We start from the raw sequence: 144,179 nt of genomic DNA on the forward strand, positions 1-144,179 counted from the left end.
AAAATTTAGTTTAGGGATTTTGAGCATATTACTGGATTTTATAGTTAATGTCATAGACTGATCTTATTCAGACAGCCATTGTAAATAAGTCTGCACTTGATTGCTATTACGTTCTGGTACTGGACTTCTCAGATATGCACATCTACCACCTAACTTCAGATAGAACCTATGACTTTCAAGCTAAGCATTAGCCTTATATTTACTTATTGAATCAATTACCAGATATCCAGTCAGTCAGTAACAACGTAGAACTTCGTACGTACGTACATCAGTTCGAGTTGCCACACCACATTAGCACAGAGATACAGTGGTCGATTCAAATCTCATAGTGGTAGACGTAATAAGAGTATAAGCAGTAATCGGGAAGATTAGGGTTTGGAGATGTAATTTAAAGAGTATAATCCAGCGAAATAAATTTGGAAAGAGGAAAAAAAGGGACATGAAGAATTCAGAAGATTAGAATTTGGGAGAACACAGAGAGTGGATGCACCTGCGCCATTGCAAACGATTTTGAGCCATGTCAATCAGGGTCTCTAACCATCGGTTGCTATCATCTCGCGGTCCCCAACCAGGTAGTCTACACCTACCAACATGACTCAGTCCACTTGTCAGTGACTTCATGGACTTGTGCCATGTTTTGGTTTGGCCGCCCTTAGCTTTCTTTCAACCTACTCCTATACCACTGAACATCGCACGTCGAGGCAGTCGGTCGTTGGGCATACGTAACACATGACCCAGCCATCTCAACTGATGAAGTTTCACTACTTCATCAATTGATTTGCCATCCTTACCTAGTACCCGTTTCCTAACAACTGCGTTACTTACTCGATGGTCCCATGATATACGAGCAATGTTTCGAAGACACCTATGATCAAATACTAGTAGCCTACGGATATCCTCTACTCTTACCGGCCATGTTTCACTGCCATAAAGTAGGACGGAACGAACTGCTGCGCAGTAAACCCGTCCTTTGGTTGATAGACGGATATTTCGCCTACGCCATAAATGACGCAAGTTGGTAAAAGCTAGTCGAGCCTTCTGTATCCGTGCTGAGATTTCGTCACACACCAGACCACAAGGGCTGATGAGACTTCCAAGATAAGTGAAGCGGTCGACACACTCAACTACTTCACTCCCTATCACTAGTTCGGGTGTCGATGTAACCCAATCCTGAAGCAACATTTTGCATTTCGAGGGAGAGAATCGCATCCCGAACATGCTTGCACTGTTGCTTAGAGTGGTCAGAAGACTCATCATTTTGCCAGCGTCTTCACCAAATAAAACTATGTCATCTGCATATTCCAAGTCAACAAGTGAATCTCCTGGTAGAAGTTCAACCCCTGGAAATTTAGATGAGGAGAGTGTTATCTCTAAAAGTACGTCGACCACAAAGTTGAACAAGAATGGGGAGAGTGGACAGCCAGATATAGATATGTATAGTTGACTTTAAGTTACACTCTAAGTATGAAGACTATTCATACTACCCAGGTAACTATATCAACATAACATTTGAATCGTCTCATACCAGGATAAAGCTACAGTCTAGTGAACCCTGATTTTCATTGAATCTATAATGGTTATTAATCCACAATGTACACCATCTATAAATCAAATTGATCACTATATAGAATTTCTTCATTGAAACCATAATAGTTCTGTCCTTCCTACAATAATATTTTTTATATACCCCAACTAGTATTATATAAATCTCTCTCTATATAAAGATTAATTATCGGATTAAAAGTTATCATGTATATTTTCCAAATGATTGAATTGTTAACTATGTGTATATACAACCATTCAAAATATTCCTCTTAACTAAGATTGTTACTATTCACGAAAATAAACATGGATAATCAGGGGGAGAGAGCGAGAGAGAAACAACAAAACACACAGACATATACTACTTATTTCTCAAAGAAGAAAAAAAAACGCTCAACACAAAATGATCTACCACCTCTATTGTCTTTGACTTATATCATAACTACTACTACTACTACTATGACTACGACTACTACTATTACTACTACTAGCAATATTGCAAAATTGCACCACCACATCACGACAACCATGACAATCGAAAGGGTAACAAACAAACACACACTAACAAACAATATTAAGTTATATAATTCGGGTTATAATGTACAACTATTTGAGAAAAAAACAACTCATGTGTTTACAGATCATATAAAAATATCAGTCACCTATGTTACAGATATATACATAGTGGACTGAGATCAAAGAGCTTAGAACATGGGCGGAACTGGTACTGATCTTCTTTTCCATGTGAAAATTTTACATACACACAATAATAATAATAATAATAATAATAATCTGATATTGAAGAATATTAAAAAGGTTTATAGTATTAGAGATCATATACATTGTCATGGTAACTAAACAGGAAAAAAAGTAAAAGAAGTGTTATTCACAGAGAGTAAAGAGTTCAATAGTAAATTATATTTTGTTTTTCTCTTTTTACGAAAAAAATCATAATCCAGTGATGATCAATCAGGTTGAGAGTTAAAAAGATAATGCTGTTGATAGTTGATAAGTTTTGTGATTTACTGGCAAATTGTTCTATTGATCTTACCATTTAGGTGTTTGTATTGAAGATGTTTTTCTTTTTAGTAAGCTACACCATTAAACCAAATTAGGCGATTTTCATTAAGTCATCCTGTCAAGCTACTAATCTTCATCATCTCAAAATATAGGCTTAGCAGGTAATTCATCAAGATCCTGAAATACAACACAGAGAACACCAACGCAATCACACTTGGTAAAGAAGCTCTAAAACAGGTGGAAACTTTCAGATACCTGGACAGTATAATCGATGAACAAGGAGGATCTGATCCAGACGCAAAGATGAGGGTTGGCAAAGCAAGGACCGCATTCCCACAACTGTAGAACATATGGAACTAAAAACAAGTTTCAACCAATTTCAAACTGAGAATCTTCAATACGAACGTCAAGACAGTCAGTTCTACTGTACGGAGCTGAAACTTGGAAACCTAATACAACCATCATTAAAAATGTACAAGTATTTATAAATGGTTGTCTACGCAAGATACTCAACATCCATTGGCCGGATACCACCAGCAAAAGCCTTTTGTGGGAGAGAACAAACCAACATCAAACTGATGAGTAAATTACGAAAAGGCGATGGAAGTGGATAGGACATACATTACAAAAATCATCAAACTGCATCACGAGGCAAGCGCTTACCTGGTATCCTGAAATGAAACGGAACAGAGGAAGGAGAAAGAACACATTAGGTTGGGAAATAGAATGAGATATGAAAAAGATGAATAAGAACTGGAAAGAGCTAGAAAGGATTTTTTGGGACAGAGTTGGATGGAGATTGCTGATGGGCAGCCTACGCTCCTTCACGAGGAGTAACAGGCGTAAGTAAGTAAGGTAATTCATCAGGGTACGAAGTTAAAATGCCTTGACAAGTATATGTTTGACTAGATTGTTCGAAATGTGTAGATCAAATTCATTGCATTTTTCGGATCAACTTTGTCTTTTCATTGCTCCATCGAAATGTATAAAAAGGGACTAATTGCTTTGAAACTTTACTATCAACCTTACTAACTTCTAATCACATCATTTTTCAAATTATAATTCACCAATGTTTGGTTAGTTAGTTAGTTAGTTAGTTAGTTAAATAAACCATATATTTGAAAGTGATTCGTTCAGTTAACTACTTATACTTGAACTAAGTAGTATTATTATTCGAAGTGCTAACGAAATACACTTTAATTCACGGTGGTTCATCAAATAGAAATCGCTAACAAATACATCTATCTGAGTTGAAAATTCTTTAAAATCATTTTTACGGTGACAATCTTCTTTTACAGTCAAGTATTACAAACTAATTATAAATATTCATAATTTAAGCCACGAACTGATCTTATCTAAATCGTCACTGTGAACCTAAGAGCACTGGACAGCCATTTCATTCCAATATGTAACTTGTTAGCAGTGTACAACCGTAATCTCGGATCGGGAAAGTGAACATCATTAGATGTCGGCTCAGTATTCTACAGCTTGAGTTTTCTCACTACAATGATGGTTCTAGTTTCAGTTCTTGGATGCGGGATCATAAATGTGCAGTATTAAATAGATCCATTCCAGGATGAAATAGCTACCCATTACTCTTAGGTTTTCAACGGTGGTCTAGCTAACATTATTTCGTTATTTAAAGTGAAAGAAAAGGTAAAATCCCCACAAATTACCCCATACTAGTTATTAGGAATGGATATTCATAAAAATCCTTGATCATCATATTATCCGTACTTCCTGTAGTCACTGATGGTTTTAATGAGTGATCAGTACTACCATTAAAGTCTATTTTCAATGACTAAATCAATTTCTCGGTAATTAAAAAAACAATATTGTCATGTTCGCTTGGTATCGTTTACTTGTATCAATTGTAGTCCTAAACAAAAATAGGAAGATACAAATAAACAATACCATTTATTTTTTATTTATTTCAACATATAGATATTGGTACAAGGAGGCACCAAATACACATGCGCCACACAAATCTCGTTCGATATGTATAAGGGATGTGATACTGCCCGGGTGCCCAAACCGAAGCAGGTGGTTTTCTAAGAGGGCCACTCCCCGAGCCTTCGACCTGAAGGTCTGATGCACAAGGCAGTGGAGCATCGTAAGGAGATGCAGTCACATGGTAGCTGGTGACCGAGAATTGGTTCATACGCCATTTGTTCCCTCAGGATACTGGAGCCCATGTGCACCATTGGTTTGGAATCCGGTCAAAATGCCAGACATTCGCTTTTCGTCCTCTAAATTTCGTAGACAACATCCCCGCCACGAGAAGGCAGTGAGTAGGACTTCCGTGGTAATGGCTGTATACGCGTGGCCATGTGAAAGCATTTCGAGAGGGCGGGTGTGCCCACCCCACTCTCGGCTATACCAGGGCATTTGGGAGCTAAACAATACCAAGTGATAAAAAATCAATATATTTGTAAATATCCCAATGAGTAGAAAAATCAGATTTTCTGACGTTACATGACTTAGTGTAAACCACTTTTTCAGAGAATAAATAATCAAATTAAAATGTATTCGAAATGATCAAATCAAACCTTGGTAATGATACCTAAAAACAAATACCAAATGAATTCAAGACTTCACCCCATTGCATTAGCAAATGGCTATCAGGACTCAGTAGGTTAGTGAATAGCGTGATGACGTTTGAAGCGAATAGTACCGGGTTCGAGTCTCAAAACGAACATGAACCCTTTGATACAGGCACATCCAACTGATAAGCCCTAAATAGGACGAAACGCGCGTCTTGGATTCCCCTATTAACCACTATCTATCTTTACTGATAAATATTGTCATCTATTCAGTTAGTTTAGTTAGGTGTCACGTAGAGTCATTCACTGATAAGTGTAAAGTCAAGGTATATATATCTGTATATAGTGATTAATGCATAAATGTAACAATAATAATTCAACTAGATACGAAGTACATTCCATTTTAGTTCGCTTATTTATACTTCCTTCTTTCTTAACAACAATATTGAAATACTTAATAGACTACTTATAGCATGATATTCATTTCTATTTGACAGTAATTATTTGTTTTTCCTCAGTATCTTAAGAAATGGGAAATTATAATTAACATCATCATGATCATCATCATCATCACCAACTTCTCTTCAAGGGAGAATTAATAGTAGACTTTTAGACAATAAAAAATCACATCATCATCAGTCAGTCAGGCACATAGTTCGTCAGCTGTTCTTAAAGGAACATCAGACACAACAACAACAACAACAACAGCAAAAAATGAATGCTAATTTGAAATGGATATTCTCAACAAGTAAGTACATTCATTAGATGATTGAAATGTAATGACAACTTGTCAGTTATGTATTTCTTTTTTTTCTCTTTTCTTTCAATTCTTTCTTATTTACGACAGGTGTCATATTTTCCCAGTATAGTTTTTCATACTGTTACTACTACTACTACTACTACTACTACTACTATTACCAATACTACTATTATTAAATATATATTGGAATATATTAGTAGTAGTATTGATAGTAGTAATAATAATAATAATACAAGACGTCAAAAAAGGCTAATATGTATCACTTTACAAATGGATACAAACATTTCAAAATGGCATATCATCAAAAAATTTCTCTGTTCATTCGACTGAGATAGTTTGAGCAAAATGTCAATTTCCTTTTATGTATATATATACATATACTAATGAGTAGAAAGATAGTCACATTTTCATTTGTCTAAGATAATATAATATTTGAAAAGGTTTTTTTCTATGGATATCATGAGTCAATTGAAGCTAGACCAACATGGAAAACCTGAAAGCACTGGACGGCCGTTTCCTCTTACTGTGAGACTCCTCAGCCGTGTGCTTTCACAACTCACGAGACTGATAGGTCCTGGGCTCGAATCTTGCGAGGTGAGATCGTGAAAGTTGAAGTTAATTTTCTTCACGAATTGATATCTACTCTATGATCTATAAACACTAAGGAACACTATGAGATGATTACAATTAGTCAGTAGAAAATCCTAGACGTTTATTTCGTTCTGATTAACATTCATCAACAAGATATATCTCTAATCTTAAAGGAACTGATATTCTCCGTCGGATTCAAACTTGTATCGACCAGTTCTACAATTTGAGATCTTACTGTCTAGCTATTCATGCCTTGACAAAACTCCTATAGGACTTATTGAAATCTGGGAGCATTAAACGGATATTTCTTTACGGTTTAAGATCAATCACTAACATCCATACAAGTCCTTGACTTAAATAATTATATCCCAGTATAAAATATATGGATGTACATATGTATTTACTAATTACAAACCTGGTTCGAAAAGCAGAATTATCTCAACAGTTTATAGTATATGGTAAGGTTTACAGTTAACATGAATGCTTAATTACGTCAAATAATCTGTTAACTTCATTTCAACAAAAATCAAAATTGAAAAAGAATACTATCTGTTAAGTCTTTTAAACTCTTAATCAATTACAAATAACCATTTAAGATAGTAAATATAGTTACTGAATAGATGTTGACCTGTTGTCCAATTGATTGATCTCTAATGAAAACAGTTTTTGATTGAGATCATGAACCGATTGATGTTGGATCACCATTGAAAACTTGTAAGCATTGGACGACCGTTTCGTCCTGTTGTAGAACTCCTCAGCAGTGCGCATCTACGATCCCGCTCGTGAGATTCGAACCCAGGGCCTTCAGTCTCGCAAGCGAACGCTTAACAGTTTTCTCTGTATGTGTGATTTAAAATTATTAGAGATTTTTGTTCATTGTGAACTTGGTTCACACGATGAAGTGGAAGTGATTGAAATCACTGGATAGATGGTTTATTTTGATTCAGGATTATTTTAAAAGTATATATCTAAAACAGTCCATGTTCGAACACACGCACCATCTTCCCTTATTATTATTATTACTGGCTTTATTTAATATTATATTTTCGGAACAATATAGAATTCTTAGCACAAAGTATTTCAACAAGTTTCCGTTTCTTACTTCTTGGTGGATCCTGACGATCAATATTGAGTGACCACCAGTTAGATGTTAGTAGTTCAGGAATCAACATCTGAATAATGTACATCCTTTTCAATACATACTGCCAGCAACCACGATATCTTTGATTGGAACTTTTGTAACTTGTAAAACGAAAGGTTGTGCACTTTTCAGAAACGCACTTGAATTAGTTATGAGATTGATAAGCATAATAATGTGTTAATTCAAACAAACAAAAGATAACTTGTTGGTAGGAAACAAGTAGCTCAGATATTTAAGCAGGCCGCCATTATACTGTAGGGAACGAGAACACAAGTGGGGAAAAGTATATTTAATTGAATACAAAATTACAAAATTTTTCAGTAAAATCTGAGAACCACACAGTAAATACTTTATTTGCAAAATGTCAATTAATCGTCTCACAATTGACTGTCCTTTCATTTCCACGACAATCATTCTCTGTTCCCGTTCTTTTTTCATGTATCCTCTTAACCTTCTGCCTTCAGGTATTTTAGTTCTAATTGATGACAAATACTACTTATATCTATCGACGTGAATAGCACACACTATACTATTACTGCTACTTTTAGTATTCTATCATTTGTTGTAAAAATTTCATTTTACTGTGGTGTAGAAACTTGGACCTGTTCACATATGTTCCAGGTTCAACGTTGTTTATAATTGACTAAACGAATACGTTTTTGAGAACATTTTACCAAATAAATTCATATAGTTATGTTCCCCTGATCCTCTGTGTTTAGATGATTAAAAATGAGATTGAAATTCACGCGATTCACTATTAATTCGATTAGCACTAAGAACTATATAAACATGACATTGGTTAGTATACAATGATCAATCATTGTAAATGTTCAATTAGATCTCATAAACTAATTTACAAAGGTAAATTCTATGAAACTAAATGTAAGTCTTTTGTGATGATGGAGAAGATTTGTATCTCAAGTGGATGATTTTGATGGAGTTTTGTTCTCTGAGCTGTATGGTTTAGTCATGGAGCTTTCATCGTTCTTCTGAACGATATCATCAGCAGCACAAACTTCAGGTAGAAGTGAAAAGTTCAAACAAAACTCCATCATAAGTCTTTTGTACTAAAACTGATGAAAAATATACTATGGTGTGTGCTACTGATGTCAATAGATATAAGTAGTATGTATCATCAACAGAAAGTGAAATACTTGACGGTAGAAGGTTAGGAAGATCGGAGAAAAGAAAACAAGAACAAAGAATAATTGATGTGGAAACGAAAGAACAATCAAGTCTGAGACGACGATCGATTGACATTTTACAAATGAACTACTTACTATATACTTCTCAGATTCTACTAAAACGTTCTATAATTTTGTATACAAATACATTTGATTGTCCCCACTTGTGTTCTCATTCACTACAGTATTACCTATATTAGACAATTATTTCTTCATAATTAATTTTAATTATATGTAATTAATTAATCAATTCATTAATTGACTAATCAATAGTGAATAGTAAGAGAGACAAAGAGAGAGAGAGAGAGAGAGAGTAAGGAGATAGGGAAACAGTTAGGAAAATAGAGGAAGTTAAGTTGGCTAAATCAATAGACTATACATTAATATTGATTATGAATGGTTTATTGAAAAATATATAAATAACTTGCTAATTCGTTATTCAATTTGATCATGACAGATAATGTTGTATCGTACAATCTTGATAATTTAGTTTGAATGAATGATTCCAGGTTGTTGGGATTAATTATGGAGAGACTCTAATTTATGGACGACCTTCGAACGAATCTTAAATGACCTTGAGAAATAGTAGCTATTAAAAAAACACTTAGTATAGAGTAAAAATATATAATGCAAAACCAAAGAATTAAAGTGGATACACTTCTTTTACATGGTTCCAAAACTGGTCAAGGTTAGAAAGAGGTTTAGAGGTTCTAAAATCGTAATGTATGCAGTAGAAGAAATCATCCATATGGCTACAGAATAGTCGGCCTCTAGAGTCATGATAAAGTCACAAATACTCTTTCAGCCTCGATCACATAGCTTCAATATTATTTATGTGCACTCCTGTTATTGAGTACACAAAATGCTACTTGTGGATAACGACACGATGCACATAACCAACTCTATGTAGGAGTCTGTACCCTCTCCAAACATCCGTATATATTATAGTACCTAGCTACAGCCAGTGTTACTGGTACTTTTATTATCCAGTTCGCAATAATTGTCGCAATTTGCCTTAGTTAGGAACTATATATGGGGTTTTCATCACGAACTGCCATCAGCTATAATGCCAGGAATTTATTTAGCCAAATGGATGAAAGGCTTTCGCGTTAAAATGCGAGATCTATTATCCTATACCTGATTGATTCGTTCACAAATTATAGTCTCGCCGTTTTATTTGATATAGCCACTCAGTTATCACGTTAGTCAAAAAATTCCCTGTCAACCGAACGTACGTTAGTATTAAGCACTAAAGCTGGCGCCGTAACCTTGAAATCTTTAAAATGTCTCTGGTTGGCTCGTCCGTAAATTAGAGTCTTGCCTTAATTAATAATGAATCATAGAAATGTAGATAGAACAATTGTGTCCAGTCCTCCTAGCCCCCCCTCCCTCTGGAACATAATAATTGTTAATATTTCAATGAGTTATTCAGTTCAATGCTAAGAACTTATACAATGTCGGTAACATGAAATTTTATTTCTTTAAATAAAATTATTGATAATCAATGATAGTGAAGAACATATTTGTTCTTTTGATCAAAGTATAATTTCGAATGTCTTTTGAAAGATGCCTAGAAATCTCGGTGAGACTATCATTTATGGACGATCTTTGTGCGATGTCAAGACGACCTTGAGAGTGTCTACCTACTTATTAGGGTTAAACGAGGGTTATGAAGCAGTTTGGAGAATAAAGATTATGATTCACAATTTATGGTTACGGTTAAGAATTAGATTTACGGTTTTTCATCACGAAATGATATCAGCTAAAATGCCAAGACGCTATTTGGTTAAATAGGTATGTAAATTTCGAGTCAAATTCCAAGATCTGTTATCTTAAATCTGACTGGTTAGTCCATAAATTATAGTCTTGAACTAATGATTACTAATTTAGTAATTTCAACAGCTGGGATCATGAGTCAATTGAAGCTAGACCATCATGGAAAACCTGGAAGCACTGGACAGCCGTTTCGTCCTAGTATAGGACTCCACAATAGCGTCCATCCACGATCCTGCACAAGAGACTCAAACCAATGGCCCTCAGTTTAACGAGCAAACACTTAAATTCTAGACGAGTGAGCTGTCATCCAACAATGTTAGTATTTAACTTCAACCAATTCGCAATATTGTGCAACCGTTCACCATTGTCTTCAGTTAGTCACTACTTCACAGCAAATATAGTTGAACTCCCTGGTAATGGTCAACCTAATCTCAATCTACATAAATTTAGTTTGTTCTATTATAAAGTTTTTTATAAGCTGGAAGCCAAAAAAATAATGAACATGCCACAGGTGTTCGGAGTTTGAAAACGCTTTAACCAGTAACACCTTCTAATATGAATCGTACCCACCAAGTGAAATCAATAGACAGAAGCGAGGAGGTTCGAAGATATATTTGATAGGCTATCAATATATCGAGGATCGTCTGATCTAATCTGGCTAGCCATTGTAGGGGATGTTGAGCACAGCGTTCCCACTCGTGATCTGGTGTGGATGCATGACCGAGCGCCTTTAACTAGGTGAGTCCATTAAAGCTAGTGCGGTCAGCATCCAATGTCGAAAATTTACAGAGCTATTTATTTTGGGGATTTATTTACCGCTACAATAAAGTTGCCTGACAACACAATTACAGTATATGCATAGTCAGTTGTTATTTTTTTGGAATAGATCAATCTGGATTAAAAATGAGATCCATGTTATCATTTGATTTATTTGATTGAAATCATCAACTGAACAATGTTACATGATCATTGAAAACCTGGAAGCATTAGACGACTGTTTCGTCTTGTAACTGAAAAATATAATAGTAATCATTTGTTTCTATTTATTACAAATATCTACATAAATAGCTAATAGTTAATTCACTTGATGTTGTTTGCTTGTGTCTTTCCATTGGTGTTAAGGTCTACAATTGATCAGTCTCTTATTGGCATATATGTATCCTGTGAGAATTACCTCGATATAGCCTTAAGTTATAAGCATTATAAGTAGAGAGGGGTGGTGAAGTCTCGGAATGAACATCACTTCTAGGATGCAGGTACATCCAGCTGATGACTCTCAGACAGGATGAAACGCGCGTCACACTGGATTCCATTGCTTATATATCTAATAGTGTTTTATGATTATTTTTTTTAAATCATAAGTAACTACATAAGATTCATTGTTTACTTGACAATCTGTAAAGTTTATTAGGAGTTTGATTTGTGATTAATTTTCTGATAACCAATAGTTCTTTATACAGTATATTTAGTATATGACCAGAATTGGAATTAAGGACTTACATTTATTCCCTATCTAAGATTCATCCATCGAACGTATCTGTATCTTAGTATTAATGTTCAAATTAAAACTTGAATTCGACACCTTTCACTTTAAACGCAAACATGTTCTTCACTAGACTACTGAGTCCATATAGCTATTAGGTTCGGTAACAGACATTAATTTATTTTTAAGGGTTTGAGTAACTCAGTGGATATCAAGTTGATGTTCGAAAAGAAAATTATTACGCTTGAATGTTGTTGTGAATATTAATAATAGAATTCAGGTACATCCAAATGACTCGACTCAATTAAAACAAAATGCCAAATGTTACACATAATATAACTTGTGACTAACAACGGAGGCTGATCAGTTCCATCCCTAAATATTAGTGATCGGGAATCACAAGCCCTTGCTAACAATTGATTCTACGGGACTCCTCAGTAGTGCGCATCCCGCATATAGAACTAAAACCCGTCAGCTTCGGTCTTGAGCGCGAACGCTTAACATCTATAGGCATTTTTCAAAAGTTCACTTGGCATTGTTTACTTTAATCTTTCCACTGATGTTTAGGATTGCAATTGATCAGTCTCATATTGTCATATGTGCAACTTGTGCGGATTGCCTTGATATTCCGTTAGGCCACAAGTTTTATGAGCAAATTTGGATGGTGGCTAACAGTGGAATCCAGTTTGACGCGCGTTTGGTCCTATTTGGGTCTCGTCAACTGGATGTATCTGCATCCTAGATTTGATGTTCACTCTAGGACGCGCAAACAACATCAAGTGAATTTAAACTCCACCCCCATTGCACTAGTAGGTAGCTATAAGGACTCAATAGCTAAGTGGATCACGTGATGGCGTTTGAAGTGAACGATATTGGTTTAGAGTCCCGGGAAGTACATCAACTATGAAATGCAATTACATCCAACTGACTAAAACTAAATAGGATGAAATACATATCCTGGATTCCACTGCTAGTCATCATCCATCTTGGCTTTTAAACTACTTAGCATATACTTTCAAACAACTTTCAACCAATATCAAACTCAGAATCTTCAATACGAACCTCAATACTGTTATATTCTACGTAGTTGAAACGTAGAGAACTACTACAACCATCATTAAACATGTACAAGTATTTATAAATGGTTGTCTACGCAAAATACTCAACATCCATTGGCCGGATACCACCAGCAAAAGCCTTTTGTGGGAGAGAACAAACCAACTTCCAGCTGAAGAAAAAATTAGGAAAAGACGATGGAAATGGATAGGACATACACTACGGAAATCGTCAAACTGCATCACGAGGCAAGCGCCAACTTAGAATCCTGAAACGAAACAGAAAAGAGGAAGGCCGAAGAACACATTACGTCGGGAATCGGAAGCAGAAATGAAAAGGATGAATAACAACTAGAAAGAGCTAGAAAGGATTATTTGGGACAGAGTTGGATGGAGAATGCTGGTGGTTGGCCTATGCTTCTCCATGAGGTGTAAAAGGCAAAACTAACTAATATATTAAATTCATTAAACAGAGTTCTTTTGATTCTCATGGTAACATGGGGTTCGTGGTTTCCTTGTTTTGTGTATATGTGTGTGTGTGACTTCGCTACTATTTATATTTACCAAGAAAACATATTATTCCTTTAAAAAGCATCTTTATATAATGGATCATTAATATCAATGGACGAATATGAACCATGCATAAATGATAATAATAATCATAATAGTTCATGATGAAGTTCATACTGTGAAGTAGTTCAATCAATATAATTGAACAATATTTATACTGTTTATTATATATGTATTATGTAAAATAGATATGCCTTTTTAGTTTCTACTTCTTCTTCTTCTTCTTCTGAAATACAATACAATCTAATCATCAATAGGATAGTTCTTTTTTTTATTAATCATTTAATGAACATTATATCTATATATATGGAATCATTCAACCGAATATTGAATTCAACCTCAACAGGGAGTATAGATTGCAAAAAAATAATATTGCCCTATAATTACAAGTATCTTTATTCATCATGTAACTAACATCATTATCATCATTATAAAATATATATATATATATAATCAATAATAATAGTGATTGTTTAGTTGCTAAGCGGTTAGTGAGTTTTATCTTCTTATTCTACTATTCATATTATAAAGGAATCTTCTTTTTTTAAAAATAATAATGATAAAACACACGACTGTTTAAGATAAAGTCACAATTTTTCTTGTTTCCAAGTTTAATTGTTAATACAAAGATATTGGTTACTAATGTTAAAAGGAGTGAAATGATTATTTAATCCTTCTTATAAGTTTATTCCTTTAACTGAATTTGAAGTTGTTTTCTTTTCTTTTCTTATTTTTTTAAAAAAAAGGCATTTTAAGTAATTTCTAGTTTAATTTCTATAAATATTTGTGTAATTTAGTTAGTTAGTTAGTTAGTTAGTCAGATATAATGTAGGACCAGGCACATATATACATCGGTCCAAGTTAACATACCTCATTAGCACAACATGATGAACATCGAATTTACAGAAGTAGTTAGTTCAATGGTGGTAATATATAAAAGAAAGATTTCATATAAGGACATATTACAGGAAGAAAGGTTTAGTACGTAGAAAGAAAGATATGAAGCAATTTTAATCTCTTAGTTTAAGGGAAGACAGAGAGTGTATACACCGATGCCGTTGTGATCGATTGTGAGCCATGTCGCACAAAGTCTCCAACCATTGGTTACGATAGACACGCGGAACCCAAGTAGTCGGCATCTACTAACATGGCTCAGACTAGAAGTTAGTGACTTCAAGCACTGATGCTACGTTTTGGTTTGGCCACCCCTAACTTTCTTCCAACCATCCCCAACACTAGTCAGCATTTCGCGTGGTGGTTATCGGTGTTCGGGCACACGTAATACGTGGCCCAACCATCTCAGTCGATGAAGATTCACAACTTAATCGACTGATTTACCATCATTCCCTAATACCCTGAGTCTAACCTCCCTATTACTTACCTGGTGATCCCAGCAGATGTGAGCAATATTTTTAAGGCATCTGTGGTCAAATACTAGAAGCTTACGAGTATCTTCTACTCTTAATACTCATGTTTTGCAGCCGTAAAGTAGAACAGAACGAACTGCCGCGCAGTATACTCGTCATTTTATTGATAGACGTATATCTCAGCTTCGCCATAGGTGCCGTAATTTGGCAAAAAACAAACGAGCTTTTTGAATCTGTGCTGAAATTTCGTCAGACACCAACCCATTAGGATTGATCCGAGTTCCAAGATAAGTGAAGTTGTTAACGCGTTCGACTACTTCACTTCATATCCTTAGTTCAGGTGTTGATGCAGGCCAGTCCTGAAGCAATAACTTGCACTTAGAGGGGGTGGTACGCGCCCAAAACATCTTGGCATGGTTGCTCAGTGCTACCAGAAGACTGCAATATTATCAGCGTCTTCGCCAAACAGGACTATGTTATCAGCCTATAAGTGGACCTCCTCGTAAGAGATCGATTCCCAAAAACTCAGTTAACGAAAATATTGTTTCCATCAGTATGTCTATGATAAAATTGAACAAAAAATGGAAATAGATTCATGTGGTTTATGCAATACTTAACTATCTTATGTAAACATTTATCTCAAATTATACTTTACTATGGAAAGCATATCAGTTTCTAGGTTCGAATCCGATTGAATTTAAATTTATCTATAAAATGGAGTATTTGTTTTGATGTGGAAAAATAGAATTACAAACCCAATTGTCGTTTTATCATTTTACTTATTGTCTTATCCATTAAAATAGTGGTAACTCATATATTTCAATAAAATGAATATATGAAATAACTGACTTTATTCAATACTATAACTCCGCCTGCAGCTCTTCCAAAGTTACGGCCGCTCCCAAGCCCAGGTAAAGAAGGGTTGGGCAAAGGGTTAGCGACCCCATCCCATAGAAAACCAACTCCCTAAAAAAACACAAACCAGAAAAAATAATTCTGGTGGGCGACCTATGCTCCAGCACGAGGAGTAACAGGCGTAAGTAAAAAGTAAAAAAGTAATTCAATACTATAAAGATTTGTTATAGTAAGAAATTCTTAGCAGAAACTACAAAATATTGCAACAATATTCAATGAAACTGTAATTATTGAAAAAGTATGTATTGAAAGTGATGATAACAGTCAGTATTTCCCACTCACCTTCTTTTATATATGTCTTCTATTAATTCAACTGTAGTAATTTTAATAGTTGGATTGATGACTCGATTTGAGCTAGACAGCCATTGGAAACTTGGAAGTATTCGATGACCGTTTTCTCCCAGTATGGGACTCATCAACACTGCGCGCCCACCGCCTTACATGCGACACTGGAACCCAGAACCTTCGGTCTCCCGCGCGAACCCTTAAACTCTAGACTACTGAATCGGCATCTAACGGTGTTAATGTCTAACCTCAACCAACCCGCGGAATTGTACTCCATTGTACTGAGTTAGATACTTGTCTCTACTCGATACGGAACAGCTCCACTGGTCACGACTTCTCACTAGAACTCCGAGAATTGCCTCACAAAACTAGTCACTAGTGAGCACATGTTAATTATCAGTATAGGGTTGTGGATATTTTGATTGAGATCATGAAATGATTAATGTTAGACCACCATTAAAAATCTGAAAGCACTGGACGGCCATTTTGTCCTATTGTGAGACTCCTCAGCAGTGCATAACTTTGTAGATTGGTCGAGGTTAGACATTAACACCATTGGATAATGACTTACTGGTCTAGAGATTAAGCGTTCATGTGAGAGACCGAAAATCCTAAGTTCCAGCCCCGTGTACGAGATCGTGGACACACACTACTGAACAGTCCAATACTAGAAGAAAATGGTTATCTTACTTACTTACTTACGCCTGTTACTCCTCGTGAAGGAGCATAGGCCGCTCAACAGCATTCTCCATCCAACCCTGTCCTGGGCAATCCTTTCCAGCTCCGTCCAGTTGTAATTCATCCTTTTCATATCTGCTTCTATAATCCGACGCAATGTGTTCTTTGGCCTCCCTCTTTTTCGCTTCCCTTCAGGATTCTAAGTTGGCGCTTGCCTCGTGATGCAGTTTGACGATTTCCGTAGTGTATGTCCTATCCATTTCCATCGTCTTTACCTAATTTCTTCTTCAGCTGGAAGTTGGTTTGTTCTCTCCCACAGAAGGCTATTGCTGATGGTATCCGGCCAGTGGATCTTGAGTATCTTGCGTAGACAGCTATTTATAAATACTTGTACTTTCTTGATTGTGGTTGTTGTAGTTCTCCAAGTTTCAGCTCCATACAGTAGAACTGCCTTGACATTCATATTGAAGATTCTCACTTTGATATTGGTTGAAAGTTGTTTTGAGTTCCATATGTTCTTCAATTGTAGAAATGCGACCCTTGCTTTGCCAATCCTCGCCTTTACGTCTGCATCTGAACCTCCTTGTTCATCGATGATGCTTCCCAGGTATGTGAAGAAGTCCACATCTTCCAGAGTTTCGCCATCAAGAGTGATTGGATTGCTGTTTTCCGCTTTGAATTTGAGGACCTTGGTTTTCCCTTTGTGTATGTTGAGGCCTACTGATGCAGAGACTGCTGCTACACTGGCTGTCTTCATCTGCATCTGTTCGTGTGTACGTGATAGGAGGGCTAGGTCGTCTGCGAAGTCCAAATCGTCTAATTGATTCTGAGCTGTCCATTGTATTCCGTGTTTTCCTTCAGATGTCGAGGTCTTCATAATCCAGTCGACCACCAGAAGAAAGAGGAAGGGAGAGAGTAAACAGCCTTGTCTGACTCCAGTCCTTACTTGGAATGCATCTGTCAGCTGTCCTCCATGCACTACTTTGCACTGTAGTCCGTCGTATGAGTTCCGGATAATATTGACAATCTTCTCAGGAACTCCGTAGTGTCGAAGAAGTTTCCATAATGTCCTCCTATCTACACTGTCGAATGCCTCTTCATAATCAATGAAGTTGATGTATAGTGATGAGTTCCACTCAACTGATTGTTCGACGATGATCCGTAGTGTTGTAATTTGGTCTGTGCATGACCGATCCTTACGGAATCCAGCTTGTTGATCTCGAAGTTGGGCGTCTACTGCATCCTTCATCCGGTTTAGCAACACTCTGTTGAAGACTTTCCCTGGTATTGACAGTAGTGTAATGCCTCTGTAGTTTTCACATTTGCTCAGATCTCCTTTCTTTGGAATCTTGACGAGGTGTCCTTCTTTCCAGTCCATCGGCACTTGTTCCTCCTCCCAAATCTTTTTGAATAGAAGGTATAGCATGCTTGTGGTTGCTTCGATGTCTGATTTCAGTGCTTCAGCTGGTATGTTGTCGGGTCCTGCTGCTTTCCCGTTCTTGATTTGTCTGACGGCCATTCTAATTTCTTCCGTCGTTGGTGGGTTGACATCTATAGGAAGATCTATGTGTGGTTATCTAATACTTACAAATTTTCAATGGTAGTCTAGCTTATATCGAATTCATTCATTAAAATATGAATAAGAGTATAACAAGATTAATTATTCTCTAATCATTTTCATTGAACACTAATCGTTTGTTTTAGTTTTACAATAATAATCATAATAATAATTTCTTTTAATCAAAGCTAATCATGCAGTATAATGATCTAATTTGAATGATTTCACTACATTCTCTTTCCCTAAATAAACAAGCAAATAAACAAACATCTTATCCATTATACAATCTATGGAATTAAATGTTAAGAAGCGACAACAACAAAACAATCCATAAATCAATCAGTGAAACTCATTTGAACTATGTTGTATTCTCCTTGTTCAGCTTTAATCAACGTGTTAATTGTTGTTGTATGGTTTGTTTGTTTGTTGTCTTATTTGTGATGTGATGTGATGATGATGATGATGATGTAATCTAGCGGATAAGAAATAATAAAAAAAAGTGAGAGAAAAACAGAAAGAGAATAATAAAAAATCAAAAAAAAAACTTTTGCATATTTAATATTTTTCTCTATTTTTTTCTTTTTTGTTTTGTTTTTTGTTTTATCTTTATTTTCTAAATTATCATTTGATCTCTCTTGGGTATATATTGGATCAAAAATTATTGAATACATTTGAAAGAAATGAAATTTAGAATAAAATTAATTCACTTTCTATTTGTGTGTGTGTATATGCTCGCCCCGCCCCCCTCTCTCTCTGTCTTTGTAAATATTACTTACGCCTGACAGTACTAAAATAATGATCAATGGTTCATTTAGATCATCTATGGGTTATAAGTTTAATTAGGATACAATTTTATGTTAGAAACCAAATCGATTTGATGAATGAATGAAAATGAAAGAATAGTGAGAGAATGACTAGTGACTAGCTTCGTGAGAAAATTCTTGGAGTTCTAGTGAGAAGCCGTGACCAGTGGAGCTAATCCGTGTTGGGTAGAAACAGATGTCTACCTCAGTACAATGGAAGGTGGTCGCGCAATTTCGTGGATTGGTTGAGGTTAGACATTTTAACACCATTAGATGCCGGCCGGTTTAGTGGTCTAATGGTTAAGCGCCTGGTGAGAGACTGATAGGTCCTGGGTTCGAATCTCTCGGGGTGCGGGATCATGGATGCTCACTGCTGAAGAGTCCCATACTAGGACGAAACGGCCATCCAGTGCTTCCAGGTTTTTCATGGTGGTCCAGCTTCAAACCACTCATGATTTCAATCAAAAGTATTTTATTACAGTTAAAGAGTTCATGTTATATATAGCTAAGAACCAACCGTAGAACTTAAAAGATATTACATTTAACATAATAGATCATTCAAAATTTAAACACTTCAGTTATAAACTTTTTGACTGGAACACAATGTGACAAGTTTAAATTTGATAGAGAACATTATATTTATTAGAACTGAAAGTACACCTTATAAACTGACATATATCGACTAGTATAAATCCCAAAATTTGAAGTTCCCAATCGAAATGCACCTTTAAATTAATGATTTAGGATCCACTTGGTTGATTTAGGGCCCCCAAATGCCCTGGTACGTCCAAGAGTGGAGAGAGGCAGCTCTCCCACTCGAAACTCTCTCATATGGTCACACGTATACAGACACTGACAGGGAAGTCCTACTCACTGTATTCTCGCACCATAGTTGTTGTCTACGAGATTGAGAGAATGAGAAGCAATTGCCCAACCCTTTAAACGGGTTGGTGGATACTGAAAATCCACCTAGGGGAGTTGGAAAGCCCTGATTACAAACGAATGGTATACATGGGCTTAAATATTCTGAGGAAACAAATGGTTTATGAACCAATTATCATTGGTCACCGACTACCATGGGACTTCATCTCCCGACGTTGCTCCATTGCCTTGTGGACCAGACCTTTAGTTCGAAGTCTCCGGGTGAGGCCCCCTAAAAAAACCACCTGCTTCAGTTTGAGCACCCGGGCAGTATTCCAGCCCTTACACAAATCCAATGATTTATGTGGCGCATATCTGTTTAGTGCCTCCTTGTACTAATGTTCATGTGTTTAAATAAAAAAATAAATGGTTCATTTAGGAATATAACTGGTTCCTAATTCATATCTTCAATGATATATGATTGTTGAATGGATTAAACCCTATCAATTACAACTTTGAAAATTCATACCTAAGTTCCTTATCGAAGAAAAAAAACACAACACATTCATTTAGTGTTTCTTAGTTTGAAAAATGGGCAAAACTATAATTTATGAACGGACCAATCAGATATAAGATAACAGATCTCTGGGAGTTTGGCGCGAATTTCATTCATTCATTTGAATAACTAGAGTTTTGACATTATAAATGATAATCAATTCATGAGAAAAACCGCAAATTATAATTCTAATAAAACAGACAAGTTTATCATCCTCATTTTGATCCTGGTTATTAAGTGGTCAGTCTGGCATCGTTCAAAAGTCATTCATGAATGATAGTCTCATTGAAAAATGTAATATAAATCAATTCTAAACTAAACTATACTCTAATTAAACATTATTTCAAAATGTATTAACACATTCATTTTAAACTGTTTTAATATCAGATGGGTTTTGTAGATATTATAGTAATTTCAATGGTTCATATCATGAGTCAGTTGAAGCTAGACCACCATGGAAAACCTGGAAGTACTGGACGGCCATTTCGTCCTGTTGTAGGACTCCTCATCAAGGGGTGGGGTCGTGAATGCGCACCGTTGAGGAGTCCCACAATAGAACAAGTTGGTCGTCCAATGCTTCTATGGTGGTCTAGCTTCAATTGACTCATGATCTTAACCATTGAAATTAAACTGTTTTTTTTTCTTTAGATGACTCAATAACACAAAGCACTTTAAACAAACAGGATACTTAGTTGTGTAATGAATAAAAGGGAAGTCTATTATTATTATTATTATCAACCAACTAACATAGTTGTTTCTAACATGTTTATCGTTTTAATTTTTTCTTCTTTTTTTTTGTACAATCACTGTCTATGTATGACAAATGATTATACAATCAGGAAAGATATTGAAATCATTGTATCCCTTTATTATTCATCAATAGAACGTAACATTGTTTACTTATATCATTGTCTGTTTATTCATTCTATGAAAATGTGAATGATATACATATTCCAATTATAATAATTCATTATTGGGATAGAAATTATGAAGTGATGTTTTTCACTTGTTAACCATAAAGTCATTGACCTTTGACATTCTATTTCTTTTTGTTATTTGACAAATGAAGAATGTGTATTAAACATGTTTTGAAAGGAGACTCTTATAGTTAATTCTCAATAGTCCCCTTTATTATTAGAAGAGGGTTTTATGGAGTCAATTAAAGTTAGACCACCATAAAATCTCTACAAAACCCTCTTCTGATAATAATAATAATAATAATAATAATAATAATAATAATGTGTTCACTAGCGACTGACTTCAAGAGGTATTTCCTGGAGTTCTAGTGAGAAGCAGTGACCAATAGAGTTCAACCGGGTCTGTTGTGAGATAGTGACTCACTGAAGACAATAGTGAACGATGGCGCAATTTCGTGAATTGGTTGGAGTTACACATGAAGACGATTGGATGCCGGTCTAGTAGTTAAGCATTCGCTCACGAGACTGATAGGTCCTAAGTTTGAATCTCTCGAGGCGGCCTGGTGGATGCGCATTTCTGAGGAGTCCCACAATAGGACGAGTTGGCCGTCCAGTGCTTCTAGGTTTTCTATGGTGGTCTAGCTTCAATTGAATCAACCATTAAAATTCCTATAATATCCACAAAACCGCTCTCTAATTGTAAAATAGTCAATGAAATGTTATGGGAAATAGGTAAGACATTTTAATCTGTTAATTGTTATTATTATCAATATTATCTTTATTACTGTCGTAACATTTCTTTACTACTTAAGTTTAATAGAATAATATTTAAAGAAAGAAGGTTTGGTGGAGATTGTAGTACTTTAAATTGTCGAATTCATGAGTTTATTGAACCTAGACCATCATGGAAAACCTGGAAGTACTTGACAGCTGTTTCGTCCGAATATGGGACTCTTCGGTAGTGAAAACACACGATTGGCTGAAGTTAGACATGAACACAGTTGGATGATGGCTCAGTGATCTAGAGGTTAAGCATTTATGAGCGATACCGAAGATCCTGGTTTCAAATCCTGCAAGTAGGGTCGTGGATGCGCATTACTGAAGTATCCCATACTAGGACAAAACGACCGCCCAATAATCCCAGATTTTCATTGGTGGTCTAGCTTTAATCGACTGATAAATCCAGTTATTAAAATAATATTTGTATTTATCTTACCAGTGACTAATATTCAATGCTCAATGTGGGATTCATCAAAATAAACACATTACTTTTAGATTAGTCCTTTGTTAATATTAGTTGATTTCGGTCAGGAAAGTTGAAATCTGATAAACTACATAGATCGTTCATTAAGAATTAACCAATAATATACTATCTTGATATTAATCCTGATCGAATTCTATCGATCAAATCAAGATATAAAGCATTATATATAACATTTTAATCAAGCAGTTGTTTATACAGTCCATTTTCGGGCACATTGTTGATGTGAGAATTAATGGTACTGTTCGATTTCAGGCGGTTAAAATATAACGACAAGAAATCTTTAATTTAAGAGTCATTCCCATTACATTTAAAAGGTAATCCTCTTCATTATATATCATTTAATGAAAGACTAGAAACTAGGGATCAGTGTACACACTTACGATACCACACACACAAGATTGAAACCTCTTAAGTTTTTATACCTTTCAAATAATATCACTTTAAAATAGAAATTTATTTTCCGGTCTGTTTTGAGAGAGTAACTCACTGAAGACGATGATAGATGGTCGTTCAATCTCGTGGATTGCTTAGGCGTTCTCATGCAAGACCGCTAGGTATTGGGTTCAAGTCCCGAGTAAGGAATTGTGGACACGCACTGTTAAGAAGTTCTATCCTATGACGAATTGGTCATCTAGTGTGCTTCAAGATCTTCCACAGTGGTCTAACTTTAGTTGACTTATGAATTCAACTATTAAAATTACTACAATCTCTATAAAACCTCCTTTACAATGAAAATTTGATACACGTGCAAATTGTTTTGTTTTATGGAGAGAATTGATCACTTATCATTCTACTATAAACATTAACGATATCATTGATCAAATTAGTAATGATCTGCTAATTACCTAATCATAACGACAAGAATTGAACGATTCACCAATTGTTTGTTTCGTCAGTAATCATATGCACACACACACACACGTACCTTAATTGTTCTAATATACATAAAACAATTATCACTCTATTTGATAATTTAACAATGAGACATTATGACATTTGACAAGATAAATAAACAACACAACTGATAAGTTTTTCCTTATTGATAAGTAAGAGAATAATTATCGACTGCTTCAGTGTTGTTCGGTGATAGAGAGAAAGAGAGAGAGAGTGAGTAAGTGAGATAGAGAGAGAGTGAGTGAGGTGAGGAACAATGCTGATCATGACCAATTTTATGATTAGAACTAAAAGTAACAAAGATAATAATAATTGGAATGAGTTTCTAGTTAATATTTATATTTTATACTAGACGAATTATAATTTTCAGTATAGGATTGTTGAAATTGTTGAGTTATAATTGAAAGTTCAACTGTATTTAGTGTGAGGTAGTTACTCACTGAAGATAATAATGAACAGCTGCGTAATATTATGCATTGGTTGAGGCTAGACATGAACATCAATGAATGGCGGCTTAGTGGTTTAGAGGTTAAGCGCTCACGTGAGAGACCGAAGGTCCTGGGTTCGATTCCTGCTAGTGAGATCGTGGGTGTTTACTACTGAGGAGTCCCATACTAGGACAAAACGGTCATCCAGTGCTTCCAGATTTTCAATGGTGACCTAACACTGACTCATTGATGATCTGAATTACAATTTGAATAGTGTCTACATGGTTTGAATAATCAGACTGTATACCATTAAGTTTACCTATAAATACACCGAAAGTGAATCCCAAGTTCAAAATCTGTTTAATCTATTTTACTTTTTTAACAAATATACTAGTAAGTTGTAAAGAAACTCAGTGCTGATAAGCCATAAAGTAATATCAGTTAATGAAGTTAGTTACCGACGGTTTAAATTATGTACATTTATACAGAATCCTGAGTTCGGATTCTAATGATAATTGTGATCACTGACTGGAGATGTTGAATGACATAATTCAAAATCAATCACAATAACTCAGATACACTCGTTCTTTAGCCTTCTCTATATTGTGCTCAAAGCTTATTACATAAACTTATACTGTGTTATAATAATAAAACTAGATATATTTCTTTCTCGTTAAGTCGATTAATACAAAAGTATTCATAATGAGTAAATCATATTCGAGTGCATGACTGATTAATCTGACAAATATAATACACACAAGACTCATGGAAAATTCATGTAGTTGACAGTGCTTTCTAACCACTGAGTTTACGCCAAGTGTATGTTAAAAGTTGTTTACGCAAAATACTTTGGATCTGTTAGCCAGACACTGTCAGCAACAACCTACTGTGGAAGAGAACAAACCAAATCCCAGTAGAGGAAGTAATCAGGAAGAAGCGCTGGATGTGGATAGGACACACACTGAGGAAAGCACCCAACTGCGTCACAAGGCAAACCTTCGCACGGAATCCTCTAGGCCAAAGGAAAAGAGGAAGATCAAAGAAAACATTATGCCGGGAAATGGAGATAGACATGAGGAAAATGAACAAGAATTGGATGGAACTAGAAAAGAAGGCCCAGGACAGAGTGGGTTGGAGAATACTGGTCGGCGGCCTATGCCCCATTGGGGGTAACAGGCGTAAGTAAGTAAGTAAGAGTTTACGCCATTATATATCTCGCTATTGGGTATCAATGCTAAGATTGGTTTTGATAGTTGTAAAGAAATCAAACATTAGATCAAGAGTTAGTAATAAATACATATGCAATGTTAATAGTTGAATTCATAAGTCGATCTAAGCTAGATCACTGTTGAAAACCTGGAAATACTGTACGGTCGTATTGTTCTAGTATAAGGTTCTTCAGCGGTGCGCATGCACGATATCGTACTCTTTCTAGCACGCGAACACTTAACCTCTAGACTAGTAAGCCGGCATCCGACAGTATTAATGTTTAAATTCAATGGATTCATGAACTTGCGCAACTTTTCATTCATTGTTTGAGGTAGATACCTATCTTTGCCTGACACAGATTAAACTCCACTGTTCATGGCTTCTCATTAGAACTTTAGGAAATCCATTCTATTTGAACTATAACAAAGTCCGTCCAAAAGTATTGAACAACAGTAAATACATGATCTAAGTATCTGTTTTCATGAGTCGTTATTCGTTAGTTAATTTATCAAACTGAATAAAACTTCAATAAACAACATAGTTATATTAACCAGAATATGAAATGAAATGTCTGTCCTGGGTTTCACTGCTAGCCACTATCCATCTTTGCTTAGAAAACTTAACAACATCGATGCAATTCATAATGGATGCATAAGACACTGATCAATTGTAAACTTAAACAACAATGGGAAAATTCAAGTAATGATGGAGAACATTTGTAGCTCAAATGGATGATTTTGATAAAATTTTGTTCTTTGAGCTAGATGATTTAGTCGTGAAGCTTTCATTGTTCTTCTGAACGATGTCATCAGCATCAGCATTAACTTCAGGTAGAAGTAAACTTCTACTTCAAGTAAACAATATCAAATGAATTCAGTATGTGATCCATTAACTTAATGAATAAAAAAACAGAGAGAGAGAGAGAGAGTGTGTGTGTAAGACTTAATTACTTTCATTTTTATAGGATTTTAATTTACCAGCAAATAAGATAGTGATCATATCATACATACGTACCCATCTATACGTACGTACGTACGTACACACACACACACATACACACATAATGGTAATAATAATAATGATGATAATAATAATAATAATAATAATAATAATAATAATGATTATTCAATCTGGACTTATCAGATTGATGTCCTTAATGGGCATTTCATCTATTTATTTCTTTATTTTTTTCTTTTTCTTGATGAGGGTTATTTACATTTGGAAAATTGAAAATCTATCACAGCAGGTAAAATGGATTATAAATATAGTGTGTGTTTCTATTGTGAAAAGAGAAAAAAAAGCCTTAAGGGTTATATTAAAGAGAATACAACATTCTGATCTATGTTTTTATTTATTTATCAGTACACTATATAGTTCTGATTTGTTTATCTCAGTACCAATGGTTGTGGGTGAAGAGACAGAAACCGAGGCACAGAGAGAGAGAGAGAGAGAGAGAAAGAGAGGAGAGGATAGAAATTACGTCACGTGTCTTTTATATATCTGTTGTATGGTTATTTATGTTCATTGATTTCTATTACGTAAACAGTTAAGATTATGTAAACTAAATGAACTTGGTTTACAATGGATCTGTTTTTAGAAGAAACGGGGAAACTTACAGAAAAAGTGTTTGTGTGTGCGTGTGAGAGAGAGAAGGTCAAGTTTTAGTGATAATCTTGATCTAGTCGTGTGACTTGTGTGTTATGATTGTTTATCAATTCGAAGATAATTAACACACAATGAATATTATGGAACAACCAAGGCCTCTGATCATCATCATCATCATCATAAGAATAGTAAAGTTTTTCGAATTGCAAGTGTTATAATGTGCCATTTAGTATTAATGGATATTTAAGGTAAATTTTTATCACGATTTAATACCAGTTGGAGAATAATAGAAAATTATGAAACATTATATAACTATGTTAGGAAATAGACAGCTAAGTTTGTAAGGGAAACTATACTTGTTTAAATAAAATTCATAATTGGTGAGGTATGTGGATATAGATGAATATTTTGGTTTATATAACGAACTGATCCCAGTTAGATTACTTACTTACTTACTTAGGTCTGTCACTCCTCGTGAAGGAGCATAGGCCGCTCAACAGCATTCTCCATCCAACCCTGTTCCAAACAATCCTTTCTAGTTGTTATTCATCTTTTTCATATCTGCTTCTGTTTCCCGACGTAATGTGTACTTTGGCCTTCCTGTTTTCCGCTTCCCTTCAGGATTCCAAGTTAGGGCTTGCCTCGCGATGCAGTTTGACGATTTGCGTAATGTATGTCCTATCCATTTCCATCGTCTTTTCCTAATTTCTTCTTCAGCTGGAAGCTGGTTTGTTCTCTCCCACAAAAGGCTTTTGCTGGTGGTATCCGGCCAAAGGATGTTGGGTATTTATAAACACTTGTACCTTCTTGATGGTGGTTGTTGTAGTTCTCCAAGTTTCAGCTCCATACAGTAGAACTGCCTTGACGTTCGTATTGAAGATTCTCACTTTGATACTGGTTGAAAGTTGTTTTGAGTTCCATATGTTCCATATGTTCCATATTCTGCATCAATGTTTGTTCTTGCTCTATTTAAATTCATAAAGGGAACCAATTGCATGAAAGAACTGACAGTCTTGACGTTCGTATTGAAGATTGTGACTTTGATATTGGTTAGAAGTTGTTTTGAGTTCCATATGTTCTTCAATTGTAGAAATGCGACCCTTGCTTTGCCAATCCTCGCCTTTACGTCTGCATCTGAACCTCCTTGTTCATCGATGATGCTTCCCAGGTATGTGAAGAAGTCCACATCTTCCAGAGTTTCGCCATCAAGAGTGATTGGATTGCTGTTTTCCGCTTTGAATTTGAGGACCTTGGTTTTCCCTTTGTGTATGTTGAGGCCTACTGATGCAGAGACTGCTGCTACACTGGCTGTCTTCATCTGCATCTGTTCGTGTGTACGTGATAGGAGGGCTAGGTCGTCTGCGAAGTCCAAATCGTCTAATTGATTCTGAGCTGTCCATTGTAATCCGTGTTTTCCTTCAGATGTCGAGGTCTTCATAATCCAGTCGACCACCAGAAGAAAGAGGAAGGGAGAGAGTAGACAGCCTTCTCTGACTCAGTTAGATAACTGTTGTAAATCAGAGAGCACTAGATAATTGTTTGATCCTAAAAAGTTGTTATCTATGATTACATCAGGGAGTAAACCAAGAACATTTCAAGAATAAAAGTGAATGTTTAATCTTTAAACCACTAAACAGTCATCTAGTGGTTTGTATCTATAACTTCAAATCGGTTGCGGTATTGCATCAATTTGTATTTTATTGTCTGGAAATAATGATGCTTTTGATAGAAATAAATGATCAAGACTTAGAGACTGTTTAACATTAGATAACAGAAATACACGGATTAGGAAAACTTTTAATAGATAATAAGTGAACAAAGGATCTAGATTTAAAATTTAGTCGTCTAAGAATTGTTAACTTGACGTCCAAGAATGCTTCAGTCATAAGTTTCGAACAATTCTTTAGTCTTATCTTCAGCGAAATGTGACAATTGTAAATGTAGTAAGTGGAGACTGTTTATTATTATTCTATAGATATTACTTATTGACTTACTTACGCTTGTTACTCCTTGTGGAGGGGAATAGGCCACCCACAACCATTTTCCACTCAACTCTATCCTGAGTAATCCTTTCCAGTTGTTGTTCATCCTTTTTGAGTCCGCTTCCGATTGTCGATGCAATGGTTTTCCTCTTTTCAGTTTCCCTTCAGGATTCCACGTTAGGGATTGCTTCGTGGTGCAGTTGGCTGCTTTCCTTAATCTATTTCCTATCCACCTCGAGCGTCTTTTCCTAATTTCCTCTTCAGATGGAAGCTGGTTCGTTTTCTTCCACTGTAGGCTGTTGCTGATGGTATCCGGCCAATAGATGTTGAGCATCTTGCGTAGACAACTATATGAAGAGAATGATGGAATCAATAAGTAGTAGCTACATTGAAATTTAGATTTGTTCATCTAAAGTATCCAAGTTAGAACAAGAAAAGGTGCGTATTGTAATTAGTTTGCTTAATTAAGATGAAAATGAATTTACTTGACACACTGAAAAAAAACTTCTTTCTAATCATTTACTTTCTTTTATTTCAGAACAGAACATCAACTATCACCAATAAATAGCACTTACCAGTATAGGTGTTGTGGAGATTATAAACTTTTCGATTGAGATCGTGAACTGATTGATGTTCTCGGAGTTTCAGTGAGAATCCGTGACCAGTGGAGCTAATCAGTGTCGGGTAGAGACAGGTATCTACCTCAGTACAATGGGAGATGGTCGTGCAATTTCGTGGATTGGTTGATGTTAGACACTAACACCATTGGAAGCCGGCTCAATGGTCCATTAGGTTAAGCGTTCGCGCACGAGACGGGAGGCCCTGGGTTCGGGTCCTAAGGGCGGGACCGTGGATGCTCACTGCTGAAGAGTCCAGAAGTAGGGCGAAACGGCCGGCCGGTGTTTCCAGGTTCCCAAAGGTGGTCTAACATCAATCGGTTTATGATCTCAATCGAAAAATAGCATTTAGTTCTAAGTAGTAGTTTTGGTTTTATTACACGTAAATTATATACTACTTAAATGATTTTTCACAGTATATAATAATGAGTGTTTTTTTAAATGAAGGATTTAAGCTATATATGAGCTTGTGAATTTCACGATACATAGATAAATTAAAAGTAATGTTAATTTTGTAAATAACAATGGTTTCATTAATACGTCAGTATTGTTACGTAATTCACCTATAGAAGCCTCTGGATCAATAGGCCTCAACATACATAAGGGAAAAAGCAAGATCCTCAAATGCAACACGAATATCACCAATCCAATCACACTTGGTGGCGAAACTGTGGAAGAGGAGGAAACATTCACGTGTCTGGGTAGTAACATCGATGAACAAGGAGGATCCGATGCAGGCGTAAAGGCGAGTATTAGGGAAGCAACGGCCGTATTCCTACAGTTGAAGAACATATGGAACTAAAAAACAACTGTCTGTCAACCAATATCAAAGTCACAACCTTCAATACGAACGTCAAGATAGTTCTACTGAACTACAACCACTACTCAGCCATTATCAAGAAATGTAAAGGCATTTCTAAACAATTCTCTACACACAATACTTAATGTCCGTTGTCCGCATATCATTAACAACAGCTTACTATGAGAGAGGACAAACGAGCTTCCATCTGAAGAGGAAATTAGGAAAAGATGTTGGAAGTGGATAAAACATACATTATGGAAATCATCAAACTGCATCACAAAGCGAGTAATAACTTGTAATCCTGAGGGGAAGCGGAAAAGTGTAAGAACAAAGGACACACTGCGTCAAGAATTGGAAACAGATATCAAAAGAATGAATAACAATTGGATACAACTGGAAAGAATTGTGCAGGACAGAGTTGGATGGTGAATGGTTGTAGGCAACCTATGCTCCTCCATGAAGGGTAACAGGCACAATTAAGTAATTATTATGTGGCCAAACTACCCAAAGTGTATTAGATTGATCTATTAAATCGTTCTGATAAACTCTGTCTTCATATTGTGTCAATTGTTTAGTCTATCAATACTTATTTAGTAAATGATTTACGTAATAAACAGTGTAGTAATTTCTGCTCATAAATGCTTCAATAATAATTAATTCTTATTCTGCCATTAATTCCTTAATTGTTTGTCGTAAAATTAGGTAAGTCAATAATTAAGTTTATCGGAAGTAAATTTTAATCGAACCAAATAACAACACATGAGAAATCACAAGGTTAATAATGTGAAAACTTTTAATTGTTTCCAGGAAATAAGTAGCCATAATTCATGGAAATTTGAATATAGGAAATTGAATGATTTCAATCATGTAAGTCTGACAAATTAGGAATATTAGTGTAGGGTTGTGGAGATTGTTAAATTTTTGATTGAGATCACAAATAAATCAACGTTAGACCATCATTGAAAACCTTGAGGCACTGGCTGGTCGTTTCATCTTAGTATGGGACTCCTCAGCAGTGTTCAACCAGGTCTGTTGTGAGATAGTAACTCACTGAAGACAATGGTAGATGGTGGCAAAAACTCGTGGATTGTTTGAAGTCAGACTTTAACATCATTGGATGCCGGCTCGGTGGTCTAGAGTTTAAGCGTTCGTGCTCGAGACCGAAGGCCCCAGGTTCGAGTCCTCCCTACGGGCTAGTGAATGTTTACTGATGAGGAGTCCCATACTAGGACCGAACGGTCGTCCGGCACTTCCAGGTTTTCTATGATGGTCCAGTTCCAATTGACTCATGAATTCAACTATTAAAATCACTACAATCTCCACAAAACCTGTTTCTGATAAACACTGTTTGTTTATTCGATAATATATCGCATAAGTTTACTCAGTGATTTAATTTTCAAATCAAAACTTCTCATTTTACATAAGTAATCGTAATTCAGTTAATGATATGTAATGGTGAAGATAATCACGTGGAATCTTTTCTTTTGATTATCTTCTTTCAGTATCTGTGTTGTGTTTTTATTTATGTTTAGTTAGTTTGTTCAATTTTTGGATTGTATTCATCGCAGATTGATTAAAGTTAAGGTGACATAGATGACAAGAGGACACTAAAAAGCTTTTTGATACTATTATTGGACTTTTTAGCAGTACTCAATCAATACAGTGGTCAGGAATTAAAGACTTTCGATTCTTGTAACAAAGGCTACACGAATAGAACAATTTATTCGGCGTTCAGTGAAACAGTTTCACCTTCAATCGATTTTTGATAAAGCCGATTAATTATATAATGCTAGTGGTGAAAACTGTTTCATTCTATTCATCTTTGAACTTCATTTGTGACTTCTCACAAGAATTTCACGAGTTCATTAATAAAATGAATATGGTAGATCAGTTGAGGGTTTTTTGTAGAGATTCGTTTGATTCGCAGGTTGTTTCATCCATATATTGATTTGAGTTTGCTTAATTCATTGAATCTAAACTATACTGCACAAGTAGATGGCTATCATGATTCAGTAGCTAAGTCGACAACGTAACGGCGTTTGAAATGAACAGTACTGGATTCGAGTTCCGAAGTGAAAATCAACTCTGGGATGCTGGTACATCCAGATGACGAGTCCCAAATAAGATTAAACGTACGTCCTGGATTCCACTACTAGTCGCTATCTATCTTTGCCTAACTAAACTATACATTTATTAGAAGAGTTATTATATATAAGTTTCCAAATTTTATGAGTGACAGGATAGAATATAAGTGTTTTTTTATTCGTATACTTGATAGTTTAAGTCCATCATATTATTAGATGAAGTCGCCAGTCCTCTTAGAATTGTACTAGTAAAGGTAATTTATTCTAGGCCACCAATTATTGTAATTACTCTAAGTACTTCAAAAAAACGGAAATGAATAATTATGTGGGTATATCATTTTACACTTAAACGAAAAGGGCTTAAATTTATTCACATTCAAGAAAACAAATCTACGTACAAGATTCTTTACATGTTGCAGACTTAAGTGAAGTTAATGTACAATATTCTCACTATTACAATTATCGGAAGAGGTTTTTGTGAATATTATAGTAATTTCAATAGTTGAGATCATGAGTCAATTGAAGCTTAACCACCATGGAAACCTGTAAGCACTCGGAGGCCAACTTGTCCTATTGTGGGACTCCTCAGCAGTGTGCATACACCATCCTGCCCCCCCGCGAGATTTGAACCCAGGACCTACCTGTCTTGCGAGCGAGCGCTTAACCACTAGACCACTGAGCCGGACAGAATCCAACGGTGTTAATTTCTATTTATTTATTTATTTGAACACATAAATAATGGTACAAGAGAACGCCAATATATTTGCGCCACACAAAACAATGAGAATTCGAAAAAAGAAGGTTAGGAGCGTAAAAAAAGAGAACAATAACGAAGAGATTGGTGTAAGGTAGTGTAGTAATAATAATAGTAATGGTGAGGGAACGGAAAGGTACAATCAGAAGAAATCTTTCAGTTAAGGAAGACACAACCACTTTTTATGAAGAAAGTAAAAGGTTACAGCAGAGTCAACACTGGCTTCTATTCTGAGCCATAACTGATAACGTCTCTAGCCACTGTGTAGCACCATCTCTCGGACCCCAACCAGGGAGTCGTGAAGGACCAACACAAGCCAGTCCTTTACAGCTTTCTTTTATGCCACGACACCATGTCATGCACTGACCACCTCTCCGCACACACGATGCCGAACCTCTGCATTACTAACAAGGTGTTGCCACTGGATGTCAGCAATCCTTCGGAGACAGCGATGATCGACCACAGAGAGTCGTCTAACATCCTCAACTCGGAGAGGCCAGGTTTCACAAGCATAGAGCGAAACTGTTATTACCGACGCGTTGTAGATCCGACCTTTTACAGCCAAACTAACATCACGAAGGCGCCAAAGATGGCCCAGATTGGCATAAGCCGCTCTGCCTTTCACTATACGTACATTGATCTCATCACTCACGCCACCACCAGCACTCATGCAGCTACCCAGATACACGAACTTCTCGACTACGTCTATCTGCTCACCATCCAGGGTGAGTACAGGATTAGAATCCTGCCAGTCTTGTAGAAGTACTTCGCACTTCGAAGCTGCAAAGCACATACCATACCTAAGGACACTGATTGCCAACTGATTAAGTGCGGATTGCATGCCTTGGGCATTATCGCACAGTAAGACAATATCATGCGCATACTCAAGGTCGAGAAGTCTTTCTCCAGGCAACAGATCCACACCACCATTACTTACATTCATCAGAGCTGTTTCCAGAATGTCATCGATGGCAAAGTTGAAGAGGAATGGTGGGATTGGGCAACCCTGCCTAACCCCACTGCTCGAATGGAACAATGGAGAGAGGTGGTTATATGCCCTCACTCTGCCTGAGGTGTTTTTATATAGGGCTTTTAGGATGTTAATAAACTTCTCAGGCACATCCTTCTTCAATAGACAATCCCAGAGAACAGTACTGTCCAACGAATCGAAAGCAGCCCTGATGTTAAGAAACATCACGATTGTTAGCCTAGGATAAGTATGACGATGGAGGGTGAATATATGATCAATACATCCTCGACTGGAACGAAAACCAGCCTGCTCCTTGCGAGTCAATCTTTCTAGGGTTTTGAACAACCTACGAAGTATGACGGAAGCCAATAGCTTGGACGCAATCGGAAGTAGACTTATCCCCTGATAGTTGTTACAGGAACGACGTGAACCCTTTTTAAAGATAGGGACAACTATCGACTCATTCCATGACGTTGGTACACTCTCTAGCTCCCAGACCTTTGTAAACAACGTCGTCAGTCCCTTAGTCAGAAAGTCACCACCATCTTTAAAAAGAGCCGGAGGTAAGTCATCTGGGCCAGGTGATTTGTAACGCTTCAAGAGTTGGAGTTCCTTGCGGACTTCCTCCTCGTTTGGTGGATCAGTCGTCACCGGCTATGGAGGGTAGGTCAGTCTGACCGATGTTGCCGGAGCAGCAGGCCAGTTGAACTGCCCTTCGAAAAATTCTGCCCATCGTCCAAGACGTCGATGGATGTTAGTGATTGGCATCCCATCATCGTCGCAGATTGTTTCACTCACACCAGACTTCTTGCTGCCAGTGGCTCGGATGAGTTGAAAGAGCTTCCGGCAGTTACCAGATGCAGCTGCTGCTTCCAGCTCATTAGCACGCTTCGACCACCAGGCTTATCGGTCCTTACGCAAGCTTTGCCCAATTTCCTTACGTAACATCCTTCGTTTATGGTCAAACTCATGGTCACCCGGATTAGACCGACGGGCTTCAATGAGTTGTAAGGAACCTGCAGAAACCCAGTGCTTATAAGCGGGACGTTTCGCGAACCCACAACTGACTGTTCCCGCCATTTTCATGGCGTCATGCAATTGCAACCAATGCTCATCTATACTTTTCGGCGGAGTGGTAGCTAGCCTAGAAGTTAGCTCGGTTCGATACTTACTAGCAACAGAAGTTGCAACCAGCTTGCTAATATCAATCCGTTGATGGCGGTCACTTCATTGTCCACTGAAAGTAAGGTAAGATTGGCGCAGACCAGAGTCCAGATAGGTACTCCAAAAGGAGCAGCAGTCTTGTACACAACCACGCCAGCGGTAGCTGATCGCGATGTGATCAATCTGAGTCCAGGCTTGAGATGCATAGGGAGGACGCCAGGTGGCACATCAGCGATGACTGTGCCGAAAGTTAGTGCTAGCCAGAAACAGGTTATGGTCTGTGCACAATTGCAGTAGACAGTCCCCGTTATCTGTCCTGCGACCAACAGGTCCCCATCGGTCACCTAAACGACTCTCTTCTCGGCCTAGACGCCCGACCTGAGCATTCAAGTTTCCGGCTAGTACTACAATGTCTGTCGAACGCACTTTCTGGAGAAGAACAGATAGCTTGTGGTAAAACTCATCCTTGATTGCATCCGGGCTGCAATCTGTCGGAGCATAGGCAGAGATGACGAAAAGACATCGTTTCTCACGCCGATTTCTTCTCAATTTGATCGAACTCTCTAATCTAACAGCACATAACCGACTGTTAATGGGGATCTAATCGATTAGTGCTGCCTCAGCTCTAGAGCTCAGTGCGACACCAACGCCAGCAAGACCAGACGAAGATGCCACAGGGTCTCCGGATAAGCGCACGTAAAACAAGCTTTTCGAAGCGACAGATGTAGAGCGAATTTGTAGTACTTCACCAGAGTCTTGAATGCGGGTCTCGGATAGACAGCAAACATCGATATGAAGACTTTCCAAAGACATAGCCAGCCCTATCTGTCGTCCAACCTGCATAAGTTTGCGAACGTTGAAGGCAGCCAGTTTGAATGGTGCACGTGGTTTCAGAAAAACTGCTTCAGTGCTAACATAATTTCCAACCGGACAGTGACTCGGTAGCGTTTAGACAGAGTCGATTTTCCACCACAGACGAGCTGCTGTATAAGTCGAAAAAATAAGTATAGACAGAGTAGGAATAAAAGGGGGTAAATAATGTCGTAGTAAATAATAATAATAATAACAATAACAATAGTAATAGTAACGATAATAATCATTTGATTGTTAGTTGAAGCAAGTAAAGTAGTTTACATAATTATAGGCAGTTCATCATTTGTGTGTGGGCTGTGATACTGCCCAGGTGCCCAGACCGAAGCAGGTGGTTTTCTAAGGAGGCCACACCCCGAGCCTTTGACCTTAAGGTCTGATCCATAAGGCAGTGGGGCATCGTGAGGCGATGCAGTCCCATGGTAGCCGGTGACCAACAATTGGTTCATACGCCATTTTTTCCCTCAGGATATTGGAGCCCATGTGCACCATTTGTTTGGTTTGGGATCCGGTTAAAGCTCCGGACATTCGCTTTTCGTCCTCTCATTTTCGTAAACAACATCCCTGCCACGAGAAGTCAGTGAGTAGGACTTCCCTGGCAGAGGCTGTATACGCGTGGCCGTGTGAGAGTATTTCGAGAGGGAGAGCGGACTCTCCCCACTCTTGGCCGTACCAGGGCGTTTGGGGGCTGTTAACTTCTAACTTTAAGTAATCTACGGAACTGAGCGACTCATCCATCACTGTCATCAGTGAGTTACTATTTCATAACAGATCCGGTTGAACTCTACTGGTTAATGACTCTCATTAGAAATAATAAAATGATTAATATAGATTTGTAAATATTGTAGCAATACTGTTGCTACTTAAAACCCAAATAAGTAGGCAAATGTTTTTTAAAATATTTTTTGTGTTCACTAGCAGAAAATTGTCTGATAATTAGTAAATGTGCCAGAAATTACTGAAATTCTGTTAGGCTGATGAGTACGAATATGATTGGTAAGGCCCAAATAAATTAATTCTATCTGAACTAATGGTCTAGACGTCAAAACAAGTTTATCTCCATGACTATCGGGAGCTCCTCAAGTTTGCTATTAACGTGTAAAATCACTAGTCCTACAACGAGAAAGTTCCTCACAGTGACTGTTAACGGATACCTATCTCTGTTGTAGCTAGATATAACTCTGAACACTATCATTAAATCATAAAAGCTTTGGAAAGTAATGGTAAAACCTAAAATTAAGAAAAAAGTTCGAGCAGCTCCCACTGAATGAGGAGGTTATCTCCAACTCTTAGGTTAATGGTAGTGCACCATGCTCTTCCAAGTTTTCGCGTTCACAGGAGTTTTATGTAACACAAGGTGATCTTAATTTACTCGGACTTGATTGGTTCGATCGGTCTCACTTATCTGATGTTCCATTAAATGTTGTGTTCATCTTGTAAAACAGCCTTGTGAATCCAGCGATCGTCCAACTGTCGAGAAAGAAACAGTCATAGCTGAGATTTGTCCAATGGCGATGGAAAATATTCAAAAAGCATTGCTTGGTGACACTAACAAAGCAGAACTATAGTTACAAATACACATCACCTTTCCAAACCCATAAAAAGGGTATCACCTTTCTGATTCTGATTGATGAGTTTTCAAAATAATCATGAACCTTCATCGTGTTCCCACCAAAAACAAAGCCTCCCAGATACTGATGGTGAATTTCTTTCGAAACGGAGTGCTAGACACTGTAGTGTCAGATAAAGGATCGAAAATTTTCCTCTAGAGATTTTTAAAAAGTTTTGTTACTGGCAATTCATAATATACACCCCTTTACCACCATAGCATCCTTAATCGGATGGATAAACAAAATGGTTTGTGAACACCTTCAAAAGAATATTATTAAGATTAAAGGTGGAGGGGATGGCCATCGATATATTGCACAATGTTTTATTAGTGTATAAAGGTACACCAAATAACGTACTACCATATCAGAAATCGCCAGAAGAGTCTTTCATGAGTCACAGATTGAGAACAACTCAGCATCTGATGCTGAAAAAGACCCACACGTAAAAAATGGTACCAGTGAAAGTCGGAGCTGATATGTTCGATTGAGATTAAAAATTGATGACAGCGATGCATGGTTCATTTTCAAATAAACCCAAGGGAATTACGCTATTAAAGTGGAAAGTAATCAGTGATGTGTAATCTCCAAATACAACTGATGAGAAAGGAAACCATTAACGATTAAGATGAATTTCTATTACACTAAATGATTCAGAATGAATTCTGCTTATGAACTTTCAATGGATTTTTATTAGTGTTTATTGACAAATATTCAGCTCATGAATTCTAATTATTGTAATGTAATATAAAGTCGATTAAATTAAATATATTTTCACAGTGGTTGATATATTAGGGTTATCATCAGGAAAGTTTCAGGTATTAAACTAGTCTTTTTACATCAGTTAACGGAGCAGGAAAGGAAGGGAAAGAAGTAGTCTCGTTTACTGTACTGAAGTCGGAATTGTGAACATTTTTGGATAGGCCACGTACACATCACTTTTCGAACTAGCTGGTTTCTTCCTCCATACTGATTTGTTTGGAATTGATACGTAGATGAATTGAATATAACAATTGTGAAATTCGTTGTTCTGCTTTTAGTACGACCATATATAATTAAATATCCCAAGAAGTACAGCATATATGTGTTTGCACATTCATGTGTAACATTTATTTTCTGTACGCCTGAAATCGTGTCTATATATATATGAGAAAAACAGACCCGACATTATGTGATGGACTATGACATTAACCATATTGTACTCCTTAGAGTAGCTCGAGTGTTTTCAGTTTCTAGGTAAACCTTATTGACAAGTTTAAACAAACGCAAATACTTAGTCCGGTAAGACGTACTACTAAATGTCAATGACAGTTTCATCTCACTATGGTAATGGGGTGTGGCAAATTGAATCGATGTATATACGTACCAGGTTCTACGTTGTGACTGATTGATGTATTTTAAGTTAAAGAAAGAGTGAATCTGCGTCATTGTGAACAACTCAGAACCATGTCATCCAACGTCTTCAACCATTTATTTTGGTAATCACACAGATCCCAAAGAGGTAATCTGCATCTAACTACACAACTCAGTTCGTTATTTAGTGAATTAATGAATGGATGTTTTGTCTTGGTGTAGTTGCTCATAGTTTTCTTTGAACCTACTCTTACACAAGTAAAAATCGCCCATCAGGGTAGGTGGTGATTGGGCATTCATAATACATGTCCAAACCACAGTTAATGAAAATTCATCACATAATCAACCGAATTGTCACCCTTACCTAATGCTCTGCTTCTGATCACATAATTACTTTTTTGAGACCCGTCATTTTGATTTTGTCCTCGTTTAGATCGAAAGATGTTCGTTGAAGGGCTCACCATTTTCGGTGGCCCTTGGATCTGACTCCATTTAGAGCGTACGAATGTTTGTTATCGCCTATTCTCGTATATCATCGTCGACTTGAATCACGTTAGTCAATAACGGAATTAAATAAGTCGAATAACGAGAATTGACTTTAGAATGCATATATTTCGTACATGAAGCGAATGAAACATAGCAAAGCAAAATGACACGTATGGAAGATGGCTGGGAAGCCAACTCCATTTTAATCAAGCGTTACTCAATATTTATAGTCAGACAAAATAAAGCTACAGACATGTGATTAATAGAATAAGAAGGGCACACACATATACGCTCATATAAAAACAATCAAGACTGACAAGCGAATGATTGACAAGGTCAAAATATGACTCAAGTAGAATGAATAGAATGGTTCGTCCAAAAACTAGAATAAGGTATATGGGCTTAAAATAATGACTGACACTACAACTCACTCGATGGCCCCAGCATACGCGACCAATGTTTCAAAGTCACCCATGATTGAATACTAATAGGTTGCGAATATACTTAATGTTTAAAGCGTAGGTTTCACAGGTATAAAACAAAACGGAGTAAACTGTTGCGTATTATGCCTGGTCGCTAATTGTTATGTCAGAATCACTTATTACTTATACTCGTAAAACAACAAACCATTGTAATTCCTACAACGTGAAGTAAGAACACATTTATTTATAAACTGATTGTACACCCATTTTGACTATTAATTAGGATGAAATCACATACTGCGTATCATGCTGACCATAGTTCATGTTAATTTAATACAAGAACATCGCATCTTGAATAAACACATCAAATTCAAATAGATTAGTGCAATACCGAATAAAATATGACATTGGAAAACAAAACAAATATTCTTCTGAATAATCATCATATTGAATTAAACAAATGGAAGTAATGTTAACCAAATATAACAACGAATCAAAATCTGATTTCGCCTTTTTATCCCACTAAACCTTTCAGCAACATACTCGTCCTTTGGTTGTCAAGTGCGATGATGAATTTCAATTAAACATTTCGATATGTTTTGCTAATTGAACGCTAGATTTGGTTCCTAAGCTCTTCTAGTAATCCCCAAGCTAGAACCACACAGCGACTTGAACACGAGAGAAAAGGCGCGAAATATGTAAGAAACATTTTACTCCAAAGGTTCGTTTTGTACAGAAAATCTAGGGTTTTTATAGTATTTTAAATATTCCTTGGGTTCCCCGAAAATTATGGAATACTACTAAGCATAGTAGCAGTATAAGTAATCATCCAATCAGAAATTCTACATGTGACTTTCCACTTCCTTGATGTTTCTGGCAAAATGTCTTATGAATGCTGACTAGATAAAATGCTTCTCATTGTTTTCAGAGCCTTTCTTGGCTTCTTTTCGAGGAGTTTTCTGAATCTGATCGTTGAATTCATCAGTCAATCTAAGCCAGATCACCATAAAAAAAACCTGGAAGTACTGGATAACCGTTTTGTCTTAATGTGAGACTCGTCACCACTGCGCATACAAAATCCCATATACAGGACTCGAATCCAAGATCTTTAGTTTCCCACAATAGGACAAAACGGCCATTCAGTGCTTCCAAGTTTTCCATGATGACCTTTATTTATTTATTTATACACATAAAAATTGGTACAAGGAGGCACCAAATAGATCTGAGCCACATAGATCATTCGATTTGTGTGAGGGCTGTGATACTGCCCGGGTGCCCAAACCGAGCCTTTGACTTTAAGGTCTGATCCACAAGGCAGTGGAGCATCGTGAGGAGATGCAGCCACATGGTATCCGGTGACCAACAATTGGTTCATACGCCATTTTTCCCTCAGGATACTGGAGCCCATGTGCACCATTGGCTTGGGATCCGGTTAAAGCACCGGACATTCGCTTTTCGTCCTCTCATTTTCGTAAACAACACCCCCGCCACGAGAAGGCAGTGAGTAGGACTTCTCTGGCAGAGGCTGTATACGCGAGGCCGTGTGAGAGCATTTCGAGAGGGAGGACGGGCCCACCCCACTCTCGGCCATACCAGGGCTTTTGGAGGCCTAGCTTAGATTGACTCATGATTTCAACTATGAAAATCACTGCGATCTCCACAAACTTTCATTTCGATATTAAACAGTTAGTCTATCCAATATCAATGAAAAAATGAGCACAATATAACAGATTTTTATTTCTTTCAAACAAAACGATAGAAACGGATACAGTGATATGTAACAGTTAATTCATAGAAAAAAGAAGAAATGATACACAGCCAGAAAAGAACAAAAGAAATGCAAAAACATCGAGTGTATAAACCATAAATAAATAAGTAAACAAGAAAAAACAAATAAAGTGGAACAAATTACAAAACAAAAGAAAAAACGGAACCATAATAGGAAACACTTACGATATAAGAGATTCATGATGTCGATGATTATGATGTAATAGATGGAAAAGGATACTAAAGAAATAAAATTAATTGAATTAGTCACAGCCCCATTTCAAATTTATATTTATTAATATGAAAAAAGAAAATCCCATAGAAACAATGAAATGCCACAAAAAAAAGAAATTGTAGAGAAAGAAAAGAAAACTATGAAGAGAATAGTTTTCTTTCTTTCTTTCTTCTTCTCTTTTTTTCTTTTAAAATGTATATAATGTTTTACTATTTAATGAACGATAATCCCCTGAAGTAATCATATCATAACCATTCCAACCAGTTAAGAAAACACGACTAGGCCATTGATTCGGTAATAATAATAATTCTATATTATAATTTAATTGTTTTAATTTATTGATAAAATCTGATGAATGATTTAATATATATTCCATAGTAATACTACCTGGTATAGTAATATTATAATTAGGATGTATTCTAGTTAATTGAATAGAATATGTTGAATTAATACAATTTTTTTCAATGGCTGGACTAAATCTACTATGACTACCAATGATTGATATCATAGAAGTTTGTTCTTTTACATTATTCATTGTAGAAATAGAAGTAAATTGTCGTAGTGTAATAGGTGTATGACATTGTGAACCACGTAAAAATAATGCGGCATTACTTATTACCTGTGTGTGTGTATATATATGTGTGAAATGTAATGCAAGAAAGAATAAGAAATATATGTATATAAATGAATTTAGTAAAATGAAAAAGATAATTTATTATAATCTAAATGGAGAGTAAATCATTAGTAATACTTGAGTTATTCAATCATTGAGTTCCAGTCCTAAATACTACTCATTATCTACGATTTCAACGATCAAGTTGTATTTATTTATTTATTTGAACATACAAACATTGGTACAAATAGGCACCAAATAAATATGTGCCACATAAGTCTTTTGATTTGTGTGAGGTCTATGAGACTGCCCGGGTGTCCAAACTGAAGCAGGTGGTTTTTTTATGGTGGGCACATTCAGAGCCTTTGACTTGAAGGTCTGTTCCACAAGACAGTAGAGCAACGTCACAAGATGCAGTCCCATGAGAGCCAGTGATCAACAATAGGTTCGCAGGCCTTTTGTTCTCCCAGAATACTGGAACCTATAAGCACCTAGATGAATCCATCATACCAACCAACCCGGTTAAACCGTTGGACATTCGCTTTCCGTCTTTTCACTTTCATAAACAACATCCTCGCAACGAGAAGGCAGTGAAAAGGGCTTCCCTGTTAGTGGTTATATGCATGTGGTCATATGAGAGCATTTCGAGAGGGACAGCTGACTCTCCTCATTTTCGGCCGTACTAGGGTATTTGGGTGTAAACCGTACAAAATATAGGTTGAAATTATTATGAGTACTGCCTGCGGATATTTACAGTACGCGTCACCACGTATCTAAACAGTGTAATTCTCAGGTTTGTTTAATTGTCCTCATAATTTCGATTTAATAGTTAAGTGAAGCCCATAAGCAGGGTGACGTAAACGGTCAAATGCAATGTTATTTCCTCTGGACACGCAGTTCGAAGAACGTGTTATACCCACCTGCTTCGTTGTTCCTCAATATTGGTGATTACCTCGCCTTCCTTGCTTTTCACTGTTCGTTCTGGTTTGCGGCGATTTCCAGAGAGTTTCTTTGTTGTATCATACAGTTGTCTCATGTTTCCTTCTCTTGCAGCCTTTTCCGCCGTCATTGCTAAATCTTCCACATATTTACGTTTTTCAGTTCTCATGCTCCTCAAACGAACAGTGATCTCAAGTGACAAACACTGGAATGCCTGGAAAGCGCAATAAGATCAACGAAAACTTAGCATTGGGCCACGAAGAAATACAATCGGATGCACCTCCAGATGTACGGCAAGTCAAATTAGATGCATTTTCATGTCATGGCTCTAATGTTAGTTTAGTAAGTCGACATAGCAAAATTAGCTCTAGGATTACCTTAGCAGAGTTGAAAGAAAGACAATTATTAGAAATTAGAGACTTGAAAGATAGACAGAGGAAACAACTACTGTGCTTTCAGAGAGAGTTCGGGTCGTTAAGGCTGAACGAGAACATATGTAGTAGATTATCTTCTGCCTTTAATTGTGATGAAAGAGAACAGGAGCACGTTCACAGGTTCGTGAGCCCTTCTCATGACCTCAGGATAAAGTCTCCAGAAAAGTCAAAACTGTTAGATTATCCAGGAACGAAGAAGAAGAAGAAGAAGGAAGTGACCTTGGCATCTCCAAGTGTAGGTCTTGAACTTCCAAAGGTAGAGCTAAGTACTTTTGATGGGCAACCAGCTACACACTGGAAATTTATTAGACAATTTGAGTTATATGTGGTTTCCAAGGTTGAAGACGATGTCCAACGGCTCTTGTACTTGTTTCATTATTGTAAAGGAAAGGCTCGAGAGGCTATAGAGGAATGCATAATGCTTCCACCATCTTCGGGTTATCGTAGAGCGTGCGATATACTGAAACGGTTGTTTGTCAGAACACACGAAGTAAGCCGGGCTTTGCTAAATGACTTGACTGAAGGTGCCAATATAGAGTATAACGACGGAGAAAATCTATCTAGGTGTTATGACCTTGAATCGCTTTTACCCCGTCAATACTTGGTTATGACTTGACCTTGATCTGTCTAGTCTAGATTATGACCTTGACGCAATAGGCTGAACGGTTTAACCTTGAGTCTAGTACGCGTGAGTTCGAGATGGGGTAGAGAGAGTTCTATTATAGGACCAGATTGGTTGGCAAGCACGCGAGTGAGAGGAGACAAGACAGTTGGAACACTCTGAATTCTGAATTCGGATTAGTGCAAAAATGTACATGAATAAATAAGTGAATATCCTGACCACAACGTACGATAATTTGGAAAAATACAATTATGCCGGAAACTGGGAATTAAGGTAGAAAAATAAGGTGCAAAATATTATGTTTAAATTACAATATTTTCGGAACAAAAAAGGGTATGGCAGTGAATGTTACATAGAACGAAAGCTCATGTTATGTAGAATAAAATAGGGACAAAAATAAATATAAGTGTTTCACAAGGTTTGAATGAAGTGAAATAACGTCCCAAGAAAATAGCTTTCGTAGTTGTCTGGGCTTCTTATTTCCCCGTTCACAACACCTTCCCCCTTAAAAAAATTAAAAAAATGGTTAGTCACTATGTACAGGTAAGAGCTGAGATATCATCATTGATATCTTCCCTCGGAAATGTATGTTCTTCTCTTTGGGTCCACTTGTAGAATATCTGGTTTTCTGCGTTTCCGTGATGATCTCCTAATAGGACTCTGTCCAGGTTGCGCAGTCTTCTGGGTCGCCGAGCATTTTATGTCGAAGAAATTTGATTTGGAAATTTTATGAGAACGTAATAAATCGCCGGTATTTGATTTGACATCGTGAGAACACATAACATTTGAATTATTTGATTCAGAAAGATTATGAGAACATGTTTCATTAGAAGCATTTAATTCGTGAATATCAAGAGAGGATGATTCATCGGAGGCATTCGATTTAGAAATATCATTAAGGATTTGGATAGATTCATAGGAAACATTATAAGAACATACTTCATCTAATAATTTATTCAAGGTATCAACGTGCGCAATCCAATCTAATCCTAATAAATCTATATCGTGTCGATTTGTGAGATAACAAACATCTGTGAATTTACTTCCCATGAGTTGAACGTTGCATATAACCTCTCCTGTCAACTTCACTGTCTCCTGAAGCATTTCGAGCGACATGTTCCGTCGGTCGGATGCGTGGGCATCCTAACTTATGCCATGTGTTCTTTGAGATCAACGTAACATCAGAGGCAGTGTCCAATTGAAGTCGTATAGGTTTTTCATTTACTAATAAATTTACATATTTCCGCCTACTTTTAAACCCAACTTTGAAGGTTGCTAACGTGGTTTTAATTCGACTGTTTGATCGTTGCTTCGAATTTTCACTACGACGTTTAGGCTTGCGTTCATGTAACGAACAATGACTTTCTTTGTGGCCACTGCGATGACATTTGCGGCATTTATGATTCTTAAATGGAAAAAATTCGATTATTTTGAGGATCGGAGAGCATTAATTGAACCAGAATCGGAAGGTTTAACCTCCTGTTGCAGTATCGGGGTATCATGCCTAAACATTTAGATTTATTAGGATTAGATTGGATTGCGCACGTTGATACCTTGAATAAATTATTAGATGAAGTATGTTCTTATAATGTTTCCTATGAATCTATCCAAATCCTTAATGATATTTCTAAATCGAATGCCTCCGATGAATCATCCTCTCTTGATATTCACGAATTAAATGCTTCTAATGAAACATGTTCTCATAATCTTTCTGAATCAAATAATTCAAATGTTATGTGTTCTCACGATGTCAAATCAAATACCGGCGATTTATTACGTTCTCATAAAATTTCCAAATCAAATTTCTTCGACATAAAATGCTCGGCGACCCAGAAGACTGCGCAACCTGGACAGAGTCCTATTAGGAGATCATCACGGAAACGCAGAAAACCAGATATTCTACAAGTGGACCCAAAGAGAAGAACATACATTTCCGAGGGAAGATATCAATGATGATATCTCAGCTCTTACCTGTACATAGTGACTAACCATTTTTTTAATTTTTTTAAGGGGGAAGGTGTTGTGAACGGGGAAATAAGAAGCCCAGACAACTACGAAAGCTATTTTCTTGGGACGTTATTTCACTTCATTCAAACCTTGTGAAACACTTATATTTATTTTTGTCCCTATTTTATTCTACATAACATGAGCTTTCGTTCTATGTAACATTCACTGCCATACCCTTTTTTGTTCCGAAAATATTGTAATTTAAACATAATATTTTGCACCTTATTTTTCTACCTTAATTCCCAGTTTCCGGCATAATTGTATTTTTCCAAATTATCGTACGTTGTGGTCAGGATATTCACTTATTTATTCATGTACATTTTTGCACTAATCCGAATTCAGAATTCAGAGTGTTCCAACTGTCTTGTCTCCTCTCACTCGCGTGCTTGCCAACCAATCTGGTCCTATAATAGAACTCTCTACCCCATCTCGAACTCACGCGTACTAGACTCAAGGTTAAACCGTTCAGCCTATTGCGTCAAGGTCATAATCTAGACTAGACAGATCAAGGTCAAGTCATAACCAAGTATTGACGGGGTAAAAGCGATTCAAGGTCATAACACCTAGATAGATTTTCTCCGTCGTTATACTCTATATTGGCACCTTCAGTCAAGTCATTTAGCAAAGCCCGGCTTACTTCGTGTGTTCTGACAAACAACCGTTTCAGTATATCGCACGCTCTACGATAACCCGAAGATGGTGGAAGCATTATGCATTCCTCTATAGCCTCTCGAGCCTTTCCTTTACAATAATGAAACAAGTACAAGAGCCGTTGGACATCGTCTTCAACCTTGGAAACCACATATAACTCAAATTGTCTAATAAATTTCCAGTGTGTAGCTGGTTGCCCATCAAAAGTACTTAGCTCTACCTTTGGAAGTTCAAGACCTACACTTGGAGATGCCAAGGTCACTTCCTTCTTCTTCTTCTTCTTCGTTCCTGGATAATCTAACAGTTTTGACTTTTCTGGAGACTTTATCCTGAGGTCATGAGAAGGGCTCACGAACCTGTGAACGTGCTCCTGTTCTCTTTCATCACAATTAAAGGCAGAAGATAATCTACTACATATGTTCTCGTTCAGCCTTAACGACCCGAACTCTCTCTGAAAGCACAGTAGTTGTTTCCTCTGTCTATCTTTCAAGTCTCTAATTTCTAATAATTGTCTTTCTTTCAACTCTGCTAAGGTAATCCTAGAGCTAATTTTGCTATGTCGACTTACTAAACTAACATTAGAGCCATGACATGAAAATGCATCTAATTTGACTTGCCGTACATCTGGAGGTGCATCCGATTGTATTTCTTCGTGGCCCAATGCTAAGTTTTCGTTGATCTTATTGCGCTTTCCAGGCATTCCAGTGTTTGTCACTTGAGATCACTGTTCGTTTGAGGAGCATGAGAACTGAAAAACGTAAATATGTGGAAGATTTAGCAATGACGGCGGAAAAGGCTGCAAGAGAAGGAAACATGAGACAACTGTATGATACAACAAAGAAACTCTCTGGAAATCGCCGCAAACCAGAACGACCAGTGAAAAGCAAGGAAGGCGAGGTAATCACCAATATTGAAGAACAACGAAACAGGTGGGTAGAACACTTCAAAGAACTGTTGAATCGACCAGCCCCACTGAACCCACCCAATATCGAAGCAGCACCCACGGACCTCCCAATCGATGTTGGCCCACCAACAATTCAAGAAATCAGCATGGCCATCAGACAAATCAAGAGTGGCAAAGTAGCAGGACCAGACAACATTCTAGCAGAGGCACTGAAAGCACACGTAGCGGCAACTGCAAGGATACTCCACATTCTCTTCAATAAGATTTTGGATGAGGAACAAGTACCAAAAGACTGGAAAGAAGGACTTCTGATCAAAATACCGAAGAAAGGCGATCTCAGCAAGTGTGTTAACTACAGGGGCATCACTCTTCTCTCAATACCGGGAAAAGTCTTCAACAGGGTATTGTTAAACAGGATGAAGGACTGCGTAGACGCCCAACTTCGGGACCAACAGGCAGGATTCCGTAAGGATAGATCGTGTACAGACCAAATCGCAACTCTACGGATCATTGTGGAACAATCAATTGAATGGAATTCATCACTCTACATCAACTTCATCGACTACGAAAAGGCATTTGATAGCGTGCACAGAACAACACTATGGAAGCTTCTTCGACACTACGGCGTGCCTCAGAAGATAGTCAATATCATACAGAACTCATATGATGGATTAAACTGCAAAATCATGCATGGAGGACAGCTCACAGATTCCTTCGAAGTAAAGACTGGTGTCAGGCAAGGTTGCTTACTCTCACCCTTTCTCTTTCTCTTGGTGATCGACTGGATCATAAAGACATCAACATCTGAAGGGAAGCACGGGATACAGTGGACTTCTAGGATGCAGTTGGACGATCTAGACTTCTCAGATGATCTGGCCCTTCTATCCAAAACGCAGCAACAAATGCAGGAGAAGACCAACAGTGTAGCAGCAGCCTCAGCAGCAGTAGGTCTCAATATACGCAAAGGGAAAAGCAAGATTCTCCGATACAACACAACATGCACCAACCCAGTCACAATTGACGGAGAAGATTTGGAAGATGTAAAAACCTTTACATATCTGGGCAGCATCGTTGATGAACAGGGTGGATCTGATGCAGATGTGAAGGCGTGGATCAGCAAAGTAAGAGCAGCATATTTACAACTGAAGGACATCTGGAACTCAAAGCAACTGTCAACCAACACCAAGGTCAGGTTTTTCAATACAAATGACAGTTCTACTATCCCACGGATATCCGTCTCCGAAGGTAAGGTCTTAACAAGTACGGAGCTAACACAAAAATCCCCCATGAAAAGATCGTGTGTGGTCAACCTTAAGCAGTTGTCTCTTGGGCACTGCGGTCAAGCTCTCAGGTCTCTAAGACCACCTTTAATCGAAATCCTTTTTCAGGTACCTCCAGAAGAACCCTTTCATGGTGTGGGCAACCGGGAAGTGATAACCGCCCTCATACCTCTAACGGCACTCAAGACCACTGACTGACTTAAACTGTCATGACTACATTTATCAGTGAAAAATTCTATCATACAATCATAATGTACAATTACTGACAATATTACACTTATTATCCTGCTGTAACTTTCTTTTACTTTCTTCATAAAAAATGGTTGTATCTTCCTTAACTGAGAAATTTCTTCTGATTGTACCTTTCCGTTTCCCCCATTACTATTATTATCATTATTATTATTGCACTACCTTACACTAATCTGTTCGTTATTGTTTTCTTTTCTCTTCGAATTCTCATTGTTTTGTGTGGCGCATATATATTTGGTACCCTCTTGTACCAATATTTATGTGTTCAAATAAATAAATATTGTACATAACGTTCCCACTGAGTTGAAAGTGATATTTTTTCTTAGATTTTAACCACCAGAATAAGAGTTACCTTACTGGTTAAATAGTCAGTGAGACTACAATTTGTGAACGACCTTTGAGCGATGCCAAAGTGACCTTGAGAGTGTTTACCTATTTACTAGGGTTAAATGAAGGTTATAAAGCAGTTTGAAGAATAAGGATTATGGTTCACAGTTGATGGTTAGGGTTAGGAATTAGATTTAGGGTTTTTTTTATCATGAATTGACATCAGCTAAAATGCCAAGACGCTATTTGACCAAATGTGTGGGTAAATTCCGCGCCAAAATTCCAGATCTGTTATCGTAAACTTGATTGGTTCGTCCATAAATTATATTCTCGCCATTTTGTCCCCAGAGGTTAGGTTTGAAATGATGAATGGCTTTAGCTTCATCTGTGAACGAATTTTTGTTATACAAACTTTCTTTGACCCAGTTGTTTGTAGATGATGATTCTCGTGGTGGTATATGAACAAGAATTAACTATGTGTTCACTCCTCTATTTTACTATAGACTATTAAATGTAGGAAAAATGCCTATAAATACGATTGTACAGTAGAGGAAAATGATATCGTCAAAGAGAAAATTTGTTTTGTTCATTTTAATTAATTATAACTTGAAAAAGCTCATTTAACTAACTTGTGCTGCATCTGTAAGACCCCATAAGCCATCAAACGAAACAATACCTGCACGTATACCACATTTTCTATGTGTAGCTGATAAATAAACTGGTCCAAGTGGAATAAGAGGACGACGTCCAGGAGCAAATTTATTCAATTTTATTTCTGAGAATAATTGTAACACTGAATTCAAGTGTACACCTGTACCAGGTACAATTTGTCCATTACCAAATGATGAACCCATGAATATATTACCAACAACAGTAAAACTAGTTGAATCAGTTGTTACAATACCTGTGCTACCGATACTGGCACCTTCCTGATAGTAGGGCAGAGATTTATTAAAAATGTAATAAACAAAATAATTGTTATGCTCAATATTCCAATGGAAAAGACCAACTTGAAATTTCTTCAAAATATTCATTAAATTAAATCTCTGTTAAATTATAGTTTGGGGATATATCTTTAGTATATAGTTCAAAGTAAGTAGTTGTTTTAAGTGACAAGATCAATCCTTAGCGAGATTTTATATTGTCATTCATTTCATTAGAATATTGCTCCCAAATGCCCTGGTACGGTCGAGAGTGGGAAGTCAGATCTTCCTCTCCAAATGCTCTCACATGGCCACGTTCATACAACCACTGCCAGGGAAGTTCTACTCACTGTCTTCTTGCACCACGGGTGTTGTTTATGAAATCGAGAGGACGGAAAGCGAATGTTGGGTGCTTTAACCGGGTTGGTGGATATGAAGGATCTATAGAGGGAAGTTGGAAAACCTTGATTGAAAACCAATGGTCCACATGGGCTTCAGTATCTTGATGGAGCAACTGGCGTATGAACCAGTAATTGGTTACCAACTACCATGGGACTGCTTCATGTGACGTTGCCCCACTGCCTTGTGGATTAGATCTTTAGACCAAAGGTTCGGGGCGTGGCCCCCTCAGAAAACCACCTGCTTCTATTTGGGCACCTGGGCAGTATCCCAGCCCTCACATAAATCGAATGATTTATGTGGCGCATATCTATTTGGTGCCTCGTTGTACCAATATTTAATGTATTTAAATAATAGTGATAATAACATTAGGATAATAAAACCATTATGACAAATGATTTGCAATTAGTACTGTTATGACCTTGGATGTCTGACTTTTCGATCACACGACTTATCTACCAATCCGGATACGACTTATACGAATCTTCACACTAGGCCAACCAATGACGTTTAACCGGTGTGGGCAGTTTAGTGTCCTTATTGGTCCTATGTCCTACGAGCCCTTCCACTTGAGTCCAGAACAAGATACCAGCTTCTGAATCAGAGCAGATCAGACCAGAATCAGAGCAGATCGTTTATTTCATGCATACTTGGTTTATATATCAATCACACAGACCGCAACGTACCATAAAATAGGAAATAATATTTGTACACAAATAAGCCCAAAAAGTGGCTGTGAATGTGGGAGGCAGTAGTTAATAAACTGAACATAACTTAAGAACCGTAAATCGTACAATAATAAATTATAGGCCAAAATAAAGCTTGTCACAAGAGGGATATAAATATACATAGTGTAATTGTTGAGTAGTTATACAATAAGAATATTAGTCCATGAATAGTCCTCGGAAGTTACCTGTAATTTAATCTCCACTCGGATATAACACCTACCCTTTTTTTTTTGAAAATTCCAACTTTAGATTCTGATTAAAAAAAAAAGAATTATATGTGACTTTAAATTCCTCAACATTCTCCTCCTCCTCGAAATAATGTTGGGTCCTTATGGCTCCAAATTACAACTAGTAGGACTTTATTTAAACCATGTTTCTCGTATTGACTGGAGAAGCCACTAAAAATGACTAGATGATGATGAACGGCCTTTGATCTGAGTTCATTATTTTCAAATTCATTATGAATCTCGTTAGCAGATAACGAGTCATTAAGAAAGTCAACGTCTAACAGAATTAAATTAGATTTTTGGCCATCATTCGACTCAGCTGACATATTTCCCTCATTGTTATAAGAAGTTTCATCAAAATCATATGCATTATTCTGAGAATCAATATCTGGCACACTGTCATTAGAAATGGGATAAGTTGACTCAATATAAAATTCTGTCTTCCGGTGATTTTGAGTAACATCTGGTACAATTTTGTTCATCGTGTTGCTCCAGTTATTTTCTGAATACGAGTCACCATAGCTTTCTCGACTAATAGCACGTGGACTACAATTTTGTTCGAGCTGACGTTTATTTTCGCAGCTAGACAGTACCAGTAGTGTTTCATTTGATTCTGGACTCTGGGCATCATCTACAGGATCTGGCTCCTGATCATCTGGTATTGTCACAACTTCATGTGCATTTAGCACAATATTTTCTTGCTCTGAGCTGGACACGTTACCAATATTACGTTTTCCTTCTGGTATAGAGGGATTTGAATCCTGCACAGGATATGCTTCTGAAATGTCCATTACTGCACCATTATCTGCATGATATATAGATTTCTTATTTTCTGCTTGAATGCAAAGTCTGCCCAAAACTGTTATAAATAGCTCTTGTTGCAAGGCAAACATCTTCTGCTGGTGCTGTAATATTAACCGCAACTGTCCGAAAGAAATCGACATTTTTTTTGCCAATAATATTAGCTCCAAAAATCACCGGCAATTATACAGCTAATTTATTTCCAAAATCTGAGTCACCACTTGTATTATTATTATTTCTTTGTTGCCAAAATCCCCGTCGCCAATTGTTATGACCTTGCGTCTCCCAATTATTTTGTTTTTGCCAAAATCCCCGTCGCCAATTGTTATGACCTTGGATGTCTGACTTTTCGATCACACGACTTATCTACCAATCCGGATACGACTTATACGAATCTTCACACTAGGCCAACCAATGACGTTTAACCGGTGTGGGCAGTTTAGTGTCCTTATTGGTCCTATGTCCTACGAGCCCTTCCACTTGAGTCCAGAACAAGATACCAGCTTCTGAATCAGAGCAGATCAGACCAGAATCAGAGCAGATCGTTTATTTCATGCATACTTGGTTTATATATCAATCACACAGACCGCAACGTACCATAAAATAGGAAATAATATTTGTACACAAATAAGCCCAAAAAGTGGCTGTGAATGTGGGAGGCAGTAGTTAATAAACTGAACATAACTTAAGAACCGTAAATCGTACAATAATAAATTATAGGCCAAAATAAAGCTTGTCACAAGAGGGATATAAATATACATAGTGTAATTGTTGAGTAGTTATACAATAAGAATATTAGTCCATGAATAGTCCTCGGAAGTTACCTGTAATTTAATCTCCACTCGGATATAACAAGTACTCTTCAAGTTTTCTTCTTAAATAAGATTTTAGACTTACCGATTCCGTTTAAACTTTAGGTATTAAATTCTACTGTTTACTTTAGTAGAGAATGATAATATTTAATACTCCTCTGTTAAAAAATGACTATAATAAATACTTGAATTTATCTACATTCAGCGTAAAATTAGAAATTATTTTGAGCATATGTGTTAGCGGGACATAGATTGGATTAAAGCACGTTTCGTACCACGACTGCGTTGGTGCACGCTGATTGGTTATTTCTTATCCAATCAGAGCTAGTGGATACAAACATAGTATCTAAAATACTGGCCTCAATAATTATCACACGCCTAACTAAGACTCGTAAACTACAAACACGAGAGAATCAAGCTGGCTTTAGACCTGATCGTGGCTGCATCGACCACATATTCACCATTCGTCAGGTTCTAGAACACAGGCATACCTATCGGCGTCCGACGATGGTGGTCTTTCTTGACTTAAAAGCAGCATTTGACTCTGTAGACCGCGAGACTCTGTGGCAGTGTCTGTCATTGAAAGGCGTACCTCAGAAGTACATAAACCTTGTGAAGGCTCTTTACTCGAACACTACTAGTCGAGTCAGGGCTTATGGCGAACTGTCATCTACTTTTGCAACCTCAAGTGGTGTCCGTCAAGGCTGCCCACTTTCTCCATTTTTGTTTAACTTCATCATAGACCTATTGATGGAAATAACACTCTCGTCGACTGAATTCTCGGGTATTGATCTCCTTACAGGAGGTCCACTTATCGACTTAGAATACGCAGATGACATAGTCCTGTTTGGTGAAGACGCTGACAAAATGCAGAGTCTTCTGGTAGCACTAAGCAACAATGCCAGAATGTTTGGGATGCGCTTCTCTCCCTCTAAATGCAAGTTGTTGCTTCAGGACTGGTCTGCGTCAACACCTGAACTAAGGATAGGGAGTGAAGTAGTCGAACACGTTGACAACTTCACTTATCTTGGAAGTCTGATCAGCCCTAATCGGTTGGTGTCTGACGAAATCTCAGCACGGATTCGAAAAGCTCGTTTGGCTTTTGCCAACTTACGCCACCTTTGGCGGAGGCGAGATATCCATCTATCAATAAAAGGACGAGTATACTGCGCGGCAGTTCGTTCTGTTTTAATTTACGGCAGCGAAACATGGCCCTTAAGAGTGGAAGACACCCGTAAGCTACTAGTATTTGACCACAGATGCCTTAGAAATATTGCTGGCATCTGCTGGGATCACCGGGTAAGTAATAGTGAGGTTAGACGCAGGGTATTAGGGAATGATGGTAAATCAGTTGATGAGGTTATGAATCTTCATCGACTGAGATGGTTGGGCCACGTATTACGTATGCCTGAACACCGATTACCACGACGTGCAATGCTAACCGGTGTAGGGGATGGTTGGAAGAAAGTTAGGGGCGGCCAAACCAAAACGTGGCATCAGTGCTTAAAGTCACTAACTTCTAGTCTGAGCCATGTTGGTAGATGCAGACTACTTGGTTGTGGTCCGCGTGACTTTCGTAACCAATGGTTGGAGACCCTTGGTGACATGGCTCAGAATCGATCACAATGGCGTCGGTGTATACACTCTCTGTCTTCTCTTAAACTAAGAGATTAAAATCACTTCATATCTTTCTTTCTACGAACTAATTCTTTCTTCCTATACTATATCCTTATTGCAATCTTTCTCCTATATATTACCACCTTTGACCTAACCACTCCTATGAATCCGGTGTTCATCTTGCTGTGCTAATGAGGTATGGCAACCTGGACCGATGCACATATGTGCCTGGTCCTACGTTGTAGCTGACTGACTGACTGAGTGGATACTTGACGAATACTCTAGAATCTTATCATGTACAAACTATAAATATACTAAGGTTTCTCTTATTGTGCTCTTATTTCCATCTAACCTTGTTATTTGGAATATGATTTCGTTCATGTTCAACCGTGTTCTGATTTGGAGACTTGTTGAGTGAATTACTCACTATTATTAAAAGTGCAACTATTTCATAATAATCTTAAGAGAAGAAAATAACTATAGATAGAATAACTGAAAACATTTCATTATATTTAGTAAATCAGTTTAAACTTGAATCTTATCAATTACTCATTTATTTTTATTCATTTTAACACACAGATACTGGTACAAGGAGACACCAGATATATATGCACTATACAAATCTCATTTGATTTGTGAAAGGGCTGTGATACTGCCCGAGTGCCCAAATCGAAGCAGGTGGTTTTATTAGGGGGCCACGCCACGAACCTTTAACCTAAAGATCTATTCCACAAGGCAGTGGGGCAACGTCACATGAAGCAGTCCCACGATAGCCGGTGACCACTAATTGGTTTATACGTCATTTGTTCCATCAGGGTGCTGGAACCCATGTGCACCATTGGTTTCGAATCAGGGTTTTCCAACTCCCCTAGGTAGACTCTCCGTGTCCACTAGCCCGGTTAAAGCACCGGACATTCGCTTTTCGTCCTCTCAATTTCGTAAACAATACCCCCGCCACGAGAAGGCAGTGAGCAGTAATATATATATGTTATGTAATGAAAAGATTTGAAAATTTGTTGAAAGCACCTTATACAACAATGAGTTGAGAAAAGGGTCAGATCATTCAATTTGTTAGTAGACCTATTTGACAACATGATATATAAGTAGTCTAGTTTAATAGATCGTGTATTTTTAAACAGTTGTACAAACATACTTTCTTAAATGTCAGAGATCTGGAATAGTACGTACACAACAGTCGATAAAACGGTTAAAATCAATTCATTATTTTAAAGCTTAAAATTTATTCCTATGTTAATATGTCATTATCATGAGATGAAATCTTAGTGTTTACCATACATTTGATTGAATAAGTTGTCAGTACTGTAGCAGTATGAATGCTAGATTTCGATCTCATCAGATATGACAATACTTACATACAACCGATAAGTTACATGTCGAGATGAGGCAAGAATTGTGTATTAAGTTGCCAGTGATTATGAACTATTACAAGAAAAACTAGTTAGCATTGTGTTGTACGCTCCTTATGCGGACAGATATAAGTAGTATGTATCAGGCATCGAAAGTAGAATTCTTACTGACAGAAGAGAAAAGAAAACAGAAAGCAATCAAAATAACAGCAGGAATGGAATAAAATTGTAGTTAGTAAGAGATAACTCAAGGAACATGTTCAAAAAGTGCATAACATAACTGATTTCCCCTGCCCAATCCTTCGTGCATTACAATATATACATATGAAAGAAAACAAATACATAGTTAAAGAGAAAACAATATTACTAGTTAATAAAAAGATGTGTTTCCAGTGTAGTTGTTATGGTTTTTGCCCCTGTCAACTATAACTTGACAAAATCACCGATCAGAATACTGACTTACATGATTTTGTTCCTGTGCTAAACAACGTCAACCAGTACTAGTAGTGTTAAGTCAACGTTCAATTCTTATTGGTCCTCGACATAGCAGCTTCTCATTTAGCCCTGTCCGTCGAGTCCAGAACACAATAATATATTTCAAACGTACGTGGTTTATATGCAAGCAGACCAGACCACATCATACCATAAAATGAAAAATAATGATTATACAAGATCAAGCTAAAAGTGGTTGTGAGTATAGGAAACTATAACCAATAGATTGGGAATAAATTAAGATTAGTAGATCTTATAACAGTAGTTAATAGGTCGAATGAAAGTTTATGGTTAAATGAATATGAATATACAGATAATCTAGTTAATTAATAGTTATCCAATAAGAATACATGTAATAACAGTCCATAAACAATCCCTAGCAGTTACCATTCATTTATTCTTCGTTCGGATGCAACAATTTATTTATTTGAACACATAAATATTGGTACAAGAGGGCACCAAATAGATATGCGCCACACGATATTTGTGTGTGTGTGTGTGTGTGGGCTGTGATACTGCCCGGGTGCCCAAATCGAAGTAAGTGGTTTTCTTAGGGGGCCACTGCCCGAGCCTTTGACCTAAAGGTCTAAGCCACAAGGCAGTGGAGCATCATGAGGAGACGCATTCCCATGGCAGCCGGTGACCAACGATTGGTTCATACACCATTCGTTCCCGCAGGATACAGGAGCCCATGTTAACCGAAACAACATAAAGCCATGCAAAATCCAATTATGAGAAAACCTATGAATTTTTGTTGTCCAAGTTGTTGTTATTATTGTACCATTAAAACACAGAGATGTACAATAATGAGAGATGGAAAAGTACTTGATGCTAGATTACTTACTTATCAGTATTCACGATATTCTATTGATCAGGTTTGCAAATGTATTTTTATGATGCTAATTAACTTAATATGTATATAAAGCCAAGACAATCTATTTGATTCATAATTTGTAGCTGATTGGGATCCCATTCCTCAGCTATTTCATAATTTATCAAATAAAAATACTTCATGGATGAAATGTTCAAGGTTTCAATGAAAAGCGTAATGCTCTGTTTGATTAACGGATATCAGCTTGTTTATTCGGTGAGAAATGGTTGATTACATTCTGTATATGGTAACACCTTATCTTCTTCTTAGAGGTCCGGCTAATCCAAAAAAATAGATCTTGATTTGAAGATTTAATGGGAGAGGTCGAAAAAATATTGATAAGATCACCTAGCTACAAGTTCTTTGGAAGTATGGTAAAGTGATTAGCGAACTAATGCGAAAAGTGTATTTAGCAGCGATAAAAATGGAAGATGTCTAGCGTCAGGAATTTTAGCGCGAAAAAAAATAGAAATTCGAATTTACGAGAAAATAATAAGTAAACGAGTTTAGGGGATTCAAAAATGTCAAGAAGCAACTGAATTGAGAAATACGTATAGAACTATTTCACTGATAACACTTAAAGAAATTTATCTGCTAACATATTTAACTTACAGAAGTTGTTTGAAGGACGTCTAGTTGTGAATTTTCCTTTACCACACGATCATCTAGAATACTAGCTACAGTGGCTTCACGTACAGACTTTGAGAAGATACTGTCTAGAGCAGATGCAGCTGCTACACCTAAGTAAAAAAATACTGTCCATCAATCAAAGTTTTATTTCCAAGATTAATAATAATTTATTCAATAGATGTTTGTAGTGTCAGTTATTATGTTAAGCTCACATACCTTATTCTAGCATTCGGACAGCCCATTCTATTAATTCTACTCGAGTCACATTTTAACCTCGTTAATTATTCGCTTATCAATCCTCACTGTTTTTATATGAAAGAAGTGTGTGTACATTTCTTATCCCATTCATCACATGTCTGTAACTTATTTTTGTGTAACTATAACTATTAATTAACACTTGGTTAAAGGGGAGTTGGCTTACACGCCATCTCCACTGCGCGTCGTATTTCTTCTCTCTATTCCATTCGCTTTATATACAAAATATATGTATTCAACAGTCCATTCTCGTTATCTGACTTATTTAATTATGTTATTCACTGAACGCGGATTAAGTCTATAAAGGCATACGAGGATAGGCGGCATATACAATTCAATAACAATCATTCATGAAATCTACTTGGAGTCAGAACTCGGGCCACTAAAGTGGAGAGCCCTTCAACAAACATCGTCCGATCTAAATGACGACAAAATAAATGGCCCCACATGTTTAACAAATCACAGTAGAATTAACTGTACACATATCCACAATGGACGGTAGTATAAAAATGAAAACTCTACACACACCATCTGTTTTTTAGTTTGGAATTACCCATGTATTTTCTGAGAGACATTCATAGTTACTGGAAAGTTTATTACCATTGCTTACCTACGGACAATTGGTTAATAGTTGTTGTAGCCATTAAGTTGTACACTGTATAAATCCACGTCATACATAAAGGAAATTAATCCAATGCTACGTGAAAGTTATAAAGACATACCAGAGTAATGGTAGTAACGGTAGAATAACAATAATTTGAGAACGACTGAAGTGATGTATGGGACCTGGTGCAGTGGTTCAAGTTGCCACATCACATATCATCAGCGGTAAAGAAATAACTCAAAAAGGGTAGAAGGCAATAAAAATAGTTAGGACCTCAGCTACAGTTATCTGAAAAAAAATTCAGAATGAGCAATATTTCTAAAAAACTACTTGTTAGAGACACACACAAAGGCAGATATATATGTACATATATATGACTAGAAAATTTAAAAAATCTGGGTGACTTTTTACCTCGAATCAAGCAATATTGTAGTAGTTACTTGAAACCAAATTGTATTGCTACTGGGTGGTAATTTTATGTTATTATACAACAAAAGTGGGTAAATGTATACACTTACTTATTGTAGGATCACTCAGATCTCCAAGTGTAGTAACTGATGCTTCAGCTAAACGAGCCAGTTCCATAAGACGATGCAAGTAGACAGCAGTCACAATTGGATCTTGTTTGAGTAATGCTTGATGATCAAGTGGAGTGAGTGTATCTTTAAGATCTAAATTGCTCAGTAAGAGTAAAATATACGGACCACCAACTAATGGAGGTGGAAATGATTCCAATGTGAAACCAGCGAAACCCATCTGAATAAAAAAACATAGAAATTATTGTAATTTAAAGAAAAGTATATGAATATACAATTTAATGGATATCGATTATCAATCGAATCGGTGAGGGTATCCGTTTTCATGGGTGTCTTGTGAATTAAAATAGTAGGTTGATAACGTTTCAATATCCCAAACTATTCATCTGGTATTTGCCAAGGTATTTTTCAATTTAGTGAAAGTTACCACCATAAAGTCACTTTCATTTCGATGACTACTGAAGCTACTACTTATACACTTATAGAACACTGAGGTTCGGATTCAATGGTGTACATTACCAAATTCAAACAAGTAGTGAAACGGTTTTCGGGCTGAAGTCAATCTGTGGTATAAACTACATCGATTCTGGACAATCTCTACATACCACCTTCAATTCAATAGTAATATACACATTAGTAGCCAGCTTTTACAGGGATTCTTGAAATCCTAGTGTCAACCCGTGACTGGTGTAATTTAACCAAACTGGGAAATGATTCAGATATCATTTTTAGCATAAGGGTGAAGGCTGTACAATATCTCGAATTGATTGAAGTTAATAATATGGACAAAATGGGTTAAGATTCAGTGGTCTGCCTGCTGAGACTAGTATGATCTGGAATTCTGTGTGGTGTGGGAGGTCGTAGATAGAGACTGTTAAAACATTCCGAATTACAACGAAACAGCTGTTTAGTTTTTTATAGCCTTGAAAGATTCTTTCCAATTGTGCAAATAATGTAATAAAATCATCCTGCTCTCTCTTAAATAACTAATCTTATGTTTATTCACCAAATGTATTCTCATAAGCTTATACATAAACAACTGACAATCTCTAAAGTGAAGTTAATCCCTGTAAAATTCAAGCGAAACCATTACAGTGGTCAGGTATGCTTTCCTTTTTGTTTACTCCGTTGAAGAAATAAGGTGAGGACTGAAATAGAATGTATGCATTAAATATAAATTATAGCATAAAATGATATTTATAGACCATACAATAATTGACACTCAATTAAGCTTAAGTTATAAATGACATAATAAATATTTATCTGTCTTAGAGCTTATCTATTCCGACTTCATCATTTATTTATTTGAACATATACACATTGATACAAAGGGGAACCAAATACATAAATCAAGTGATAACTAGCCGGGTTTAAAGTTACAACAAAAACAATGATAATAATAATAGTAATAACATACTTTGATTGCATTTGGACGACTAACTGTATAGTTCTTCAAATCTTCTAATGACCATTGAGAATCTTGTTGTTTCATATAATCAACAAATTGTTTATTGAATGTATTCTCATTAGTATTATAGAAGTATTCATCACGTTGATTAGCTAAATGTTGTAATGTATTATGTAAGTCAACCGATGGAGAATATGGGGTATTTTCATCGATTAATTGATTTAAAATTGGTTTTAAAAAGTCTGGTGAATTTAATGTTCTTAATTTATTCGCGGCTTCGATTAAAGATTTACTAGGCTAATAGAATTAAGAGAAAAGGAAAATAATAAGTTAATTAAACAGTTAAATTTTTATTTCGCTGGTTCTCGTCAGCTGCTTACAACCTGTGATATTTAAAATTATAATTACATACTTACTTACTTACTTTCGCCTGTTACTCCTAATGGAGCATAGGCCGCTGACCAGCATTCTCCAGCCCACTCTATCCTGGGCCTTTTCTAGTTCCATCCAATTCTTGTTCATTTTCCTCATGTCTATCTCCATTTCCCGGCATAATGTGTTCTTTGGTCTTCCTCTTTTCCTTCGGCCTTGATGATTCCATGTGAGGGCTTGTTTTGTGACGCAGTTGGGTGCTTTCCTCAGTGTGTGTCCTATCCACATCCAGCGCTTCTTCCTGATTTCTTCCTCCACTGGGATCTGGTTTGTTCTCTCCCACAGTACGTTGTTGCTAATAGTATCTGGGTAAACGGATCTGAAGTATTTTGCGTAGATAATTGTTAATAAACACCTGTATTTTCTGGATGATGGCTTTCGTAGTTATCCAGGTTTCTGCCCCATACAGTAGAACTGTCTTGACATTTGTATTGAAAATCCTGACCTTGGTGTTGGTTGACAGTTGCTCTGAGTTCCAGATGTCCTTCAGTTGTAAATATGCTGCTCTTGCTTTGCTGATCCACGCCTTCACATCTGCATCAGATCCACCCTGTTCATCAATGATGCTGCCCAAATATGTAAAGGTTTTTACATCTTCCAAATCTTCTCCGTCAATTGTGACTGGGTTGGTGCATGTTGTGTTGTATCGGAGAATCTTGCTTTTCCCTTTGCGTATATTGAGACCTACTGCTGCTGAGGCTGCTGCTACACTGTTGGTCTTCTCCTGCATTTGTTGCTGCGTTTTGGATAGAAGGGCCAGATCATCTGAGAAGTCTAGATCGTCCAACTGCATCCTAGAAGTCCACTGTATCCCGTGCTTCCCTTCAGATGTTGATGTCTTTATGATCCAGTCGATCACCAAGAGAAAGAGAAAGGGTGAGAGTAAGCAACCTTGCCTGACACCAGTCTTTACTTCGAAGGAATCTGTGAGCTGTCCTCCATGCATGATTTTGCAGTTTAATCCATCATATGAGTTCTGTATGATATTGACTATCTTCTGAGGCACGCCGTAGTGTCGAAGAAGCTTCCATAGTGTTGTTCTGTGCACGCTATCAAATGCCTTTTCGTAGTCGATGAAGTTGATGTAGAGTGATGAATTCCATTCAATTGATTGTTCCACAATGATCCGTAGAGTTGCGATTTGGTCTGTACACGATCTATCCTTACGGAATCCTGCCTGTTGGTCCCGAAGTTGGGCGTCTACGCAGTCCTTCATCCTGTTTAACAATACCCTGTTGAAGACTTTTCCCGGTATTGAGAGAAGAGTGATGCCCCTGTAGTTAACACACTTGCTGAGATCGCCTTTCTTCGGTATTTTGATCAGAAGTCCTTCTTTCCAGTCTTTTGGTACTTGTTCCTCATCCAAAATCTTATTGAAGAGAATGTGGAGTATCCTTGCAGTTGCCGCTACGTGTGCTTTCAGTGCCTCTGCTAGAATGTTGTCTGGTCCTGCTACTTTGCCACTCTTGATTTGTCTGATGGCCATGCTGATTTCTTGAATTGTTGGTGGGCCAACATCGATTGGGAGGTCCGTGGGTGCTGCTTCGATATTGGGTGGGTTCAGTGGGGCTGGTCGATTCAACAGTTCTTTGAAGTGTTCTACCCACCTGTTTCGTTGTTCTTCAATATTGGTGATTACCTCGCCTTCCTTGCTTTTCACTGGTCGTTCTGGTTTGCGGCGATTTCCAGAGAGTTTCTTTGTTGTATCATACAGTTCTCTCATGTTTCCTTCTCCTGCAGCCTTTTCCGCCGTCATTGCTAAATCTTCCACATATTTACGTTTGTCGGTTCTGATGCTCCTCTTCACTTGTTTGTTTACTTCTGTGTATTCAGCTTGTGCCTTGGTTTTCTCTGCTCTTGTTCGACTGGTATTGATTGCTGCCTTCTTGTTCCTCCTTTCTTGAATCTTGTCCAGTGTGTCAACGGTGATCCATTCCTTTTGATGGTGCTTCTTGTGGCCCAGAACCTCATGACATGTTGAAGTGATTGCCTCTTTGATCCCCTTCCAGTTGCTCTCCATAGTAGTTCCTTCTGCATTGAGTAGATCATGAAAGGCCTGGAACTTATTGCTGAGGACTATCTTGAATTTGTTGAGTTTCTCAATGTCCTGAAGAAAGGCCGTATTGAACATTTGTGATGTTGTCCGCCCCATAGTCCAGTGCTTCTTGAGTTTCGATTTCATCTTGGCGACCAGCAAGTGATAATCTGAGGCTATATCAGCTCCTCTCTTGGTTCTCACGTCCTCCTGAACTTTTTGTTGATGCAGATATGGTGGATTTGGTTCTGCGTAGTGTGATCCGGTGAAGTCCATGTGGCTTTGTGAATGCGCTTATGTGGGAATATGGTGCCGCCTATGACCGTTTATTGAAGGCACATAGATTTGCAAATCTCTCACCATTTTCGTTTCTTTCTCCCAGTCCGTGTCGTCCCATGATGTCTTCATATCCAGTGTTGTCCACTCCAACCTTGGCATTGAAATCTCCCATCATAATAGTCAGGTCCTTTGTTGGGCACTTCTTGACGACTGACTGCAGCCTATTGTAGAATTGATCTTTAGCTTCTTCATTGTAGTCGTTGGTAGGCGCATAGCATTGGATGATGTTCATTGAAATACCCTCTTTCTTTGTTTTGAACGAGGCTTTGATGATCCTTGGTCCATGAGATTCCCATCCTATAAGTGCGCTTTGTGCTCGTTTGGACAGCATCAATGCAACTCCTTGTGTATGTGGAGCATTTTCTTCTTCATGGCCGCAGTATAACAGGAGCTCTCCTGAAGTTAGTCGTTGTTGTCCAACTTGCGTCTAGTGTATTTCACTGATCCCAAGCACCTCTAGGTTGCAACTCCTCATTTCTGCAGCGATTTGGAAGGCTCTCCCGGTGTCCCACATTGTACGAACATTCCATGTACCTAAATAAATGGTTGCGCTGGTTGTCAGAAGGGGCATCGGCCTCGTAACTTCCGAAATAATTCGGCTTTCATTATGAGGCGTCATAGTTCTTCTAAATGAAGACCTTCTGACTCCCAGGGCAGAGTTTAAAAGGTTTGAATAATTTTTTCTGGTTAGCGTTTTTTTAGTGAGTTAGTTTTTCTATGGGATGGGGTCGCAATCACCAAACCCAACCCTCCTCCGTTATCCTAGCTTGGGACCGGCAGTAGCCCCCGGAGGGACTCCAGACGGAGTTCATAACTACATAATCGGTTTAAATTACTTACATGAAAGAGTTTGATTGGAAGTTATATTAAAGACATATTCGTATAGTATAGCAAGAGTGTAAATAAATTTAATAGATTGAATATTGTAAATATATACCTTATGTGATGAAAGAACATTCTACAACATTGTTGTGACAACAGTTCAAATGGTTAGAAACAAGTAAACATTGATAGGAATAAAATGAGTAGAGTTCAGTTAATAAAATAAGATTATTAATTTGGAAGATAGTTGAAATAAAACTCAATGATGTGATAAGTGCAAGAAAAGGAAAAAAACATATTTAGGTACAGCGAAAGAGTATTTGTCACCAAGGCAAGGAAAGATTAATAACCATCTCCTTTTTTAACATATAAATCAGGCTTTTGGCGTCTGATAGCAACTGCTTCAGCAAACTTCAGAAGACTGGAGTTCGGTTGCTTACTAATCACCTTGAATGATTGTAGGGTATCGACCTGATGTCCTGTATCAAGAAGATGTTTGGTGATTGCACTATTTAGAGTCTTTCTTTCTCTTGTTCTGAGGCTTTTTGGAACATGTTCAAAAAATCTGAGATATGCCCTCCTTTCTGTTCGGCCAATGTAGCTGTTTTGGCAGGTACATGTAAATTTATAAATACAATTGGCGGTAACATGAAAAGGATGCTTATCAACCTTTGATTGAGTTATTGAACATGTTGTTTTATACAGAATTTGAAGTTTGGCCGCCGGATGGGTTTTGGCTAGCGCAGTATTCAGTCTCCTGTTGATTGTGTTTGCAACCTCGTCACCTTTGAAGTTAAGATTTATAGTAATTTTTTTATTGATCATAATTACTTCAGTATTGTTTTCTTTACGCCTTTTATATTGGTCAATAATCTTTAGTGGGTAAAAGTTGTCTCGTAGGCATTTTTCTACGTTCATTAATTCTTCTTCCAGTTTGTCAGTGGTACATATCTTTTCTGCCCTATAAAATAGTGTTTTAACTAATGCCTTCTTGTAGCTCAATGGACAAAAACTATTGAAATTCAGGTAAATGCCATCCCAAGTACTTTTTCGATAAATCGAACGTTGGACTGTCCCGTCTCTCCTACGCCTTATAGCAACATCAAGAAAGTGGAACATGTCATTCTGTTCATGTTCCATAGTTACCACTGACAAACTGGAAGAAGAATTAATGAACGTAGAAAAATGCCTACGAGACAACTTTTACCCACTAAAGATTATTGACCAATATAAAAGGCGTAAAGAAAACAATACTGAAGTAATTATGATCAATAAAAAAATTACTATAAATCTTAACTTCAAAGGTGACGAGGTTGCAAACACAATCAACAGGAGACTGAATACTGCGCTAGCCAAAACCCATCCGGCGGCCAAACTTCAAATTCTGTATAAAACAACATGTTCAATAACTCAATCAAAGGTTGATAAGCATCCTTTCATGTTACCGCCAATTGTATTTATAAATTTACATGTACCTGCCAAAACAGCTACATTGGCCGAACAGAAAGGAGGGCATATCTCAGATTTTTTGAACATGTTCCAAAAAGCCTCAGAACAAGAGAAAGAAAGACTCTAAATAGTGCAATCACCAAACATCTTCTTGATACAGGACATCAGGTCGATACCCTACAATCATTCAAGGTGATTAGTAAGCAACCGAACTCCAGTCTTCTGAAGTTTGCTGAAGCAGTTGCTATCAGACGCCAAAAGCCTGATTTATATGTTAAAAAAGGAGATGGTTATTAATCTTTCCTTGCCTTGGTGACAAATACTCTTTCGCTGTACCTAAATATGTTTTTTTCCTTTTCTTGCACTTATCACATCATTGAGTTTTATTTCAACTATCTTCCAAATTAATAATCTTATTTTATTAACTGAACTCTACTCATTTTATTCCTATCAATGTTTACTTGTTTCTAACCATTTGAACTGTTGTCACAACAATGTTGTAGAATGTTCTTTCATCACATAAGGTATATATTTACAATATTCAATCTATTAAATTTATTTACACTCTTGCTATACTATACGAATATGTCTTTAATATAACTTCCAATCAAACTCTTTCATGTAAGTAATTTAAACCGATTATGTAATTATGATTTTAAATATCACAGGTTGTAAGCAGCTAACGAGAACCAACGAAATAAAAATGAATTCATTCTATTCTGCTAGAATGTTTGTTCTTGCTCTTTTCAAAATGATAAAGGGAACTATATGTATGAAACTGTTAAATAAGTGTTTCTTTATAGTAGATAATTCGCTCCCGACCGTTATTTCTACCTTGATGTGGTGGTTAGGACTGCCTTTCAGGACGAACCAATCGAACTATAATGGCTGGGACAATCGTTCATCAAGGTCCTATCATACCAGACAGGTTGGTTGAAGGACAGTAAGACTAAAAGCAACAAACCCAACGTCTCAAGGAGAAGTCGTACTGCTCACTGTACAGACGTGTGAATAAAGCTGATGATAATAATAATAATAACAGTAAAGTGTTTCCTTCAGACAACCAACATAACAGCGATGCTGCCTTCCCACAAGAGGGGGTGGAGCCAGAAAAGGTCGACCCTAAAAATGCACACTTCGCATTATCCCACGGATATCCGTCTCCGAAGGTAAGGTCTCAACAAGTACGGAGCTAACACAAAAAATTACTCATAAAAAGGTCGTGTGTGACCGACCTCAAGCAGTTGTCCCTTGGGCACTGCGGTCACGCTCTCAGGTCTCTAAGACCACCTTTAATCCAAATTCCTTTTCAGGTACCTCCAGAAGAACCCTTTGATGGTGTGGGCAACCGGGAAGTGATAACCGCCCTCATACCTCTAACGGCACTCAAGACCACTGTATTCATATTCAACCTCTACTGACAGAGATAATTCGCTCTTTTACAAAACGAAATGAAAATTAACAAGAAGTTAAACTGTAGACTTTTATTTAACGATGCCCACCTTGCTCCAGTATATTTAGTATATAATTAGTGGTGGAATCTAACGTGTGTATTTTCATATTTATTTAATTTAAACACATAAACATTGGTACAAGAAGGCACCAAATAGATATGCACTACATAAATCATTCGATTTATGTGAGGGCTGGGATACTGTCCGGGTGTTCAACTCGAAGCAGATGGTTTTCTTAGGAAGCCACACCCGGAGCCTTTGACCTAAAGGTCTAATCTATAAGACAGTGGAGCGACGTCACATGATGCAGTCCCATGGTATCTGATAACTAATAATTGGTTCATACGCCAGTTGTTTCATCAAGATACTGAAGCCCATGTGCACCATTGGTTCCCAATCAAGGTTTTCCAACTTCCCTCTATGGATCCTTCATATCCACCAACCCGGTTAAAGCACCCAACATTCGCTTTCCGTCCTCTCAATTTCATAAACAACACCCGTGGTGCAAGAAGGCAGTGAGTAGAACTTCCCTGGCAGTTGTTGTATGAACGTGGCCATGTGAGAATATTTGGAGAGGGAGAGCTGACTCTTCTCACTGTCGACCGTACCAGGGCATTTTGGGGCGCATTTTCATATAAGCCAATGGTTATCTGGATTCAACAGTTTATTGAATAATTCGTTAGATTTTTGATGAGGAAAGTATTGCGTTCAGTTCCTAGTGCAAACATCAACACTGAGATGCGGAGGCATATTCAACCAGAATGAAATCCACGTTTTGGATTCAGTTGCTAGTTACATATCAAGCAATAATACTAACAATTGTTCTATACAAAATTATACGTTTAATACAATATGGAAATCTCAGTAATCCGCTCAAGATTCACGTATTTCGTAGAAATTAATCGGTTGAAATTTCGAAAATCAATAAAGGGAAATTAAAAATTCTCAATAAACTAATGTGGTTTTAACAAAATTTTAATGTCAGTATAGGGTTGTGGAGATTATTAAGTTTCTTGATGAAGATCATGAACTGATCGATGTTCGAGTTGGAATCCCGCAAGCGGAGTCATGAATGCGCACTGCTGAGGAGTCCCACAATAGGACGATTCGGCCTTCCAGTGCTCCCAGGTTTCCATAGTGGTCTAACATCAATCAGTTTATGATCTCAATCGAAATTTTAATGTTAAAAATAAACATTTCATATAATTTACAGAAAGATTTAAATGATTTGAATAGTTTCATGAAACAGCTGATTTTATATTTAAACAGATTGATGCCCATTGATCAGTTAGCTCTTCACTGTACTTTTATGTAAGTCAAAAATGTATGTAAAGGGCTTCATTATTTGATAGATAACAAAATAATTCGTAATTACATTTCGCGAAGCAGTTTTATATTTCCATCGTTTAGAAAAATATAAAACATTAGAAGAGCAATCATTATTTATGCTACCTAGAAGACTGTATTTGTTTAACCAAATAAAGCTGGGTAGGTAGGTGTGTATGGTAGTATGAAAAAATAGTTAGCCAGTTGATAAAATTGTACTTCTTCATTGACTAAACTAATTGAAGATATTTACAAAACAATATACCAGCCACAGTCTAAATCAGAGGTGAAATAGTTACTGATATAAAAGTAGGTTTGGTAAAGGCCTGAAGTGACAAACTAAAATATGATACAAACTTATGAGGTCATCAAGTACTAGTTCTGAACCATATCCAGGAGTGTAGACTTCTTAATTGGGAACTATATGAAACAAGCTTAGAGTTTTAGTATTATTTCATATTCCTTATTCAATCACCACAATCTCTTACTGACAATATTCTTTATCAACAGGGTGATGTTACAGTACAGGTGAAAATCAAGTATATGAATCTGTACCTGATACATGAGTTAATAAAATGAGAAGAAATAATTATTAGTCAGTCGGTAATACAGAATATAGAATCTGGGACGAATGTTTATCAATCCAAGTTGTGAAACATTACAACAAAAGAGGGTGATAGGGAAAATCAACAAGTAGAAGAAGGATGAATAATAGTGATAATAATATCTATTACAATGAGAAGTTGGGCAAAAGAAATCTAAATTAAAGGGAACGAGTAACTGAAACCAAATAATGAGTAGCATGGAATGGGACAAACCTCAACGTTTAGAGGAACATAAAGAACAATTGCCAAACAATGTTTCTGGTCACAGATAACCATTATTACAGGAATCCGAAAAGGGTACCCTGAGATTACTGATATGGTTAAGTTCAGCAGTTATTTGCCTCGTGGTCTGATATTATATCTTCTATGGGTTACTACAATCCATCTTCAAATCAACTCCACGAACCAGAATTAAGCCTCGAAGTGTGCGGTATGTATGATTGTATAACAAATGTTTTAAGCATGTCAGTCGATGTATGTTTAAAGCACCATCGATAGACTTACCATTCTTATCTGAGGCTACAATGCTTAAATTCATGATCACTCAATTAATGGTTCTACCATACACAAGGTTTAGAAGACATCTATGTTTAAATAGTTGAAACTTGTACATACCTTTCATGTTCATTGATTATGATTTACAACCACATATCAACACAGAATGGACCCTTGTGCAGTGTGCCCTTCTCTTGATGAGAACACACATATATTGCTTGCGCCATAGGTGAGCCAAGTCTTTTAAACCAAAGCGAGTTTTTTTAATATTCAGGCAGAGATTTTATCAATCACCCATGTATTATGTAAAGTTGTAAACAAGAAATGTTTTCATTCATAAACAAATCAACAACAACAGAGTAGAATTATAAATATATTGAAAGTAACATAAAATTTGTGTAGATCTTACCATGAAACCGTTTTTAGTTAAATCGATCGCACCAGTGAAAAGATCCGACCATTTTAATGAACCAAATCGTTGATGTATAACTGCGAGGCCACGTACTAGAGACGGGATACCTACTAAACTTGCAGGTTTATTTTTATCTGGTTTATCTCGTTCTGTAGCACTATTACGAACAGGGCAAGTGAAGTCAAATAAGTGACTTAATTGTTTATTACGATCACGAACTAGTACAGCGCCACATCCTCCTAAACCTATGGTTAAAAGTTAAATGTAGAATATTTACTATTGAATATAACAGAAAAGATACACTTGACGGCAAAGATATCACTAATAAGAATTTATTAGTAGTAGTATTACAGAAAATGGATCATTCTAATAGTATAACAATTATGACTTTAATCTTGTCATTACACTGGAAAGGAACGAGGAAATAAATGAAAGCGATATGAAATATAGCAACTTGAATCGATATACACTTATATCAGGTCTTAAAACAGATGAAGACTGATATTTGTCAGCCGATAACAGTTTGATTCACGAACTTTATTTAAGGACGCATATCAAACTTGGAACACGATAAATGAAGTTTCTACTCAATGTATAAGTCACAAGATTTTATGCCTTATACATATAACTTCATGCGGTAAGCCTTAGACTCTACCTTGTGTCAGAGGGTTAATCATACCTATATGACTTCTCCAACCAAGAGGACAGTAACATTTGACTGCGATACCCATTGGTTTGAATAATAACCCACCTACCTGAGTTTCAGTAACCAGGAAGGTATCTCTAGACCAAAGACAGCAAACAAGCTTTAAAACCTAGTAAAAGAACTTACACTTGGTTCTTAGTGGAGCGATGGGTTAGTGACTGAAGTGCCCAACTCTCTAATATGTTCAAATCCCATATTACCTAGTTTCATTTGAGTAATTAGATAGTATCATCAGTCTTTACACTCAAACTTGTGGCTAGAAGACGAGTACAAAACTTGCACTTTGTAAATACGTTACACTATTATTTTGATTACTACTTAGTAAGTAATTCCTACTAACATCATTCCACTAAGATCGGCACATTATTTCTTATTTTACACAGAAAACATCTTGGGTATAGTTTACATTAAGATATACTTTGTTAGGATCTATAATTTGATAGTTAAATGCAGATTTGAATACCTGGTGTTAAGGTATATGTTTTATATGAACGCTGGAGATGCTAAGCGATTGACTAAGCTGAAGTGGGTAGTATAGCGTCAAAGTATACAAATTAGTGGCTGAAGGTTAGGTACATTAATTATTCAGTTGTCGCTAATTGTGAGGAGCTTTCATTCATTTATGTCACTTAGTAGTGATAGTAATATATGTCATACAGCTTTTATGGGATGAAGTAATAAAAAAAATTAAACACTTCAAAGGAGATTCTTGTTTTCTGTAAAGTGGTTTAAGCTTACACAGGAAACAGGCAACTAGTTACTGATGTAAAGCATACGTAAAATCTTTAAAAAGAACTAACAGAAAATATTCTCGGGAGAAATAGACCAATATTATACTCAGAATAAAAACTTTATTTATGTAGGTAAGATTTCTACGAAACTATTCGCAAGATATAAAATATGCTAAGCATGAAATAAAAAGTTGTTTGAAGATTGTTTATAATAGGAATATTATACTTCTGAAATCAATGTCGAATAACTGTATGATTAATAATTCTACTTCTTATTACTGAGATCTAGTTCTAAGTCATAAACCAATATGAAATAAGATATTGTACACTATAAATATATTAAGTTTAATACAAGAAAATGGACAGATTCTAGCAAAGATTTGATTCTCGCTTGTATACAACTCCAAGAATGAAATAAAAAAGAAATATGTTTTTGGCTAACTAAATACACACACTCCCTTGTTTCAAGTCTCAATGGAATGATAATATGAACAAAAATACACTGTTCCATAGAAATCCCATAAAATCCTCTTGAAAATCTTAATTGACAAAAGTTTAATCTGCTGAAATTGAAGTAGCATAGGTAGACCATACTATAATAGATTTCTAGCCACATATTGTTTAGAAGCATTGGGTTATTGACTATGTAATAGGTTATGTAAACTAACGTGGAATAACCGAATGGCGACTGTTTACGTAGAAAAACAATTACTTAGATAGAGCTCTCTCTAGAAGGACTGACATTATAAAACTTCAAAATTGATCAAGTAAATAGATTATTTTACTTAATGAACTAACACACAAAAACGTTTACTCAAAAATAAACATAAATGGGGCATATAGATAGTAAGGCCTGTTTCTAAAATTTACTGGAAATTTTATGAATTTAGCTAACACTTTATTATATTCTTTTACTGTCTAGTGTTTCGTGGATAATACATTTCACTTGGCTCTAGGCAAATTCAAACGAGGACCGAGAGGGAACTTTGTATATTCCAATACGCCAGAACAACAAAAATTCAAGTAATCAAAAGGATTTACATAAAAATCTCCTATCTTTTATGACGAGAGTCAATCATTCAGCTACAACGTACGACCAGGCACATATATGCATCGGTCCGAGTTACCACACCTCATTAGCACAACAAGATGAACACCAAATTCATACAAGTAGTTACTTCAATGATAGTGATATATAAAAGAAAGATTGTATATAAGGACATAGTACGGGAAGAAAGAATTAGTTGGTAGAACGAAAGAAATAAAGTAATTTTAACTTCACGGTTTAAGGAAAGACAAAGAATATATACACCGACGCAACTGCGATCGATTCTGAACCATGTCATACAGTCTCCAACCATTGGTTACGATAGTCACGCGGACCCCAACCAAGTAGTCTGCATCTTCCAACATGGATAAGACCAGAAGTTAGTGACTTCAAGCACTGATGATATGTTTTGGTTTGGCCGCCCCTAACTTTCTTCCAACCATCCCCGACACTAGTCAGCATTGCGCGTCGTGGTGATCGGTGTTCAGGTATACGTAACACGCGGTCCAATCATCTCAGTTTGTGAAGAAGAGAGTTAACAAAATCATTTTAGAGGAAAGGAGGAATACGTTAATTAAAGTTTTAAAACATGGATAGTCGGTGGTTCTCAATAAAATAATAAAAAGTGTGAAGTTACGTATTAAACAACACAACAATAACTTTTGCCAATGTTCAACGCTACGAAATACCAAACATAGAATATTAGAGGGAAGAGTACAATAGGATGATAGAAACGAATAAGTAATAAATAAGATTCAAGTCGTATTTAAAATTCTAGATAGTAAAAGAGATGAGACAAATTAAATCAGTTATTCTGATTACATAAAACTGATAAGAAATATGAGGTAGGAATTACTGCTAAATGCAACTTACTTGCAACATCAGGGCGAGTTACAGTTAGGCATAACATAACAGATACCATCGCATCAACAGCATTCCCTTTGTTTTTTCGCATTATATTTAAGCCTATTTGACCACAGAAGTCATCGTCAACTGCAACAGCACCTTGAGGTACGACCTTTGTTTTACAATTAATTAGTTTAAAGTAGGCATTACCTGAGGCTGTCCAAAAATAATGCTGAAAATTAAAGCTATAGTTATAGCAGTCGATAAGACTATCACAGACAATACAACTATATTTACACCTTCAAGTCGCCACTTTTTATTCGATTCATTTGTGTTTTCTAAAATACTGTCAGTATCTTTATTGACCATAAATTCATTGTCTTCACCAAAAGGTGCTTGACGGGTCTTGGAAATGTCCGACTGAGTCAGTTCAATATCAGGATTCTTCTCTTCAGATTTACTCTCCATCGCCAAAACAAATGGGTGGGAGAATTACAATATGTGGACTTTTCTTTTTACTGTAATGGCTATAAGATAGAGTATTTGTTGTTAACACGGTCTAACGTAAGACTTAGATGTTACTTCATTCACAAACATTGTTTGTTTCAAGTTTGTTCCGGGGAAAATATTTTGAATAAATACAGTTTCGTAAAGCACCGTAACCATATTCCTAACTTGCCTTAGCTGACTTTTATCTATCTCGGAGGAAGGATTGAGATAACAAAAGAGAAAACGAGCTTGTGTCAAATCGTAAAAGTGCTGCTCAAGTGAGGCAAACAGAGGACATGGTGTTTTTAAAGCCTAGTCTTACTGATTGAGACCTTAATCTATAAAGCAATAGAGACCTCGAAAAAATCTGCGTGGCAGGACATAATCGATAAAAGGAAGTTATAGCCGACCACATTTTATGGGATTTTCGGGCATGTGAATTTCCAACGTAAGATCATGAATTGGTTTAACGTGATTGACAGGTCACAATGGAGCAGATGCATTCACTCTGTCATAAATTAGACTTTGGGTACCAAGACTGTCTTAGACTTTTAGTTTCGTGAAATCATTTATTCTTCTCGAATAACAATATCTACGTCTAATATTTTCTATCACTGGTAATGGTACTACTTTTACTACTCTAGAATTAGTCTTTACAAATTTACCACACTGTGATGCTATGATGAGGTAATTTACACCGATACATATATACTGTTTGAGGTACTTATGATTTTCATTACTTAGTTAATAAAACTCTAAAGACTGGTAAGCGTGGCGAGGTGAAACAATAGTGTGAAACTTCAATGATTCTTAAAATAATGTTCTTTAAAGAATCGTTTACCTAAACTACCTTACAAAAACGATATGTTCAAAACGAAAAATCTACCCAAATCAGGTAGAAAAAAGATTTAAATATTTTATAGACATGATGAATTCAGTTTCATCACATGATGTTTAGCAAACAGATAGTCCCCATCCAAGTAATGCTTTCTAATCGACGTGGTGAGATAAGAGTGGAAAAATAGCTTTGATCGTAATAATTAACCGTCACAAATCACAATGTCCCTTTTAATAAAGAGAAAAAAGAGAGTCCACTCATATATACACTGTGAGCCTGACCAGTATTTTTGGTTAATGCTATCATTCCATAAAGTTTTTATCACCAACTGACATGTTATAATGCAAAAAGGTTAGGGTTCGGTAATAAGAGTTAAAGTGGAGTTTTGAGTTAGGGTTTGCAAACTGAGGGCGAAGTTTCCAATATGAGTCGACGTGAGCAACGATGCAATATCTTGCCAACTTTCTGTTTACAAACTTGAGGAACTTAGGGTTGACATTTTGAGTGAGAGTAAGAAAGGGAGAACATTACCAAGCTTTACTAAACACTCGTGACCACATAGTGAGTGACACTAAGTACTTCGACACACGATACGCTTCAGAAGCAAGTATGCCAGCATCATCTAAATCTCACTTCACTGTATAACAGATATTATCATCGATTTTAAACATTTTAGGGACAAATATTGACAATTTTCACCTGGTTGGTAACATACATGTTACTTTCCACCGAACTGTGAACCTTTCGCAAAATATCTGGGGTGTTATATTAACTCCGATTGGTTAACTTAAGGCTGTAAATATATACTTTTGTCAATGGTCTTCATATACAAAACTTTGTGTAACGTACAATTTGTAAAACCCTCAGTTTGCTATACGCAAATTCCAAACTTTCAAATGGTTCAAATGGTTGTGGACGGAATAGAAGAAGCTTTCGCTTAACATGCTTCCATGTCTAGTAGCAGGGGATCACCAAATCCTCCAGGCAGGAACCTAGGTATGTTAACAATAAAAGAGGAAAAGAAATTAGTAAATCATAGTGTGATACTTTTTTTTGCCGCGCTTTTCGAACGGGAAGTTTAGTCCTAACGTGATTTGCATTTATCAAACTTTTGCTGTGTTCTTACGCAACAAAAGTACCATTTCAATTCTAAAGAATCTATCCTGAGCTATACGTTCGGTAGATTACTTTTTTTTTCTTTGAGTTTCACTATATTTAATAGTTACCTGTGGTTTTGCCTCAGCTTACTATTCGTTTTTTTTTGTTTTTCACGTATAGACTAGTTTCAGTTTATATCACTCGTTTTGTCCATTTTTGTCCGTTTTCAGTGTGCTTTTTAGTGTTTTTTTTAAAAGGTCCTAGGCTCTTGCAAGCATCTATAACATAATTTGCTTCAACACCGTCATGAAAAACTCATGCAAACGTCCGGGATGCCGTTTTGCTGTCACAACTGGCATGCAGTGCGACAACTGCAAAGGTTGGTTCCACGAAGCATGCACAGATCTGACAGCAACTGCTTACAACAGACTCAGCAAGTCAGAGCAAAAGTGGGTGTGTGTCACGTGCAACACAGACTCGTAGTCTTGCTGAGTAACATCATTGTCCTACTGACAAGTCTTCGGAACAAGTTGTCAGTTAACTTGGAATACGATAGTAAAAAAACTGATATACAAACAAGAGAGTGCAACGGACTCAAAAACAGGGATATCGATAGGTATTCCATCGATGGAGCATCCATCCACACTAACGACGACGTGTCGAGGCTCAGTACCATCATTACGTCGACGGTACTGAACTCCCTAGACAAACTCGGGTCTCCCAGCTCAGGGTCCCCGAACACAACAGTGGTTGCCAAAAACCCTGCATGTGATTCGACCCACGTTAAGAGAGCCCAAAAGAACCAGGCATCACCACCTAAGCCGAGCAACCCAAGAGTTGCTGCACGGAAAATAACTGGTAATTTAGTCGCACAGTCTACCCCCAAGACTGTTCGTCCGGTCAATAAAGAGCCCATGATTCATAAACGCACACTGACCTCCAAACAACAAGTTACTAAACCTGAACCCATCGTGAAACCTGGTAAATTAACAACAGTTCGTGACGATTCTCTCATTATCATGAACCTCGTTGACAAGCCTGATCTTCCTCTCAGTCTGCAGGACAAAAACGACAGGATGCTCTGGGGTGAATTGAACAAGAAGCTCGAACTTCCTAGAATAGAGCCTTTGACGGTCACCCGGCTCACTCGAGGAAAGGATTCTAAGCATCTAAATCACCCGAGGCTTCTCCGAGTAACACTTAAGGCTGCTACCGACGTAGAGGACGTCTTGCTAGCAAGCCACTTGCTGAAATCAGATGGTAACGTAAGAATACTGCCCGACATACCGTACTCTGAGCGCAGTATCATACGAAACGTCCCTAAAGAATCTCGTGAGAAGTTTTTCCGCGGAAGAAACATAATTGTCCAAGGTATACCGGAAAATGCAGACCCTACTCAATCAAATTCTGACATCAGGGAATGGAAATTCATCAAACAGTCCTTGAGGCTCAAACACATACTGACTCAGCATGTGACGAGAGTAGCCAAGAAGGACGGTGATCTTAGACCCCGTCTAATGAAGATAACCTTCCCATCTTCCCACATGGCGGCTGCAGTTCTGGAAGCATTTCGTGCTAATAGACGTCGATTGCCACCTGGAATCCACATGCACCCGGATAGGCCATACGAAGTTAGGACCAAGAACAAAGACAAGTTGGAGCTGACCATTCCACTTGTGGACTGTCTAAACGATAAAAAAAACGTGTAAAGGACAGGGCCTACCACCTCGGCAAACCTCACATAGGTGGGCTACCTGTCCATTCACATAAGGTTCATACAGAAAAACAGGACGAAGCTCACGCGTTCCAAATTGAAAGCATAAACTGCTTATATATGAACGCCGCGAGTCTACCAAACAAACTGGATGAACTACGTGAACTAAGCAACGCTAATAAGGCCCATCTGATAGGAATATCTGAAACATGGATATCTTCTCAGTTCTCGGACCAAGAGTTAGCATTGCCTGGGATGACTTTGTTCCGCAACGACAGAAAAACAGGAATTGGGGGCGGAGTAGCCATATACATAAGCTCTTGCTTGGAGGTGCATCAAGTTCACAACCTCGAGTTTAACAATCTTCAGGAAACCATATGGTGCTCTGTAAGATTGTCTAGTACTTCGAGGCGTCTAGTCGGAGTCATTTACAGAAAGCCAACTGCCGACGTCGAGTACGATAGTCGTATGCTGGAAGGACTATCCCGCTCTACCCGTCTCGGTTTCACACACATCCTGATTCTAGGGGACTTTAATCTCCCTAGAGTCAACTTCGCGGAACACACGTACACTGGAGGCGACAACTCAATTGAAGCTCGGTTCTTCAACCTCATCGATGACTTGGGCTTATATGAAAATGTGAGGTCGGCAACTCGTTGGAGAAACAGTCAGACACCATCGCGCTTAGACTGTGTATTCACTAACGAAGAATTCCTAGTCGACAACCTCTCAATCCTGGCTCCTCTGGGAAAGAGCGATCATGCCGTCATAGCCTTCAGTTTTGTCATCAAAACTAAGCTAAGGTATCCCAACAATAATTTGCGTTGGAATTTTAAACGGCTGAATGTGCCAGCTCTACATGACTATCTACAACAGGTGGTTTGGGATGTTCACTCTCAACTCGATATGGACGGTCATTGGGACTTCTTACTGCACACGCTCTTATGTGCTACAGACCATTCAGTTCCTCAAACGGTTCCCAAAAGCTTCAAGCCACCTACAGTAATCAAGAACCGTACCCTTCGCCTCCTAAGCCGCAAAAGGCACTGTTGGGCGGAATACAAACGAACTGACAACGATGGAGCGTATAGGCAATATAAACATATCAGGAACACGTGCACGAAGGCTATAAGAGAAGACAGGCTTCAGTACCAAACAAAGCTTATGGACAAATTCGCCTCTAACCCTAGAAGCCTATTCCGTTATGCAGCCTCTCTTCGTCAAGCCAAAACAGGAGTTTCTCAACTGCTAGGTCTTAACGGCCCGACCAACAACGATGGCGACGCCGCTAACCTTCTGGCGGCACATTACTCTCAAACATTTCAACCGGCTGACATCAACTTTATTGACGACAGTCTCATCTCCAACTCCACAGGACTCTCCGAAGTGAACCTAAGCGCTGACTTGGTGTTCCGGAAATTGCAGCACTTAAGATTAGACACTTCTCCTGGCCCGGATATGGTTCATCCTGCCATACTGAGGGAGGCAGCCTCAATCCTGGCAACGCCGCTTAGCGTGATGTTTTCACACTCGCTTAGCCTAGGCAAATTACCGGAAAACTGGAAGTTGGCTCACATCACACCAATTTTCAAAGGTGGTCGACGCAATGAACCTTCAAGTTATCGGCCGGTGGCTCTTCTGTCATTACCTTCAAAACTCATGGAGTCCCTGATATGCGACGGTTTAAATGACTATCTACTGTCCTTAAATTTCTTCTCACCCCAACAGCATGGTTTCAGGAAGGGTTACTCTTGTATAACCAACCTGCTGACTGCGGTGGACAGATGGACAAGCATCCTCGATCACAAGGGAAGGTTGATATTATCTACCTAGATTTCTCAAAAGCTTTTGATAAGGTTAACCATACATGTCTTATCAATAAGCTCCAACGATTGGGTATCAGACCACCTCTAATCGATTGGCTCACTTCATACCTGAAAAATCGACACTTTAAGGTTAGGGTTAATTTCACTTTATCTCAGGCTATGGAATGTCCTAGTGGGGTCCTCCAGGGCTCAGTACTAGGACCTCTTCTCTTCTTGATCTACATAAATGATCTTCCTCAACAGGTAACGTCAGACTTACTACTTCTTGCCGACAACGTGAAACTTTGGAGAGAGATACGCAACCAAGGCGATATACAGGCACTTCAGGAGGATTTGACTCGACTTCAAAGTTGGGCAGACGATAACGGACTTACCTTTAACACTTCAAAGTGTAAGGTAGTCCATCTGCGACATGTCGCAAACTACAGTTACAACTTAGGAAACTCCTCTCTAGTAGTATCCCAAGTCGAAAAAGATTTAGGAGTCCTGGTGCCCCATGACTTAAAGTCTTACGCTAACTGTGACAAAAATGCCTTCCGAGCAAACCTTGCACTGGTAACGTTGAAGCGCATTTTTGGACAGTTTGACGGACGAACTTTCCATACAATCTTCAATAGTTTCATCCGTCCCCATTTAGAGTACGGAAACATAGTACCCCCCTCACTCCATAAGGACAAGGTCACTTTGGAGCGTATCCAACGGCGAGCTACGAAATCAGTTCGAGGACTCAAATCTAAGCCTTACGAAGAACGCCTCCGTTCACTAGACCTTTACCCACTAGAATATAGGCGTCTTAGAGGTGATTTACTAATGGCTTATAGTATTCTTAACACTTCTGGACATCCTCTTAAACACCTACTTAAGCTTAGTTCGAATAATAATCTAAGGGGTAACACCCAGAAACTGGAAACACAACATAGCAAGACGGAATGTAGACACAACTTCTACTCCTTAAGAGTTGTCAAAAGCTGGAATTCGCTGCCGGCCGAGCTAGTTCAAGCGACTTCTCAGGAGTCCTTCAAGAGGCAACTTGACCTATTCTTAAGGACCAAGGACAGCATCACATTATGATTTACCAATTTCTTTTCCTTTTTTATTGTTAACATACCTAGGTTCCTGCCTGGAGGATTTAGTGATCCCCTGCTACTAGACACGGAAGCCTGTTAAGCGAAAGCTTCTTCTATTCCGTCCACAACCATTTGAACCATTTGATACTATCCTTAGTCCTTAAGAATAGATCAAGTTGCCTCTTGAAGAACTTCTGGGAAGTCGCTTGGACTAGCTCGTTCGGCAGCGAATTCCAGCACTTGACAACTCTTAAGGAGTAGAAGTTGTGTCTACAGTCCGCTCTGCTATGTTATGTCTCCAGTTTTTGGGTGTTACCTCTTAGGTTAGTGTTGGAACTAAGTTTAAGTAGGTGTTTGAGAGGATTTCTAGAAGTGTCAAGGATACTATAAGCCATCAGAAGGTCACCTCTAAGACGTCTATACTCTAATGGGTAAAGATTAATTGAATGGAGGCGCTATTCATAAGGTTTCGTGACTCGCCGTTGGATACACTCCAGGGTGTCCTTATCCTTTTGGAATGAGGAGGGAAATACTATGTTTCCGTACTGTAAATGGGGACGGATGAAACTATTGAAGATTATATGGAAAGTTTTTCCGTCAAACTGTCCAAAAATGCGCTTCAATGTTACCAGTGCAAGGTTTGTCATAGTTAGCGTAAGACTTTAAATCGTAGGGCACCAAGACTCCTAAATCTTTTTCGACTTGGGATACTACTAGAGAGGAGGTACCTAAGTTATAACTGTAGTTTGCGACATGTTGCAGATGGACTACCTTACACTTTGAAGTGTTAAAGGTAAGTCCGTTATCGTCTGCCCAACTTTGAAGTCGAGTCAAATCCTCCTGAAGTGCCTGTATATCGCCTTGGTTGCGTATCTCTCTCCAAAGTTTCACGTCGTCGGCAAGAAGTAGTAAGTCTGACGTTACCTGTTGAGGAAGATCATTTATGTAGATCAAGAAGAGAAGAGGTCCTAGTACTGAGCCCTGGAGGACCCCACTAGGACATTCCATAGCCTGAGATAAAGTGAAATTAACCCTAACCTTAAAGTGTCGATTTTTCAGGTATGAAGTGAGCCAATCGATTAGAGGTGGTCTGATACCCAATCGTTGGAGCTTATTGATAAGACATGTATGGTTAACCTTATCAAAAGCTTTTGAGAAATCTAGGTAGATAATATCAACCTTCCCCTTGTGATCGAGGATGCTTGTCCATCTGTCCACCGCAGTCAGCAGGTTGGTTATACAAGAGTAACCCTTCCTGAAACCATGCTGTTGGGGTGAGAAGAAATTTAAGGACAGTAGATAGTCATTTAAACCGTCGCATATCAGGGACTCCATGAGTTTTGAAGGTAATGACAGAAGAGCCACCGGCCGATAACTTGAAGGTTCATTGCGTCGACCACCTTTGAAAATTGGTGTGATGTGAGCCAACTTCCAGTTTTCCGGTAATTTGCCTAGGCTAAGCGAGTGTGAAAACATCACGCTAAGCGGCGTTGCCAGGATTGAGGCTGCCTCCCTCAGTATGGCAGGATGAACCATATCCGGGCCAGGAGAAGTGTCTAATCTTAAGTGCTGCAATTTCCGGAACACCAAGTCAGCGCTTAGGTTCACTTCGGAGAGTCCTGTGGAGTTGGAGATGAGACTGTCGTCAATAAAGTTGATGTCAGCCGGTTGAAATGTTTGAGAGTAATGTGCCGCCAGAAGGTTAGCGGCGTCGCCATCGTTGTTGGTCGGGCCGTTAAGACCTAGCAGTTGAGAAACTCCTGTTTTGGCTTGACGAAGAGAGGCTGCATAACGGAATAGGCTTCTAGGGTTAGAGGCGAATTTGTCCATAAGCTTTGTTTGGTACTGAAGCCTGTCTTCTCTTATAGCCTTCGTGCACGTGTTCCTGATATGTTTATATTGCCTATACGCTCCATCGTTGTCAGTTCGTTTGTATTCCGCCCAACAGTGCCTTTTGCGGCTTAGGAGGCGAAGGGTACGGTTCTTGATTACTGTAGGTGGCTTGAAGCTTTTGGGAACCGTTTGAGGAACTGAATGGTCTGTAGCACATAAGAGCGTGTGCAGTAAGAAGTCCCAATGACCGTCCATATCGAGTTGAGAGTGAACATCCCAAACCACCTGTTGTAGATAGTCATGTAGAGCTGGCACATTCAGCCGTTTAAAATTCCAACGCAAATTATTGTTGGGATACCTTAGCTTAGTTTTGATGACAAAACTGAAGGCTATGACGGCATGATCGCTCTTTCCCAGAGGAGCCAGGATTGAGAGGTTGTCGACTAGGAATTCTTCGTTAGTGAATACACAGTCTAAGCGCGATGGTGTCTGACTGTTTCTCCAACGAGTTGCCGACCTCACATTTTCATATAAGCCCAAGTCATCGATGAGGTTGAAGAACCGAGCTTCAATTGAGTTGTCGCCTCCAGTGTACGTGTGTTCCGCGAAGTTGACTCTAGGGAGATTAAAGTCCCCTAGAATCAGGATGTGTGTGAAACCGAGACGGGTAGAGCGGGATAGTCCTTCCAGCATACGACTATCGTACTCGATGTCGGCAGTTGGCTTTCTGTAAATGACTCCGACTAGACGCCTCGAAGTACTAGACAATCTTACAGAGCACCATATGGTTTCCTGAAGATTTTTAAACTCGAGGTTATGAACTTGATGCCCCTCCAAGCGAGGATGTATGCAAACAACTACTCCGCCCCCATATCCTGATTTACTGTCATTGCGGAACAAAGTCACCCCAGGTAATGCTAACTCTTGGTCCGAGAACTGAGAAGATATCCAGGTTTCAGATATTCCTATCAGATGGGCCTTATTAGCATTGCTAAGTTCACGTAGTTCATCCAATTTGTTTGATAGACTAGCGGCGTTCATATATAAGCAGTTTATGCTTTCAATTTGAAACGAATGATCTTCTCCCCGTTTGTCTGTATGAACCTTACATGAATGGACAGGTAGCCCACCGATTTGAGGTTTCCAAACTTTGCTAAACAGAATATATCATATTAATATTCGCTTTAATTCCGCTTTGCTGAACTCGTCCTCGTTAGTTTTTGATCTGAGTAGGTTAAAGATGTATAAACAGACTCTATAATTGTGATCATAAACAGTGCTTAAATTAGAATATATTAGAATGGACATAAATTAAAAGGGTTCAGGAGTTTTTATCCGTAAGGACTTGTCGTTGGCAGACCGCGTAAAAAGACGGGAAGTCGACAGAGAACTACAACCTAGATTAGGCGCTGGCGAAAAAGACATAAAAATTGTAAATTTTAGGGTTGTAAGGCTTTGACAGAGAATGATGCCGAAGCCACTCTGGGTGAAGCACGAAGCCACTTAAATAGGCTTCGAATCTGTTGCACTAATGCCTGAAGCTTTCTCAATAAGCGATCGGAACTAGGTGTACAGATTGACTCTACAAAGCCAGACATAATCGCAGTCACAGAAACCTGGCTGACACAGTGTATTGATAGTATGGAACTTGGTTTCGAGGGTTTTACGTAAGTAAGGACCGACAGAATACAAAAGCGTAAAGTAGGGGGAGTGGCTCTATTCATTAGGCGTGCTATCCCATTTGCCATTATCGATAGTGTATCCCATGGGAGTGAGACGTGTGAATTATTTATTTGCCGCTTGAAATATGAGGGACAAGAGCTGCTGATTGGTTTGATCTATCGCAGTCCAAGCTGTGAGGTAAATGAGGTCCCGCTTAGCAGTCTCAATACTTGGTCACAAAGTGGTCGATGTCTAATCCTAGAGGACTTTAATGCACCAATGGTAGACTGGAAAAATCTGCGAACTCAATCGTCAGATAATTTTTTCGAGCAGGAACTAGTTGATGCGGTTATCACATGTGCTCTAGTGCAACATGTGAAGGAAGCGACAAGGTACGATCCGGACACTGAATCATCCTTATTAGATCTTATACTGACTCACTATGAGGATGATGTTGCGAACCTCCACCATATGCCACCCCCAGGTAAAAGTGACCACGCAGTTTTAACTTTCGACTTCCACATAACTGCCAGTCACGAGCACGCGTCAGTCCAGTCCAGACCCAACGTCTGGAAAGCAAACATACCAGACATCATGCATTCAGCATCGTTGGTAGATTGGACAATAGACCCAGAGTCCTCAGTTGAAACGGCCTGGGACGCATTTCGAAATTCATACCTAAAAGTTACCACACCCCACATCCCTTGGACTATACCAAAGGGGCCGAAAAACTCACCACCATGATTCAGTAGGGAGGTCCGTATCCTTCTCCGTAAGAAAAGGAAAATGTGGGATAGATTTAGGTTACTGGGGACTGATAGGTCAAAATCTCAGTATCGAAAGGCTCGGAATACTTGTACCTCGACCCTCCGTAAGTCTAGAAAATTGTACGAAGAAAAACTTGTTAAGGAATCCATAGAATGTCCTAAACGCTTGTATTCTTATATAAACCAAAGGACAAGGAGAAAAGGAAATATTCCTGCTCTATGGGGAGACAGTACTGCTTCATCATTAGTGGAGGACGACTTTGGTAAGGCTCAAGTGTTCTCGAACTACTTTAGCAATGTATATACCATAGAAGCGCCCTTCCCGTCAGCGTATACAGATCCCCATACATACACTGGATAGCGTGACCATTAAAGAACTCGATGTCTTTGGTCTGCTAAATAAGCTTGACATAGGTAAATCCACGGGGCCCGATGAATTACATCCTAGGCTACTGAAAGAATTATCTAACTTCGTTGCAAGCCCTTTAAGTACATGCTTTAACCTATCCGTTACGCAGGGTCGCTTACCGAAAGATTGGAAAAACGCCATAGTAAGTCCTGTCTTCAAAACAGGCACGAAACACAAACCTGAGAACTACCGCCCCGTTAGCCTAACTAGTGTGGTAGTTAAAATCTTAGAAAAGATTATTCGGAAGGAGCTGTTTAAGTATCTCGATAAAAACCGGATCCTCTCGGAGAAGCAGCACGGTTTCAGAATAGGTTACTCTTGTCTCACTAACTTATTAGTGGCTCGTGAAAGCTGGTGCGCTCTTAAGGACCAAAAGCTACCTGTAGACGTAGCCTTCATTGATTTCAGTAAAGCTTTTGACAAAGTTCCGCACAACCGGCTGTTATATAAGTTAAGAAAAGTCGGGATTGGAGGCAATTTATTGATGTGGATAAAAGACTTCTTAGTTGGGCGTCAACAAAGAGTTCAGGTGAACTCAAAGTTATCTAGCTGGGAAACTGTGCTTAGTGGAGTGCCCCAGGGTACAGTTTTGGGGCCAGTGCTATTCCTCTTGTATGTAAATGACATTCCTTGTCTCCTATCATCATCGGTCTTGCTATATGCTGACGATGTCAAGATATGGAGAACGATACGATGTAAGAGTGATAGCTTAGAACTTCAAAATGACCTGAAGAAGTTATCTGAATGGTCTGAAGCCTGGCAGTTGCCGATAAATACTTCCAAGTGTGTTGTGATGCACATCGTCCATCAAGGCACAGATACATACACGATGAATAACACCGAGCTACCTGTCGTCTAGACACATAATGACTTAGGAGTTATCGTTAGTCAAGACTTAAAGACTACTGCACACTGCCGTGCAATAGCCGCCAAAGGTTTGAGAACGTTATGGTCAATACGTAGAGCTTTTAGTCATGTCGACGCCAAAACGTTTTTGACTTTGTATACAGTGTTCGTACGTCCCAAACTTGAGTACTGCATACAAGCGGCTAGCCCTTGCTTAAAAAAAGACAGTGAGCTTCTGGAAAAGGTTCAGAGAACGGCGAATAAGCTGATTCCTGGAATAGCGAAGCTTCCGTATGAAGTTCGACTGGCCAAGCTGAACCTTTTCCCGTTGTCTTATCGCAGAACTAGAGGCGACTTGATTACAGTTTTCAAATTGTTTAGTGCCAAATTTGCACCTAAAATGCCCTCATTTTTCTTGTCTTCCAAAACAGAGAATTCACGAGGACACTCCAAGATGTTCATAAGCCCAGAACAAATTACTTGTCAGCTGACTATCGACTTTCCCATCGAATCATCAACAAGTGGAATTCATTATCTCAGCACGTGTTTGAGGCTCCATCCATCGACTCTTTCAAAAGAAGTTTGGATCAACTAAGAGACCACCATTGCCAAAAATAACACAAGCCATCAAGTCTCCTGTCTTTTCCAAACTGAAACTGAAAAAGTAAATATTTAGATGATGAAGAAAATAAATGGAGTGGTGCAAAACAAAGAACTCAGGATGTGAAAAATCAACAGAATCGTTTACCAAGTAATGTCCGCACAAGGTAGGGATAGCTTCGGATCCTTATAACTGCTGCTGTATGTAGGAGACGGGAAGTGATGAGTGACAGTGCTCAAGGAATGCTCATTCAATCGTTAGCTAAATTGCCTGGTTGTTCAGTCAGTGCAACTATCTTCACAGTAGCAGGTGGATTTGTAGATGCAAAATTAGGGGCCGAAATCAAGTGGCTTTTCTTTTTTTGGGTAGATATTGCTGATCTATTAGAAAATTTCAATGCCATATTAGCTACAAAAATGTCCTGTTAACTGCATTAATTGTTTTTGTTTGAGTTTGATTCTGTTTCTTTCATATATCTGAAGTAACAGGAGTCTAAGATCACAATCCTTTTTAAATGTTCAGAAGAAATCTGCGAGACCCTTCTCCCTTTCTTGTCTGAATATGACTAATAAATGATTTTGTACATCATCAAAACCTATATCTTTATTCTTTTCCACCCCCTTATATTGCTCATTTTTCACTGTTCAATTGTTTAAGTATTTCCTTCTACGTAATTTTAATGTTCGTGATCATTATTTTAATTCATATTTCTTCAAGTTTGACCTAATTCATATTTTGAACGACCGACTAGAAATCCTGTTATTTCTGTTATTCGGATCGCTACGAGTACACCTGTCTCCTTAATATCAATTTGTACTGTTTAGCTACTATATGTAGTTATGGAATCTGTTTCATTAAGGTCAACGACTGGTGCATTGCCCTGATTAGTTGAATATGTGAACATTATATCACTGTTTGCAGCTCTTCTTATTTCCCTTCTTTGCTTTTACACTGTCGTTCATCCCCATCAGTCGAGACAGCCACGTCAGAGCTACTTAAAAATGGTGATGTTATGCGGATCTTCGAGAGATACCTTAAAATCGTGACCATCAATATCCAAAAGTTTTTCACTTTTTGTTTTTCTCCCAAAAATTTCTCTTTTCTACATTTCGCAGTGGGGTTCGTATTATAGCCGCATTTTCCGCACTGACACATTATTCGCTATCAGTACTCTTGTTATCAGTGCATCCACCATTAAATTTCTCGTTAGCTACCACCAGAATACCCACTGCTTCCTGCATCAGTAATGTCTCACTGGAACAGCAAAATATACAAAGCCAATGAAGGGCGGGCTTTGAGAATCCTTTGTTTGTGGTGAGACTTAGACGCGCACACGTTCTGTGCAACCGCTTTTTACACTCATCACGTAGCATTCCTTCCTCGGTAGTTATGAAACAATTCGAGTGTTCACATTTATAAGAACAGATTAAAATGGTAAAAATATGTAGAGTAACTAGTGGTAGGAGAATCACCTGGAAAGGAGTACCACGAAAGGGATATTGAGAAACTCTTGTACATTAGCTGAAATAATTGAAGTTTAAGTAGACCAAGTATGCTTTGAATTTGATAAAATAATCATTGGCACACTTGATTCAGAAGTACAAAATCAGTGCCCATTTTTTGGACTATGCGCTGAATAATACTGTAAACATTATTGTCCAACTACTTACTTCCAAACCCTCACTCATCGCCTTAAAAGTATTAAATTCCACATCTCTTTGCCTACCAGTTAATTCCTAACATCTTATTTTGTTCGGAAATCCATACCAAATTCTGTGTTATTATACAGTACTGTTTCGATGCACTACTAACTATCTAACAGCTTTAGCTGTCTGATGTCCTTGCTCAAATAACTTGAAAACTTAGCGCTTGATAACGGCTTGTGGGACATGGGAGTTAAAAGTAAGACAACTTCAGTCTAACCAACAACTTAAGAAAGCCAGCATCGAAATAGGGGGAAGTGGAGTTACTGAACAGCAAACGTTGATGGTTAGGGCAATGATTTCAATACACCTATACTTGCAGGACATAACATTTGGATTATCTCCTACTCTTTATGACTGGTGATAACGCAACCATCTAATGAATTACAGATGCTACCTACTTATCTGAGTTGTGACTTGTCCAGACCCAAGCTTACCTGTAGTTTGAATGTACCAAAATAATTTACCCAGATTTTTGAGCATTAAGAGAGAGAAAACCTGCATCACAACAGCCTTGGAGTATATCCAGATCTTTCTATATTACGTGGCTGATATTCAGACTGTGAAGATGCCACAGGTATTCAGAGTTTGACAACGCTTTAACCAGTAACACCTTTTAATATGAAGCGTACCCATCAAGTGAAAAAGACAGAAGGTTCAAAGATATATTTGATAGGCTATCAATATATCGAGGATCGTCTGATCTAATCTGGCTAGCGATTTTAGGGGATGTTGAGCACAGCGTTACCACTCGTGATCTGGTGCGGATGCATGACCAAGCGCCTTCAGTTAGGTGAGTCCATTAAAGCTAACGTGGTCAGCATCCAATGTCGAAAACGTACAGAGCCATTAATTTTGGGGATTTATTTACCGCTACAACTGGAATGCGTGTGGAATGAATATACCACTTCAGGGTCGTCAGCAGATAAAAAGATTTTGTCAAATGTAAAGTAATGGCGTATGCTATTCATGTACATAACAGACAATAAGGATCCAATGACTGAGCAACGGAAGACGCCACTTGTAATATTCTGAGGGTGGAAGAAGTGTTGCCGTATTTCTACTACCTGAGACCCAGTTATGCATTTTTCCTGTTATACAGAATGTTTTCAATTTAAACAGTAATGACGAATGTTGTCCTTTATGAAATGCTCCATTAAATTCAAACTACAGAGCGACGACTGGTTTTCCCTCATCCCTATTGTTTTTGACATAATCAAAGTATTTTAGAGACAGAATACATATGATTTTTTGGAACTAAATCAATGTTATAAAGATATAATGAATTATTACGTATCTAGATAGTTACCAACTGCCATCTCAATAATTTTGCCCTTAGTTATGGACAAGATGGAAGCGCGGTTAATCGGGCGATAGTTGTTTAAGTCCAGCCTGGATCCTTTTTTAAAGTATGGGGTTTTCAACTGCCAAGAAAAGCACCTAAATCAAAGGACAGACCAAACAGTTTTAGTAAACAGTATGTGGATATCAAAACCACCATGTATAAATAGATTAGCCATTACTTCATCATTGCCACTTACGGAAGAAAGTTCTAATGATGTTCTTAAAAGTCACATGGTAATCGGCATGAATTTCAAGCTTGCTAAAATACATGTGTTGAAACTTCTGATTATACATTCATCCCAATTACGTCTAGAGAATGTCTGTACAAATATGTTGCTAAGACGTCCATGTAGTTCTACTGGGTCTCTTATAAGCTTATTACTGACCTTCCAGACAGCAGGAATATTAGATTAGACACTTTTTCTTATAGAGTAGCCGCTTTAAACTTAGCAGTTTGTAAGTTGGAAACTCTTCATTCAGCTTGTAATTTCTTCGTTTGAAAAAAGTTTCTGATATTGATAATTATTGGTTGAATGTTAAGAATAGCTGGAAAGTCATGTTGAACAACGAACATTTCTCGCAACTTACTCGGTTTAGATTTAAATATGACGGAAACCACCAGAGACCATATTCAAAAAGGAACTGTTTTAATAATAGTAATTATGCAAAGCATTTACCAGCAAGTGTAAATTAAAAGGAACTCCTACATCAGAAACCGTTTAATCATAGTATATATCACATCCATTGAAAAATCACAGGCCGTTTAAACTCAGTAGTATACTAAATGAAGTTGTGTTTTTGAAAGTGGCAGTTAGTGGGCGAAATCCCTAATGAAGATGTCAACATCAAGGTTCAAGTAACCCAATGTAGAAAGCTTCAAGCAGGATGAAACATCCCTCCTAGTTTTCACCGATAATAACAAACTTTAAAGAAATGATCAGTCATGTTAAAAGAAAATCATTTGAAGCCTTATCAGGAACTTGTAGATCACTTGCGTAGGTGATTGACGGTCTTCGCAAGTTGAACGGGAATGGTGTAACCTCTTAGCTTACGCAGAGTTACACCTCACAGTCGATGAGTAAGGCGGATCACCCTTCCATCATGTCCTGACACTGTGGCTATTTGGTGACAGTACAGAACGAATATAATGACATTAAACAAATGTATCAGTAGGAATTGGTACAAGAAATAGAGTGTGACTATCACCTCACGAGTCAGTCGTCTAGAGCTGAGCACCACCGTTATTTACCATTTCAACCTTGCATCTGGCAAAAAATCAAAATGAAGCGGAAATTATTATTCATACCATCGTAATCCACACAACTTTCCAGTTAATTCCGAAATAGAAATCATCTCAAAATATCTGCAAAAAGTAAGTGAATAGATGAAAACATGACTCAATTTACTGGTTGTGGTACACTTAGATGACTTGATAACGTGAAGTTTATCCTCACTCAAGACAGTTCATGACGTGCGACTGATGGATGTACGTTGGTTTTTCTTAACCTTAACGGGGATAAATAAACTGCTCCATACACAGTGACCTGACTGCCACGTGATTTGATTAGAGCTCAAAGGTAATTCACCAGCCATACATACTCATTTGAGACTCACAACCCATAATCGTGTGATTGGACACATTTATTTTATAAGACTTGTTAATTCACTTGACGTCTTCATGTCTCATCTGACTGACTTAAAAAAAGGCGAGGTCGACATGCCGAGTAATTCTAGACAGACCGCATCTGTACATGATCTAATTCAATACACGATGATCCCAGTTATTACTTTTGTATATGTCCTTGAACTATACCCGTTGTATAACAAGTTTACATTACAACGCTCTGTAAAATTTCTGATACGAAAATGGGTTGGGAATATTATATTTGTGCATGATAATTCTGAAGACAAACCACGAGAATAAATAAACTAGATTTCGGTCTATTCATTTAATCAAATAATAATTATAATCCAAGAAAGTTAATAAGATACCAACCAAGTGAATAGACACATGCGCACCGACAAGCACATACATCTGCGAAAAAATTATATATATATAAGTGAACAATTATGCCTACAAGAATACGGAAAGTTTGACCAGTAAGATTAACAATGACACACTAAGAAAGCGATCTTGCATAAAAGGTCACAAGGTAATTGTACGGTATCGGGTATAGTGATCATTGTCTAGCTCGAAGGTATTTTGAGCTCTAGGAATGGGGCTGTGGTGGACCAAAAATATATCAGTTCCAAAAATTATGACAAGGTTGTTACGTCAAAAATTAATGTGCTAATTTATCAAATATAAACTATGCACACGTGAAAAATATACAAAACGTTACTTAATTTGTCAGGAATTGGCGTGTTGGAATTTATTTTGGACTAGTAATCCACAATTATATGTAGTTAGTACTTTCAACTGTGATTAATAGGATCCAAGATGTATATCCACACAAAGCATGTAATAAGAAATATTACTGTTAGCTGCTAATGTAGGCAGCAAATAGATTAGAGTTTTGTTATCGTAACATTGGGTAATTGGGAACAGGAAACATATACCTGCAGCAGGTATTTGTGAGCGATAATCATTGTTTCATGCTATGAGGTATTCGAAAGCGGAACCGAAGGTCGAAGTTCATGGTTTTTTAAAACAACAATTTCACATTCAATGATGGTAATTGTACAAATTATGAAGATTAATCAAAGAAATGCAAATAATGGTAGAAACTAATTGCAAAATAATTCTATTCTAACTATCCCCACAGGGTGTACAGATCAGTACGTGTGAACAAGGCTAGGAAGGCGAAGGATATGAACAAAGGTTACTGCTTCTGTGAACTGAAAATATAAATTCTTCTTTATCGTATTAGATTATTGGTCTTTTCGAACCTTACAGAGACCGAAATGAACTTCTACGATTTCCTACATTGTTCTTGGTTATGGTTAAGTATTAAGAATAAGGGTTAGGTGCTTACGGTTAGGTTTTTCATCACAAACTGACATCAGCCATAGTTCAAAAATAGATAAACTTTGCTCAAAAAGCTAAGCCGAACTATTTGATTAGTTCAGTCATAAAATGCAATGCCACCAAATTAAGGTTATTTCTATGATTAACGCTTTAAGGTTAAAACCTAGGGATAATGCCAATTCACCATGCTGTGTACAACCTAAGGAAACAAACTTGAGTATTTAATGCATTGAAAACTCTCAATTCCACTCTGATTGCCAAAAGTAATTCTTCACTTTCACTTTAAGCGTTTCGGGCAGTACACCAATACATTTTTATCGGTCTTTACACGGGACAATTAAGTTTCAATTAAAAGCCTAAGAGTCGCGTTCTCAATTCAGATCGGTTTCCGTCTATTTTGTACTTTTTCTGGTCACCATGAAATTAATCGGATTAGAAGTACTGGTTTACATATTTACCTTTTCAAGTCCGTTTACTCAATAGAAGATTTTGATTACTAGTATAGGGGTTGTGGAGATTATTAAGTTTTTGATTGAGATCACGAACCGATTGATGTTAGACCACCACCTTTGGAAACTTGGAAGCACTGGACGACCGTTTCGTCCCATTGTGGGACTCCTCAGCAGTGCGCACCCACGATCCCGCTCACGGGATTCGAACCCAGGGCCTTCGGTCTCGCGCGAACGCTTAACCAACTGGACCACTGAGCCGGCATCCAATGGTGATAGTGTCTGACATACACCAATCCACGAAATTGCGCGACCAACTTCCATTGTACTGAGGTAGATACCTGTCTCTACCCGACATGGATTAGCTCCACTGATCACGGCTTCTCGCTAGAACTCAGAGAACTCCCACACGAAGCTGGTCACTAGTGAGCACATTTTGATTAATAGTATAGGGGTTGTGGAGATTATTAAGTTTTTGATTGAGCTCATGCTTCCAGGTTTCCAAAGGTGGTGGTCTAACATCAATCGGTTCATGATCTCAATCAAAAAGATTTTGAGTTGGAATGAATAAACGTATTACTATATATGATGTCTCAGAGCTACCTGGCTGGTAAGACGTGTATGAATGGGCCGGCTATTGAGAGTAAATACCTTATCGATCTAGCCATGATCACCAACCACATGCCTCAGTCTGGGCCAGTCCGGTGACCTATGTGCATGAATTATCAACATTACTATTCGGCTACTGTTAGTAAAGCTTCCTAGTTAGGTTTATCTTCCCCCACTTATATAGCAGGGTTAGTGAAGCTGTAGGAACTAACTGAATCATACCATAGAACACAGGAGTTGTAGTGAAGCAGAACACAGGTGAGGACAACCGAATTATATCTAGCACAACATATCAGAGTTATTTGATAAAATAGAAAAACCATACTATAATACTTCCTTTGTAAAATGTTCAATAATTATCTCGAACTTTATTGTTTTGCATTTCCATACTAACTGCTTTCTGTTCCCGCTCTTCCCTTCTTGATCTTCCCCATCTTCTGCCAGACATTACATTCCTGACTCGCGTCATATACTACTTATATCAATATAAGTAGCACGCACCACAGAGTAATTATTGATATCAGTAAATGTGTCAAAATAACTAGATTTCCAGATTAATTACGAAAGACATTCTGGATTATTTTCTGGTAAGTACATTTTCTAGATCCGTTTGCCATAAAATTCAGATTATTCACCTTATAGAAATATGAAGAAATAGAATTGATTTATGTTTCTAAATACTAAAAAAGGGTGAGACTATAATTTATGGACAAACCAATCAGATTTACGATAACAGGTCTTGTATTTCGGCGCGAAATTCATTCACCCATTTGTCTAAATAGCGTTATAGCATTTAGTTGACGTTACTTCGTGATGAAAACCACAAATTTGAATCCTAAGCCTTACCATAAACTGTAAATCATGATCCTTATTCTTCACACTGATTTACAACCCTCATTTAGTCTTAGTAAGTAAGTGGACATTTTCAAGGTCACCTAAGCGTCGCTCAAAAGTCGTCCACAAATCATAGTCTCACCGGAAACACTTGTAGAATGCAATTATAAACAGACCATTGGAAAAATAAATTATGAAAGGAGCCATAAAAACGTAAATAGTAAAATGTAACGCACTACTGCTTTAGTAGAAAAATCTTTCGTAAACACTTAAAACGTTTTTAAGCATAGTAATTTTGTAGTGAACTTGAACACCAGTGAGTACTAACCGGATGTATTTGAATATAATATTACAGAATCTCATAGTAAAATCTGAGAATCATACAGCGAATGCTTCATAAGCAAAATGTCAATCAATTGTCTCAGACTTGAATACTTTTTCGTTTCCACACCAATCATTCTCTGTTCTCGTTCTCTTTTCTTTGATCTTCTCAAACTTCTGCCTCCAGGCATTTCACTTTCAATTGATGATACATACTACATATATCTGTCGATATCGGTAAGACACACAACAATTTGATCCATTCTAAAAACAAATATCCATAAATTATATATATTGTAGATCACCAACGTAGATTATTTTTATCGAATGATTTTGGGCCTATTAGAGTTAGACGGGAATGGTTTGACGAACCTCGCGGTCAGCACCTTATGTGGATTGCCCCATTGACGTATCAAGGTACTATAGATGCTTTGAAGACTGTACAACAGAAAGGACGTTATTCCAGAAATATATTAGTTAAAGTAGATAAAAGCGAAAGGAAGAGCACCACCGCATGGGCTGGTTCATGGCGTACGATTAACTGATGCACGTTGGTCGTCCTTGACGTTGACAGGGATCGATGGTTGGTTCGATATTCAGTGAAACAACTGCCGGGTGATTTGGCTAGGGCTTAGTGACATTTCGTTGGCCCTACAATATATAGCTAATTTCTAGATATTTTACTCAAATTCTCTGATATAATTAATATACATATGTAATATTATTGATAAGTGTTTCATATTAGGATGCCGATCGTATTATTGTTGATAATATGATGGATAGTTGCTTTGCCTTAAATTCTGATTCTTTGGCAATGAGTATTCATGATGTGGCTTAGAATTCATCTTTTAAAAAAATTAAGATCAATTGTGATTGTATAGTCATCACATTACATCGTGTGTTAATTGAAATTAAAATATAGACCAACAGGTTTCAACTTGTTATATCCCGACAAGAATTATGAATGGTAACTTTTGAGAACTATTTATGGATCAATACTATACATATACTTTTTATTGTGTAGTTGTTAAATAACTAAACTACTCATATTCGTGTCCCCCTTATTATGAGCTTCATTTTGACCTATGAAATATTATTCTACGATTTGGCGTTATTGGGTTATGCCTAGTCTATTAATTACAATCTCCCTCAATCACAGCCACATTTGACTAAATCTTGTACAAGTGTTGTTTCCTATTTTATGGTACAATGTGGTCTGTTTGGTTTGTACATAAACCCAGTATGTTTGAAATACATAGTTTTATATAGGGGAGGCTGAGATTGGTGTTCTGGACTTAACCGACTGGGCTAAGCGAAAAGCAGGACCAATCAGGACTCTAGACTGCTCGTACGGGTTTTCTACTTCATTGGTCCGGTCGATAAGTCACTGTTCTCTCATTGGCGGTGTCATTACGATATATATTAATAGGGATACAAGACCACGAGTTTTAAGGAATTCCACTCTTTCTAGTGTTGTATTCAACATCTGTCTGCAAAAGTTTGGTTTTTACTCATAGTTGTTTGACTAGTGAACACTAGTAAACATTCTTAATAGGTATAAATAGATCGTTCATAGCAACTCAGCTATCGATGAAATGCTTATCATTCATATACTTAATTCCAGCAAGTACTCATTAGGTAGAAAAGTATTTAAAAGACTAAAATCTACTAATTCTATTGAACTGTCTGATACGACATGTCGTATGCGTAGACTAACGAGCCATTTCTTCATCAACATAATTTTAAGATAACTCACGAACAAATCTCAAGTGATAAACAGTAAAGTGACAATAATGTTAATAAATATTTATTTAGGAATAAACCTTAAGTATACTTAAGATACCTGACATTCCCAATAATGCCCGGTGACAAATGCCATTTGACTGTAGTGTGGCGTCGAGTCGCGGTTGACTATGATCACCACTACAGGAAGACTACGTGCCAGTTAACCGATAAGATCCCCTGTAAGCCAAATATCAGAAGGCAGTTGATGGCTGTAGTCGAGATGTAATTGTTGGAGATCTCGTGGTATCGAAAGAATACCAAGATCGTGCCAGGTTACAAGTATGGTTACTGAGCGTAACCGAATTCGTGCAAGGTCACAATCAACGGAAGGAAGAATGTCTTTAGTACAATTAAACAAACAAGTACAGTAAAATAATCACTGGTACAATTGGTTATAATAATAATTGTTTCCATTAAATCAATTGCGTTCTCTTGATAAAAGTAGGTTACTACATGACTTTGATAGTTCAAGACAAAATTATTCACCGCCATTGTTAAGTAACATACTAATGATGTTATGTTTAGTTCATCTTTAAGTACACAGTCATGTTAATTACATTGTAGTACTAGAGAAGCTCATCTAAATCATTGTAGATTCTTGGAAAAGCCGATTTATTTATTCTCCTTGAGTGACATTTTGACCTTGTTGATTATTCACTTATTAACCTTGACTGTTTTTATATGAACGCATTTGTGTGCATATATCTTATTCTACTCATCATATATCTGTATCGTTATTTCGGTCTGACTATAAATATCGATCTATGCTTGATTAAATGGAGCTAGGGGTGGCCAGACAAAAACATGGCACAAATCCACGAAGTCATTGACAAGTGGACTGAGTCATATTGGTAGGTGTAGACTACCTGGTTGGGGACCACGAGATGATAGCAACCGATGGTTAGAGACCTTGAATGACATGGCTCAAAATCGTTTGCAATGGTGCAGGTGTATCCACTCTTAATGTTCTCCGAAATTCTAATCTTCTCAATTTTTCATGTCCCTTTTTTTCTCTTTCCAAATTTATTTCACTGGATTATACTCTTTGAATAACATCTTCAAACCCTAATATTTCTGATTACTGTTTATACTCTTATTACCTATACTACTATTGGATTCGAATCGACAATTGTATATCTGTGTTAATGTGGTATGGCAACTCGAACTGATGTACGTACATACGAAGTTCTACGTTGTTACTGACTGACTGACTGACTGAATAAATGGAGTTGTTGGCTCACACACCATCTTTACTGCACATCATTTCGCTTCGCTCTCTTCTCTCCGCTTCATTCCTCTGATTGTTTTTTGAAATCAATAGAGTCCATGATATATACATATTCAAAAATCCATTCTCATATTTGACTTATTTTAATTCTTTTCTCCATTAACCCAATTTAAGTCGATAATCTTATATAAGAATTGACGATATGTATACATTTCAATAATAATCATTCAATAATGATCTAAATGGAATAAGTAAAGAGTTCATCGATAACATCATTCAATTTAATTGATGCCACAATGAAGTACCTTATTAAAAATCTTTAAATCTCTTAAATATTGTAAACTGATCAATTGATTTTTTTTGCATAACATGTTCAAACATATACCATCTGCATTGTTATATTCAATGAGCAAGTCATTGAATGATCACTTTTCTAATGCTTCTTTTGTATATTGATGAGTAAAAGAGATAGAATTATCTCTTTTTCTATATGAATTTAGTTTTCCTCTTCAAAATGAAAGTACTTAGAGGAAAGAGAAAAAAATGAATCAATTTCGCGCCAAAATTCAGTACCTCTTATTGTAAATCTGATTGGTTTGTCCATAAATTATAGTTTTGCCTTCTTTCTTTCTTTTTTACATTTCATATAATCTGTAGACTTTTATAAGTCATCATAATTCTTTTTAAATGAAAGACCTTCTAACTTCTAGGGCAGAGTTTAAATGGTTTGAATTAATTTTTTCTTGTTAGCGTTTTTTTTTTTAACGGGTTAATTTCCTACGGGATGGCATTGCTAACCTCATGCCCAACCCTCCCCATCATTTATCTAGTTTTGGGATCAGCAGTAGACTCAGAGGGGCACGAGGTGGAGTTAGACTTTTATAAGAGTTTATTATTATTATTATTACTATAAATAGAATCACTTCTTAATGAGTTGGTTACTAGTGATCACGTATCAATGATAATCTGAATAGATAGATTCACTATCATAGAAACTGAATTACTTAAGTTCATTGTATATGAATTCACATATGAATTTACAATCGTTTGTTTGTTTATTTATTTATTTTACTTTTGTAAAATAAACCTAATTAAAAGTAAACTATTTAATCCATTTAAATAATACTCGATACATGAATAGTAATATGGTTAATTATTATTAGTAATAGTGATCATTAGTTACATTTCATTCATGATAATGAATGAAATGTAACTGATAATGAGGTTTAGACAAACGTTTAATGCCCTTCGATTAACTAAGTTTCTTTAGTAAATAAATTGAAAAGTATGAAAAAGGTACATCCATTTAACTATTTCATTGAATAATTGCCGTATGTAAATATAGTACTACTACTACTACTACTACGACTACGACTACGACTACATCTACGTCTACGTCCATGACTCTGACTCTGACTACGACTACGTCTACAACCACTATTACTAATACGATATGCTACTTAAGTAATCTATAGTTTATTTTCTAAAAATTAGTTACATTTTTTTGCAAATCTTTTTTATATCTATGAGAAAAAACTATGCTGATTGAATATGCCTAAATATGCTTAATTGAGTAATCTTAAAAATTAAATACATTTCGTGAATATTACTATGGGTTTCTGCCCCTAAATTCCTTGGTATGACCGAATGTGGGGAGAGGTAACTCTCTTTCTCGAAATGGCCTCACATGACCATGAGCATACAGCCACTAACAGAGAAGTCTCACTTTCTTCCTTCTCGCACCACGGGTGTTGTTTACGATATTGAGAGGACGAAAAGCAAATGTAATACACTTTACCCAGGTTGGTGGATATGGAAGATCCATTTAGGGGAGTTGGGAAACTCACATTTCAAACTAATGTTGTACATGGACTCGAGGAACCTTGGGGAACGAATGGCATGTGAACCAATTATTAGTCGCCGTCTACCATAAGACTGCATCACTTGACGTTGCATCATTGCCTCGACCTAAAGGTCGAGGGCTCCGTGTGTAGCCCCCTAAGAAAAACACCTATTTCGGTCTGGGCACCGGGGCAGTATCACAGCTCACACACAAATCAAGTGACTTGTGTGGAGCATATTTACTCGGTGCTCCTTTAAGATAATATTTATGTGTTCATATAATAATGACACCGGCTTCCATTATGTACATAACTTTGGTTAAAAGATGAAACTGAATGAATGAAAGGTTTTTTAAATTGTAGTTAAACATGATGCATTTTATTTTAAGGAATTGTTTCCTGTAAATTTATCTTCACACATTGTTCCTGTTTATTTTTTTAATAGAAAGTCTTTAAAACAATTTATTATGATACCTTGATATAGTGAGTAATAGATGACCCCAACAATCACGACTAGTTGAACATAACTGGTGTTTTGGTTGAGATCATAGATCGATTAATGTTACATCACCATTGAAATCCTAGAAGCACTGGACATCCGTTTCGTCCAAGTATGAGATTCCCCAGCAATGCGCATTCATGAGTTCTGGTGAGAAGCCATGACCAGTGAGGCTAATCCATGCCAGATGTCTACCTCATTTTAGTGGAAGATGGTTGCACAATTTTATGGATTGGCTGAAGTTAGACACTAACACCATTAAATGTCAGGCTCAGCGGTCTAGAAAATAAGTGTTCGCGCGCGAGACTAATAGATCCTGGGTTCGAATCCCTGCGAGCGTGATCGTAGATACGCACTACTGAGTAGTCCAATACCAAGATGAAACGGCCATCTAGTGCTTCTAAGTTTTTGATGATGTTCTAATTTAAAATGACTGATGAATTCAACTATAAAATGACTACAATCTCCATAAAAACCTCTTTCTAAAAAATCTACTTTACTTAGTCAATGAATAGTTATAGAAATTAAATGTTGAATAATCATTCTACCTAATCATTTTCCTAAAAACAAACAAACAAACAAACAAGCAAACATGTATAGGCAGGTTGTTCAAGCTGCCTGTATTATAATACACTTCAGAAATTGTAACCATTACATAATGGCATTATCCGGTATACTGTTACTAAGATGGAAGTTAATGCTATAAAATATTAAACTGTTGAGTTATATTTTATTCCCTAGAGGTTTATATCGTTTTTATAAAGTTAAATGATTCTGATTTCTATACTATCAAAAAAAATGTTGGGAGTATATACTACTTAAAGTAAATAGTAGTACTGAAATAGGTTTTTAGTTTGTTTAGTTTTTTTTCGTTTTCTCTCTCTTGTATTTTAAACAATAGTTAAACTTGTTACTTAAACTTTATTATTGTTACCTAGTGAGGAAACTGGAGAAAAAAACTACCCCAGTAACTATATATGTGTTTTTAGGGTTTTTCAAATGACTTAGTAACTAGTTTGTTTGTTTGCTTGAAATATTTTATAATTAAGATGTATTTTCTAAAAAAAAAGCAAAAGAACAGTCTTATTGAATAGTTGCTTTGTTTATTATATCTTATGTATTTAGGTGATTTGTACTGTAGGGTAGTGAACGAGAATATAAATAGGACCAACCGAATAGGATGAGTACTACTGAAGAGGCACATACTGAGACGAAACTGCCGTTCTGTTCTTTCAATTTTTCCATTATGACTAATGGGCTCATATATTAAATCATTATGATATTCAAAAAGACCCCTTTCTGTTTACAATCGAATGTATCCTAAGCACAAAATTACAGAATCACTTAGTAACATCTGAGAACTATATAGTAAATACTTTATTGGCAACATGTCAATCAACTGTCTCAGACTTCATTGTTTTTTTCTTTTCCAAGCAAATCATTCTCTGTTTTCATTCTCTTCTCTTCGGTCCTTTTAATCTTCTGCTTCTAGGCATTTCAATCTCACTTGATGATAAATACTACTTATATCTGTCGATATTATCAGTAGTACACATCGCACTACTAATCTAATTTTAGTCATTATTATTAGGTCAATTCAAATTCTATTAAATTATTGATCATTTATCAATATATACATATTCGCTTATTTTATAAATTTTCTTTAATCATTAGAAGTATCGTTTCTCTTTCTAGATTGTCAATGACTTCATCGATTTGTTATAGACTAATCTTAGATGTTAGACAACATAAGATTGTCTGTTTTTTGATGGAATTTGTGCTGATGATGTCGTTCAGAAAAACGATGAAAGCTCCACGACCAAACCATCCAGCTCAGAGAACGGAACTCCATCCAAATCATCCAGCTGAGCTACAAATCTTCTCCACCATCTTATTGTCTGTTTTTCAATGATTTGAACTATTTGACGAGATATAAAAGTTAACACATTCTATTGAAATTCCTTTCTTATAAATCCTTAGTTACTCTAATGAATCAATGGGTAGTAAGAATAATTATGTTTTGAGTCTTTAGGACTGTTTGAGAACAAGTTGCAATGCGTCTATAAATATGAATGATTCAATATTTCATCAACAATGTTTTGATATTAAATAGTTAGAGATAATGAAAAGGAAATCATGAAGCTAGTTGATGCTCTTCAATGAAGTGTATCTGCAATTCTAAGGGAAATAGTTTTCTTCATATGACTGAACGAATTCCATTCATTGTCACTGTTTTATCCTGATATAAGTTAAGTCAGAATTATGGTAACTTGAGATGAAGAACGATTATGATTGTTTTAATACGGATGAGATTGATTGTGAACTCGATAATAAAGCGATTGATCAACATGACAATTCAGTGATAATCCCTAAATGATAAAACCTAGGAAAACATCTTGTATCTACAGCAACGAAATACGACTTCAGGACTCATTGAAAAGTTCGAAAACTAAACATGATGACAACTAATCAGAAAACAACAAAGGTCATGAGGAAATGAGAGTGAAAGAAAATCTATTCAGGGTTGTTGTTGTTGTTATAGGGAAGAAATTAACATTTATTAATAAACACAAAATAGCTTAATCTCTTCTCAACAATTATCCACAGATTGGTTGAAGTTAAACATTAACACCGTTGGATACCGGCCGGCTCGGTGATCTAGTTGGTTAAGCGCCTGGTACAAGAGTGGTAGGTCCTGGGTTCGAATCTCACGGGGGGCGGGATCGTGGATGCGCACTGCTGAGGAGTGCCATACTAGAACGAAACGGCCGTCCAGTGCTTCCAGGTTTTCTATGGTGGTCTAACATCAATTGATTCATGATCTCAACCTAAAAGATAATCTCTGTTAGGAACTGATATTATTAAGAGAACATTAAGAAGCAGCGGAGAAATGCAATTTTTCGGCTGAAGACTCTTCCTCATACTTGAAGTTTCTTTCTCATTACTGAAAAAATCTATAATATTAAATGGAGTGTGACATGATACCGAGTCACTTGTACTAATGATCAGAAGGAAACGTTATTGATCGAACTCAATCAACCCTGAAAATGAATTATCAATCATTATGTAATTACACATTAGTAAATTAATTTATTTATATTCACTTGGTGTTGTTTATTTGCATCTTCCCATAGTTGTTTAGGACTACAATTGACCAGTCTGTTGTTGACGTATGTGCATACTGTGCGGATTGCCTTGATATGGTCTTAAGTCAAAAACTTTGTAAGCAGAGATGGATAGTGAATAGCAGTGGAATCCAGTTTGACGCACGTTTCGTCCTATTTGAGACTTGTCATCTGGATGTACCTGCACCCAGAGTTGATACTCAGTCCAGGACTCCAACCCAGTACCGTTCATTTCAAGCATCATCACGTTATTCATTTAGCAACTGAGTTTTGATAGTCACTAGTTTGTGAAATACAGTAAACGAACATCAACTCTGAGATGCAGGTACATCCAGTTGACGAGTTCCAAATAGGAGATAACGCACGTCCTAGATTTCACTTCTAGCCACTATCTATCTTTGCTTATAAATTATTTATAATAAACATAGAAGATAATAAGGTTAGTTTGAAGTAAATCATGTATTTAATAAATAGAATGGTATAATAATGAAAAAGGGAAGAACATTTCTGAAATCGTTTATTTGTAATACAAATAAAATGGAGACAGTGCAAATGAAGTTAAACTGGCGCCTAGTTAAGTATAGTAACAATCACCATAAAAATGATAATAAATTCAATAGAAAATGAAGTACAAATGTAAAGTAGATCATAAATGAAACAAACTGTGATTTAACTAATGAAGCGATCAATTAACATTAGAAACTAACAATAGTCTTTAATTAGTCAAGTTTATAATGATGAGAACAAAAAAAACCCCGGTAAATTCTAAGATGCTGGAGAAAATTTTTAGTGGGACTCCTTATTTTGTAGCCATTTTAGATCGAACGATTTTGTCGAAAGTGTTCTTCACTTTAGTGGCCCGTGGATCTGACTCCAAGGAGATGGTAATGATGATTGATGTTGAAATATATATATCGCCTATCCTCGTATATAATCATCGACTTTAATCGCGTTAGTCAATAACGGATTTAGATAAGTCAACTAACGAGAATGGACTTTTGAATACATATACTTTGTATATGAAGCGAATGGAATAGAATAGAGAGAAGAGAAACGACGAGCAGTGGAGATGGTGGGTAAGCCAACTTCCCTTTAACCAAGCAATAACCAATAATTATAGTTACACAAAAATAGGTCGCAGAAATTTGTTGAGTAATGGGATAAGAAATGTACACACACCTACGCGCTCATATAAAAACAGTCAAGATTGATAGGCGAATAATTAACAAGGTCAGAATGTGACTCAAGTAGGATGAATAGATCGAGTTGTCCGAAAGCTAGAATAAGGTATATGGGCTTAACATAATAACCGACACTACAGATTTGTCGCTCAGATGAATGACTTTGGTGGAGTTCTTCAGGTAGATGATAATGTTGAGAAGAATGATGAGAGCTTCACGAACAAACATTCAGCTCAGAGAATAAAACACTATCAAAAAATGGTAAATGTTTAGGCTAAAACTTTTAATTTGATACGTTAGTGTTATATACTTTGGTCTGTCTACCCACTTATGGTGATGAGGATAACTTGTCTAATTTAGATTAAGATCTTGGCGCGATAGGCTGGCCGACCTAACCTCGAGGCCAGTACGCGTGAGTTCGAAGTGGGGTAGAGAGAAGAAAACTAATCTATCACCTGATTGGCTGGCAAGTACGCGAATGAGGGAAGACAAGACAACTGAAACACTACTCGATCCATTCCCGATATCCTGATTTCAGTTCAGTTCAGTGTAAAAAGGTACATGAATAAATAAGTGAATATCCCGACCACAACGTACAAAAATTTGGAAAAATACAATTATATCCAAAGCTGGGAATGACAGTAGAAAATAGTGTGCAAAATATTATGTTTAAATTACAATAGCTTCGGAACAAAAAAGGGTATGGCAGTGAATCACACATTGAACGAAAGCTTATGTTCTGTACAATAAAATAGGGACAAAAATAAATGTCAGTGTTTCACAAGCTTTAAATAAAATGAAATAACGTCCCAAAAAATAGTCTTCGTAACTTGTCAAGGCTTCTTGTTTTTCTGTTCACAACAGTTAGTTTACAATAAATGTAAGTATTTTCATTATAGATTAATAACCGATAGTGATCAACTGAAAATCATAGAGATTTAGATAGTTGTTACATATTAGGTTGTGACCTCTCCTTATTGTTCAGTTACCGGATTGGGAATCCAATGCTTACCGTAAACAATGATCTAATTATTTCGATTCTAGTAGATTAATTATCAAGTTTTAGTTATGAAATGGAAACTTATCACTTAACTCCTGATGTTCTCTATGGTTCTACATGTTACGAATTCACCGTTGTGACGACAGTTCATGGGTGAACTCGAGGAAGTTCTAAGAAGCTCAGAAAAAAGTCGAAGATATTTCATCCAATCAGCTTTTGGAAGAATATTTCAGAACCACAATATGTAGCTTCCCTATTGGACAAATGCTAATAACTCCCAGTGTGCGGATTGGATAACTATAATGATGATTTCATTTCCACTAAAAACTATAAATACCTGACAATTTTGTACCATAATTGACATTGTTTGGATTGACGTTCCTTTCACCTGTCTTCACATTTGCGACATGGAAGGGTTCTAGCGTTTAAGTGATCAAGTTGTACGCGGTATATCAAGAATCTAAGTTTTAGATATAACAACCGTAATTATCATCAAGTATCCACTCAAGTAATAAGTTTCTCTTAGACGTAGAACTTACTTTTCATAAAGTCCTCTGAGTTGAAAAACGTACGAAATTATCAACTGAATAAAACGATTGTTGTTGTTGTTTGAACATCAAATCGCATTTAGATTCTCTGTCGTTTTGTATTAAAAGTTCAGAGGAATCCCCACTAAGTAAGCATTGATTTTATCAAAAACACTAATGAAAACTCTGTAGTTAGACCATCATAACTAAAATTAAATATTTACAGTTTATTCACAACTGTAATTGATATATATGTTGTAGAATATTACTGATGTAACAACCAATGAAACAATTCTAAATTACGAGAATCAAGATTTACTAATCATTAGACATAACATTCAGATATTATTAGCACAACAACTCAGTTTGGTAGAGAACAAACTAGCTTCTAGTTGAAAAGGAAATTAGGAACAAAATCTGAAGGTGGATAGGTTATACTTTTTGATGGAGTTTTGTTCTCTGATCTAGATGGTTTGGTCGTGGAGCTTTCATCCGAAGTTTGCGCTGATGATGTCATTCAGGAGAATGATGAAAGCTCCATGACCAAACCATCCAGCTCAGAAAACAAAACTCCATTAAAATCATCCACCTCAGCTACAAATCTTCTCCACCATCTTATAGGTTATACTTTACGGAAGTCATTAAACTACAATATAAAGTGAGTCCTAACTTGAAGTCATCAAGCGAAAAGGTAAAGAGACAGATCGAGAAAAAAAAGCGATGTGCAGGAAATCGGAGCCAGACATCAAAAGAATGAATAGTATTTGAGAATAATTAGAGTATAAAGAAGCTAACGACAGAGTTTTCATTATTTTTGATAAAACCAATGCTTACTTAGTAGGAATTCCTCTGAACTTCTGATATAAAACGACAAAGAATCTAAATATGATTCGATGTTCAAACAACAACAACAATCGTTTTATTCAGTTGATAATTTCGTACGTTTTTCAACTCAGAGGACTTTATGAAAACTCCGCCTGGAGCTCCTCTGAGGATACTGTCGGTCCTAAGCCCGGATAAAGGAGGAGGGTTGGGTATGAGGTTAGCGATCTCATCCCGTAGAAAACTAACTCGCTAAAAAACGCTAACCAGAAAAAGTAAGCTCTGTGCCTAGGAGAAACCTATTACTTGAACGTGTACTTTATGAGAATTAAGGTGAACTGATCATTGATACGTTAGGATTCACTGTATCATAGATATATGTCATTAACTAAGAATTTCAGAATCCATTAAACCATGGACTGACAAATGAATGTATATGAGATATATGTATGTAAGATATTCAATTCACTTAAAAAAAGCAAATTTATGACATCAGACTTTGTAATTTCAGTCTTTTTGATATGGAATTGGTTTATAAGCTGAGATAATGGTGGCTAGCAGTGGAATTCAGGACGCGCGTTTTTTCCTATTTGGGACTCATCAGCTAAGTGTACCCAGAGTTGATATTCGCTCAAGGACTCAAACCCAGTACCGTTCGCTTCAAAAGTCATTGCATTATTCACTTGGCTATAAAGCCCAGATAACCAGTAGGTTGTGCAATGGGACGAAGTTTTAAATTCACTTGGGGCACCAAATACATATGCGCCACACAAGTCACTTGATATGTGTATGGGCTGTAATACTTTTCGGTTGTCCAAACCGAAGCATGTGGATTTCTTAGGGGGCCACAAACCGAACCCTTGATCTAAAGGTCCAATCCAAAATACAGTGGAGCGACGTCCCATGTTAGCTGTTAACCAGGAATGGATTCATATGCCATTTGTTCTCTCAGGATACTGGATCCCATATGAACCACTGACTTCGAATCAGGGTTTCGCAACACCCCTAGATGGATTCTTCTTGTCCACCAACCCGGTCAAAACATCGAACACTCGCTTTTTGTCTTCTCGATTTCGTTGACAATACGCTTGCCACAAGAAGGCAATAAGTAGGACTTCCCTGACAGTGGTTGTATGCACGTTGCCATGGGAGAACATTTAGAGAAAGAGAGAGAGAGAGAGCGGACTTTCCCCACTCTCGGAAATACCAGAGCATTTGGAAGTCTAGTTTTAAACTATACAAATGATTCTTCATTGATTCATACTTATATTTAAAGTGATATTCATTTTATTCTAAGCTTTGTTTGCCCTCTTCATTAATTCTCTTTCAATGGATTACATGTGTATGATTGTTAGTTAGTAAAATTGTCATTAGTCTATGATCTAATCATGAAAATAATAATAGTTTGTTTATTTTATTTTGATTCCATCATCTCTTTTTAATAACATTAATGGTTACCATTACGGTTATTGTTATTATTATCATTATTCAGTTTGAGCAAATGACCTTATTTAATCATTAGTCTGATGAAAAAAATAATTGTTATTCAATTAACGAGTCATAAATGGATGGTAATTAAAAATAAAATCATATGTAAATTATGAAATGTAACATATATATATGTATACGCCTCCGAATGCCCTGCTACGGCAGAGGGTGGGGAGAATCCGCTCTCTCTATCTATCTCTATCTCTCTCTCTGTATCGAAATGCTCTCACATGGCAACGTGCATACAACCACTGTCAGCGAAGTCCTACTCATTGCCTTCTTGTGGCAAGGGTATTGTCTGCGAAATCGAGAAAACAAAAAGCTAGTGTTCGATGCTTTAACCGGGTTGTCGGACACGAAAGATCCATCTACGGGAGCTAGAAAACCCTGACTCGAAGACGGTGGTTCATATGGAATCCAGTATCCTTAGAGAATAAATGGTGTATGAACCAGTTGTTGGTCACCGGTTACCATGGGATTTCGTCTCCTGAAGACACTGCACTGCCTTATAGATCAAACATCTAAGTGGAAGGTTCCAGGTGTGGCCCGCGAAGAAAACCATCTTATTCGGTTTGAGCAGCCGGGCAGTATCTCAGCCCTCATATAAAGTGAATGATTTATGTGGCGCATATCTATTTGGTACCTCCTTGTACCAATGTTTAGACTACTATTAAACAAAATATAAGTAGTATTCCAAATAATTCTATTCTTTTATCTAAATAAGAAAATTCACTTTATAATATTTATTCATTAAGCACATTCATTGAGAATAACTTTGATTTATTTGAAACTATTGATAAATGAGTGGTGACGGCAGTCTTGTTTGTTTATTTCTTCGTGCTCATCATATTCTATCAAGTGATTAATAATATAATCACAATTTTGCGTAAATTATCAACTTACTTATTTACTTACACCTATTACACCTCATAGAGGAGTATAGGTCACTTACAACAATTTCCTATATAACTCTGTCCTGAGTGATCCTTTCCGGTTGTAACCAATCGCTATTCATTCTTTTGATATCTGTTCTTTGTTCATCCGCTTTTTCGTTTACCTTCAGGATTCCAGGTAAGCGCTTGACTCGTGATCCAGTTTGGTAATCTCTACAATGTATATCCTATCCAACTCCAACATCTTTTCCTAATATTCTCTTCAAAAGGGAGCTGCTTTGTCCTCTTCCACACTAGACTGTTACTGACAGTATCCGACCAACAAACATTGAATATCTTGCGTAGATAGTTGCTTATAAATACTTGTACCTTTTCGATGATGATTGTATTAGTTCTCCCTGTTTCAGCTCCGTACAGTAGAACTGTCCTGATGTTTGACAGACAGTTGTTTTGAGTTCCGTATGTTCTTTGATTGTTGGAATGCGGCTTTTGCTTTGCTAATCCTCACCTTTATATCTGCGTCCGATCCTCCTTGTTTATCGATGGTGCTTCTCAGGTACTTGAAAGATTCCACCTCTTCCAGAGTTTCTCCTTTAAGTGTGATTGGGTTACCAATTAGTCATTATTTGCAATATGGCAGATATAAATATAGCTATCCATACTACCGTCAGTTTAAACATGAAAATTACTTTCATATAGTACCATATATAAATCAATCACATTTATGCAAATACATTCATTGTTTATCGCATCTGTACATCTTGACTTTTTATACTCCTCTTGTATTCCTCTTATTCTTTATTTCGAACTGTATACAAAATATTTTAGTCTTTCTTATTATCGGTAATACTATTATTATTTCAACTCGTTTACTGCTCATCTTCTTCTATGATCTTTGGCGTGCTGATATGATGTGGTCACATCGAAGGATGTAGATGTATTATATTCTGTATTTTGATTGTGATCAACTGATCAATAGTTATGTTATGTGACGTAGTTTAGAAGTATTAATTCAAACCATTTTATTCGTAGCTTAAAATGTGATAATTCATCTTATGTTTGATGTCATTATGGGGTTGTAGAGAGTATGATGATTTTTTTATGGAGATCATGAACCGAGTGATTTTAAACCATCATCGATAACCTGGAAGCACCGGACGGCCGTTTCGTCCTATTGTGGGACTTCTCAGCATTGCGCATCCACGATCGCACCTCGCAAGATTCGAACCCAGGTTCTGTCAGTCTCGCGCGCTAGCGCCTCACCAAAACTGGGAATTAGAGTAGAAAATAGAATACAAAAATTACATTTAAATTACGATAGCTTTAGTACAGAATAGGTTATGGCAGTGAATCATACATCAAACGGAAGCTTATGCTCTATAGAATAAACTAGGGATACAAATAAATGTTACCCGTTTTTACAAGCTTTGAATTAAGATGAAATAACTTCCCCAAAAACTATTTTTCGCAGTTTGCTAAGGTTTCTTGTCTCTCTGTTCACTTCAATTTATTTCATAATTTTATAAAATTCTATTCATTTAATTATCATTAAAGGTTTATTTTTATTTACAATTGAATATCTAATAGTAAAATAACTCTGTTCACATGATATGGTTATCAATTGGGGTTTCTTTTTCATTATTCATAAACTAATCCACTGATATCATCTGTCGGTTAACTAATTTGATATATACATATACAATTTATAATATGCCATTTAAGCTTATCAAAAAATATACAAATTCCCCCCTCCCCCCTCCCCTTTCAAAAAAATAGCACAGCAACTAATGCATTACATTTTTTTGAAAAAAGTATACTAGGACAAAACAGTAGTTCGATGCTTCCACAAAACTCCCCTTCTGATAATAAAAGTATATATTATTGAGATCTAATGTAAAATTACATAACATTCATCAAACAAACGTATCAAGTACATTACATGTTGTTTTTTCTTAGTTTTTTTCCAAAAGTATTACATGTTTGAAGTAGGCATGATGTACTGTGTATTATCATTGATATATTTTATACAAGAAACTAAATAGCTCAATGTTCATTAATTCAGTAAATAAGTAGTATATGTAACACCAGTCAAAAATGGAATACCCGGCAATAATAGATTGTGAAGATCGAAATGATGCGAATTGGAACAGCGAGTAATTTTTGTGGTAATGAAGGAACAATGAAGTTTGAGACAACTGATAGAGAATTACAACGAAATTGGTTGTCTTCACCTGTGTTCTTGTTCATTACAGTACAATATTACAATAAGGTTCTAACATTCATCCATATTACAATTAACCAAACATGATATCCTGTAAACGTTTTATTTTTTCAATGTTCCCTATCGCTAGGGGAAATTTCCCATAAGGCCAGGTGATATCACTATAAAAGGTTTGAATAATTTTTTCTGGTTAGCGTATTTTTAGCGAGTTAGCTTTCTACGGGACGGGGTCGCTAACTTCATACGCAACCTTCCTCCTTTATCAGGGCTTGGGACCGGCAGTAGCTCCTGGAGGGACTCCAGGCGGAGTTGGAGAATGCTGGTCGGCGGCCTATGCTCCATTAGGAGTAACAGGCGTAAATGAGTGAGTAAGTCAGATATCACTATGCTATTACCCATTAAATACTAAATTCATGAATTCCAGTGGATTCATCTGTCTTTTGCTTTCAGATAGTAGATAAGGAGGAAAACAGATCAATAAAATCTAGTGTCTTGGTTTGAGATTTCTAGTATTTCACATGGTAAGAGGTTATAAGCCTTTCATAGTGTGGTGTATGCTATTTATGTCGACATGAGTAGTATATAACGCTAGTCAGGAATATAATGTCTGGCAGTAGAAGATTGAGAAGATCAAGAAGAGAAAAAGAAGAACAAAAAGTAATTGGTATGGAAAAGAAGGAATAGCCAAGTTTGAGACATTTCATGAACATTTTGCGAATTATGTATTAGAGTATGGTTTTTCTATTTTATCAAGGAACTCTGTAATTTTGTACTGAATATAATTCCGTTGTCCTCACCTGTGTTCTCCTTCACTACAATAGTATATTTTGAGTAAATGCAATTTGAATTCATTATTATTCAGTTCAAATATATCTAAAATGGTAAGTGTTATTGAAGTAATTACGCAGTTGAGACACAGGTGGTTTACACATCTGAGTAGACTATCCTAAAGAGCTGATCATCTAACGTTGTTATTATTAACTATTAAATTACTACAATATTCACAAAAATCCCTTCTGATATTAATCAACATATGCTCACTGGTCACTGGCTTCAAGAGGCATTTCGTGGAGTTCTAGTGAGAAGCAGTGACAAGTGGAGTTCAATCAGGTCTGTTGTGAGATAGTAACTCACTAAAGACAATTGTGGACGTGTCGTTGAATTTCGTGGATTGATTGAAGTTAGACATTAACACCATTGGATGCCGGTCGGCCCAGTGGTTTAGACGTTAGGCGTTAGAGCGCGACACCGAAGGTCCTAGGTTAGAATCCCGTGAGTCGGGTTCGTGGATGCTAATTGCTGAGGAGTAGGTTAGTATATTGAAAGTATCCACCTAAATACTTATTGTTTTTGAAGATATTCATGGATTATGACAGTGGCTTTCATCTTAAAACGACATCAGTATGATGTGATGAAAATTATGTTGAAAAGATATGAAATCTCTCTAAAATAACCTATTTATTCCGTCATTATATGCTTACTAGTAGGTAATATCAGCGGATATTTCTCCGAATTCAAGTAGGGAACCGCCAAATATGAAGTCAACCATATGAGGACTGAAATTTTAATTAAACTTGCTGAACCTTTGAACTCTGACACAACGGTTTTAAAATGTCACACCCAATTCAACTTCTGATAATCGTAGATTGATTTCAGTAACACCTATTCGGAGCTTACTGATGACGAGAGCAAAGATTATTTTGGAAAAAAAGCGTTGATAAACAGTAGCGAATAATTCATCATATATTAAATTTAAACCATTTATTTGTTCAATCATTAATCCTGGCTGTTCAAACCACATTTGAAACTAATATAAAACATTAATATATTGAATAGCTAAGTGAATTACGTGATACAGTTTGAAACGAATGCTAATGGTTTTGAGTTACAGACTAAATATCAACTCTGAGGTGCAATATATTCAGCTGACGAGTCCCAAGTAGGACGAAAAATCCTTCCTAAATTCCATTGTTAGCCACTATCTATCTTTGCTTATAACGTCACTTTAGTCAATTTTTTCCTAAATATTGATTTTCACAGTTCGTTTATACTCATATAGGATGACTACTTGGTAAAAAATATATGTTCTATGAAATTGACAAACATTCTATTTATAAATGTATCACCTGTTTCTACTGTATATCTAGGTTTACAGTCACTGTTGCCTACCTTATCATCAGGACTCTAAAAAGATATACCACAAATGACATATAATACAAGGAATATGGAAGAGAAAAGATGATAATGTTATTTGACAGTATGATCTTTATCAGAGTTTTTCTATAAGATACACTAATGTTAAGAGAACATAATAAACCAGTCCGTGGTAACAAACAAAGATGGATCGTAGTTAACAATAGAATCTAAGACACACGTTTCGTCCTACTGAGTTCAATTTACGAAGTGAACATCAAATCTGAAATGCAAACATATCCAACTGACGAGTCTTAACTAGGACGAAACGCGTGACTTGAATTCCACTTCTGCTTACTATCCATCTTTGCTTATAACAATATCAAGTCAATCCAATATAAGATGCACATATATCACTAAGTCACTGATCACTTCTAGGCCTAAACAACAATAGGCGGATACAAGCAAACAATATCATCTATAAAATTAGGAAAAACTCAGACAGTAGAAACTATCAATAATGAAAGAAAAGAGAAAAAAACGAGAAAAAAGAAAGGAAAAGGGTAAAAATACAAAAATCATAACGAAAACGTATGTTCACACTAAAAAAAATTTTTTTCATTTTTAAAATAAAATAAACCAATAAAATTTTCATAATTCATTTGTTTAGAGATAAAAATAACAAAAAAAAATAGATACACCCTATTCCGTGTAGAATTTCATTAAGTCATTACAGAATGAAATCTTGATCATTTAAGATTTGTACTTCTTTGTTATTGTTGTTGTTGTTGTTGTTGTTGTTGCTAAGAGGATTAAGGTTAGTGAATGAATAAGCAATGGACAGATTATTTAAACAATATTAATTAATATTATATTTCACTGGTTGAAATTATGAGTCAAATGAAGCTAGATCACTATGAAAAACCTGGAATCACTGGACGACCGTTTCGTCCTAGGATGGGACTCCTTAGCAGTAAGCATTCACGACCCCTCCGCGAGATTCGAACCCACGACCTATCAGTCTCGCGCCAGGCGTTTAACCAACTAGACCACTGAGACGGCATCCAATGTTGTTAATGTCTAACTTCAACCAATCCACAAAGTTGCGCTCCCGTACACTATTGTCTTCAGTGAGTTGATATCTCACAACAGACCTGGTTGAACTCCACTGGTAAGGACTTCTCATCAGCTAGCTTTAAATGACTCATGATTTCAACCAGTGAATTTCCTAAAATCTCCACAAAACCCCTTCTGATAATGATATTTTTGTTTGACCTTTTTTTTCTATTAAAATAGCTCTATGGTAATGTTTTAGATTGTGATAATAGGGTGAAGGATGATTCATCTTTGAAACTTATAAAAAGAGTTAGTTCTTTGAAGAATGACATTGTGCTTTGATAAAGTGTATTGAACTTTGACTGTAGACTGAAGTAAAATAGTGCATGGTGAACAACTGACTAACTCGTTCGTAGGAAAGACTAGTGTCTCACAAGTTTATTTACTCTCATACTTTCTCTTTCTTCTGGTGGTCGACTGGTTTATGAAGACTTAAATATCTGAGTGGGAGCGCGGAATACAATGGACAGCTCAAAATTTGGATTTGGACTTCACAGACAACCTGGACCTTCTATCCCATACATACGAACAAATGTAGATGAAGACAACTCGTGTAGCAGCAGCCTCTGCATCAGTAAGCCTCAACATACACAAAGAAAAAAGGAAAATCCTTAAATACAACACAGAGAACACTAATCCAATCACACTTGATGGAGAAGCTCTAGAAGATGTGAAATCCTTCACGTACCTGATAAACATCATCGTTGAACATGGAGATTCGGATGTAGGCGTTAAAGTGAGGATTGGCAATGCAAGAGCCGCATCCCTACAATTGGAGAACATATGGAACTCAAGACAACTGTCTGTCAAACAATATCAATCAGTAACAGTCTAGTGTGGGAGAGGACTAAGCAGTTTCCTTTTGAAGAGTATATTAGGAAAATATGTTGGAATTGGATAGGACATACATTGTGCAAATTACCAAACTGGATCACGAGGCAAGCGCTAACTTAGAATTGTGAAGGGAAACATGAAAGTGAAAGGCCAAAGAACACACTGCATCGGGAATCGGAAGCAAACATGAAAAGGATGAAAAACTACTGAACAAGATTGCCCAGGATATGGTTGAATGGAAAGTACTGGTAGGTGGCTTATTTTCCTCCGCGAAGGATAACAGGCATAAGTAATTTAGTAACCACTGAATGTCAACTCACTGTTTTAGAGGTTAAGCATTCGCTCATGTCACCGAAAGTCCTGACTTCGAGTCCCACATACATGGTCGTGGATGTACAGTGTTAGTGAGTCCTACACTAAAACGAAATAACCATCGAATACTTTCAAGTTTTTCATAGTCATCTATCATTAATTGATTCATATATTCAACTATTTAACAGTAATAGTTATACTCATTAAATGAATATCTCAAATTCTCTTGTCAATAATTTATTCAATGGTTAAGATCATGAGTTCGTTGAGGCTAGACCATTATGGAAAACCTGGAAGCACTGGACGGCCATTTTGTCCTATTGTGCGCATCCACGACCTCGCCCCCTGCGAGATTTGAACCCAGGACCTACTAGTTTTGCTTCCAGATTTTCCATGATGGTCTAGCTCCAACTGACTCATAATCTTAACCATTGAAATTACTATATTATCCACAAAGCCTATCTGATATTAATAATTTATTGATTTATATTGATTAATCTAATAAATAATAAATAAATAATTATAATAATCAATTAAAATTACAAGAATATAATGAATTGAATAATTGAATAGATAGAAATGAATAAATGATTAAAGATTATAATCTGTCATTAATAATTTACATCTCAGTTCATTGTTCCTAAACTATTCCATATACTAAATAGGATGTATATACCTTATCATTTATTTGAATAGGTATATTATGCTTGAAGCGATGATGAGTTCACCTAATCTGAGAATGTAATAAACACTCTATGACACGATCATCAATAAGCGAGCTATTCTGATATGCCTCAGCCCTGCTAACTAGAGAGAGGGATAGAAAGAGGGAGAGAGAGAGAAGAGTCCAAGTTCGGGAGAAAGGAAATATATTCCACAAGCAACCAGAAACACGAACAATAACAATAGGTACAAATCAAATGTATCTATACAGTATAAAATTATCCTTGGGAAGTGTTACAAAATAGCATACGGAAAGATACAACCAACCAATCTTCCCAAGTGGGAAATACGACATGAAGATGAAAATGTGCGCTTTTGACGCGAACAAACAAGAAATTCAGATTTTTAAAATAAAATTACAAAAGTAAGATATTTACAAAGTGAGTTCTGAGAATTCTACATCCTCAACAATGTACAATTAAGCGAAGGATTTCATACAATTAGTTCCCTTTATGAATCCATCAAATTGGCAACCTATTTAAATATCTAGGCTACCGGTTCCTTCTATATGAATATTTCAACAAATTATCTGTCTCCTTGTATGCTTTAACAGATCAGGTGAGTTTGTGAAAAGTTTACAACCTTTCATTATACAAGTAACAATAAAATACAGTGAGACTATAATTTATGAATGATCTATGAGCAACGCTAGACTGAACTTAAGAGTGTTCTCCTAATAACTATGACCAAATGAGGGTTGTAAACCTGTGTGCAGAATTAGAATTATGATTTACAGTTGATGGTTAAGGACAGGAATTAAATTTGGGGTTTTCATCACGAACTGACATCAACTATAATGCCAAAACTTTACTTAGACAAATAGATGAGTGAATTTCGCGCCAAAATTCATAACCTGTTATCTTATATTTGATTGGTTCGTCCATAAATTATAGTTTCGCCTCTATTACCACTCTGTTAGATCAATCTTTGTCATTTTCTTTATTTTGTTATATGATCTTTCCTTATTGAATTCTTATTTTACGTACATTAAAATCACCCCTTCACTCATATATTTCACTTAAGTTATGTAAACTCTTCAAATCTTATTCAGTCATTAGATAGCTCATTCTATCAGTTCTTTTTAAATCCAGGAATCTTATGCAAACCCTTCATAACGACCAGCATTCTCCAACTCACTCTGTCCTGGGCCTGCTTTTCTAATTCTTTCCAATTTTTGTTCATTTTTCTCTTGTCTATCTCCATTTCCCGGAGTATTGTGTTCTTTGGTCTTCCTCTCCTCCTTTGGCCTTGAGGATTCCGTATGAGGGCTTGTCTTGTGATGCAGTTGGGTGCTTTCCTCAATGTGTGTCCTATCCACTTCCAGCGCTTCTTCCTGATTTTTTCCTCCGCTGGGATCTGGTTTGTTCTTTCCCACAGTTGGTTGTTGCTAATAGTGTCCGGCCATCCTGCATATATAAATAAAGAGTTATTACTGATCATCTTTATCATTCCAATTCTTTACATACATCTATGTCAGTTGTTTCACACTATATCCTACCTCAATGCAAAACTTTCAATACATATAAATGGTTATAAGCAACTGATGAGAAACCATAAAATACGATGGATTCATATTCTTCTGCATTGATGTTAATTCCAGCTTTATTTAAATGGACAATTCCTATTCAATTATAATATCAGTTTATCATAAATCACTTTCATCCAGTGTTCTATTTATTTTATTTAAACACTTAAATATTAGTACGATGGGGCACCGGATACATATGCGTCACACAAATCAAGTGATTTGTGTGAGGGCTGGGATACTGCCTAGGTCCCCAATCCAAAACAGGTGGTTTCCTTAGGTAGCCACAACCCGAAACTTCGACTTGAAGCTCTAATCTACAAGATAGTGGAGCAGCTTCACAAAATGCTGTCCCATGGTACCCGGTGATCAAAAACAGGTACACATGCCTTTCATACTCTCAGGATACTGGAGCCTATGTGCACTATTGATTTGAAATCATTGTTTTCCAACTCCCCTAGATGGTTCCTTCATATCTGTCGACCCGGTTAAGGCGTCGGAAAATCACTTTTCGTCCTCTCAACTTCGTAAACAATACTAGTCGCGCGAGAAGGCATCCTAGTATAGTTTAGTATACTGAGCTATATGGTTTAACCACGAAGCATTCATTATCTTTCTGGACAACATTATTAGGAAGATCTTCAGATAAAAGTGAGCTATTCAAGTCACTCCGTATTTGACTGATAGCTTATTCCGTCGAACTTGATCTTAATCGTTTATTGTTTACCCTTATTCTGTTGTAGTGAACGAGGACACAAATTGGTTAATTACAGTATTAGTAAAATCCGATAAACATATAGTACATTCTTTATTTGCAAAATGTCAATCCATTGTCTTAAACTTGACTGTTCCTCTTGCGAATATCAGTCAATCGTCTCAAACTTCATTGTTCTTGCATTTCCATACAAATTGCTTATTGTTCCCGTTCTTTCTTCCTTAATCTTCTTGACCTTCTGCTCCCAGACATTCTATTCCTGACTAGCGTTATATACTACTTTTGTAGATATAAGTAACACACACCGAAGGAATGCATAATGATGAAGTTTCTAGTAGTTTTTGATAGTTCACTTATTATTCAGATAATCGTTCATGAACTGAATTGAAGAAAATCCTCTGTAAATATAATCTTAAAATAACATATGTGATAATGAAATCTTTACGCTTGAATTTCTCGAAATTTACTAAAACCTGAAAGAAATTCTTAGAATCACTGAATACCATAGTGACTGGTAGGATTCCTCAAGGGATTTCCTTTTCGTTGAATGTCATTACTAGTAGTGAGTAAATGTTCTACTGGTATAACCTTAAATATGAAATCTGAGGACCTCCAGAGGGATAGTTTGAACAACAGGACCAGAGAAAAGACAAACATATTGTCTTGAAGGGAATATCATGAAGCATGTATAGTTTTTATGACTTATTTCCTAGTATTTGTTGAATAAACCATGTATTCTTAGTATCTAATTTACAAATATCATAGTTCATTCACTTGATATTGTTTGATTGTATTTTCCCATTATTATTTAGGATTGCCATTGGTCAGTCTCTGGTTGACATATGTGCATCCCATGTGAACTGTCTCGATAATCCCTTAAGTCATAACCTTCATAAGCAAAGATGAATAATGGTTAGCAGTGGAATCCAGAACACGTGTTTCGTCCTGTATCCCAGAGTTGATATTCACTGCATAACCTGAACCCATTATCGTTCGCTTCAAACTCTCCCGCGTTATCCACTTAGCTGGTTACGAGTCAAAGAGTGGACATGAACTCTGAGATGCAGGCTTATCCAACTGACGAGTTTCAAATAGCATGAAACACGTATACTGAATTCCATCGCTAGCCATTATCCATCTTTGTTCATAAATATCATAGTTAATAAGCAATAATGGATAGTAGCTAGCAGTGGAATCCAGGACGCGCGTTTCGTCCTATTTGGGACTCGTCAGCTGGATGTACCTGCATCTCAGAGTTGATGTTCACTCTGGGACTCGAACCCAGTACCACTATCCATCATTAAGGTTATCGAGGCATACACACAGTATGCACATATGCCATTAACAGACGGATCAATTGCAGTCTTAAACCTCAATGGGAAGATACAAGCCAAACAATACCAAGTGTATCATACTTAGTGTTTTCATTTAAGAAAAAACCCTCGATTTCTCTTTAACATTTGACCTTTTATCCGATAAAACAAAAAATCATAAATATTTATGTTTCTTTTTTGTTTCGTAAATCATTGAACGTTTCATTCTATTTAGACTAGTACAATCAAAATGAAGAGAAATTCTCCAGGAAACGTTGACGGACGGAAGTGAAAAAACAAACAAATAAACAAACCATCATTTAGTTCAAATGAATTGATGCATGATTAACTAATTTATTGAATAAACCATAGGAACTCATTCATTCATTGTCTCATCTTAGATAAGACGACTGAATGCCAGTATGATTAATTCATTTCTGCTTCGATGAATACAATTAGTGATGAACGAATCATGTAAATCAAATTAACGTGATAAATAGTTCAATTCATCTTAAAGAATTTTGGAAATAATAACAAACTGATCTTCCTAATTACAAAGATGGATAATGATTAGCAGTGGAATTCAGGATACGCGTTTCGTCATATTTGAGACTTGTCAGCTGAATGTACTTGCACCTCAAACTTGATGTTCACTTTGAGGCTCGAACTCAGTAACGTTTACTTTAAACACCATCACGTTATCCACTTAGCTACTGAGTCCAAAATACTCACAAGCTTGTGCAATGTGGTAAAGTTCTAATTCATCAACGCTGAAATGTATGTACATTCAACTGACTAATAGTAAATGGGACGTAATGCTCATCATAGATTTCAGTGTTACTTGCAATTCATTTTTAATTTGAATGCAACCTTTCAACTTTTCAAAGTTTAAATGTAAGTTCACTTAAATCTCTGTGAACAGTTTTAAAAACTTATCACTTATCCACTAAATTTCAATTAACATATATGTATTCTGTCACTTTGTACTTTATAGGTTGTAAATATTTATTTTCGAGTAATCTTTGGCTGAACTTGGAACTCGTCACTGTACATCAACCCCATTAATTATGAAAAGGCATTCGACAGTGTAGATAGGAGGACATGATGGAAACTTCTTCGACACTACGGAGTTCTTGAGAAGATTGTCAATATTATCCGGAACTCATACGACGGACTACAGTGCAAAGTAGTGCATGGAGGACAGCTGACAGATGCATTCCAAGTAAGGACCGGAGTCAGACAAGGCTGTTTACTCTCTCCCTTCCTCTTTCTTCTGGTGGTCGACTGGATTATGAAGACCTCGATATCTGAAGGAAAACACGGAATACAATGGACAGCTCAGAATCAATTAGACGATTTGGACTTCGCAGATGACCTAGCTCTCCTATCGCATACACATGAACAAATGCAGATAAAGACAACCAGTGTGCTAGCAGTCTCTGCATCAGTAGGCCTCAACATACACAAGGGGAAAACCAAGGTCCTCAAATTCAAAACGAAGAACAGCAATCCAATCACTCTTGATGGCGAAACTCTGGAAGATGTAGAATGCTTCACATACCTGGGAAGCATCATCGATGAACAAGGAGGTTCAGATGCAGACGTAAAGGCGAGGATTGGCAAAGCAAGGGCCACATTCCTACAATTGAAGAACATATGGAACTCAAAACACCTTTAAACCAATATCAAAGTGAGAATCTTCAACACTAACGTCAAGGCGGTTCTACTGTATGGAGCTGAAACTTGAAGAACTACAACAACCATCATCAAGAAAGTACAAGTATTTATAAATAGCTGTCTACGCAAGATACTCAACATCCATTGGCCGGATACCATCAGCAAAAGCCTTCTGTGGGAGAGAACAAACCAACTTCCGGCTGGAGAAGAAATTAGGAAAAGACGATGGAAATGGATAGGACATACATTACGCAAATCGTCAAACTGCATCACGGGGCAGGCCCTAACTTGGAATCGTGAATGTAAGCGGAGAAGAGGAAGGCCAAAGAACACATTACGTCGGGAAATAGAAGCATATATGAAAAGGATAAATAACAACTGGACGGAGCTGGAAAGGATTTCCCATGACAGGGTTGGATGGCGAATGTTGGTGAGTGTCCTATGTTCTTTCACGAGGAGTAACAGGCGTAAGTAAGTTTGGGTGACTTAACTAGTGCTTATCTGATAAAATAATACAGGTAGTGATAGTAGTAGTAGTAGTAGTAGTAGTAGTAGTAGTAGTAGTAGTAGTAGTAGTAGTAGTAGTAGTAGTAGTAGTAGTAGTAGTAGTAGTAGTAGTAGTAGTAGTAGTAGTAGTAGCAGCAGCAGCAGCAGCAGCAGCAGCAGCAGCAGCAGCAGCAGCAGCAGCAGCAGCAGCAGCAGCAGCAGCAGCAGCAGCAGCAGCAGCAGCAGCAGCAGCAGCAGCAGCAGCAGCAGCAGCAGCAGCAGCAGCAGCAGCAGCAGCAGCAGCAGCAGCAGCAGCAGCAGCAGCAGCAGCAGCAGCAGCAGCAGCAGCAGCAGCAGCAGCAGCAGCAGCAGCAGCAGCAGCAGCAGCAGCAGCAGCAGCAGCAGCAGCAGCAGCAGCAGCAGCAGCAGCAGCAGCAGCAGCAGCAGCAGCAGCAGCAGCAGCAGCAGCAGCAGCAGCAGCAGCAGCAGCAGCAGCAGCAGCAGCAGCAGCAGCAGCAGCAGCAGCAGCAGCAGCAGCAGCAGCAGCAGCAGCAGCAGCAGCAGCAGCAGCAGCAGCAGCAGCAGCAGCAGCAGCAGCAGCAGCAGCAGCAGCAGCAGCAGCAGCAGCAGCAGCAGCAGCAGCAGCAGCAGCAGCAGCAGCAGCAGCAGCAGCAGCAGCAGCAGCAGCAGCAGCAGCAGCAGCAGCAGCAGCAGCAGCAGCAGCAGCAGCAGCAGCAGCAGCAGCAGCAGCAGCAGCAGCAGCAGCAGCAGCAGCAGCAGCAGCAGCAGCAGCAGCAGCAGCAGCAGCAGCAGCAGCAGCAGCAGCAGCAGCAGCAGCAGCAGCAGCAGCAGCAGCAGCAGCAGCAGCAGCAGCAGCAGCAGCAGCAGCAGCAGCAGCAGCAGCAGCAGCAGCAGCAGCAGCAGCAGCAGCAGCAGCAGCAGCAGCAGCAGCAGCAGCAGCAGCAGCAGCAGCAGCAGCAGCAGCAGCAGCAGCAGCAGCAGCAGCAGCAGCAGCAGCAGCAGCAGCAGCAGCAGCAGCAGCAGCAGCAGCAGCAGCAGCAGCAGCAGCAGCAGCAGCAGCAGCAGCAGCAGCAGCAGCAGCAGCAGCAGCAGCAGCAGCAGCAGCAGCAGCAGCAGCAGCAGCAGCAGCAGCAGCAGCAGCAGCAGCAGCAGCAGCAGCAGCAGCAGCAGCAGCAGCAGCAGCAGCAGCAGCAGCAGCAGCAGCAGTAGTAGTAGTAGTAGTAGTAGTAGTAGTAGTAGTAGTAGTAGTAGTAGTAGTAGTAGTAGTAGTAGTAGTAGTAGTAGTAGTAGTAGTAGTAGTAGTAGTAGTAGTAGTAGTAGTAGTAGTAGTAGTAATAGTCGTCGTCGTAGTAGTAGTTGTAGCGGTAATAATAATAATCCCAATAGTGTTTGATTAAGTAACCATGATTAGTTATTTTATAACACTTGATTTTGATTGGTCAGTTCAATTTGTCTTCACTGTGATTGGTCAATTGAATTATGATTTAATTTAACAAAACAAATCAAAGAGTGAATGGGATTTTTTTCCCCTTCAAAATATTAGTTTTTACAAAATATAATAAATGTTAAAGGTTCAAATTATTCACCATATACTGATTACAGTGTTAACTACCTAATCAAAATGTGAGTTCATCCATGTAATCTAATGACTTGAATTATTTAATGTAATGTATTACTATTATTGTTAATGGCTTTATTCAATATTATATTGTTTGGTACAATGCAGAACGCTCAGCACTAAGTATCTCAACAAATTTCGGTTCTGTACTTCTTGATCGACCATTGTGATAACTATTGAGTGGTCATTAGTTAGATGTTATCAATTTTGGACTCGAAATCTGGATAATCTTTATTCTTTTCGATGTATATTACTAGGAACCACAATGTCTCTGATTGAGTTTTATTGTAACTTGTACAATGAAAAGTTGTAAGCTTTCCATAAACGTTTTTGATTGAGATCATGAACCGATTGATGCTAGACCACCATTGATAACCTGAAAGCACTGGACGGCCATTTCGTCCTATTGTGGGACTCCTCAGCAGTGCGCATCCACGATCCCGCTCGCGGGATTCGAACCTAGAACCATCGGTCTCCCGCGCAAACGCCTAACCTACTGGACCACTGAGCCGGCATCCAATGAATCCAGGTTTCCAGAGGTGGTCTAACAACAATCAGTTCATGATCTCTATCAAAAACTTAATAATCTCCAAAACCCCCATACTGGTAATTTCCATAAACGTACCAGGATTGGTTTTGAGACTTATAGGCATAATGACGTATTAAAACAAACGAAAGAAACAGATATTTTCTGGAAATATCCAGATGACTGGAACAGGTAGCCTAGGTATAAAAGCAGGCCGCCTTGAAATTAATCGCAGATATATTGTAATATGTCTTGATTTTGTAATACTTTGAGAGTGACTATGATGATTTGTAGAGATTTTGTATAGCTTATTACTTTTTGAGCATGGATACGATCCTGTATGTGAACATTGTATCCTCAACATGTTGGAGAGTTTTAGAATACATTTGATTAAAAATTACAAGTTCCCGATGAATCTCTTAATGGAGATTTCATTCGAAGAACTATACAAACTTGTAAGTATGATTATCAAACATTCTGAAAATGAAGTCGTCTAAAATAAGATTTTTTCTCTGAAAATTAGGTGGCTATAAAAAAACTAAGCTTCATCATCGTTATAAAACTATAATCATATCAATATAAATAGATTATTTATCTTTGATGAACTTCAATTGAAATGAAACATGCACTTCACTTATAATCTCCTCAACAGTGATTATCCACGATTCTCCTAGAATCTACTATATTCGAGAGCGAAGACGAAACGGCCTTCTAGTGCTTCCAGTTTTTCTATGGTAGTCTAACTTTAATTGACTCATGAATTCAACTATTCAATTAAATGACAGTTAACGCTTGAATCAGAGAATCAAAGTAAGAAACTAAATAGGGTTCTTCTTAAGTTAATAAAACTAAACGACAATAGTAGCCATAACTAAAATTTTCGAAATTCAATAGTAATGTGGTGAACATGAACACGAGAGGGGATAATCGAATGTATTTAAACACGAGATTATTGAAGATCTCATTAAAATCTGAGAATCATATAATGAATACTTCATTTGTCTGAAACTTGACTGTTCCTTATGCAAATATTAGTCTATCGTCTCAGATTTCATTGTTCTTGCATTCTCATATCAATTGATTTCTAATCCCGTTTTTTCCTTCATGATCTACTAAAATACATTCTATTCCTCACTATTGTACATACTACTTATATGAATATAAGTAGCTAATATCACAGTAATAATAATTTATAGTTTATTTAAATGAATTTTTAATAATAATGATGAATACTACTTACAGATGTCTTATTTAATTAAGTCTTTCTACCTAAAGTTTGTGCTGATGATGTCGTTCTAAAGAAAGATGAAAGCTCCACGACCGAACCATCCAGCTCAGAGAACAAAACTCTATCAAAATCATTATCATGTCAAACTGAATAGTTCTGTTGGATACAAAAAAGTTAATATTCTGCATTGAAATGATTATTTAATCATTATATACATTAATAAAGTGAATTTAGATAATTAATCAAAAGGAATTCTGCATTCAAACCGAATAATCCATTTCGATATGAAATGCAATTTTGTTATTTATTCAAAAATGGATACTGACTAGCAGTGGAATCTAGGACGGGCATTTCGTCCTATTTGAGACTCGTCAGCTGGATTTACCTGGATCCTGAGTTGATATTCACTCTGAGACAGTAACTCAGTATCGTTCGTTTCAACTCTGGGATTCGGGTGCATCTAGTTGGAGAGTCCGAAATAAAATGAAATGCGAGTTCTGAATTCCACTGTTAGACACAATCCATCTTTGCCTATAAAGCTCGTGACTTAAGACAATATCGAAGCAGTCCTCATAGGATGCACATATTCTAATAAGACACTGATTAATTGCAGTCCTAAGCATCAGTGGGAAGATTCAAGTAAAATAATACCATTTGAATTTGTCATTTAATGTTCATTTATTTAAACTTAGAAGTACCATTCAAATGATCTAAGCATTAGAACATCTTACTTATTTCAAATTATAGTAGTGTATTAACAACTAAGTGGAGAAGATCAATTTATTGTTGCTTGGCAAAAACTATAAAAATCAAACATTAAGTGCATCAGTATTGTGTTTGATCTATCTCATTATTCTTCTTATTTCGTACAAGTTAATTTTGATTGCTTTCTGACTATCTTTCTATTCTGCCGATTAAGTCTATTTACTACCTAAATCCATCAAGATAAGTATTATACACCACATTATTAGAAGTTTTTATATTTCAAACGATTAAGCATACATCCACGGCGCCGCTGAATTCGGACCCAGGACCTAACAGTTTCGCGGCAGACGCTTAACCAACTAAACCACTGAGCCGGAATCCAACGGTGTTAATGTCTACCTTCAACCAATCCGCGAGACTGATAGGTCCCAGGTTCGAATCTCGCGGAGGGCGGGATCATGAATGAGGAGTCCCATACTAGGGCGAAACGGCCGTCCAGTGCTTCCAGGTTTTTCATGATGGTCTATTTTCAATTGACTCATGATTTCAATCAGTGATATTTCTAAAATCTCCACGAAACCCCTTCTGATTAAATACACATTTGGTTTGAACACCTAATCACCGTATTTGTTTTTTGATAAATACAGTTATGTAATTTCTTACACTTTAAGTGAGTTCGATCGCTTTCTAAAACATTTAGTGATAAGATTTTCGAATGTAAAACTAAGTCTTCAATGGTGGTCTAACATCAATCGGTTCATGATCTCAATCAAAAAATTAGGAATCTCCACAACCCCTATACTATTAATCAAAATGTGCTCACTAGTGGCTAGCTCCGTGGGGGAATTCTCGGAGTTCTAGTGAGAAGCCGTGACCAGTGGAGCTAATATGTGCCGGGTAGAGACAGGTATCTATCTCAGCACAATAGAAGATGGTCGCGCAATTTCGTGGATTGGTTGATGTTAAACACTAACACCATTGGATGCCGGCTCAGTGGTCCACCAGGCTAAGCGTTCACGCTCGAGACTGAAGGCCCTGGGTTCGAATCCTGCGAGCGGGATAGTGGATGAGCACTGTTGAGGAATCTTACAACAAGTGGATCTAGTTTAAAACTTACATTGGAGGAATTTCAGTTCCCTGTCTACATTGGACTGATCTAACTGAATGCTGTCAGTTAAAATAAAGAATTTTAAAAAAAAACTCCATTTACTTAATGTGGAATAAAGCTCAACGGGATATCAAGTTACTAATTCTAATGAAGGCATTGAAATGTAGTTGGATATTACTTAACTTCAATATGATATATTAGAACTGACAATATCATGTTGATTACCATTAAACAATTACACTGTTAATAGTTGAATTCATGAGTTATTAAACCTAGAACACCATGGAAAATCTGAAAGCATTGGACGGCCATTTCTTCCTAGCATGTGACTCCTCAACAATGCACATCTACGATCTCGCCCGTGGGATTCGAAACCTGGACATTTTTGATAGAGAAAGTTTAAACGGTAATGTTAAAATTTCAATTACTCAGATTGTTGCTTAACAAATTCCAAGAAGTTTTTGAGTCCCATTAAGCACTTGTGCACTGTTGACTGTTTACTCTTGTTTCTTTGTGACGTTTGTACACAATAAGACTGCATTATATAAATTTGATTATTTATATTACCTTTGTACTTGATTTGTTTCATAACATTCAAATATAAACCGTGCACTATTCATTCACGTGTACCACGAGTAATCATCTCATTGAATGTAACTATTCAAATCTATCATTTCATTGAACTGCTTTTACAAGTTCTTAAAACTTCACAAATTCGATTATGCAGGAAACAGTGTAAAATAGCTGTATCTCAATAAACCGAAGTGCTGATAAATAATTACCGTACTTAAAATCAGTCAATATTAGAGTGAACAATCGTTTTTTTTTTTGTAACTTCATCGTTTATTGTGTATGACATAAGTCAAAATAAGACATTCTAGTGAACTTCCCTATTAATAATAGTTTACCCACATGTTCCATTCAAGTGTTGTACAACTGTAGGATGTCAAGTGATTTATCAGAAAGACTATAAATTATGAACAAACCAATCATGTAAGAGATAGCAGGTCACTGATTTTGGCGCGAAATTCATTCATCCATTTGTCTAAATAGAGTTTTGTTATTATAGCTGATGTCAGTTCATGATGAAAACTCTAAATCTAATTCCTAACCTTAATCATCAACTGTAAATTATGATTATAAGTTCTCACACTTGTTTAAAACCCTCATTTGGTCCTAGTTATTAGGTGTATACTCTCAAGGTCACTCTAGGTTCGTCCAATGGTCATCCATGAATTATAGTCTCATCTAATTATCTGATCCCCAAGCCTTATTATTATGTCATCCATTGAAAGCTACTGTAGATTGTTTATTCCATCAATACATTATATAATCTGTCATTGTATTGATTCACTTATATCTTTTAAATTGTTTTCCTTCTAAGTTGCTGATAAACTTGAATTTTTTAGTAAACTAACAAAATAAAGTTGTATTTTACTCAATTGCTTTTAGGAAAGTTGTTGCTTCAGAACTGGTCTGCGTCAACATTTTAACTAAGGATAGGGAATGAAGTAGTCGAACACGTTGACAACTTCACTTATCTTTGAAGTCTGATCAACCATAATGGGTTGGTGTCTGACGAAATCTCTGTACGGATTCAGAAAGCTCTTTTGACTTATGCCAATATAAGTTACCTATGGCGAAGCTGGGATATCCGTCTGTTAATAAAAGGAAGAGTTTACTGCGCGGCAGTTCGTTCTGTTCTACTTTACGGCTACGAAACGTGGCCATTAAGAGTAGAAGATACTCGTAAGCTACTAGTATTTGACCACAGGTAGCTTAGAAATATTGCTGGCGTCTGCTGAGATCACCAGGTAAGTAATAGGAAGGTTAGACGCAGGGTACTACAGAATGATGGCAAATCAGTTGGTGAGGTTGTGAATCTTCGTCGACTGAGATGGTTGGGCCACGTGTTACGTATGCCCGAACACCGATTACTACGACGTGCAATGCTAACCGGTGTTGGAGATAGTTGGAAGAAAGTTAGGGGTGGCGAAACCAAAACGTGGTATCGGTGCTTGAAGTTACTAACTTCTAGTCTGAGCCATGTTGGTAGATGAAGACTACTTGGTCTGGATCTGCACGGTTATCGTAACCAATGGTTAGAGTCTATGGGTGACATGGCTCAGAATCTATCACAATGGCGTCGGTGTATACACTCTCTGTCTTCCTTTTAAACTATGAGAGTGAAATTGCTTTATATCTTTCTTTCTACGAACTAATTCCTTCTTCCTGTACTATATCCTTATTGCAGTCTTTCTTTTATATATTACGACCACTGAATTAACTATTTCTATGAATCCGGTGTTCATCTTGCTGTGCTAATCAGATGTCACAATTTGGACCAATGCATATATGTGCCTGGTCCTACGTTGTAGCTGACTGACTGACTGACTGACTGAGAAAAGTTAGTTTAGAATGAAACACAATGTTACTTTTCTGAGAAATTTTTAGGCCAAATCGCAAGAAAAACTTGACATCAGATAAAGCTTTGAAAATCATTGACATAGTAACCATATTCTGTGAAGAATGTTGGTTTTAACACATTTGAAGTATTAAACTTTTAATACTGAGATATACAATAGAAAAACTTGTTTGATTTATAAGAGGAAGAAATCTTTAAACGAAGATCTTGTACTATAATGAACTGAATGAGATTGAAACCATAAGGGGTGAGACTATAATTTATGGACGACCTTTGAGCGACATTGGACTGACCTTGAGAGTGTCTACATAGTAACTAGGACCAAACGAGGATTATAAACCTGTGTGAAGGATAAGGATTGTGATTTACAGTTGACCGTTAAGGTTAGGGATTAGATTTAGGGTTTTCATCACGAATTGACATCAACTATAATCTCAAAAATTCCATTTAATCAAGCGGATGAGTGAATCTCGCTTCGAAATCCGAGACTTATTATCTTATGCACCTGATTGGTTCGTCCATAAATGATAGTCTCACCCCATAAAATTCTGCATCAGCTTCTTATAAGTATGTTACTCGCTTTGAAACCATGTAGTTCTAGGTTCGATTCAAACGTTTACACAGCTACTAAAAATCTTGACCAATGACAAAATGACTATCCATTACAACTTGGTTTACAATAATTTTCCAGTCAGTTTTAACTCGTTATGATAACTAGTTTTATAAACTTGACTGTAATTAGATGTTCAGCTATGTCACACAGCTTTGTAAAGTATTCAGTGGTTAAAAGTAATAGACAGTCACTTCTGGATATAGACTTTCAGATTGATCTGATGCTTCTCACAGTATTTAAAACTTATAACACTCAATATCTTGAATAGAGTAGTTACCATTTTATTATTTAGGCTATGACTAATCTGATGTTTACCATCTATCACATTTAAATAGACTGTCATGAAGTTTGATTCACAGAGACCAACCGGTTCATTTAAAATGGGAGATACCCTTTTCAAACAAGCTTCAACTTCCTTCGATAACCTACAATAAAAATGTTATTCATCACATAATACAAACAATATCAAATCAACAAGACTAATGACTAACATTCTAGTTGACTGACATAATTCCATGATCAATCATTGTAATCTTTGTAATGTAATTCAGAAATGATCGTGAATAGAATCCTTTTAAATTCTTATGAAATGCTCATTATGTAATAGTTTCATTAGTCGTCTTACATACAAACTAGTCTTTATTGTTTACTGAATAGATAAATGATGTTTATTTCATAGATTCAAATCATGAGTCAATTGAAGATAGACCACCATGGAAAACGTGGAAGCACTGGACGGCCGATTCGTCCTAATATGGGACTCCTCATAGTCAATCAAAATATATACTACTTAATAAATATACAGTAGTATTCTTTTTCTAATCTTATACTTTGAATATAAGTGGTAAATATAATAATAATAGTAAAAACTTGGTAAGTTAAATTCTCAACAGTGTGTGTCCACGACAATGCACACCAGCTCATTGGTCTAGAGATTAAGCATTCACCCGCGTGACCAAAGGTTCTGGGTTTAAATCCTAAATGCAGGATCGTGGATGCGCACTACTGAGGAGTCTCGTGTTAGGATTAAACGGCTGTCCAGTGATTCCAGGTTTTCCATGGTGGTCTAGCCTAAGTCAATTCAAATTCAACTATTACTACAATCTCCACAAAACCGCGTTTTGATGAAAATAATAATAAAAATATTTATTAAAATATAAAACAATAAAGAAAATTCTTGTAATCACATTTTGACGGAGTTTTGTGCTCTGAGCTGGATAGTTTGGTCGTGGAGATTTCATCGTTCTTCTGAACGACATTATCAACACAAACTTCAAGTACAAGTAAGGTGTTCGAATTTCTCCATATATGGTTCACAGCTTGTCCTGTAGACTTCGACGTAGACTGGTTCTTGTTGACCTTAAATAATGAAAGCTCCATGATCAAACCATCCTTAAATGATTAAGTCTATAAGTGATAGGGTTTCCATTGTTTTTTTTCTAAGAACTTCACCAGAAAGCTATTTACCATTGTATATGTAACTACCAATTACTGAACTGCTTGTGTTGAAATTTTATAGATCTTTATAGGGAGAATTTCTATTTGACTCAGTGTGGTACTCCACTGTTGAAGAATTTTAAGAATAGGACGGAAAAGCTGTTCATTATTCTTTGAAAACCTCCATTAGACCACCTTTTTCAAAACATCATTACATTAAAAGTATACGAAATATTGATGGATACTTCAGTGCTGTCAATTATGAAGCAGTTATCTACTTATGAAATTTCAAGATGGTTCCATAGTACAGCAAACTGACCATCGTTTAATATATAAACTATTATATGCTGGGTCTAAAGGTTAAGAACTGGCTGTAAGACCTGAAAGTCTTCGATTCGACCGCCAGTGAGGTTTTTAGCTCATACGGATAAAGAGTCCTGATGTAGCTCTCTTATGCTTTCCGGTTTTCAATGGTTGTTTAACTAAGTTCAACCTAAGATGTTTAATACAAAGTTTCCTAATATGTTTGATTTAATCACAATTAACATGGAATGTATCAAGTGCTATGTATTTCTAATTTCGTTTAGTTTTTGTGGTGAAACTGGAAATAATGTACGGCATAGTGTATGCCAAAGTAATCATTACTTATTCTTAAACTTTGAAATAAGAAGATAAAATCTCTAGTTGTCACAGTGAGAGGTACTAAGTTCCAATCTACCTAAAACATCAACTGGGATTTATAGAATTTTGAATGACGAGTTTGGAGGGAAACAAAACGCTTATCTTGAATTACAGCGCTTAAAAACATAGTAAAATGGTCAAGTGGTTTTTAGGTATCGTTATCTTACTTACTTACGCTTGTTACTCCCAGTGGAGAGTAGACCGCTGACCAACATTCTACAATCCACAATGTCTTGGGAATTCTTTTCTAGTTCCATCCAATTCTTGTTTATTTTTCTCATGTCTATTTCCATTTCTCGGCGTAATGTGTTCTTTGGTCTTCCTCTTTTCCTTTGGCCTTGAGGATTTCATGTGAGGGCTTGCCCAGTGACGCAGTTGAGTACTATCCTCAATGTGTGTCCTATCCACTTCCAGCACTTCTTCCTACATTGGAATCTGATTTGTTGTCTCCCACAGTAGGTTGTTGCTGATAGTGTCCGCCCAACGGATCCAAAGTATTTTACGTAGACAACTGTTAATAAACACTTGTATCTTCTAGATGATGGCTTTCGTAGTTCTCCAGGTTTCCGCCCCATACAGTAGAACTGTCTTGACATTTGTATTGAAAATTCTGACTTTGGTGTTGGTTGACAGTTGCTTTGAGTTCTAACTGTTCTTCAGTTGTAGATATGTTGCTTTTACTTTGCCGATTTGCGATTCATGAATCCACGTTAAATTATTTATGTTATTCAATGAACGTTTACAATGTCTACTACCGTGTATAGTGTTAGTTCGATCATATACGTACCATATGCAGGATGCATATTTAATACACTAGATCTTTCTTTTTAGTAAAGGCTTTCAAGTAAACTGATGTGAAATGGATAACTCCTGTCAACTAAAGAATAATAGAAAGTCGTTGATATTTCAGTTTAGCATATATCAACACTACTCACCTCCCAATTTAGTAAAGAATTTCCATATCTTGCATTGGTTACGATGCCTTAAGTTCACTCAATTAAAATTTTGATGGTTTACATTTTCTAACTTCAATCTATACATAATATAACGTAATCTTGATCTTATCTCATCAATGACATACTTTTTCATTATTGACTTAGTTAATTTGATCTGTCGTGGACTCTTACCAAAACTTTAGGAAATTCCGTTAGGATCTAGTTATTGATAGACTTGGAATGATTATTTACTCAGGTTTACGAACTGCAACTAAAAATGGTAATTAGAACTTTCGGCTTCGCAAGCAAATGCCTAATCTCTAGAACACTAAACTATAAGTCTAACTTGATTCATAATGAAGTATGATTACGCAATATTAGGAATCGATTGAATTTAAACTTGGTCATCATTCGATCACAGATTAGTGGTATAAAGATTTAGTGTTTACGGGTGAGACTTAAGTTTATAAGTTCCATTACCGATTAAGGAGTCGTGGATACACACTGCTGAGGGATCTCATGCTAGAATAAAATGCTCGTCAACTGCTTACAGTTTTCCGACGTTTGTCTAACATGGATCAATTCAATTCAACAATCTCCCATAGTGAATTTATACAGTCACCCTTCTTTAAAATACAGAAATATGTCTGATGCCTTTAAAATATTGAATGTGTTGTAACGGGTGTGACTGCAGGTTTTGATAAGCAGCGTTTATTGATCGATTCGGTGACAGTGACACGTAAAACACGTAAGGACGACCTAGTGCCCTGATTGGCCCTGCTTCGCTGTCTGTCCCAGCCAGTTGAGTCAAGAACACAAGTCACAGCCTCTGAGTTATGAGTCGTTATATTTCAAACATACTTTGTTTATATACCAATCAAGCATACCACATCGTACCATAAAATAGAAAATAACAATTTGTACAATATTCAACGAGTGAACAGATATCGACCAATAGGAAATGTCCATTTAAAGTCCAAGGACACCATTGGACTTAACATGATAATTATTGGTCTATTCCTCCGCATCCACAACAGAATGACCACTAAGCAATGCGCATCCACGATCCCGTCTCGCGAGATTCTAACTCAGGACCGGTAGGCTCTGGTTCGCGCGTGAAACCGATAAATCCTGGGTTCGGATCTCGCAGGAGGGGCGGGATCGTGGATACATATTGTTGAGGAGTCCCACACTAGAACAAAACGGCCGTCCAGTGCTTCCAGGTTTTCCATGGTGATCTAACTTCAACTGACTGTACATAAGTTTTTCATTTGCATACCGATTGAACCGACCCATCTGACTATAAGTTTGATTTTCAAGGAGTGATGGGAATTAACTAGATGCTACAACAATAAGTTTTTGACTGCCTTCTGTAATCTTTTGGATAGCCAAGTAGGGTAATGTTCGTAGATGCGCTTCGAAAGCGCTCGCTTCATGCAGCCAATATAACCTATTCCGCATGAGCTAGTAAACTGATAGAAGAGCATTAATTTTGCCGAAGTGTACAGTTTAAGTAAGTGAAATCATTGAAAAGAATTCAATGTCTCGAGTAGTCATTCACGTTTTATTTATTGAGTAGTTATGAAGTCAATTAAAGTAGTCTATGAAATGTTTGTGTACTGATGAGAATTTTTCACAAAACGTTACTGTGTAAATTATATCTCTATTCAGAAATATAGATTTTACTCTTTTCAGGTTTGAAATTACATCATGGATATCATATTTGCACGAGATTATAATTTATGGACGAACCAATCAGATCTACCATAACAGTTCTTGGATTTCGGTGCCAGATTCATTCATCCGTTTGACTAAATAGGGTCTTGGAAATTTAGCTGGTGTCAGGTCGTGATGAAAACCCTAAATATAATCCCTATCCTTAACCATCACCTGTAAATAAAAATCCTTATCCTCCACACTGCTTTATAACCCTCATTTAGCCCTAGTCAGTAGGTAGACATTTTCAATGCCACTTTGACGTCGCTCAAGGGTCATCCATAAATAATGGTCTCATCGAAACCGCTTTATTGATTGTAAGCAATTTTTGTTACTTGATTAGTTAATGACAATTTATGTGTAACTAACCGAGTTTGGAACAAAGAGTATAACAATAATGGTGTAATAAGTAGAGATGGATGATGGTTAGCAGTGGAATTCAGGACACACGTTCCATCCTATTTGGGACCCATCAGGTGGAAGTACCTGTATTCCAGTTTTGATGCTCACTTCGTGACTCGAACCCATTACCGTTCGCTTCAAACACTATCATTTTATTCACTTAGCTACTGAGTCCAAATAGGCGCTAGCAACCAATACAGAATGAATTATTACTGCCATGACATTCAAGGATTCAGCAAAATTAGAGATGAATATTCTCGAACAATAATTTCTATTGTATGACGATACCTTACAGCTGAAAAATGATTTTGGATCAAAACCAGTTCTACGAAAACACTCACTTTGAGCAAGTACATATACACTGTATTCAAGTCCCAAAGTGAATATCAACTCTGAGATACAGGTACATCCAGCTGACCAGTCCCAAATAGGACGAAATGCGCATCTTGAATTCCACTGCTAGCCACTATCAATCTTGGCATATAAGCATAACATTTACGAAAAACTATCCAACTGTTAAAATTACTATAATTTCCACAAAAACCCTACAGATACTAATCAACATATGTTCACTAATGACTGACTTCGTCAGGTTTTTCCTGAAGTTCTAGTGGGAAGCCGTGACCAGTGGAGTTTAACCAGGTCTGTTGTGAGATAGTAACTCTCTGAAGAAAATGGTAAGTATGTCGCTGAACTTTGTAGATTGGTTGATATTAGATAATTAACTCCGATGGATTTTAGCTCACTAGTCAAGTGGCGAAGCGCTTGAGTGCAAGACTGATAGGTCCTCGATTCAAATCCTACGAGGCAGGATCGTGGATGCTCATTGCTGAGGAGTCCCACAATAAAACGAAACGGCCCTCCACTTCAACTGACTCATGATCACAACTATTCAAATTACTATTTACTTTCATTTATTTTAATCTATTTATTTTTCTTCTTTATTTCTAGGTCAAAATTTCTATTATTTTTATCTATACTACTTATTGTTGATCCAATACAATTAGTCAATTCACGTTATATTGATAATACATTATTACGTAGTGTATTAAATTGTTATGTGGATTGTATACAAAATTCAACAAATGATATACAAGATAATAATTATTGTTATAATGAATGTTTTAATAATCCAAATGAAAAACGTGGTAAGTTTTTCATGTTAGGATAATGAATGAATAAAGAAGATAATGAAGAATATAAATGACACATTAAACTACTAATTATGTAGATCAGTAGTATATGTATAATTCAATGAATTGAATTGAATCAAAATGATGAAAATGTATTACATTTATTGAAATATATATATATATAGATTTATATATTCAGATAACTTTTTTCCTAATATGTGTTCGAACACGGGACAGATTGATCCTGGGTTCGAATCGTACGGGGCAGGATCGTCGATAATGCATTGTTGAAGAGTTGTATATTAGGATGATATGGCCGTCCAATGATTCTATGTTTTCTATAGCGATCTAGGTTTAATCGACTCATGAATTCAATTAATAAATTACTACAATCTTCACAAAACCCTTCTCTAGTTATAATGTTTATATCGACTATGTATTCTAGTGAATTAAAGATTACAAATAGTTCATTGAAGGCATAATTCTTTTCAATCATGGTTTAGTTGGTTATGCTTGTCACCCCCAATGGTGCATAGGCTGCCGACCAGTATTCTCCAATCTACTCTGTCCTGAGCCTTCCTTTCTAATTCCATCCAATTCTTGTTCATTCTTCTCATGTTTATATCCATTTCTCGGAGTAATGTGTTCTTTCGTCTTCCTCTTCTTCTCCTTTGGCCTTGAGAATTTCAAGTGAGAGCTTGCCTTATGAAGCAGTAGAGTACTATCCTGAATGTGTGTCCTATCCACTTCCAGCACTCCTTCCTGATTTATTCCTCCGCTCAAACCTGGTTTGTTCTCTCTCGGACTGAGCGCGCGTTTCAAAAAGGACAGTGATTTTGTACTTGTTGTGATTATCCTTGCTTTTGTGTAATTGTTGCATCAAAAGCATTCTTGGTCTACTTTATATTAAAGTACTTTAGTTAACTTTTGTAATCATGCTGAAGTTTGCCTTGTGGTACTCTTTTACTCACTGACTGACACTTGTGTTCATATTGTGCTTTAATTCTTAATCTGACTACAATGGTTGGTAGTACTCATAAATGTGTACAACCAAACTGTTTGTTCCCTGTGGAAAAAGGAATGAAGTGTGATGAATGCAAAAAGTGGTCCCATAAGATGTGTACCCGTGTAAGTCCCACCGCATACAAAAGATGCTCGAAGCCTAACTCACATTGGCTTTGCATGTTTTACTGTACAAATAAGAGGTTACTAATACATGAGGCCATGGGCCTATTGGCTTTGGCCTGTAAGAAGAACGATGGCGCATGCGCTGATAACACGAGCACTGACAGTGACGAATGTGTCAGTGTAGCACGTACTGTTACGAGACGCCTCAAACACCCGACTGTGACTGACAGAGAAGTGAAATCTCCGTTAACATTAACGAGGGGGGAAGCACTACCTGACATGGACATTGTTAATCATGCACCTTTAATGGGAACCGGAGATCTGGATAAAACAGTCACCGTTCCTAATAGTACCGATGTCCTGAAGGATGAAAAAAGGAGTCACAAAATGCACTAACAAAATCTGATGGTAAGAGAGAAACCCACCCTGGCGTGACTGAGAAGGAGAATCTAATCTCATCGAATATTGTGAACAAATTGCTGGAGTCAAAAGACTCTGATCTCAAAATTAGACACGCCCATGATTTAGAGAAGCTGGAAGAATATATTCGTAGTATCTTACCAGATAACTCTAAAGGAGTTCAGGTCAAAAAATTGGTAAGAATAGGCAAGTGGACCGAGGAAAATGTTGAACCCCGACCATGCAGACTCCTTAAGGCAATCCTATGATCGGAGAAGCAACGGGATCTCCTGTTGAGTAGTGCTCATACTCACGACAACTCCAACATCTGAGTTAGACCTGATATGTCTCTTGAAGATAGAATAAAAAGGAAGAAAGCACTAGCTGAACTAGAAACCCGTCGACAAAACGGTGAGAAAAATCTCCGGTTAATGGGTTTCCAGATAGTCATATCTTGGAAGCGAATGCTACCAAGGGCTGTGTGGATAGGCTGTTCTACTTAGGAGTTTTATCTACCAACGCTCGTAGTCTACGAAATAAGTTCTATGAACTAGAAGCACTAGTGGACAGGTTAAAGCCACTTATAGTAGCAGTGACAGGAACTTGATTAGTCCATGACTTAGACATTACTCCAGAATTATCCGGATACCATTACATCAGTAGTGATAGACATAGATGTAGAAAAGGAGGCGCCGTCCTGTTATATATAGCTAATAGCATAAATATCCGCTTCTCTACTAGCAAATCCCATGATAGCGGTACTTGTGAAGTCATTAGCTGTAAGTTGGCTATAGGATGTAGTACATTTATGCTAGGTGTCACTTATCGCAGCCCAATCTGCTTAGCTGATGACTTTATTTTAGAGCACATTCATCTTTGGAGTGAAAATACCAGATGCTTGATAATAGGAGACTTTAACCCACCTGATATTAGTTGGACGGATATAACCATAGAAGGATCTATAAACTCCTTTGATAGTAGGTTCCTGATAACAATAATGGAGCATGCACTAGTACAGCATGTATCCCAACCCACACGTTTTGGTGTTAACCAGGGTTCTTCTCTGCTGGATTTGGTAATCACTCATGAGACTGAGGATATTGTCGACTTAAATATTCTTCCACCGTTAGTGAACAGCGATCACGCTGTTTTAGAACTAGGGACATGTTATACGATCAGGTTACACCGCGCCCAAATGTATGGAAAGCTAACATATCAGCCATTCAGGAATGAGCTGCTAAGACAGATTGGTTAGTAGATACTAGCATATCAGTTGAAGAAGCATGGTCAGTATTTAAAGGTAAATTTAGACTAGTTACGTCCCCGTTCATACCATACCTGGTACCACGAAGACCGAATAATAGTCCACCATGGATAACTAAAACGGTCAGGAAACTCCTTAGAAAAAGGAAGAATCACTGGAATATGTTCATCTCTACTGGCTTAGAACAATACAGATCCAGTTATTGTAAGATTAGGAATGCCTGTAAAGCGTTAATAAGCAAGACTAGACTATCATACGAAAAACAATTGGTTAGGGATTCTAGATACATTACGAAACGGTTATTCTCGTATATAAAAAGGTGAACTCAGAGAAGCGATGGAATTCCATCACTTTTGATACGAGATAATCCGTTAATCTTAGCAGAGAATGATGCCGAAAAAGCTGAAGCTTTACCGGAATATTTTAGTAAAGTGTTTTCTATCGGTAATGAGGAACGACCAATGATTCATCGCGACCGTGACGGCTCGCTGATGGATCCTGTAGTCATTGAGAAAGGTACTGTTTTAAGGCTACTTCAGCATCTCAAACCTGATAAGTCCAGTAGTCCTGATGATATTCATCCTAGGATTATGAAAGCCATATCAGATGAAATTGCTGAACCATTAGCGGTACTATTCGACATGTCTCTGAGACAGTCCAGACTTCCTAGAGACTGGGAAGACGCCATAATAAGTCCGGTGTATAAGGCTGGGAGTAGGGATTTAGTTAGTAACTATAGGCCCGTTAGCTTGACTAGTGCAGCTGTAAAACTGATGGAAAAAATCATTCGGATATCTATTATAAACTATCTGACCTATCTCATGAAGACAGACTGAGACACTTTAACTTATTTCCGTTATCTTACCGTAGAATACGGGATGATCTAATATCGGCTTATCGTATACTGGACGATGACCTTGGTATTAATATATCTCATCTTTTCCTTTCATCTACGAATGATCATTTGAAAGGACATTCGAAGAAAGTTCAAAAACCGAGATCAAACCGTTTACGTCTGGAGTTCCGTTTCTCGCACCGAGTAGTGAACTACTGGAATTCTCTATTGGAACACTTAATATCAGCACCCTCTGCTGATATATTCAAAACGTAGTTTTGAATAATTAATAAAATCAACTTCATTCAACTTAATTTCACTACTGATTTATACATCCCTCTTTCTAAAACGGAAAAATAAATAAATAAAACAAAAAAAAACGAAAAAAAACCGTTCAAGGTTAAATATTGTTTATTCAAGGTTTTGTTTATTCATTTATCACTTAATTTAAAAATCTCCCCCCCCGCTTTATAGAATCTATTTTATTAGTACAGATTAGAATTGTTTAATATTATATATATATATTTTTTTTCAGCTTTATTCAATATTATATTTTTGGTACAATCTAGAATTCTCAGTGTAAAGTATTTCAACAAGTTTCCGTTTCTTTCTTCTTGGTCGGTCCTGGTGATAAATATTGAATGGTCGCCAGTTAGATGTTAGCAGTCCAGTAAATGAACATCTGAATAATGTACATTTTTTTCGTTGTATATTGCCAGCAACCACATTGTCTCTTATTGAGCTTTTTGTAACTTTGACAACGAAAGGTTGTACACTTTTTAGAAACGCAGCAGAATAGATTATGCGATTAATAGACATAATGATATAGTAAAACAAACAAAAATAGATAACTTGTTGAAATATCTTGATGGCAGGAACAGGTAGCCCAGATGCTCAAGCAGACCGCCAACAATATAAAAACAAAGAATTGGTTCATTATTACCAAGGGATTATTATTGATTAATTAACCAAAGGTTATTAAGAAGGAATGAATCAATTGAAGAAATTTCTTTTCTATTAGGGTTTCATCACAGCTTTTGATGATCACTGTTCTAGCTGAATATCTTAACAGATGTCTATAGTCGTTTTTTTGGTTTTCTTGTTTTGTTTTAACTAACTTTTAGATCCATCGTTCGTTTGAAACTATGGTGTATTATTATTATTGAAGTACCTTTTCACTGCAAATGACTTATATATCATTGAATACTTGATCAGTAGTCTAGAGATTAACTGTTCATGAATGAGACCAAAAGTTGTGTATTCGATTCCTAGTCACGGGATCATAGATATGTATCAATGTAAGGGGATGTAGAAATTATTAAATTGTTGATTGAGATCATGAACCGATTGATGTTAGACCACCATTAGAAACCTGGAAACATTGGACAGCCATTTCGTCCTATCGTGGTGCTCCTCAGCAGAGCGCATCCACGCTCCCACTCACGGGCCTCAAACTCAGGGCCTTCAGTATCATATATATGTGTATTGATTAGTAGTCTCATACTACGACTAAATGAGCATTCAGATATTCGAAGTTCTCATCCAAAGACTAGTTTAGATCGTTTCATGGTCTCAATAAAATTCAATAATCTTCATAGACCTATAATAATAAAAGTTCTACTCGATTGACAAAAACACAATAAATAGGTCATCATAATAAAGTGATTACGATTTGTAGAATAACTTAACAGCTCATTTCCACATTTTATAAGCTCCAATAAGTTTATCTAGATATAGAATAAAAAATACCCGATTCAACTAGTCAGTCTATAGAGCTCAATAGCCAAAAGAATTCACATAAACCACAAATCCCTGATAACTCCACTTGGAGTCCCTCTGAGGCTACTACCGTTTCCAATTCCGGATAAAGGAGGAGGGTTGAACATATATATTGAACTTATCCATTAAAAAACTAACTCGCTAAAAACAAACGCTAACCACAAGATAAAAACGAATCCCTAATGATTTGCTCGGATGACATCATTGTAAGTGAATGGATACCCAACGAAATTCATCGATAAACACATGAAAGAGATGAAAACTAGGATAATGGTACCCACTGTTCCGAAGAAAGTGTTGTCTTTAAAATTATAATTCTTAAATGATACTACTGACGAGATTATGATACAGAGGTTAAGAAAATTGATACAGAAAATGTTTAATGCAGCCAGACTGAGTGCCATCTTCTACAAACGCCCCACAATAAGAACGGCTAATAAAGTCAGATTACCTGATATATATATAACGAACCAATAGTATTTAAGATCTTTCCAAGTGGGAAATACTAAATGAAGGTGAAAATGAGCACTTTTGGTGCGAAAACAAAAAAATTCAAATTTTCAAAATTAAACTACAAAAAATAAGAGATTTACCAAGTGAATTCTGAGGATCTAACATCCTCAACACAAACATAATATATGACCAGTCTATGAATTCTTATATACCTGCTACTATCATGTAGATATTCATTAAATAAGACCTTAGAAACATTAAGAATACTCATTAATCATTTCTATTTTATCTGTCTGTTTGTTAGTAACAAACCATTGCTATTGCTATAGAGAAAAAAAAGTAATTACATGTCTAATGAAAAAGGGAAATGGTATTCACTTACGGAATTCAAGCATTAATCTTACTCAAAGCTTATCGTATTATGTAATTAAATGTAG

The 144,179-nt window shown here is 37.0% G+C and overlaps 2 protein-coding genes across 3 annotated transcripts; one reads left to right on the forward strand and one right to left on the reverse strand.

Moving 5' to 3' along the window:
* Nucleotides 1–18,695: 18,695 nt before the first annotated feature.
* Nucleotides 18,696–76,923, reverse strand: GGT7_1 (Glutathione hydrolase 7). Of its 2 annotated transcripts, XM_051215432.1 has the most exons (8): nucleotides 74,725–76,923; nucleotides 74,542–74,686; nucleotides 71,181–71,428; nucleotides 61,824–62,111; nucleotides 60,389–60,626; nucleotides 58,994–59,121; nucleotides 50,774–51,073; nucleotides 40,504–42,737 (listed from the first exon to the last, which is right to left on the reverse strand). In XM_051215432.1, exons 1-8 carry the CDS (start codon nucleotides 74,980–74,982, stop codon nucleotides 42,306–42,308), a joined length of 2,037 nt encoding a protein of 678 aa, XP_051065935.1. In that variant the 5' UTR covers nucleotides 74,983–76,923; the 3' UTR covers nucleotides 40,504–42,305. The 2 variants fall into 2 exon arrangements, with proteins under 2 accessions (XP_051065934.1, XP_051065935.1); XM_051215431.1 differs by lacking the exons at nucleotides 58,994–59,121; nucleotides 60,389–60,626; nucleotides 61,824–62,111; ... (1 more) ...; nucleotides 74,542–74,686; nucleotides 74,725–76,923 and adding exons at nucleotides 18,696–18,940; nucleotides 29,000–29,334 and having other exon boundaries at nucleotides 42,070–42,123; nucleotides 50,774–52,288.
* Nucleotides 76,924–124,941: 48,018 nt separating this feature from the next.
* On the forward strand, nucleotides 124,942–138,076 carry MS3_00010869 (uncharacterized protein). The gene is made up of 2 exons (XM_051219279.1): nucleotides 124,942–124,980; nucleotides 137,703–138,076. Coding segments are annotated over exons 1-2 (222 nt in total). The 5' UTR covers nucleotides 124,942–124,978; the 3' UTR covers nucleotides 137,923–138,076.
* The last annotated feature ends 6,103 nt before the right edge of the window (nucleotides 138,077–144,179 follow it).

This window comes from Schistosoma haematobium, chromosome 4, assembly GCF_000699445.3.
Source record: "Schistosoma haematobium chromosome 4, whole genome shotgun sequence".
Taxonomy (NCBI): Eukaryota; Metazoa; Platyhelminthes; class Trematoda; order Strigeidida; family Schistosomatidae; genus Schistosoma; species Schistosoma haematobium.

What these genes read in the sequence shown, in the direction of transcription:
- GGT7_1 (XM_051215432.1), bottom strand. Translation starts at nt 74,982, where the DNA reads ATGGAGAGTAAATCTGAAGAGAAGAATCCTGATATTGAACTGACTCAG. An exon ending in TCTGAGTGATCCTACAATAA is followed by an intron (nt 59,122 to 60,388) that starts GTAAGTGTATAC and finishes TTTTTTACTTAG; the next exon opens with GTGTAGCAGCTGCATCTGCT. An exon ending in ACGTCCTTCAAACAACTTCT is followed by an intron (nt 51,074 to 58,993) that starts GTAAGTTAAATA and finishes CCCTACTATCAG; the next exon opens with GAAGGTGCCAGTATCGGTAG.